The sequence below is a fragment of the Xenopus laevis genome, chromosome 5L (genome assembly GCF_017654675.1).
Source record: "Xenopus laevis strain J_2021 chromosome 5L, Xenopus_laevis_v10.1, whole genome shotgun sequence".
NCBI lineage: Eukaryota > Metazoa > Chordata > Amphibia > Anura > Pipidae > Xenopus > Xenopus laevis.
This window is the reverse complement of record NC_054379.1, coordinates 90,147,282-90,291,460: the sequence shown is the minus strand read 5'-3', so window position 1 is coordinate 90,291,460 and position 144,179 is coordinate 90,147,282. Positions and strand designations below refer to the sequence as shown.

At 39.0% G+C, this 144,179-nt stretch overlaps 4 protein-coding genes and 1 pseudogene across 6 annotated transcripts; 2 read left to right on the top strand and 3 right to left on the bottom strand.

Annotated features, from left to right (window-relative positions):
* Nucleotides 1-10,110: 10,110 nt before the first annotated feature.
* On the bottom strand, nucleotides 10,111-17,079 carry gjb7.L (gap junction protein beta 7 L homeolog). Its single transcript, XM_018263407.2, has 2 exons — nucleotides 16,985-17,079; nucleotides 10,111-11,323 (listed from the first exon to the last, which is right to left on the bottom strand). Exon 2 carries the CDS (start codon nucleotides 11,302-11,304, stop codon nucleotides 10,561-10,563), a length of 744 nt encoding a protein of 247 aa, XP_018118896.1. The 5' UTR covers nucleotides 11,305-11,323; nucleotides 16,985-17,079; the 3' UTR covers nucleotides 10,111-10,560.
* A 22,839-nt stretch (nucleotides 17,080-39,918) lies between these two features.
* On the top strand, nucleotides 39,919-55,617 carry slc35a1.L (solute carrier family 35 (CMP-sialic acid transporter), member A1 L homeolog). The gene is given in 8 exon segments (NM_001096552.1): nucleotides 39,919-40,210; nucleotides 42,980-43,157; nucleotides 46,725-46,884; nucleotides 47,005-47,157; nucleotides 50,607-50,673; nucleotides 51,761-51,937; nucleotides 53,034-53,168; nucleotides 54,861-55,617. Coding segments are annotated over 8 exon segments (1,017 nt in total). The 5' UTR covers nucleotides 39,919-40,197; the 3' UTR covers nucleotides 54,995-55,617.
* Nucleotides 55,618-61,645: 6,028 nt separating this feature from the next.
* LOC108716880 lies at nucleotides 61,646-66,227 on the bottom strand (annotated as a pseudogene).
* A 13,743-nt stretch (nucleotides 66,228-79,970) lies between these two features.
* On the top strand, nucleotides 79,971-116,811 carry LOC108716170 (origin recognition complex subunit 3-like). The gene is made up of 6 exons (XM_041563752.1): nucleotides 79,971-79,994; nucleotides 81,891-81,942; nucleotides 83,321-83,418; nucleotides 84,417-84,575; nucleotides 114,227-114,319; nucleotides 116,719-116,811. Exons 1-6 carry the CDS (start codon nucleotides 79,971-79,973, stop codon nucleotides 116,809-116,811), a joined length of 519 nt encoding a protein of 172 aa, XP_041419686.1.
* A 7,733-nt stretch (nucleotides 116,812-124,544) lies between these two features.
* On the bottom strand, nucleotides 124,545-137,404 carry LOC108716879 (akirin-2). Of its 3 annotated transcripts, none has more exons than XM_018263402.2 (6): nucleotides 136,818-137,404; nucleotides 130,722-130,823; nucleotides 128,498-128,641; nucleotides 127,624-127,767; nucleotides 126,394-126,465; nucleotides 124,545-125,168 (listed from the first exon to the last, which is right to left on the bottom strand). In XM_018263402.2, the coding sequence occupies exons 1-6, from the start codon at nucleotides 136,990-136,992 to the stop codon at nucleotides 125,158-125,160; spliced, it is 648 nt and encodes a 215-aa protein (XP_018118891.1). In that variant the 5' UTR covers nucleotides 136,993-137,404; the 3' UTR covers nucleotides 124,545-125,157. The 3 variants fall into 3 exon arrangements, with proteins under 3 accessions (XP_018118891.1, XP_018118892.1, XP_018118893.1); XM_018263403.2 differs by lacking the exon at nucleotides 136,818-137,404 and adding an exon at nucleotides 132,384-133,383; XM_018263404.2 differs by lacking the exon at nucleotides 130,722-130,823 and having other exon boundaries at nucleotides 136,818-137,393.
* Between the last annotated feature and the right edge of the window lie 6,775 nt (nucleotides 137,405-144,179).

Sequence of the window (144,179 nt, the reverse complement as noted above, 5' to 3'; positions counted from 1 at the left end):
GACATCCAGTGACTCCAGCCTTTATACATTACATTTTTGGCTAACTATTATAGAAACATTTATTTTGCACAGCCTATTTACTCAGCTTTTATTTTTACACTGAACTGTTCCTTTAATGTAAATCTAATAGAAAATTAAGTAAACATTAAATAAACCCAAAAGGCCTGTTTTGCTTCCCATAAGGATTTCGTTTATCTTAGATTGGATCCAGTACACGGTTCTGATTTATTATTACAGAGAAAAAGGAAATAATTAAAAAAAAAAATTGGATTATAATGGGAGATGGCCTTTCTGTAATTCTGAGCTTTCTGGATAACGGGTGTCCAGATAACAGATTCCATTAGATCCATATTATACCTGTTTAACTGATGGGTGCAGTAGCAAAATGGCCTGCTATTCATAATTAGTCCTTCTAGAATGTTTACCAATTTTCACCATAGACCTTCAATAATATTACTACAGAAGTGCTGATTTATGCTGTTCCAAGTCTGCTGCTGACCCCTTATATGCATTAATTGGGGTCAGGTTTAATATTAACTAAGCAAATATGCTTACATTGGTTAAAGAGTGTTTCTTATTATGTGGGAGGAGAGTCTCTACTTGATTTTGGTTGCCTTTAAAGGAGAAGGGAAAGCTACGGAGGAATTTTATTGCCAATAGATTAGCTGCAATAGTGCAAGCTAGAATGCTATATTTGTTCTGTAGAATGTTTTACCATACCTGAGTAAAAAGCTCCAGAAACTCTCTGTTTATAATAGGAGCTGCAGTATTAATGTGGTGTGGCATCACTTCCTGCCCGAGTCTCTTCCCTGCTCTGGGCTCAGATTACAGTAGAGAAGGGAGGGGGTGGGGGGAGAGGAGCAAACTGAGCATGCTCTTGCCCAGGGCAATGAGGTTTAAACTGAAGGCAGGAAGTCTGATACAGAAGCCCATGTGTACACAATAGAAGGAAAGAAATGCAGTGTTTCTTTTGACAGGGGACTCAGAGCAACATTACTTTGGGGGTTTACTGGTATATCTAGATGGACCTTTCTGATAAGGCTTACTTAGTTTTAACCTTTCCTTCTCCTTTAAGGTGTTAGACAAAACATTCTAAAGGGCATATTTATTTCTCCAAGATTCTGTAAAAATGACTTCTAAACCCTGTTGATTTTCATGGATATCGGGAATATTATGAGAATAGTGGTCAATTAAACTTTTTATGAACACTCCCCTTTTATCTCGTTTCAGATCTGTAGTAGAATTAGCTTTTTAGTGGTTACATATAAATAGAAAATATTTTTATCACTGAATTTTACCTATGTGCAGTTTTTATAGCTATATGGTTATTGAAGGAATTCATAGCAGGATGGCACAGTGGCAATTACATGTATGATACCCCCAATTAGGTTTATAATACCCCAAAATTCATAGCAGGGTGGCAGAGTGGCAATATTTGCTAATTAAAAGGTAAGGAAAGAGATAATGGTGGCACAGTGGGAGAAACTAGGAGAACCAGCTAAAACCTTCAAGAGCCTTGATATGGGAATAGTGAGGGAAGAGAACAGCATTAGGCAGAAGAAGTAATTAAGATCTGTCTGCCACATATTGTTGAAGGGGAGAGAGGGAATTTGCAGCGTAGGGAACAACATCCTGTCTCATTTGTCTGCCAACTCCAGAGCCCTCTGGTTTGAATAGAGACATAGGCACCTTTTCTCTGTGCTGCTATTGGCTGCTGGCTTCTTTGATCTTACCCAAGCTGAGCTCCACGGAAAAGCCACAAAGAGGATTGTGAAAAGTAAGTAGTTACTTGCACGATTGCACAACCACCCCCCCCCCCCCGTTCTTACTTTTAAATCAAGCAATGCCGTCCACACTCAAAAAAAAAAAAGATACTACACCATCCCCTGGACACTGCCGCCCTAGGCTCAGGACTCAAGTGCCTTGTGGTAGATACGGCCCTGGTTATCAATGCTACTAACTATATCTTTTTTGGAGTAACTTCTTAGAATTTGGGTCCAATGGCATAAATAAGGCCTTCCGCAGAACGTGCAAAGTGGGGGGTCCTTATTTATACCACTGAGAGAGGGTCAAAATATTAAGATAATAAAAAGTAACAATACATTTGTAGCCTCACAGAGCAATCTTTTTTTGGCTGCCACATTCACTGACCATCATTGTAAAGTTGGGAAGGGTCAGAATAGGCAAATAATTCAAAAACAAATAAAGACCAACTGAAATGTTGCTAAGAACTGGACATTGTATAACATACTAAAGTGATGAACTGCCACTTTTACCATCTGTCTCGGATACGGTACCTCCAGCCGCACGTGACTTTTGGTGTGGCTATCAGGGGTCACTCACTTAACTCTCACCCACCTTGCACACAGGTTAGACTATCATAACAGCACCCCAAACACCAACCAACATGGAAAAACATGGAAACCCTATACCTAGCTTCAAAGATATAGAATTCCTGGTCCTGGAGGCACGGGGAAACAAATGGGGATAACTTCTAATCGCAATTAGTCCTAAATAAATCCAATTCTAAGTCCAGAAGAGCTGACTATTTATCAGTGATTTCAGGGGCATCAGGTAACTGCACACTCCCCCCTCCCTCAGCAATGCAAGGGTGGCGTGGCCTAGCAGGACACAGATTGAGTTTTTATGATGACCTCCTGTGAGTAGGAACTGGACCAAGAATATAATGATCATAACTCCTTATAGGAACATAGGAGAGAGATGATATTATATTCATTGGTTATTAATTCTCTCATGGATTCCATAGATACTAAACATAAATACTGTGTGACCTGGCTTATCAGACCGGGCTTGGAGAAGGGCATTACATCTCTGACCCCTCTGACCATAATGAAAAGAGGCCTGTTATGTGTCTGATTTAGGTGAAGAAATGTTTGTTCATGATACATTGGCCTGTTTTATTAACTCTGTCAGACCTGTATCATGACACCATCTATCTTCTGTCTGTAGCCTTTATCAATTCCTTCACCTCTTTATTGACCCCATCCTCGTAGTAATTTCCTTCAAATACTTTTTCAGAATCTTTAAAAGAAAAAAAAAGCCAAAAAATTCACAAATCATTTTTGGCACAATATGTTTTATCCTCCTGAACTGCCTCCTTGGTTTATTATCTAACCAATGTATGATATCCATTATGTTATGTAACCATGTATAACCAATCATCTATATAGCATACCCAGAATACCAGTCCAGAATTACCATTAAGTAATGGGAATATGACTCATTGCTCCCAGTTCGTCATAGAGAAGTTTGGTCCCCATCTTCTGGAGGAATAAATTACCCTCAAACTAAAATAATTTATAAATGTGCTTAATAACCTTTTAAATGAGTTCCTTTTGTAACAGCTCCATTGAGTTATCCTGCCAATGGTACTAGTAATATCACCATTCCAAACCCTCTACTAAATAGTAGTGCTGTAGAGATGCAGAAGAAACTTTAATATATATTGAAAAGTGTCTTAGACTTACATGCAAATATCTCCCTTAAGACTAATTAAATAAAAAAACATTTTCGTAGGGGTTACTGCAGTGGAGCAGTTTACTGGCTAATGATGCATTTGCCCATGGTAATAGCTCCCTCATCTTAACTATTATCTGAACATGTCAGTTCCAGTAACAGTTTATTTAAAGGTTATTCTTTATTAAAAACACACACAAATAGTTATGGTTAGATAGCTATGTGACCTGTTAGAATTTGACCAGTGCTTTAATATACAAGGATCACTATTTCCCAGCCCTAATTATAGCTGTAATTTTCTTTTCCACTTCCATTTTAAGAAATAAATTGATTTTAAAGTTGCCTTCTCCATTTCCATATTGAGCAAAGTGTATTTTTCCTGTTGGATGCATGGTGGCAGTATTACTCTTTATGTACAGTGTTTGTTGTGTGTCTGTGTAAAATATAAAATAGTGTATTTGTACAGTGGTTACCACAGTTGTCACAATTCAGATCTTGAAAGACTCTGAACATGCTTTGCATATAGAAACAATCATCATGGTAAAGGTAGGTTGTAACATTTTTAAATAATAAATACAACAGACAAGTAATTAGGTTGGAGACAGGCCGCAGCTTTATTAAATACAATAACTGTACTTAAACTCATCAACATGTAATCATTTAATTTTTAACCCCATAGCCAGCCCCTGCTCTTTACCCAGCAGGCTTCCTATATAATTCTATAAATATCCCAGCCTTTATTCCCTAGCCACGGGTAGTGTGCCACCCAGCTGGTATTTTACCGGCCTAGCCGGTAAAACATCTGCGAAGGCCGGGGACGGTATTACAAATTTACCGGCAATGTAGCTGCCGGTAAATTTGTAATACCCTTAGAAAGACCCCTTGGCCTGCCCCCAATCCCCTGTAAAAAACTTAGCTTTTGTGACTTTTGTGGCTGTCTTGAAATGTTGGCGCCGTGCCCATGCCCCTTTTACGGCACAGCACCGCCCCTTTTGATGTCACACCCGCCCCTTTTTGTTCCCGCCCCCCCCCACCAGGCCGGTAAAACAATTCGGAAAAGGTGGCAACCCTAGCCATGTGATAACTGGTTAAATATTCTCTCCACTTTCCTCCATGCCAAGATCACCTCTTAAAGGTTGATATTGGCCACCTTCCATCTAATAATTGCTCTTTCTATTCCGTCCTGTAGCCCCATGTTAAAAATAACCAGAGCAATATCAGATAAATGAATCCGATCCTCTCTGTACAGGCCTGTCTCTTCCGATTCAAGCTCAAAATGCCTCTGAACTATAAAATTGATCACACTGGAAAACCTTGAAACCTTGTAATTAATTTTTTTCCTGCACTTTTCCAGCGCTCTCAGATTTCTATCTTGCAGCCAACATAAGTGTAGAATAATCTCTGACCAAACAAAAATTACATTTGGAAGCATGCATTTTAACTGTACAAAATCCCGCTTAGCATTATTAATGAGGTTAATGGTCCACATCTTGCCTAAATCATTTCCCCCAAAATGCATAACAACAATATCAGGATATCCTGACTCTTCAATTAATTGTAACAATAATGTACTTAAATCCCACCATCTTGCTCCTCTTAAAGCCTTCCATTCAATCTCAAAAGAATCAGGAGATAAATCTAAGTTCAGCCCATAAGGCTGTTTCTTTGCCCTCAGGTTTGCCCAGTGGACGAATACGTAAGTGTCCTGTGATTCAGAATTTCAGCTTTCGACCTGAAACATATTATAAAGAGTCAACTAAAGAAGGCCTAATGTACAACTTGTACCTATTAGAATCCAATCTACCCAAATCTTTAATGAAGTCTTCCCCAAAACCTGAAAGAGCTGCCTGTGTGTCAGCAGGACTACACGGCCGATTCCGCTGCGATCCGACTCGCTGCACAAAACTGGAGGCGTCACGTTGGATGCGACGTAAATAAAGTAAGTAATTCAATTGTCGCATGGTGTCGCTGCATTGATGCGACACGACTGTCAGATGCAGACGCTGCACGCTGCATCTGACAGTCGTGTCGCATCAACAGTGCGACACGATACGACACTGCCATTACTTACCTTGTTTCCAACGCATCCGATTTGACGCCTCCGATTTTGCGCAGCGCATCGGATCACGCCGTAATGGCCATGTAGTCCTGCCCTAAAAGAATGCAACCTGTATTGATCCCCACACACATTAGCTGCTAGCAGGCATTTCTTCAGAATTTGTGAAAATTGAAATTTTGAAACGAAACTCCCGTCTTGGTGAATAAATAAAGGCCCTGTAAGAAAATCCGAAAATGTTCAAACAGGGCGTAAATCAGCCTCATGAAAACTACCCAACCAAACTAGTTTGCCTTTCCCCTCTTGATCTGTTTTAGATTTTTTTAATAACTATCCTCACTTTTTCTCCCATTAATGAAACTGACCCAAATTCTAAACCACCTGCTTTTGTTTCAGATTATGACACAATTTCACTAGCTCTAAGAGCTGTGAAAAAAAAACAGAAAACAAAAATTACTCTGAATAAAACTGTTTCATAAACAGAAAAACAGACTGCAGGAAGATGAACAATCAATTTTTTAAGTAGCACTATTCCCTTTAATATTTAATAATCCCTTTAATATATAATAATAATGGAGCTTTTGTAACATCCTTTATCTCGAAAATTCTAAAGAAAAAAGAAATGCCTACTAACTGTTTCTTAATAACACCTATTGACAGACCTGTCTGCTTTAAATATAACACATATTGAACCATTTTGTCTCTATTTTCTATATACACTGTTTCTTTCTTTGTAGCACTAAAATGTTTCCAATTTTTTCCAGCTGTTAATGTATGAATGCCATGTCTTCTCATTCAGTGACTTTTTTAATCCCTTATAGACACTGGCCAAACTAAGTCCCACAAATGAGTTAGACACTGGGCTCCCACAGGATCTTCCGGGACATCCATTCTCTGAAATATATATCGATTTGAAACTGAGACAATGCTTCTGCAATCACATTAGTATATCCAGGAATGTGTCTCGCTCTCAACAAAATGTTATATTTTAGTGCTCTGAAAACTATTTGCCTCGCTAATCTTACTACTGAAGGTGATTTGGCTGACAAATGGTTCACTACCCAAATAACTGTGCCATTCTGCTATGAGTTCTATACGTATTTATACATGAACTTTTCACTTTGCCATCTTTATGTGAGCTCTGGGGGTATGAAATTGGCACTTTGCCATCCTTTAGATTTAATAAATAAATTGGAATGATCCATTTGCTGGTAGTGTCAGTAACAGAATGAAGATGCTATACGTATGCAATTTGTACTACTTTATATATTATATAAAAGCTTTGTGGATTCTGAGATTCTGAGCCTGGAAAAGGAGGGGGGTCAGGAGCAACCAGCATTAGTGACTTTTCAGCAGTTCCCTTGATTGAGGTCCAAATCATCTCAACATAAATAATAATGTTTAGTTTTGAGCTCATTTGAGCTAGTTAGGACTGGTACAGATGTACCCTCTGTGTCCCTCAGATGGCAGCCCTGTCAGTGCTGTTTTGGCAAAGGCCCAGTCTGGTGTCTACAAGTTGTCAAAGGAACTTTGAGATGCTTATATTCCTTGTCCTTAGACTAGGAATTGGGTGTCATACTTTTCAGCCTAGTTATGAATTCTCATTACGATGTTCCAAAGGATTGTGGGAATCAAATACAAAGTACTGACACAAATAGTCGCCAGGCGACTAAATCTCCCCGAATCGCCAGGTGTGCCCTTACCCTAAGGGTTTAAAAGCCCTGTAATTCCTTGCCACCACGTTGAACTGAAAAAATCTGCTCGGATAAGTCCGGTTGCTTTAGACTTACATCTACTAGGTACTGTATATCATGATCTGGATGAAAGAAAGCCCTTCTAGATATACACACTCTAATCTGCATTTTTATTGTGTATATATATATATATATATATATGTATATGTATATGTATATATATATATATATATATATATATATATATATATATATATATATATATATATAAAGCCTTATGCAGCAAGGCCTGTGAGTCAGTGACATGCCTGTGGCAAAGGAGTGCAATAATGACAAAGCACAGCTGAGGAGCGGCTACATTCATTTTACTTCTATAACCATGTATTATCAACATGAGAACTTGTATGTATTTTAAAGCTTATTTAGGGATGTTCTCCTTAACCAAACTGTTGTTACAATAATTTTCCCAACCTTTCCATTATCTCTGCCGTACAAGCCCTAAGACCAGCCATTTGTTTGTCTTTAATTGGAACTCAGAGAGTAGACTTTAATAATGGCATCTTGGGAAATGCAGAAATACTTTCCAGTTTTCATAAAATGAGAAAAAATGGTTAATTCCTCAACCTACTGTATGTAAGTTTTCAATGGCTTTAAAGTTAACTTTTAGTAGGTTGTAGAATGGCTAATGCTAAGCAACTTTTCAATCAGCCTTCATTTTTTTATTTCTTATAGTTTTTTAATTATTTTCCTTCTTTTTGCCACTCTTTCTAACGTTCAGATGGGGGTCACTGTCCCAATCTAAAGAAGAAATGCTCTGTAAGGCTTTGAATGTATCATTGTACCTATTTTTTATAACTCATCTTTTTAATCAGGCCTTCTCCTATTCATATTCCAGTCTCTTATTCAAATCAATGCATGGTTGCTAGGATAGTTTGTTGCATGATTCTGAGTGGAGGTGTTATAGCTGCTCCCAATTCTGCATCTTCCAAGGATCTATCCACGCAGCAAGAAGAAATAGCAGCAGGGTAATTTACTTACTCAAGTGCTAAACTGCAAAACTTTAGTTGATAAGAACAACCAATGAGCATTTAGTTTTAAACAATACATTACAAGTTAGAAAAAAAGAAGCAAAGACTAAATTGGCTGCTATTGATAATTGCACTAATTTAGCAACTATCCCCCATATGTTATAAAAGGCACAAAGTTTCCCAGGTACAGTTACCCATAGCAACCAATAAGACATTTGCTTTTAAACAGGTGACCAGTAAATGCTTCCTGCTGATTGGTTGCTATAGGTTACTGCACCAGGGCAAACTTTGTGCCTTTTATTAAATAACCCCCTGTGTGTGTAAACCAGCCTAGAAATATTTCGTCTGGACAGAACGATTATTTATTGAAAAAGGAAGAAATCAACTCTTCTCAATTAAAATAATCTCCTCAGACACGCGGCACTTTATATTCAATTCATTGAGTAGATTGATTGGGGAGGTGTAAATGAATGTCATGAAATCAATTGAAGTGAAATAGCGATTGGAGGTAAAGGGCTAGTGGGTTATTCTTATAGAAGTGATCAGTAACCAGCTATAAATCTAAAGGGTAACAAGTTGAAGTATTGGAAATTGGTAGCTTGTTTTTTTTTTTAAAAAAAAGTGGGTTCATGGAATGGAAAAAATCCAGTCCATGGAAATACAGTCACAAACAAGGTTCTTTTCTTTCTTCGATTATGATCCTATGACATTTCAGAATGGTCTGCCATGCATGCCTAGCAGTTTAGAAACAGAAAAGGCTCTTGCTGTAGCCCAGAATTGAGCAGCTATACATTTCATGCTGCAGGGCTAATAACCTTTACGTTGTGTTATGTATTGCATTATATACTGTTTTAAAGTAACCATGCATTCACATCTGAACTAAAGAATTTAGCGATAAGCATTGTGGTCCAGAGGTACGGCAGCCCTGTACAGGTATGGGACCTGTCATCTAGAATGTGGAGGACCTGGGGTTTTCCAGATAATGGATCTTTCCGTTATTTGGATCTTCATACCTTATATCTACTAGTAAATAATTTAAACACCCAATAGGCTGGTTTCATTTCCAATAAGGATTAACTATATCTTAGTTTGGATCAAGTACAAGGTAATCTTTTATTATAATAGAGACAAAAATAATTTAAAGATTTTAATTTTTGGATAAAATGGAGTCTATGGGAGATGGCCTTTCCTTAATTCGGAGCTTTCTGGATAACGGGTTTCTAGACAACGGATCCTATACCTGTAATAGTAAAGATTACTGTCTCAATAGTTGCCCCCTGAACCTCCTCTAATTTCCTCTCCTGATACCCAGCAGCAGCCTTACCCATGTGCAGTATTGCTGTTTTATGTTATTGGCATCAACACTTTGCAAACATATCTGATGATCACTGATCCTCAGCATTTTACCTTTCTTAATCTGTTAATTGACTTGGTTTTGCCTTTCATCTGTGCTTGCAGAAAGAAACATCATACAGTGCAACTTACTGCATTTCCATTCCCCAATGCTATGCCAGATGTTAGTATATATTTGCCCTTTCACTCATTCAGCCCAAAAGTTTGGCACCATAAGGTAAACAAAGGCGGGCCCTTGTTTAATATAAATACAGCATTTAATTATTCATCATTTCTCTGTATAAGAGAATGACTGCAAACACATTTTTGAGTATTCTACATACATAGTAGATATACATACAACACACACATGTATATATATATATATATATATATATATATATATATATATATATATATATATACAGTATATATCAGAATTTTATCCATTTAGCTTGAATATCACCTACTACCTATCAGTGCACTTATCAGATAGGACATACCAGATTAATTGATGCATATGTCAGTATATATATATATTTAATAAAAATACATACAGTTCAGACCTTGATCTCACTGTTGAATCGGTAAACAAATTAATGATGTAAGGAAAAATCCTTTACCAGGTGAATGGAGTGGCAGTTAGACATCAGCATTTCTATTGATTAGCACTATGTATTTTTTTAATATCTTGCATTGTCCCAGTAATGTCCTGCAGTGTCCAACTGGGCTAGTGCAGGACCCCAGGAATAAACCTGGCTTTATAGGCCCCATCGACCCAGACCCGCTTCCCATATGGACCTCTTCCCCACCCTGACCCAATAACAGGCACAAATTAAAAAGGAGGGAATTACACAGTAGCAATCAGGAGGGAGGGGCTTAGCTGTACCAGGTTGGGCACCAGGAGGACGGCCCTTGAAGTCGCAGTCCTGGTTGGGCCCGGACACCCCTGGTAATGAGTTATGTGTAGCTTTTAAATATCAAGTGCACCATTGCCTGCCTGTTCAGATATAATTGGTATTACATTATGTTGGTGGTTCTTGCAATCGCAACTTGCCTGCGCCATTCTGGTTGCCTGTTTTTTCATGTAGAATTTTGTACAATATTTGAAAATCAGGTAAAATAGCTCGCTGACATTAAGCAAAATGCAAAGTCCTGAGGTTACAACCACGAAATACAGAAAAATCTTCTTCTCTGTAGGTTTGGAGATATAGCAGTCCACAACATTGGGACAGGGTTCCATGTCACATTTCACTAGTCGTGGTACACTGAACCCACCATACAGTTTGTAGAAAAGTAAAAGAAAGCCAAATTCTAATATCGTCTTGAAGAGAAGACTTATGACATATGTGCACCATAATCCACCATCCATGTCCCCCGTGTTGGCATACAGCTTCTTGTTGTGCCTCTTCTCCCTGCTTTCCCGATAGGCAACATGAAGAACAACAAGAAGCGAGGGTGTTGACACCATAATCAGCTGTAGAGCCCAAAGCCGCACTTGGGAGATGGGAAAGAAATGATCAAAGCAGACATTTTCACACCCAGGCTGTCTGATGTTGCACTCGAATTCTTTCTGCTCATCTTTCCACACAGCTTCTGCTGCAACAACATACACCAATAGTCGGAATATGAACACTACTGAAAGCCAGATTCTTCCAATGCCCGTGGAATATTTATTTACTCCGCTCAAGATATCACGTAAAAATGACCAACTCATCTCAAGACGATGAAATTTTCTGTGTAGAAAGAAAAATATATTAGTGTCATGTATTTTTTTTATACATTATGGCAATGTTAAAGTCAACTATAAACTGTTTATACTAGTTCAAAAGAGTAAACTGGTTAACATGAGAGGATGTATTTCAGCAGGAACTCACTTTGTTTCAGTCTGGTGTGGAGGTTTTGTTCAGTATTGGAATCAAATGCATTTTTCATCCATGATCTGATATATCTCCATGAATATGCTTGTTTGTTAACTGAGGTGCTAAGTGCACATTGAAATATTTCCAGAATTCCAGTGTAATAGCAGATGCCAGTTAAGTACCACATTTACCAAGGCAGGTGCTAATTACCAACTATGTTGATAGATTACACACACTGCAACTCTGTTTTGTACTTTGTCTATGTGTGTGTGTGTGTATGGTGGAAATAGCTGGTGACCGATTACATTAGGAGGAAGTAAATTGTGTTTGTAGGGGCAATAAGCAAAGGGACTCTTAGAAGTAACAGCTACTCAAGGTAGGTATTAATTCATTCGCTCCCTTGAATCTGTACTCCCATTAGTTTCTTGCGCACACTTCACCAAGCAAGTCTCTGGACCTCACATTAGTGCACTAGATGGTGCAATGCTGCTCTCTTTAGTGTTGTTGCACTTGCATCGGGGGCATTGTATGTATGCTCAGTGCAAGCCCTTTTCATTAAACTAATGTTAAGCTATATGTGTTCTTTTCTTAGCTATGACCCAGTTGTAAACAGAGGTAACAGCGAGATAGTAGTAAATAATCTACCCAAATCTCACATGTCACTGTCAAAAGGAACAGCCACACTGTATAAGCTTACATGTTATTTAAAACTAGGCACATCTTTATTTAAAAAGGCCTGTATGACTCTGCTAATAAAGCACTGTTATACTCTATTCATCCTATTCGGCTACCCAAAACATAACACAAGTATTTCTATTATATTGTGTGCTTCAAAATATTTGTGAACAAAGGAGTGAGTGGCAGACACATTAGGGGCACATTTACTTTGCTCGAGTGAAGGAATAGAATAAAAAAATTTTTTTGGCTAATCGAACTAAAAATAGTTTGAATATTCGACCATTCGATAATCGAAGTACTGTCTCTTTAAAAAAAACTTCGACCCCCTACTTCGCCACCTAAAACCTACCGAGGTGCAATGTTAGCCTATGGGAAAGGTCCCCATAGGCTTGCTAACAATTTTTGGTCGAAGAAAAATCGTTCGATCGATGGATTAAAATCCTTCAAATAGAACGATTCGAAGGATTTAGTCGTTCGATCGAAAGATTTTTCGTTTGATTGAACTATTTGCGGTAAATCCTTCGACTTCGATATATGAAGTCGAAGGATTTACATTCGGCAGATGAATATCGAGGGTTAATTAACCCTCGATATCCGACCATATGTAAATCTGCCCCTAAGGGTATATACCAAGAGCCTGTCTTCAACAATTGCTGTGCTGCTGTACATCTGTATTTGTCTTGTGTTGTTACTAGTTCCTGAAATATCATTACACTCCAGAGGGGGTTTGCCTATACAGGGAAAAATGCAGATCTACACATCTCTACAGTATACATTTAGCTTTAGGGATGAAACAAATCCTAACCCAAATCTGAACCCTGGCTGTGTATTCAAATGAAAGGACCATCTTTTAACATAACGCTTTGAAAATATGTGGTTTCGGCCAAAATACTAAACTTCCAATACTATATGGATTTGGTTTCAGATCAGCTCCGTCCTAAGTATGCTGTAAATTCAGAAATACTAAATACTTAAAAATAACTGTTCTGTTTATATTTAACATTGTTGCATTTCATGAGCAGCTTTGGAAATTACTCTCTAAGCAATAAAGCAATGTAACACATTGTTAAAGGGGTTGTTCACCTTTGAGTTAACTTTTAGTATGATGTAGAGACTGATTTTCTTTAATAATTGGTTTTGATGTTTTATTATTTGTGGGGTTTTGACTTATTTAGCTTTTTATTCAGACTCCATTTTGCAATTTGAGCAATCTGGCTGCTAGGGTATAAATTACCCTAGCAACCATGCACTGATTAAGGCTGGAACTACAAGGTGTCTTCATCAGATCCGACGCGATGGGACGAGATGGATGTGACGAAAATAAGGTAAGAGAAATGTCGGACCTTGTCACTGCGTGCATCCGTCATGTCACGACTGTCGGATGAAGACGCAACGTGCAGCATTCGTATTCCGACAGTCTTGTCGTGTCGGATGCACGCAGTGACAAGGTCCGACATTTCTATTACTTACCTTATTTTCACCGCATCCGTCTCGTCGCATTCTCGCAGTGACCCCTATAACTGGAAAGAGGCAGGACAGTGTTGTACAGATATTGGGATCCATTATCGGGAAACCCAATATCCAGAATACTCCGAATAATGGAAAGGCCATCTCCCGTGGAGTCAATTTTAAGCTAATTTTTAAAAATGAATATATTTTTCTCTGTAACAATAAAACAGTAGAAGGGCACACTTGCCAAAACGCGAGAAACTAAAGAACGTGGGCGTCCCCGCACGGAGATTGACGGTCATCGTCCCACTAGACCACCAGGTATAGTAACAATGGGCTAACTGACAGCAGGCTTTTGGTTTCTTTTTCAGGCAGTTCCTTGAGAAAAACCAACTAAAATGTCCTAAAAACTTACTTAGTCAATAAAGTTATTATCACCTTTAGACCACTTTTGTTATGCTTCATATCAAGAAGCATAACAAGAATGTTGCCCTACCATAAAAGACTTAATAAGCATAGTTTAACATGCACAGATGACATGATATACATATTTAGTACAACTTTGGTATCTATTAACCAGAATGCCTTGGACCTAGGGATTTCCAGATAATGTTTTTACCTCTAAATTACATTACCGTTTCTTAAATCTGCTGATAAGATTTAAACATTAAATAAACCCCATTGAAGTGTTTTGCCACCAAAATGGATTCATGCAGCTTAGTTATCTCCAATCTCTATTTACGGTTTTATTATTACAGAGAAAAAGAAAAATGAAGTCTATAGGAGATGGCCTTTCTCATTCAAACCTTTTTCGCAAAAGGGATCCTATCATATAGGATAGGATTGTTCTTTATGGCGCCAGCATATTCTGCAGCATTTTACTGAAATTATACATTGGCAAAGCTCCCTGCCCAATTGAAGCACAACAGAATGAATTAACAGAATGCTTGTAGGGGAAAAATGCAACTCCTAGCAGTATTATTGGCATTATTACATGACAAGCTTTAATATGGCCTTAGGGGAAACCACATTTATTTTTGGAGTTATTGCCACATGAAACAATACAAACATCAAAAAACTTCAGTGAGTTATCTCACTACACTATATTAATTATTACATTAGCAGCAGTAAAACTGGCGACTATTTAGTGGATCTGGGCCTTTAGTTCAGCTTTGTTATGGTATAGAAAGCATTACACATACACCAGTCTATTTTTATGCATGAGCAGTTTGTTTTACAGTTGTTTTCCCTTTAAACAAATTACAGAATGTGATATTTATGGAAATGATTTGTGATTTACACATAGTTTGCATAAAGCATCTTTAACTTTCTTTCCTAAAATGTACAGAGCTCTGCTAATAACTGCCATTAGGTTATACATTTACATGGACTTTTAACCAAATTATTCAAAAGACGCCTCATTTTCATGTAGTAGCTGGTGCAGACAGCAAATTTTGGATGGAAATCACCCATAATGCAGCATTTTCTTTTCAAAATTTCAGCATAATTGGATCGAGATGTTGCAACCATCACAACTTGTGTGTTATGCACCAATAAGGAAATTAGCATTCATTTAGTAAATCTCCTCCAAGGTGTGATAAATGAAGTTTCCAAGTGATTTCGGTTAAAATAGCGTCATTGATGATGCTGCAAGTTGTTTGCAGTATGTATGAACGCAAGTACCTTTTTGAATGGCATCACTGCACTCTTAATTTTGCAACTGTAAATAAGGACATTATTCCTACAAATAACTGATTGCTCAGACAATGTGCCAAAACAATCTAGACCAAGCGATGGCTCCATGGATAATAACTTTGACCTGAGATCCTGACTGGCAGTCTCAGATTAACCAATTTTACATATTCAATTACTATTATTATACTGCTTTAATGAAGATATCTGAGTTGAAAGGAAAATGTACTCAATTTATTCTGGGCGTGGCACCATTAGAATAAAATGATTGCGTAGCTTTACTGATAAAAACTTTTGTGACAGTTCAAAGAACTACCTATTTTTTCATTTTCAGCAGAAAATGTCTTATAGGAGAAGGAAAGTCATTTTTACTTTGTGCTGCCAAAAGTTAGGCACCCTCAAGCGTTTACTTACCTGACACCCCAGGCCGGTGCTCTTATCAGGAGAAAAGGTTATTCCAGTGAGCAAATTTCTTCAAATTTCCCTGGGAAGACACATGCAGGCCCAGATTTCTGGAGAGGCCACCAAGGCCCGGGCCTAGGGCGGCAGGATTCTAGCGGGCGGCATGCTACCCAACCACAGCCACATTGGTTCAGAAACACTGGCGATGCTCTGGAGATTTGATAGTTTTTTCAATTACCCATGCGCCAATCCTCATTGCTCCAGTCCTAATGCTAACATTTGCATGAATTACGGGGAGGGGATAGGGGCAATGAATGGGCTGAGTGGGCCTAGGGGAGCCCACTATGTAAATCCGACCCTGGACAGATGCAAAGTAGAACGAAATAGCTGACTTTTTCGTTAAAGTGCGGCTTTTTGCTCTACTTTGCATGCACAAATCCAAAAATGGACCATCATATTGTTTAGGTTGGATCTACCCTGCTCTGTGTCCCACTTTATGAGCGACAAACACATATGAAACCCAACAGGGTCTGATTTACAAAACAATAAACTAGAGAATCCTAAAGCATTACTGGTAAGGGACCTGACCAGAATGCTCGGGACCTGGGGTTTTCTGGATAATTTATCTTTCTTTCATTTTGATCTTCTACCAGAACATCATTAAATAAACAATAAATAATCATAAACCCAATATGCTGGTTTTGCTTCCAATAAGGATTAATTATATCTTAGTTTAGATCAAGTTTAATTATTACAGGGAAAAAGGAAAGCTTTTTTTTAAAAAAAAATTAAAATTTGCACAATTTGGATAAAATGAAGTCTATGGGAGATGGCCATCCCATAATTCGAAGCTTTCTGGATGATGGGTTTCCAGATAACGGATCCCATACTTGTACAACCATTTTAGCACATTTATTAAAGCTATTAATATACAGACACATTTATATATGCAGATGCATATGTCAATTTAGTTAGAATAGATTCAACTGCTTTAAACAGTTAAATTACTGCTCGGAAAAAATAAAAGAGCTCTAAAAATCCATCCCTAATCACGTCGTACCTTTTGCAAAACCTGCTTCAATATACTCTGTTCCCTGATGATTAAGATAAGTCGGACACTTATTATCATTCCCATGGCACAACAAGCATTATGTGCACCAAGCTTGGAAAATAATTATAACACTAGATATCTTTCTCTTCCTACACTGGAAATCTCACTAGCAGCCTAGATATCACCGCATCACTGTTTTGTATTTTCATTTACTGTAATATTTTTTGCCCTGACAATCATAAGAAAACAAAGTGATAACTTACCAAAAGCAGCTACAGAAGACGAAAAGCCATCAGCTTCCCCGCTGCATTAAAAATTGATCTTCATTCCATGTACTCTGAAAAGCAGCCAGCGTGACAATGAAACCCTGTTACCAAGGGTAGCTAAACAGGTGTAACTTGATCATTTGTTTCCCGTATTACTCAACCTCACTGTTTACTGTAAAGCCCTAGGTAGGTTCATAAAAGAAAATGACAGACTGTGTTTGCTTTTACATTCGTTTGAAGCTCACAATGACAGGGTTTATAGGTATAGATGAGGGATTCAATAAGTGAGACCTTAAGCTTTTTAAAAAAATAGATAAAAGTAAATATAGCAGTAGTAAACAACAGGCAGTGCTGGTTTCAAGGATATATGCTTGACAAAATCAGCAGTGTTCGTATGCTGGATATCTTGCAGTTTGCTGGCTGAGAATCAGTGGTTGTGCTTAGGGATGGGCAAATTTGTTTGCCTTGTTTCGCCGAAAAAATGAAACCGGCGAATTTTTGGCGAAACGAAATGGGTCAAATTCGCCTATCCCTAGTTGTGCTGTCTACCTCTATGGCAGTACCAATTGGCTGCATCTGTTAGCAATCCGATCATTTTGGCAGGAACTAGTTTTTTACTGATAGAACTCCCTTGGTTAGACAATAGGATAGGACAATAGGATGCTTAAAACGTAAATTATGGGGCCTGAGGGACAGCTTTCTAACCATAATTAGCTCCAGACACTACTACTAAATCAGTGGCTCTTTTTGCTGTATCGTATTATTGAGAGATAACACAAACAGTATCATACATAAGCTCTATAAGGCTATGTCTCTTGCTACTCTAGTACTTAAACCCTTAGAAGGCTGGTGGCAAAGGCCTGTCCTCCTGACTTACTGAATATTCTTTTAGAGGGAGAATTGTCCTCGAGAAGAAGTAACTGTTGGCCTTGTATTCATTTGATCATATGCCCCTTTTGAAACAACTAGACATATTAATCTATAGGTTTAATTCTCATCTTTTATTTTAAAATGACAATTTAATATTGATATTGATAACCCTTCCACATGTAGAAGCACATGATATCCTCCTACCGGCAAATACATACCAAAAAATAATTGTTCCATTTTACACCACTCATATTTTACACCACTTAAGAGATATAGTATCGGCACAGCTTCTTCAGACAAATGCCTGTGGTCCTGCCCAAACATTCAACAATTCTGGTGGTAAGTCGCCAGCTACTGGACAAAATTATCACGTAAAACTCTGAATGTCACAGCATCTTGCCCGATTTTCAACAAATTCTCCTCCACTACACAAACCACATGTTCAGAAAGAGCCCTGGTTGAACGACTATCAATAGCTTTCCCACACTCCTTCACCTATTGCCCTAGTGCAGAATAAGCCCCATCATAGCTATCTCTTGGACTGGATAGAGACCATGTACAGGTCCGGACTGAGAATTAAAATAGGCCCTGGAATTTCAGGTACACAGAGGCCCAATCAGTCCACAGAGAGGCCCAAACAGCCCCCACCAGCCCACTAAATACTGACTTTCTATGGCACCTTATAGCAGCCCCTCTGGCATTTGCCAGAACCCACTGATTGCCAGTCCGGGCCTTGACCATGATGAATAAGGAACAATACATCCAAAAAGGTTTTGACTCATGGCTCACATACATATCCTCATTACCTCAACCAATCAGACATCTGACAATACATGTTTTCACATTTTACCTGGCACTTGCTTTAGTATGTGCCATTGTGCCCATTGCACCTTAGACAATGCATGCAATGCAAGGTGCAGCTCAAGAGTGCATAGAAACCCTGTACAGTACTATAGCCCTGTATTGAGTAGGAGGTACAGTCCTCCTCATTCAATCATTGCCCACAAGAGCACCTACATGTGGCACAATAAAAAATAATAAATGCATGCAAATGCCCATGTCTTTTACAGTGGTAGGTACAAAAACAAGGGAGCAATGTGCATTGTGGACAAAAAACCACCGCACTTTGCCCCTTTCATTTATATTTAATATAATATAGTAAGTATAGTAAAAAGTTAGAAATCAGATATACATTTATGATTGTGGCTAGCTTCCTATGGAACATCTTCTGTGGGTATATATATTTGAATGTGGATATTCTATTCTATTGTAGTCAGACTATTCCCTTTTTGAAAAATTAAACCAAATGTAAATCTAAGCATTTGCCATGGAATAATTCACTTCCTTTGGTATCCCACATTTTGAATTTCCCTTTGTTCAAGTGTAAAATTCCAGGCCATTCAAGTGTATATAATTATTGACTGTGTGTATATTTAGAATCTGGAAAACACCCAAAATTGCTGATATGGGTGTTGGTGCTGACCTGATATTTTTGGCAAATGCAAAACAGTTGTAAATATAATTACATATAAATGTGTGAGAAACTATACGATAGTCTTTTTTTCCTGGAACTCGACTTGTATATCTGTATCATAAAACATATTAAAAAGCCACTCCAGGTACTTATGGTATGCTTTCCCTATCTATTATTTAGTTGTTTTATTAATCTATGCCTTTCAGTGTTGCATTTCCCTTTCCACTTACCCAGGATAATATTGTGTGTGGAAATATGAAGTGTTCAGAAATACATGCAATTATATGCTTGTAAGGCAAATAATATTAAAACATGACACTAATACTGCATACATTTAAGTCTCTATGGAGAGATGTATGTAGGTTATTCTGCAGAAGGGGAGCAGATACTATGATTCAGAAGCACAGGGCCTCTTTGCAGACTGCGTCCTCTGCTGTTATCTACCTTGCATATCTGAATACAGTTCAGGCAGCTTTAAGGTTTGGTTTTGTCCTGAGGCTTATGCGTTGTTAAGTGTCACATGAAACTCCATTTATTCATGACTTATCCACCCACTGAACTATTTATAATAGCTACAACCTTGTTATGAGCTACAAAGGCCCATCTCCAAGGTGGGCTTCAATTAAAAATATCAGACACTGTTGACACAGTCAATTTATTTTCATACTGCTCAACATGTTTGCTGGTTATTTTAGACACTGAGAAAAAAAAAAGAATACATATATTGTATTACTTGATACATTATGTATAGGTCTATACCTGTTATGGGAATATTTGTTTTTATAATGGTAGGCAAGTGGGTTTCTTAAGCAATAACAAGATATAAAAATGCACACAAAAATGCAGAAGAAAATAGGACTTTGCCTTTACTTGCCAAAACTCAGGGTGCTTGTCTTCAAAAAGCACAATATATAATAGCAGTCAAAGCTGAGAACATTTTCTTTCTGCCTTCCCAAGGGCCTCTCTCCTAAACAGTCCAGGTCTACTCAAGATAAGTTTCTCACTTTAATAGTTACTCTAATAGTGATAGATAGTCAGGGCTATTTAGCCAAGCAGCACAGACTCCACTGAGGAGTTTGAGTGAAATTAGATTTCTGTGTAATCGCTCTAAAGTAGAGACTTGGGGATTATTTACTAACACTGGTGTAACTATAGAGGAAGCAGAACCCCAGGGAAAAGGGAGGCCCGGCCACAGGGTCTGTTTCCTCTATATCGTTATAATCCCCCTCCCCGACACTTTCTCTTTCATTAAATATATGTGCTAGCACCTTAGACAGGAGTCCCTATGCGCGTCGGAGTGAGTCACTATGCGTGCCAGGCCCATCTTTACTAAACTCCAAATTTCTCATTATTTAATTTAAAAAACCAAAACCAATCTCCCATTCCCAATTTGATCTTATTTGTTAATTAAAAAACTTGAATTAATTGTATCGGAAAAAAACCCTATAAAATCAAGCAAAAACCTTGACAGGTCTGAGATTGAGGTGGATTTTTAGGATTTGGGCTTTTTGCAGTATCAGGGTATAATAAATCTCAAAAAATTCTAGTTTGTTTCTACAAAAAATCAAGTTTTTGACCCAAAAAGCCCAACCAGATAAATTAAAAGTTTATTAGATAACCCCCTAGGTGTCAGTACTAGGGTTTAGATACCCTGGAAAATGCCTGAAAGCTGGGAGTACCCGTCAAGTTATTGTGCTCTCTCTCTTACCGTGAGGGGATATATACTGAATATACGTGTATTTGTGCCTTTGAGGATATGTGTATTCACGAATATTCCTTGTTCCTGCTTTATTTCTGATAAACTCCTATGTGGACTGTATTCTCAATAAATCAGTTATTTGGTTAATTTATGAGAACCACTCTCGTCCATTTATTGTGTACTGGATATAATTGTAGTTTAACAACACCCTGCCTTCACAGAAATGCAAGGGCTCACTCCTGAGTATAAAGAGTCTCATCTGCGAATAGATTGCTAAAACTTATAGGAGCATATCTATCAAAGAGTGCAGTTAAAGATCGCCACAGTCTGCTAGAGTGAAATTCCGCCACTCTCCATTCATTTCCATGGGATTTTGAAAGGCGTATTTATCAAAGGATGAACTTCCACTTTCACCCATTGATAAATACTCTTTTAAAAATCCGATAGAAATTAATGGAGAGTGGCGGAATTGCACTCTAGAGGACTGTGGCGATCTGTAACTTCACTCTTTGATTAATATACCCCATGGCTCTGGAGAAAAGGTGCAGCTCTGTTTCACTAAAGCCTTACACATATAGGAACATCTTTTATCCCGATTAGGCCTGATGTATAAACAATATTTCAATACTTTACAGTTAACACCTGGTTAAAGTTCATGGATAACTCTCTATCAGCCAGGCCACACAGCCTACTCCCAAGTCAGATTGACGTAGCACTTTCCCAGACACTGCCTTTCTTCTGGCTCAGTCACAGGCCCCCTTGGCACATGCTTTCTCTCTCACGCTCTCTATCGTTTTTTCTCAGGCTCCACGGACCCTCTCTCTCAGGCTTCCTCTCACATACTGGGAACAGCCGGAACCCTCTTGTATTGGTGCTGACTCCTTTTAGCTCTACTATCAACTGCCACCTAATTACCTGAGAGGAAATAACCCTATCTCCACTAGGCATCCTCCCTGCAGATGTTACTGGACCCCACAAAAAATAAATTTTAGGGCCCCCAACATATTCACAGAATGTCTCGTTTTACCAATATGTTAAATTGCTCTTTATTTGTGCCTGCAGCCACAGGGTCTACTTTCTCAGTAGTTATGCCCCTGCTTTGTTATCCATTTTATGGCAAACACACTGTCATACCATGTAGAAGACCACTGGTAGGGTAGAGTAGTTTTAATGATTATCTTTAAACTGGTAACCGTGACCTCCCATTTCTGTGCATTTCAAGTTGTTCTTGAATCCATATGCATTGTGCTCAGCTGTGTTTCACTTCTCTACATGTTATTGCTTGAAAAGTTTTTTTTTTTGTAATGTGTACGTTACTGTAAGTGTTTTGTAAATTCAGGAAATTTCATCTGTTTTACTTTTTTCCCAATGGGATAAAATGTCATGCTACTATAGTTGTATATTAATTGAGGGTGACACATCCACAGTCATGTTTACAACAAATGAAACCAAAGCTAATGATGCACTGACAGAGGTGTTCAGATGTCAATAGGGAAACTGTAAAAAAAAAGGATGACTTTCTTTTAAAACTCTGCTCAGTGTAAGGGAAGCAGACTCTGCAACTGCACAGGACCCAGGAGATTTAACAGGCCCAGAAGATATAGGGGACCCAATTGAACACTTAATAATAAGCAGTTTGAATATATAAATATTCATGACAAATCTTTGAGCTTGGGACAGTTGACATTACTAAATATATGTAAATAAAATATGTCCACACCCCCAAAAGTCCAATACACGAGCCCTTCATTTTCCATCTCAGCCAATAAAGTACATAATATTTATTCTGGGCCCAGAGGGGTTTATTGGGAAACCAAGAGCATTCAGTAACAGAGTTGCATTTTGCTATTATGTAAAGTACATGAATTATTTTCTCCAGCAAAACTAATTTGTTAGAACACTAAAAATAACAATTCAGATCCTTATTTGAACTAGTCTGCATATCCTGCTGGTATGCACCATAAAATTGTCAATATTAAGCCGAGGAGACAGATTCTTCTGCTAGATGTTGACATCTTCCGTTTCTGTTTTCATTTGTAATTATATAATGTGGACATTCTGTTCACCTGTCTGACAGGTTTCTGGTTCACCAACAACAAGGAAAATATTTATGGTATATCAAGATTTTCTGCTTTGTGCAATTGTGCTTGGTTTACTGAAAATTTCCCCACCCTAATGCATAACTACAATATGTATTTAAAGAAGAATAATGTATTCAATTTCCTTTTAATAGAAATATAAAGATGAATATATTATATTTCCTCACATATTCTACCTTGCACAAGACCTCTATTGTTCTCCTCCTTCTTTTTTTTCTTTATGTATTGTTAAGCATAACTATTGTAAGATAATCTTGTTTAAAAAAAAAAAGGCAGAAACAGGGGGGTTGTGGCCTGACGCTAACCTAGGGCTGTCAGGTTCTCCTTGGGGCCAGGCCCGGACTGGCCATTTGTGAATACGGGCAAATGCCCGTTGGGCCGCTGCCCATGCCGTGTAAATGGGCCGCATTGACAGTGTGCGACTGTGCGATCTCTTGTGCGCAGGGCCCTTGCGCTTGGATGAAGAGAGAAATGTCATTTTGCAGGACCCGCACTAACATTTCCTACCAGTAGAGGCGTGCGCAGCAGAAGTGAGCCGGAAACTGAAGCGTTGCACGGGGAAAACTTTGCAGTGCTTTTCAAACGCTCCAATGAAGGGATGAAGGGAAGGATGGAATTTTCTGCTGCTGTTCTGCATTTCCCCCCTTGCCCCCCCCCTCCAACTGTACAGAGAAAGGGCAGGTAAGAACAACTACTACCTGCTACTTAAAGTGATACTGACATGAATAAAAAAATAAAAAAAAAATATATATATATATATATATATATATATATATATATATATATATATATATCTATGTATAATACTGTTCATCTAAAGTTATAGGTCATGTACATTTTGAAATCTGCACTGTGTGTGAGTTAGCTGTCTATTAATCTTATAAATGTTGCCTTATATGTTAGAAAAAAGTGTTTTTAGTTTATTTTTGGGAAAGAATTCTTCATTTGCGCCTGTGTAGTAACAAATTACAAGCAGTCTCGTGTCCTACAGATATATGTGTAGCAATAGCGATATGGAGCACACAGTGGTTAGGAGGAATTAAAACATTCTTTATTAGATATCCTTTAAAATCATCAGTACATTATGTGGATATGACTTCTCCCCCACACTTGACGCGTTTCGTGGCGTTTCGCCACTTCCTCAGATGCTTAGGTCTATGCTTATGCCTGTGCTTCTGAGGAAGTGGCAAGACGCCATGAAACGCGTCAACTCTGTTATGTCATAATACTGATAATATCACTGCACAGTTTAATTATTCACAGCAGTCTTGCCCTGCTTTATGGCAGCTGAGATTCTAACTATCTATGTGCAGTTTTCTATGCAGGACATGGCAGGCTTCGGGCATCTGTTCACAGGTTTTTATCTAATATTCCCCTGTATAATTGTGTCCAAGGAATGGATTAAAAAAACTTGCTCCCAATAAAGACTAATTATATCTTAGTTTGGCTCAAACTACTGTTTTATTATTACAGAGAAAATTAAATCTTTTAAACATTTGGATTGTTTGCATATAATGGAGTCTATGGGAGACGGCCTTTCCTAATTTGGAGCTTTCTGAAAAATGGGTTTCCAGATAACCAATCCAATACCTGAAGTGGGCTGCTTTGATTTTTTTTGCCAGGGCTGCTTTTTTCTCCCAGTCCGGCCCTGCTTGGGGCTATAGTTCAGTAAAAGCAGGTAAGTTGCAGGCTGGACATTCTTACTTATAAAAGATTTTTAGATTGGCAAGGGAAGCATTTTGGCATGTGAATACAGAGAGAACAGTGAGCTGGAGAATTTTTGCAAAATTTTTCTTATTTGTGAGGCTCAACAACCCATGATCACAAAGACAATTGACAAGAATGGTAACCATGCCAAAACAACAAACCAGGGACTTGAAGTATTCTGGCGGCAGCTCCTCTGGGTTGAGCAACAGGAGGCAGCGTGGTTGTGGCCTAGTGGATAATATCAATTACTTTTCCCCTGTCCTGTCCCCTGTTTTTACTGAACTTGGACTTGTTTTGTGATTTTGGTTTTCATTACCAAACCTATTGCTTAAAGCAATTTGTATGAAGCCTAAAAACGTTTAATATGTACACAGCACATCAGTCAAGGTTAACAAGGTTGGCAGAGAAAGCATAATTATAGCTGGTGTCTGAAAGAACAGAAATAGGACCAAATGTGCTTGACAGGACCTGTGATAAAGGGGGAGTCCTAGACCAAGTAGCAACGGCACATTTGTAAGAAGTGGAGGTGCCTCAGTTGGCAAGATTATAAGATGGCTGCCAAAATGTCTACTTGTGATTATAGCAAACAACTGGGGGTGAAGGAACGAAAGGCAATGAGGGCACTAGATATGACATTACTCATGTATAAAATATGTAATATTCCTTTGAAGGATAACTGTAGCTTTAAAAAGCTCCACCTTTTATCAAGTTCCCATATGCAAATGAAAGTCTTCTAAAAGACTGGTTTGACTAGTTTTCAGGATTTCAGTTGAGCTATGATTAATATAATCATTATGACTTACAGGTGTCAGAAAAAGCAGAATATTAATGATTTTCTATTAGAAGGAAGTACATTCCAGGACAAGCAGACAGAACAAGGCAGTGATTGGCAATAGACTCATTGCAATTAGATGAAAGGAATAGCGCATAATGGTAAAGATTATGTAATTTAATAACAGGCCTTGCATCACCATCAAATATTTTAACTGTTTTACTGAAGTCCTTCTGTTTCTCTTTATACCCCATCTAAAAGAGCAAACCAAAACAAAAACAAAAAAGGAAACGGAACTTTAGCAGGTTACCTGCAAAACATTTATTCTAGGTTGTTTTTGTTTTGGTTTGCCGATTTAACATACTGTAGTTTCAGCACAGACAACTGCAAGGAAACTGGCCACAAAGTATTTTTACCTTATTGTACAAACCACCAACACTTTCTTTCTTTTTGGACTTCAACCATCTATATATTTTGATCAAGCATTTGTTTATTTCAAATCTCTATTTGAATTTGCATCCTCATTGTACTTTACCTCAGATTTTGACTGAAATCAGGTAAGTTTAATTTGGATCCGGCATGATGTTTTTAAGTTTTGATATAAATACAGCAAGTAATACAACTATTCTTATGGTTAAAAACTGATGACCTGCATAGTAATGATGTATCCATATATAAACCCTCCCAATGGTCAAACATTTGAATATCATGAAAATGCAGAAGAAAGCATTTTCACATTGTTATGCTATTTTTTTCTTTACCTTTAGAGTTTCATGCAGATCATAATGAAGAGGTATAGCTATCTATCGGGCAGGTTTGAAAATCCTGTTGTATGGAGACCACATTGGCGTGTTGATGAAGTCCTTTTCCAATGGGCCTGCATAGATGCCCATTATTATCTGATCATTGACCTGGGGGCCAAACAATTGAATAAGCCCAACTTGGCCTAGAATGTAGGTTGCCAAATAAAGCTAAGACATACTCATTTGACGGCCGTGTCTACTGAGCAGATCTTAAGGTATTTTGCCAACTTTACAATCTATAGAGGTAACAGTTGACACATAGGGGAAGTTTCAAAATCTGAGTTCGTGAAAAAAAAAGTGGACGAGGAAAAAAATGCAGACAAAACTCGTGAAATTGTATTTTTCGAATGAAAGCTTATTTAATATAAATAAATATAAGTATATTCGTACCCGTGTTTTTTCACTGCGTTTTTTTTCTCGATTCATAAAAGAAAATAAAACTAGATTTTTTTGATAAATCTGCCCCATAAAGATAATGTCACATAGGGCTGATTCTTTTAATTTAAATTGAGAGGAATTGGAGCCAGTGAGAATGTTTGGAGCCAGTTTAGAGAATGGCTGAATAGTGATAGACAGATGAGTTTAGCTGAAAGGTCCAGATTTGTGTCGAGACCACAAAGGCCTGGGCCTAGGGCAGCAAGGTATTGGGGGTAGCATGCTGCTCCCTTGGGAGTACTGGGGACGTGCAGATCCCAAGTGCTCCTTGTTCCTCTCGCGAGGGGAGGTAATGCTAGCAGCAAAGTGTTTGAGTCAGCACACACTCCTTCAGGTTTTCCAGTGCACGTTCCAATAGTGGCCACAAAAAACCCAATACAGCAAAGTTTCGATAATGGACAGCACAGTTTTTATGAATAAAAAGTCTTTATTTGTTACTTGGCTACGACCAAAAGAGAGAGTTACGTTTCAAGCCACATCCTGGCTCTTTTTCAAACTAACTGATACATTTATCCAACTTACTTTTAAGGCACTCAAAATAGCGCCCCCTAGTGTTCTTTAGGTAATATAGGTAACAGTATATTTAAAACAAATATCATACAATTTAACCAATTTTATACAGTGTAACAATTTGTGTATAGACATTGTATCTTATTGCCACTGGCACTTATCTGTTCCTGTCTTCCACACTGTTCGCATAATTGTGTATAATTTAATCTGTAAAAAATAAATATTAAAATCATGATTAAAAACAACATTTCAGAAAATTGCTTGTAGGTCGTATTCCTTATTAAGGCTATTAGGGGCTAAAGTTCTAAACGGCGGATCTGGTATGCTTCCCTTTTTAAAAGTCTTTTTACCCCCTCGTCTGGGGTGGGATATCATTTCTATCACCTGGAACGGTAGTTGTTGTACCCCGTGGCCCATCTCTACAAAATGTCCCGCCACAGTTTGCTCTATTTTTTTCGTTTTAATGGCCGATTTATGTTTTCGTATCCTTTCACACACTTGGCGGGTAGTTTGTCCTATGTAAAGGAGTCCACATGGGTATTTTATCACATAAACTGCAAATGTGGTTAAACAAGTTTGGTAACCTTTAATTTTAATTCTATGTTGTATGTAGGTACAAATCCCAGTCCTTTATTTCGTTCGGTGTTAAGGTATAAGCAGAAATGTTTATAACAATGTCATTTACCTTAGTGTTCTTTTTCTTGCTCTGGTACTTCACTTGTTGCGTTGGTGCACTTGGGCCACTCCTGATTTGATACGTGCGATTGACCTCCAGATTGGGCTCACTTTGACCGCTATTAGAGGCTCCTTGTGTTGTACTGGGGGCGGCAGAAATCCTGCTGCGGTCGCTTCCTGATGAAGTATCTCGGGTACTAGTATCTCGAGCACTAGGGTGCTCTAAAGACATGATCCCGATCCCATCTAGCGACACTGCATCTCCACAATCTCCCCCTGTAGATATAGGGTTGTTCATCCCTGTGGTGGCTCGGCAGTCCGGGCTCCCTCATTGGACTCCCTTTGCTGGAACCGCTGCCTCCTTCTGTCCTCCCGCCAGGAGTAGGTCGTCCAGGTAAAACACTACGCAACGTGTTATACATCATCAGTTGTCTATATGTTAAAATGCCCATGTGGAAAAGTTTATGTGGGACAAACAGTTTGTGCAGTCAAAGAACGCATCAAAGAACACAAGGGTGACATAATACATTTTAAGGCTACTACTTCAACCAATACACCAGTATCTCGTCACTTTAATACAAATAGACACAATGTTACCCAATTGAAATGATTAGTGTTAGAAGTAGTGGATACCCCACAGAGAGGTGGGAATGACTGACCAGTGGAGAATAGTGAGCTTTCATGTTGCTGATACCTTTTCTGTTTCCTTTCAGTGAGAAAGAATTGTTGCTGCCTGTACATGAATAGCATAGCATACCTGGTCCTCATGAACGACACATGGTTAAGACACAGGTTTTTTTAGTGGCAGCATAGTTTTCTGTTATAATATATGTATTTTATTTAATACGTGTGGATTTTGCATCATGGGCCAAACAACCCCGCTGATATTAATCGTCATGCTTTGTTCATGACTATATTGTGTATGTCCATGAACTATGGACTCTAGTAGGCATAAAGCAATACTGGGGACAAGTGTAATTGTTAAATACACTTTATGGACACAAAACTGAACTTTTGCACAACTACAAGAGGCAAGGCTGGAAAATATTCCCCACAGCAGTTGCCTCCTACTGCACTGGACTGCACCTATGCACCTATGAAGTTAAGGGGGTGGGGTTAGTACACCTTTAATAGATCTGTGTAATTGGTTTGTAAATGTAATACTTGAAAAAGAGCCCACGGCTCGAAACATGTTGTGTTGAATAAATGCTGCAGCACAGTTTCTCCATTGGAGTATCTGTTCCTATACGAAGAAGTATTATTATTATAAGGCATATAGCGGCTAGGTCTCTTCAAATTTAGTTCTTTCCCTCTGAAAGTATTTGGCATGTTTTACCGAAAATTCACAAGAGTTTGCAAAGTCCGCCAGGACGCCCAATCGTGTCCTGTATGGACTCAGTGTAAACACCCTTTTCAGTATTTGTGGACAAAATAATTAACCCTTATGTTGTACAACACCAGTCATTCATTAAAGATACAGGGGATTTTGTGTCAAAATTAAAGGAAATAGATATTTTGCCTGAGGATGCTTTGTTGATCACTGGATGTGGAGAGCCTCTACACCTCCATCCCACATGATGGGGGTGTGGAGGCTGTTCATGTAGAGTTGGAAAAAGATAATACTTTGGATGGGTCCCAAAAAGAGTTTATGATAAACTGTCTGGAATTGGTGTTGCGGAATAACTATTTCCTTTTTCAAGATAAATTTTACATACAGATCAGGGACACTGCTATGGGGTCTAACGTGACCCCCGTATATGCAAATATATATATGAATAGGTTTGAAGAAAAGTACATTTATACCAATACCGAATTGATGATGTCTTTATGGTATGGGTGGGGCCACGTTGGACCCTAGATGAATTTGTCTGACACATTAACTCAGTGTCTGTTTGTATTAAGTTCACTCTGCATATACACACATCAGAAATTTCTTATTTAGACACAAGAGTATATAAGTCTGGTGGAAGGTTACTCACAGACCTCTATACCAAACCAACAGACAGAAACACCCTATTGCACTTTGACTCGGCCCATCCGGTTCAGGTGAAAAGGGCTTTGCCAAAGTCCCAATTCACTCGCATTAAGCATATAGTCAGTGAACCGATTGTTCTGGGAGAAAGACTTAATGAAATGCAGGGTAAATTTAGGACCAGAGGATAATGAATTACTTACACAGTAACGAGTAGAGGTGGAACAGTTAGACAGGGATAAAGTCCTATTGGGTGGTCCCCCTAAACAGTTAGAATGTATTCCTTTTGTCTTTACATTTACTTCAATAAATCTACAAATTGCAAATATACTGAGAAAACATTGGAGCCTTTTAAAGGATGGGATTCCCAATGTGCAAGCCTATAAATTGCCTCCCATAATGTCCTACAGGAAGGGATGCACTATTGGCTCTATGCTAGTTAAATCTGACCTAGGAGGGGTGGATGATAGACAGACGACCCTACAACCTAGAAAAAACTGAACATTTCCATGTTTAAATTGCAACTGCTGCACAAATTGTTTAAAGGGCCCAAATGTCTATCATCCCCGCAAAGGAACACCAATTAAGATTAAAGGTTACCACACTTGTTTAACCGCAATTGCAGTTTACGTGATAAAATGCCCATGTGGATTCCTTTACATAGGACAAACTACTTGCCAAGTGCGTGAAAGGATACGGGAACATAAATTGGCCATTAAAACGAAAAAAAACAGAGCAAGCGGTAGCGGGACATTTTGTAGAGATGGGCCACAGGGTACAACAACTACGGTTCCAGGTGATAGAATTGATATCCCGCCCCAGACGAGGGGGTGACAGAGTAAAAAAGACTTTTAAAAAGGGAAGCATACTAGATCCGCCGTTTAGAAACTTTAGCCCCTAATGGCCTTAATAAGGAATACGACCTACAAGCAATTTTCTGAAATGTTGTTTTTAATCATGATTTTAATATTTATTTTTTATAGATTAAATTATACACAATTATGCGAACAGTGTGGAAGACAGGAACAGATAAGTGCCAGTGGCAATAAGATGCAATGTCTATACAGAAATTGGTACACTGTATAAAATTGGTTAAATTGTATGATATTTGTTTTAAATATACTGTGATCTATATTACCTAAAGAACACTAGAGGGCGCTTTATTGAGTGCCTTAAAAGGAAGTTGGATAAATGTATCAGTTAGTTTGATAAAGAGCCAGGATGTGGCTTGAATCGTAACTCTATCTTTTGGTCGTAGCCAAGTAACAAATAAAGGCTTTTTATTCATAAAAACGGTGCTGTCCATTATTGAAACTTTGGAGGTAATGCTAGGACCGTAGCTGGGCGCTAGGACTGCATGGCCTAGGGGCGCCCGCCCGTCGAATCTGGCCCTGTATATTGGAAGGCCTGCAAGAACTACTCAACTTTGGTGGTAGGTATTTAAATAAACTATGTGGAATTATATTAGAGTAGGGTGGCAGGAACATGGTTAAGTGCTTTGTTTCGAGGTGTAATCTAGCAGAGTTTATTTTACATTTGTTTAATTACAGCGACTCCTTGAGACGATCCCTAACTTTACTTCTCCTTTTCTTTTCCACAGCTGTTCCGCAGATCCGGCAGGTATAGGGTTGCCACCTTTTCTGGAAAAATTACTGGCCTTCCTATATATTTACCTTTTTCCCCTATTAATAACATTGGGATCAACCATCATTTTTACCGGCCAGGCCTGTAAAATACCTGCTAGATGGCAACCCTACGCAGGTATAAGCTTTGGAGACTGAAGCTTGTAATAAATATTTCACAGCAAGGGCAGTTGGTAACCGGGGGGGGGAATACTGTACACGTTATAAACACATTCACGTGCGTTGTGATGTTATAGAAAAACTCTTATATGTACAGAGAACTATGTTGGTACTCAACCAACCATCCTAATATAAAGCTATCCTTTAGGTCAGGGTTACCAGATCACTTGAACAATTATGACACATCTAGAAAATCCAGTTAGAAGGACTGAACTCTTTGCAATTTAATTGATATCAATGCAGCAGACACCCCTGCAACATGCATTTATTAGAACCCTACTGTGGGCTCCAGAACCAGGGTGCATGATCACCCACATGTTTACCCTGTTTTTTTTTTTTGCTGAGCTGCATGCACTGCACTGTCTCCTACCTCAGGCCCCCATGATCTGCCAACAAGTTTTTATATGGATACACTATGCTAGGACCAGCAAGGTCTGAGTGGGAAAAGTAATGTGAATCCCCAAATAGCTGGAAAGCCACACACTGCCACTGTGGGTATAGAAAGTTCACTCCTGCAGCTAATGAAGTTCCCAATGCTGCAATATAGCATGTTTGAATTGTATCCATCAGCCATCAGGACAGGGTTAATCTAGAAACTCTTTGACCGTTGTTTTTCCCCGAAAAAGTTATAAAGAGATTTTCTGACTTCCTGAAACTTTCTGTTTGTTGTAAATATTTCTGAAGCACACGGTGGACGTCCAAGGAATGGTACCTCAACTCCTGTTCCGTGGAAGGATTCATGCAAGGATTCGTACTTCCTGATTTATATTTATTTTGGATGCAACTTTAGGGGAAAAATCCGAAAGTGTTCTAAGGACTACTTGCAAAAGCTTGAACCTCGCTTATCCTTCTTGCAGAGGTTACAGCCGTAAGGAATGCAGCTTTAAAAGAAAGATGCTTAAGATCTATGGCTTCCAGAGGTTCGAAAGGAGGTTCACATAACTGCTCTAATACAATATTCAAGTCCCATTGGGGAACTGGATTCAAAATAGGAGGAATAATCCTCTGAGCTGCTTTAAGAAAGTCCGTAGATAATTGGGAACCCAAAAAGACGGAAATAGCCAATACTTGAAAAATTCAAGAATTTTATTAATCAATGGTTTATCAGCATTGAAATCATGTGTAAACACCATGACTGAAAAGTCCGGACAATTCTTAAGTAGGCTTTGTTAGTTGATGATTACGGTATTAACAACTGTATCAGACAGACCAGAGGAAGTTAATAGGGGCCGAGCAACCTTCAGGCCGTAAGATTTAGTCGACTCAGTTCAGGTCACTGAAACTGTCAAGGCCGCTGGGAGCGCTCAGCATTGTGTCTTCTCCCGGCGGCGCCCTGGTCACCTAGACAATGCCTAAGTATAGGACCTGTATGCTATTGTTCTTGGGTTCTTTATTATTATTTCTGGACATTAACCCCTGCCTGGACTTTTGATTCTGATTCATTCTGCCTGCCATTGAACCCCTGCCTGGACTTTGATCTTGTTATCCCTTGCCTGTACCTTGAACCTGAACTTTGACCCTGAGGGCTTCCTCCTTGGTCCTGACTCCCCCGCTGGGAGCCGATAGGCCCCCTGACAGAAACTGGTTCTGAGTAAGTAGGTCTTCCCTCCGGGAAAGAAACCAGTAGTCCCCACTGCACATGTTCATCAGATGTCAGAACCATATACTCTTTGGGCAGAATGTAGGCCAGAACAAATTCCCATTTGATTGTCATCGCATCCTGTATCCACTGATGATTCTGCTGATATAGGGAGCAGAATTTTGGAAGTTTGGCATTCTCCCTGGTTGCCATCAGGTCTGCCTCTGGAATTCCCCAACGACTAAGTTGATGAATATTTTCTGATTCAAAGACCATTCCTTGGATCTAGCATTACTCTGCTCAGATGGTCTGCTAGAAGATAATCCTTCCCCCTGTTGTAAACTGCAACAATATTCAACATGTTGTTATCTGCCTAGTCTAAAATCTTCTGGGATTCTTTCAGGAGAATCTGGGATCTGGTTCCCCCCCTGTCGGTTTAAGTAGGAGACTACTGATTGTATCGTGACTGCTTGATCTTGGATTAAATCGGAGAAAGCCATGAGGGCATTAAACACTGACCTCATATCTCTGAAATTGGAGGAAAACAACTTCTTGTTGCATCCCAGGGGCCTTGAGCAGTATACTTCCCTAGATGAGCTCCCCATCCCTTGGGGGAAGCATCCGTTGTTTCAAGATCCCCAAGGGATCCTGAATCGGCTTCCCTCTGATATATCTGGCCGTCTGAAGCCACTGGTCAGGAGCGTTTATGACTTCTTGAGAGAGTATCCAAGTGGAGTCTAGGGAATCTTCTGATCTGTCCCAGAGTGTCAGAATCTCCTTTTGGAGGGGACGCATGTGTAGCTTGGCCCAAGGGAAAGCTTCTATAGAGGCTGTAATCAACCCTAACACACTCATCATCTGTCTCAAAGAGACAGGAACTAAGTTAGGGTAACTCTAATTTCTTTCGTGTTGATACACATCCCCAGGAACTGCTTTACTTTTGAGGGAAATAGAGACGATTTCGCAATGTTGACCATCCAGCCAAGATACTGAAGGATCTTTAATGACTTCTCTAGATGTTTTAGAAGGAGGGAGGCTGACTCTGCCCTGAACAACCAATCGTCCAGATATGGTATCACATGGATACTCTCCTGATGAAGAAACAATAATAATAACAACAACAGGCTTATAGCACTTAAAGCTGCAGTGGAACCCTACTCGCATCAAGCAGACTCACACATTTGACTTGGGAATGAAATCAGTACAATCTTCCCACTGAGCCACCCCTCTATGCCTTGGTATAGCTCACATCTAGTGAATACATCCCTAAAATTATTTCCAAGGAGTAAGGAAGGTCAAAGGTATATTTGCAGTGTTACACTTCACTTCTTGTATGACATACACTACAAACGTAAAAAGACTCAATATACTGCATTCTTACTAACTATTTTCTGTTTATGTAGTGCAAATATTATGGGGTGAAAGTATAAAGATTTTTATTATGCGTTGTTTTCTTTGTGTATATGTACAGTCACAGGTAGTGATGGGTGAATTTATTCGCCAGGCGCGAATTTGAGGTGAATTTGCGCGGTTCGCTGCCAGCGAATAAATTAGAGAAAAGCCCGCGAAAATTCGCCAGAAAAAATTCGCCAAAAAAAAAAACCGGGTGCCGTTTCGTGAATTTTTCGGCGTAGCGAAACAGTGCAAATTCGCCCATCACTAGTGACAGGTGTTGCTTGATGATACATCTGTGCATAAGCCAAAACTGTATCTGTCTAGAGGTCATTTATATTATGCAGTTGCAGTAACAAATATTTATGAGCACTCACATGAAAAATGCCATTCATTAAAGGTACTTCAGGCAAAAAATTCTGGGGAAAACACTGCATTGTGCGAAAAAAAAACCTTGGCGATTGCTTTAGAAATTGCATATTGCTGGAGAATCCAGGTATAATAGCAGCAGGAAAAACATTTACATTTGATCACAGCACAGATTCTATCCTGTAATAACAACAAGACAGTCTGTTAAATTTAGGGCACAGGGCTGTTTAACAATCTGGTGCCAGAGGGATGTCTCACATATCATTGTAATCAAATCCCAACACTCTCTGCACATGTACCTTCTATGATCTGTGCCAGAAGCCAGCATAATAATTGCAGGGCTTTGCACCAGTCCTGATGTGCTTTATTGCTGAGATTCAATATAACAAAATGTTTGTCACAAATGATTTATCTCTGAAAAACTAAAGGAAACTGAAGATTAAGTGTTATGCATCTACTAAAATATGTATCTCAACATGATTTTTAATGTCAAAAACGCTAACTTTATTCAGCAAGTTATTTTAGCTTCTCAGATGTTTGGATACAGGCCCATTGGGGTGATTTATAAAGAGTCAGTACGTTTTATCGAGCCTTTCAGTTTGAATTTTTTTTTAAAATTAATTAATTTAGATTTATTTTTGATTTAACAATTTGTTCTGGAAAATATTAGAAAAATAACTGTCCAAATTCCTTCTCTCTGCAAGCAATACACATCAAGGAGAAAGGATTGGACAGCTGAATGGTATTCAACTCAAAGCAGTCGAACACATGCTGACTAACTGACACAGGTACCAGCTTTACTAAATGTGTCTTTTTTCTGGAAAGTTTTCATAAACTGGGAAAATATCAAATAGATGAGAATCCTTCAGAATGCCTCAGCTGGATACAGGACCGCCATCAGAAATCACAGGGCCCCTTAAGACAACATTTCCTGGGCCCCCTGCGCTACACTCACCGCAAGCCCCACCTACAGGTCCACCCTCCCCACCCCACAGGTCCGCCCCCCACCAAGCAGTAAAAAAAAAAAAAAAAAAAAATATTGGTGGCTAGGGTTCCCACATGTTAATAAAAAGATATTGGTGGTCAGAGCCCCCCATAAAAAAAACATTTGTGGCCAGGGCCCCCCCATTACAAAATATTGGTGGCTAGGACCCCACATGAGAAAAAAAAATTGGTGGCCAGGCCCCCCCCACATTATAAGAAAATTGGTAGCTAGGGCCCCTTAAACGTCCATGCCTTCCCGAAGTCAGCAGCTCTCAGAAAGATGGGGGGCCCGGCTAATCAAGTAAAGGTGGCCATACACGGGCCGATAAAAGCTGCAGACAGACCGTGTCGGCAGCTTATTGGCCCGTGTATGGGGGCCCCCGATGGGCTTCCCCGATCGAGATCTGGCCGAAAGTCGGCCAGATCTCGATCGGATGGGTTTAAAAATCCCGTCGGATCGCGGCCGCATCTGTTCGTTGATGCGGTCCCGCGATCCGACCGCCCGTTTGGCGAACGCTAGGATCCGATCGTTGGGCCCTAGGGCCCACGATCGGATCAGCCCGATATTGCCCACCTCAAGGTGGGCATATCGGAGGGAGATCCGCTCGTTTGGCGACATCGCCAAACGAGCGGATCTATCCGTGTATGGCCACCTTAAGTGTGGCGTGGCTGGGCCCCCTTACCCTTGGGGCCCCCTACAACTCTCCCCCCCTGATGGTTGCCCTGGCTGGATATTTGGTAAATCAGCCCCAATGTGCCTGAAAGAGTTGCTTATAAAACTGTGAATAGTAACAGTAGAGCTAGAAAAAGTGAGCTTTCGATTGGTCATTGCCATGATGTTATTTTCTTTAGTTACTACTTAAAACCACAGCGAACATACTATATGTGTCAGTTGCACAGCAAGATCTCCCCCCTACCAGTTTATCCAGCAAATCAAAGAATTTCCTTTTTTTGTCTTTATTTTTTAATTACCTTGGAAATATCAACTTGCTGGCTGCAAGATATTTATTCTATAAGGACACATGCCAGACACTGTCCTGTATGGTAGTAGACACAAGCTTATTAAATTCATGTTCTCGTTACCATCTTCATGGAATTCTGACAGCAGCCATATGCAGAATTTTAATTAATGACATTGTTAACATAATTATTATAGCTGCTGTTTACTGGTATTAGGAAATGTATTTTCTTGGCAGTTTTATCTGTGCTGCTTAAGATCAACATCACCATCTAGTGTATAGGTTAATACACTGCCACGCTGATGAAATATGTAATTTATAATTATTTGTTCCAACATCTGTCATTCTGTACACCGCCACCCAGACAATCCGCAATATGGAATTCACATCAAGTGGTCTAATAGTTTACTAAAACTGCTAATATTTACAGGTTACATTTTCCATTTCCCAATGACACATACAGAACTGTAAAATCCCATAATATCAGAGCACTGCACTGCCACCAAGTCCAGTGGCTACATAAGAGACTGCAACATGAATAGGAGAGGGAGGGCTTAAATAGATAAGCAAAAAAAGATAAGCAATAACATTTTAGCTTTAAAAGGGTTGTTCACCTTCCAACACGATTCCAGTTGGTTTCAGATAGTTCACCAGGAATAAAGACTTTTTCCAATTATATTCTATTTTCTATTTGTGACTGTTTTTCTAACATCGAAGTGTAAAGTGTAATTTTTTAACTTCTAAAGCAGCTGTGGGAAGGGGTCGCCGACCCTGTAAACTGTTGTAAATTGTTACATTTAGTTGATACATTTGTCTGTGTCCCTGCTGAGCAAAATCCCTGAGTTTCATGAAAGGCAGCGGTTACAATGTATACAATAGTTGCTAATACTCCAGAGATGCTGCTGAAAAACGTATCAACTAAATGTTGCAAATTTGTAACAGTTTAGGCTTTGGACACAGATACGTATTTACTGAGCGGTTTCGGCGCAGTCGCCGAAATCGATCAGTAAATACGCATCTGTGTCCATAGTCTGCACCTGAATTACTGAGAAGCCAGACAAACACTATGAGAAGTACATTAAGCTTTAAACTTAGATGAAGGAAAAACAGTAAAAAATAAAAGATGGAAAGCAATTGAAAAAAGCTTTTATTTCTGGCGAACAATCTGAAAACAACTGAACTGAAAAAAGTGTTTAGAAGGTGAACCAAATCCACTGTTTTAGGATTCGGGCGAATTTTTTGTGAAATATTCATCTGAATACAGAACCAAATCCGAATCCTAAGTTGCATATGTAAATTCGGCACACAAAGGAGAAAGAAACCCATGTGCTCAGTTCACAGCTAAATCAATTTTTGGCCAGGTATTTGGATTCGGCCGAATCCTGGATTTGGTGCATCCCTAAAAACTATACAAAATGAAGACCAATGAACTACTCCTTAAGGCTGGGTCTAGCTATGCGAGCCCACTGTTTGAGAAATAATATACAACATCATCTGCCAGTAGAATAAATGCAAACGTATGTAATTAAAATGGTATGCAAAAATAAAACAACATTATAAAGTTATTTAAAATCTTGGAAACATGATTCTTATACTTTCATTACCCTAGCTTGTGATACACTTGCATATTCCAGCTGATACAAATGTACAGTATACCAGTGCTGTTGATTAGGCAGCACTTATCCTTTAGTTGTTATTCATGACCATAAGTGCAAGTGAGCCTGGATGGACAAAAGGTTGTGTACAATTAGGGAGCAGGTACGATGCTGAAGAATGGTGGAATCATGGAGTAGGGTGCAGGAAGAACGCTGAAAAAAGGTGGAATCCATAAAATGCTGCGAAACGGTGGAGTCAGGGAGTAGGAAGCAGGTAGAATTCTGCGAATGGAGTAATTCGGAAACAGGTAAAATGCTGCGAAATTAAGGAATCCGGGAGTAGGAAGCAGGTAGAATACTGCGAAATGGAGTAATTCGGTAACAGGTAAAATGCTGCGAAATGATGGAATCAGGGAGTAGGAAGCAGGTAGAATGCTGTGGAAAAGAGTAATTGGGTAGTAGGTAGAATGCTGCAAAATGAAGGAATCAGGGAGTAGCAAGCAGGTAGAATGCTGTGGAGTACAGTAATTGGGTAGCAGGTAGAATGCTGTGAAATGAAGGAATTAGGGAGTAGGAAGCAGGTAGAATGCTGTGGAATAGAGGTAGAATGCTGCAAAATGAAGGAATCAGGGAGTAGCAAGCAGGTAGAATGCTGTGGAGTAGAGTAATTGGGTAGCAGGTAGAATGCTGCAAAATGAAGGAATTAGGGAGTAGGAAGCAGGTAGAATGCTGTGGAGTAGAGTAATTGGGTAGCAGGTAGAATGCTGCGAAATGAAGGAATTAGGGAGTAGGAAGCAGGTAGAATGCTGTGGAGTAGAGTAATTGGGTAGCAGGTAGAATGCTGCGAAATGAAGGAATTAGGGAGTAGGAAGCAGGTAGAATGCTGTGGAGTAGAGTAATTGGGTAGCAGGTAGAATGCTGTGAAATGAAGGAATTAGGGAGTAGGAAGCAGGTAGAATGCTGTGGAGTAGAGTAATTGGGTAGCAGGTAGAATGCTGTGAAATGAAGGAATTAGGGAGTAGGAAGCAGGTAGAATGCTGTGGAGTAGAGTAATTGGGTAGCAGGTAGAATGCTGTGAAATGAAGGAATTAGGGAGTAGGAAGCAGGTAGAATACTGTGGAATAGAGTAATTGGGTAACAGACAGAATGTTGCAGAATGGGGGAATCAGAGAGTAAGGAGCAGGTGGAAATAATGCTACAGTATGGAATAGAGGGAGTTGGGGGAGAGAGCAGAAGTACAGAATGGAATTATTCAGAGTTTAACTGGGAAAAGAGCGATAAAGAATTGTTATTGAGACGTTGATTTTCGATTGGACTCGGAGGCAGCAGGACCCACTATCATTTCAACACAAATGTCCTAAAATGGACACCGTAGTAACATCTTGAACAATGAGATCCGCCCTTCTCTTTTGGTCACTAGAGTTCAGCAAGCATGGATGCGTTTCTGGGCACGTCACTTCCGGCAGATTCTTTGCAGTAGTAGCTCCAGGAGCCGCTTTGGAGGAATTGTCAGGATGGCAGCCAAAGGTAAGTGCTGTGCGAGTGGGTAGGACCGAGAACTAGAAGCCGCGTTTACTATTGAGCTGAGGACAGACATCCTGTGGGGTTATGTTAGCTGCAATAAAACTATATTGCTAGAGGCACATTATATAGTCGCAGTACTCGGGTCCGCTAGAATATTGTTCTTACAGCTGAAAGCGGCGAGAGTCAGTGTCAGGTGGTGTGTGGCAGTATCTATCCCATGTACTGTCTCCCATGTGATGTGTACTGATCCCTCCCCCATCCCTACTGGCTAATGTGCAGTTTATTAAGTATATCAATAATATTGACTGTTGATAAACTGCAGTTTCCAGCATTCCCTAAGCTTTTATTTGCTGTCAATTAGAGGTGTGTGTAAGGCTTCAATGGAAATCGTGTGTAGCTGCTAGCAAGCTAGGATGAACCAGGCCATCTGTGTTTATTAGAAGGAATAAGGTAGTGCCATTTATATTGAGCAATAAGGCACAGTTATTTATATTGAGCAATAAGGTAGTGCCATTTATATTAAGGAATAGGGTACAGTTATTTATATTGAGCAATAAGGTACAGTTATTTATATTAAGGAATAAGGTGCAATGTGACTCCACAAGCAGAACTATAAGAGACATAATGTAACAATCAGAGCTTGTTATCTGTTATGGCATTAACAATAGTAAAGTAACTACGGTATATATATACACCTATGGCAGATTTTTGGCAGATACTTTGTTTACCATATTATATGAAGCAAATAATCTGATTTACCCAGTGCTACAACTGTATTAAGTTGAATTGATGACACCTCTGTGAAATACTTATCTATTCAAGGACAACCAGAGTGATAGCCCTGCAATCATATTATTATGGTAACTCACACGTAAACGTTTGCTGTGTATATAAATGATGTACCATGAATTCCTCATTGAGACCATGCTGGTACTAAACTTCCGCTCTCTAATGACATTTGGACCAAATGATGACAACAGGTGCTTTCACCCGAGCATTCAAACCAATCACTATGCCATCACAGCAGGGGACTAATTTCTTTAAGCAATATCATTTTCCACCATATATTTAGAACCAGTAGTGCAGAAACTGACCAATAAATGCTTCTTACAGGTGCAGTTACATTTTCAAATACCTTTAAAGCCATAAATTGTTTTAATTACCTTCTACTGGAAAGTTGCTTAGAATTACATAAGCAATGGTACTGGTTGAGCATTTAAAGCACCGAAGTGATTGCACCCTCAGGTTTGTAATCAATTGATACAACCAGGGCCGCCATCAGAAATCAAAGGGCCCCATACGAAAAAATTTACTGGGCCCCCTGGGCTGCGCCCACCACAAGCCCCACCTACAGGTCCGCCCTCCCCACCCCACAGGTCCACCCCCCACTTAAAAAAAAACATTGGTGGCTATGGTTCCCACATGTTAATAAAAAAATATTGGTGGTCAGGGCCCACCCATTGAAAAAAACATTTGTGATCAGGGACCACCATTAAAAAATATTGGTAGCTAGGACCCCACATGGGGGAAAAAATTGGTGGCCAGCCCCCCCCCACGTTAAAAGCAAATTGGTGGCCAGGGCCCCCCTTAAACGTCCATGTAAAGAAACTTTCCCCTCCCCAGAAGTTTAAAAAAAATTTGGTGCCCAGGGCCCCACCACACAACAGGGACCACAAAGGTTTACCTTTAGGGGGGCCCTGCCATGTTACACTTACTTCATTAACGTGGCCCACCTGCTGTAAGTGAGGGGAGGGAGACGGGGAGCACAGGTGGCTGCATCTTCTTCCAGTGACAGCATTTTCTTCCCTTATTGGTCACAGAATTTCAAGTCCTGGTAAAGCTGCATGGTGATTGGATGAGCTGGAGGAAAGTTCAAACCTCAGATATCCAATCCCTGAGCAGCTCAACCAGGACTTAAACTCAGTGACCAATAAGGGGAAGTAATGGACAGAAGATACCTCCCCTTGTGCTCCCGCCCTGCCTTCCCGAAGTTGGCAGCTCTCAGAAAGCAGGGGGGCCCGACTAATCAAGAAGTGCGGAGTGGCTCGTCCCCCCTTACCCTCTGGGCCCCCTACAACTCTCCCCCCTGTACCCCCCTGATGGCTGCCCTGGATACAACACATGAAAGTGAACGAACTTTGGACTGTGACCCTTATAGATATGGGGTGCAGTCCTCAGCTCTAATGCAAACCAGTTCGGGTGATAATTAATGGAACGACTGGCTAGTAAAATTTTAATCAATAGTGTTTAAAAATAATAATAATTACTTGGGCCATGCCCATACAAAACACCACACATGGCACCAGATTCACTGCATATCGTAAATCGTGCAGTGCAGGATTGTTGCCTTAAAATACATACATTTAAAAACTCCAGGTCACTAATTATTGTAAAAAAGTTACATTTGCTATAGTGTGTGCATTGTTAGCCCCCACCCTTCTCAAGTCTGATTTCCCAAAAAGCCAATTCTACCTAGCTTCGTTGGGATCAAATGGGAGCTGTCCCCCACCGTCCACCTACGCTGCCCTACGCGTTTCACCGCTCAAACGGCTTCGTCAGGGGCATAGGTAGTTCATTTTTCATGTGTTGTAGAATTACATAAAACAAAAATTTATTTTGTGGGTTATATTCTCCCACAGATATCCCTTTCTATTTTGCCACTGTCAAAACTTCGTTTTTGTGCTGTAAGGTTCATGTAAACGTTGGCTATTAAATGTTTAAATAATAATTTAAAATTCACTTGTAATTCTTTTTTTTTCTCCTTGCCCTTAGAAAGTGTCAGTCTGCTCTTCAAGCTGTATTGCTTGCTGGTAATGACCCTTATTGCTGCTGCGTATACTGTAGTTCTTCGTTACACTCGGACGGTAACAACGGAAATGTACTTTTCCACAACAGCCGTATGCGTCACAGAGGTGATTAAGTTGCTCCTGAGTGTGTGTATTCTGGCAAAGTAAGTACATATTTTGTAGAACACTAAGCTGCAACTGTTTAGTGATGATGATTGCATGTAATGCAAATAACTGAGTGGTACAAGCAGATCTTTTATAGCTTCCGACCTGTGTAATATTTATAGTTCGTGTTGAATTGCCAGTGCCATTCTCCTTATAGATTGGCCCAGTTGAGAAGAATTTCTTCCATTTGCAGCTTAGTGATACACTGTACCAGACTGTAATAATAGCAGTGATTGCTAAAATGACAAAAATCTAGCTTTGTACAGATATGGGATCTGTTATACAGAAACTTGTTATGCAGACAGCTCTGAATTACGGAAGGGCCGTCTCCCGTAGACTCCATTTTTATTCCAATAATTCAAATTTTAAAAAATGATTTCCTTTTTCTGTAATAATAAAGCAGTACCTTGTACTTGATCCAAACTAAGATATAATTAATCCTTATTGGAAGCAAAATCAGCTTACATGATTTTCTAGTAGATTTAAGGTATGACTATCCAAATTACAGAAAGATCAGTTATCCGGAAAACCCCAGGCCCCAAGCATTCTGGATAACAGGTCCCATATCTGGCAAATAAAACTAGCATTTTTTTTTGTTGTGAACGTTACTGAAATCTAAATTAATTTTTTCCCCTCTCCTTTAAAAGAGCTTCTGCTTAAAGTCACTGTAACCAAATTTTGCACATGTTCTCTATTAAGCAGGATTTCTAATGAAATTTTGCTCTTTGGGAACCTTGCATTTGCAATCTTATAAGACCGATAAGTTATCTGTTGACTATATAATGTTCAAATGATAAATGTTCGGTGTGTCTAGTCACAGTTATCTAGAGTGAGCATTGAAAATTGTACTTTGTCTAGCATTTGTTTAACATCCTGTTTTTTATTTGCATTGTATTTCATCCTGGATACATGTACACACTAAGGGGCACATTTACTATGGGTCGAATATCGAGGGTTAATTAACCCTCGATATTGGACCATCGAAGTTAAATCCTTCGACTTCAAATATCAAAGTCGAAGGATTTACCGCAATTTGTTCGATTAAATCCATCGATTTAACTAATTTGCTTTGATCAGAAATTGCTAGGAAAGCCTATGGGGACCTTCCCCATTGGTGCTCGGTAGGTTTTAGGTGGCAAAGTAGGTGGTCGAAGTTTTTTTTTTTTTAAAGAGACAGTACTTTCAACTATCGAATGGTCAAATAGTTGAACGATTTTTAGTTCAAAGTCGAAGGTCGAAGTAGCCAAAAAAAAAACCTTCGAAATTTTAAGTATTTTTCATTCTAATCCTTCACTCGAGCTTAGTAAATGTGCCCCTAAATCCTGGAACCACATGTAGAGAGGTTGCAGCTTGCTCTGTGCTTATCACCCAAACATGAGATCAGTCCAGCAGTCAGCCCATGGGACTAGTGATGTACATATTGTCAAAAAATCAGCCCTAACCCACCACCCCTAACCTGACCTGGAAGTTCACCTCTATCAATAGACCCACATCCAACCCGCCTCATCTCTTAGGTCACAAAGGGGGAGGAGTGGAGCAGGTCCGCATCTATAAATAGAGGCTGCAAGATGTAGAAGTGGAGCATTATAAGGTTGCGGACAGGGAGAACAGAAGGAGGAGCTTGGTCTGAAACCACTTGCAACCCGCAAATCTTGTTGTGTTGGGCCAAACCTGCCCAACTAGCGTTAAAACTTCCTTCTTAAGTGTTGGGCTGACCTGCACATCATATTTCCATGATGGAAAAAAACCCAATCTGTTGCCATGCAACATGTTTTCAGGAGTGCAGAGAAACAACTAGACATACATTTATTTTAATAGAAATTTTACATTTACAAAATTTTCATGCCACTGCAAAATTGTAATTCATGTACATTGGAAAATTGCTTCGATACAAAGTGGTAAAGTTTCTCATCCATGCGATCATCTGGAGCCCACTCCCCTCACTGCAGTACAACTTCTTATCTTATCTTGGAAAATAAAAGTAATGTACAAATATAGGCTTTAATAAAAATATTTGGAAAAGGCACACCCAAACATGTTGACTTTTATATCTACTTTTTATGATCTTTATAATGATGGGAGCAATGTGATAATGGTGTCTGTGCTTATTTGTTTATTTTTCATGCGTTGCTAAGCAACTCCACGTCAGGACAGCATTTTCTCCTTGTGCATAACTTTCTAAAGGTCAGAAATGGTATAAAACTGACTAGTTGTATATAATAAAATTCACATATAGTGAAGAACAAACCGCATAGAACGCACTGGAGTCAATGGGTGATTTTTGCCACATTTTTTTCATCCTCTTGCAATGGGCATGTTTTCTCACGCCAAAAAATGTATGGGAGTCAATGGGCATTTTTTTCACCATGAATGCATGTCTGGCAAAAACATCCACTCATCACTACTCACTGACACATTTTAGTGAAACAGAATAACTGTGGCAGCTTCATGAGGCTGTATATTACATATATACATATATATATATATATATATATATATATATATATATATCCTGGAAGTTATTGCCAGGCAAAATTCTATGCTCACTGGTTGGATACATATATGACCTAAAATCCAGCATGCACAATGCAGTAGTATGCATGTCGGATGACCATAGTTCACAAATTCTCACTGCTGCCTGGGATGCGCCAGCAACAGCTGCCATTAAAGGGAGGGATTTGGGGTCATTGGGTCTCCTTCCCACATAGCTATTTATCAGCTGGGTGACAAAATGCCAAATATCCCCCACACTGATTTCAGCAGATTCATCCTGTTGCCAATCAATAATGTGGCATTCTGAAATTCGGTGACAATTGCCTGACTCACAGGTGATCACAATTGAAATCTGTAGGGAGCCCGACTGCTGATCAAGTACTTGCCTAACGACAAAATCCCACATTTTCTTTTATTATTATATTTACTTTGCTGTCTTTCTGTATAATGCACCTTTATCAACTCTCTCCAAACTTCCCCTTTTGTGTTTGAAGACAAATATTTACACTTCAACATGGTTTACTTAACAGTATGTAAATACCAGTGATCCAAGATAAGCAGGGCTGCCTTGTAATCAGGGTTATTGTAATGACGTATTCTAGTTGTTCACATTTTACTAAATATAAGCTGCAGCTTTTTGCCAGGATTGTGTTTTAAATATGGCAAATGCTATACCTGTGAATCCAAAACTCACCTAGTGATAAAAAAAAATATCTGTATGAATAACTTATTGGGATATATTTTTCAAAAAGTGAAGTAAGAGGTAGCCACAGTCCTCTAGAGTGAAATCCCGCCACTCTCCATTCAAATAAATCGATGGGATTTTAAAATAGAGTATTTATCGATGGGTGAAAGTTCATCCTTTGATAAATACGCCTTTCAAAATCCCATAGAAATGAATGGAGAGTGGCGGGATTTCAGGACTGTGGCGATCTCTAACTTCACTTTTTGATAAATATACCCCATAGTCTCAAATTAAATTGATAACCCTCCATTATTGCTAAGGCATTGTTTGTTTAGTTACAGAGAGCAATGTAAAATACTCGTATGCCGTTCTTTCATTTTTCATGTAGAGAAACTGGAAGTCTTAGTCGATTGATGAGTTCTTTAAAGGAACATGTATTGGGAAGTCCAATGGAGATGCTGAAGCTGTCTGTACCATCCCTGGTTTATGCTTTGCAGAATAACATGGCATTTGTGGCACTGAGCAATCTCGATGCTGCTGTGTATCAGGTGAGTTCTAGTGTTCGATAGCTCGCAGAAGCCAGATTCCTCCCACCATGCTACTTGCTTGTACTGTCTGTAACCTGAGAAAACATATAAGCATCTGCCTTTTGCTGCTCCTTTTCATAGGTAACCTACCAGCTGAAAATCCCCTGCACTGCATTATGTACCGTGTTGATGTTGAATCGCTCACTGAGTAAGCTGCAGTGGTTTTCTGTGTTCATGTTGTGTGGAGGTGTCACCCTAGTGCAGTACAGTCCAGCAGAAGCCACTAAAGTACAGGTAAGAATTTCATATGTATATAGATTGATATATAATGTTTGTGAGAGTTCTGAGTATGACAGGAAAAGTAATTGGATAGTTGGGCATGTTGACACCTTCGTTAATATGCCCAACTTAAAGGAACAATTACATCAAAAAATGAAAGTGTTTTAAAGTAATAAAAAATATCATGCAGTGTTGCCCTGCACTGGCCACGGCAGCAAACAAACCACTTCAACACATGGCGATGGGGATTGTTGAACCGGAACAAGATCCACGGTGGAACCAAACTTCCTAAAACAAAAGTAACTTTATTAAACTATGTTAAAATGGCAAATACAAGCGGGCAGGGAAACCACGCTTGACACGTTTCGTGACTACTGTGTCACTTCATCAGAAGAATGCGAGAGAATTCTCTACCCAAAACTGACTGTAACACATATCTATATAATATCACATAAGCATAGAAAATATTAGCCATCCATGATTGGTTAAATTACATCTACATAAAGGCATGATTACCTTTTTTTTTCAAAATAAGTTTAGTTCTTATTCTAAGTAACCTTGAGCTCAGGGTTGTACCGCAAAACATTTTGTTTATAAAACCATCTTCCACCTTATCTAAAGGCTGGCTTTGAGACTCATTATGTGCCTGTGCAATCATAATAACCAGCTAGCTAGGCGTTGGCCATTAGATTCCGCTTTCATTGCACGTAGCTTGATTACTGTAAAAAAAATATGCTTTAGAAATAGAAAATGGCATGGAAATGAACCAGAGTTCAGAGGTTATATAGGCCTTAAGGTGGCCATACACATGCCGACAGACTGAGTCGGCAGCTTATTGGCCCGTGTATGGGGCCCCCCGACGGGCTTCCCCGAGCGAGATCTGGCCGACTGTTTGATGCGGCCCCCCGATCCGACCGCCCGTTCCCATTCGTTAGGATCCGATCATTGGCCCCTAGGGCCCACGATCGGATCAGCCCGATATTGCCTCAAGGTGGGCATATCGGAGAGAGATCTGCTCGTTTGGCGACATCGCCGAACAAGCGGATCTCTCCGTGTATGGCCACCTTTAGAGACCTCAGGCTGATTAGGATTCAACAATATATTGCTGCTGTGTAGCAATAGAGGCAGCCATTTGTAGGAGACAAAGCTCAGGTTACACAGCAGATAAGCTCTGTAGAACACAATGTTATCTGTTATCCACGATTTAACCTGTGCCATATAGTTTTTTTTTTTTCGATATCTGCCATTGCTACACAGTAGCTTGTTTATATGAACTATAGTAGTGTTTCTGAAGCAAACACATCAGTTTTACCAGTGCAGGGCAGCACTACATTATATTTTCATTACAAACACTTTAATTTTTTGGTGTTACTGTTCCTTTAAGCTGTATTTAATATCTAATTACTTTTCCTGTTCATCTGCTTGCAAGTGTGAGCATGTGTCTAATTCAAAAAGAATACCATCCATTTTATGTTAACTAATACTATGACACAAATCAACACTTTAGGTGATCATGGATAATATACTCCCGCTATATGAAACAGAAGTCAGCTCAGAGTTCTTTTTAAAAGTACTTGGCCTGTGGCCTATTGTTTCATTTGGTGACTTCTAATAACCTTATAAATTATGGTAGGGGGTGCATTATGCTCTAGTGTAGTTGAAGGATTAGCAGGTATGTGTACAAACAAGGAGTGGTTATATTTCTCCTGTTACATGCCAAACTCCTGACAGAAGCTGGCAATATTCATAACTCTACTTTCATTTTAATTTTCTGCAACTCCTCTCGAAATAAGAGCACTTCACGTTCCACTGCTCAGCAAATAAACCTTTCCCGTTGGAGGTAGCGTTGCTAGATGTTAAAGGGTAGTTCTGTCATGCTCTGATCCAAGAAGACACTGGCACACAAGGCAAGTAGCAGCAGGGTTATACCCTTGCGTGTTTATTAAGCAGACGTGCAACGTTTCGGGGTCAGACCCCTTTGTCAAGCATAGAAAAAATGTGCAAGTGAAAGCAATTTAACACCCCTCACATAATTTGATTGGTCAATCCCCACATTAGCATACATAGTCTACAACATCATTAACTCTTGTAGTTCCATATATAAAATCACACTTTAAAACATCACAATATAAATATTCAGCAGTGAAAAAGTAGAAAAGTACAAATCCGAAAAGGCCTTTTAGTATAAAAAGTTCCATTAAAATGTGATAAAAGTGATAAAAAACGCTGGTTTATAGGCATAAAACCAGATACCTACTCCTAGGCAAAAGTGCTTAACTCAGGACGTAAACTCCAGAAATTGACAGCAGGGGAAAAACCCTGAAAGATACATAGAGTCCATAATTGTTCGGATCCTGTTAGTCCAGAAAAAAATACAAATCACGATACACTGTAAGCAATAATGGCACAGAGTCAGAGATAACCTGCTAAGCGAAACAATGTATCAGGCCTTGTTAACAAATAGACGCCGGAAGCAACATGCAACATTATAACGAAATCTAAGTGCAAACGGGAAAGAATTAAATCTTACCCTACAGGAGAAATTAGGTTCTATCCCAGGTTTTTCCCCTGCTGTCAATTTCTGGAGTTTACGTCCTGAGTTAAGCACTTTTGCCTAGGAGTAGGTATCTGGTTTTATGCCTATAAACCAGCGTTTTTTATCACTTTTATCACTTTTCAATGGAACTTTTTATACTAAAAGGCCTTTTCGGATTTGTACTTTTCTACTTTTTCACTGCTGAATATTTATATTGTGATGTTTTAAAGTGTGATTTTATATATGGAACTACAAGAGTTAATGATGTTGTAGACTATGTATGCTAATGTGGGGATTGACCAATCAAATTATGTGAGGGGTGTTAAATTGCTTTCACTTGCACATTTTTTCTATGCTTGACAAAGGGGTCTGACCCCGAAACGTTGCACGTCTGCTTAATAAACACGCAAGGGTATAACCCTGCTGCTACTTGCCTTGTGTGCCAGTGTCTTCTTGGACCGTTTGCTGAGGGGGGTGCCGATCCCTCCGACACCGTGCACCAGGCGCTGAAATTCTGAAGGCCAGGGTTGTGCGAGCGGGCTACACCCTCTTGCTGTCATGCTCTGAGCCAGGATCCCAAGCTATGTTTTAGCACATGTACAGGAAGGGAAATGCATACCATTTTACCATAGTTATTTTTGTATGGAATTCATAGTGCACAGTTAGTGGTCTATACGTTTTCTATGCATCAAAAAATCAGCCAAATATTCCTCAATGGCCTTATTGTCTGTGAACTGGCAGGTTATATTTCTACAATACCTGCTGCATTGTGGCTATAAACTGCTATGTAGCATATATTTTTTTTCTTTAATTTTTTAAGTACCCCAAGCACCTAACTACTGCATCCCGCTGGACTCGTTGAAATGCTTCTTCTTTTAGAAATGAAAATGAAGTATTCCTGATTTCTTTTTTATTTCAATTTTTACAGATTGAACAGAATTATTTACTAGGAATAGGTGCTGTTGCCATTGCTGTGCTGTGTTCTGGATTTGCAGGTATACAGGATCTACATCACCTTATGTCTTGCCTTTTCATCAAAATGCTTTTGTTCCAGAGGGTCGCAAAGGCATTTTAAACTTGTTTACATTTGCTGCCTTCAGTATAAGAGGAGCTTTCTCATGCAACAGCAGCAGGACTACCCCAGCATTATAGGGCTGCTGTCATTCCCTTAAAATAATTCATCATGTATCACAGAAGTCATATTAAAGATGTCAGTGGTAGTGATGTGTGGGCCAGGCCGATACCTGCAGGTATTTGCTGTGCCATTTACAGGCCACAGGCGGGTTCGGATATAGCACTTCTGCCTGCTCTCCCCGCCCATGACTTTAGACTGCAAGCTTCCAACTTCCAGTTTATAGGCTTTATTTTAAACGTTTCACTGGAAGTTTATAGGCGCGAACTTGAATCGAGTTTTTATAATTCTATTTGCATTTTCGGGTCGATTCCATTCACCCGAGTTTAAAAAATGAGATTTTATTCATAAATTACTATTTTATGGGAACTTAGGGCAGTTTTTAAAAACTCACATAAATTCGACCTTTGATAAATGTGCCTCTAAAAGTAGGAGGGAAGCTGGGTTCTGGTCAACCGGGTTGAGCTTTTCTCGACCCGCATATCACTAGTCTTTGGCAAACTGTATAAACAGTCGTAAGTGGGGCACACTGACAGGAAATGTATTCCCCCCCCCCACAGCGATTCAGACTTTAAAAAGGTCAATATTTACTTAAATATATATATATATTAGCATGACAAGGTTCTTTAATATGCCACTTAATTTGATATAAACTTGAAATTGAAGAATTTGCTGACCCAAGAGCGAGACCCGGGGTTTACACACCCAGGTCACTGTGTCTATCGAGTGAGCCTTAGATTTTGCCTACTCCAGGGTTAACTGCTTGGATTTAAATTGTTTAAGTGGCAAGGCCTTATTGTAATTTAGCGTTAACTCTTGGGCGGCTGAACAGTAATTACCTTGAACTTACCAGACTGAGCATAGTTTAATTTTCCTTAAGATGAAAAGAGCCCAAATTATTTCAGCTCTTATCTGTTGTAATGACCATGATATTTCTTTTTCTATTTTAGGGGTTTATTTTGAGAAAGTTTTAAAAAGCTCGGACACTTCCCTGTGGGTGAGGAACATCCAGATGTACCTTTCTGGTATTGTGGTGACGGCATTAGGTGTATACATATCTGATGGAGCCCAGGTCATTGAAAAAGGCTTTTTCTACGGTTACGGTTTCCTCGTATGGGTTGTCATTTGTAAGTAGGCTGATGCTACTTTATATATCTGCCTTCCTTAAATATTCAACAATGGTGCATAGCTTACTGTGTTCATGAAACATTCTGGTGTAGATTTGCTAACACAAACGCTAAGTGGCACAAGTACAAGTAGTAATCGACCATAAATTAGTCTTTACAGGAAAATCTGATTAGTTGCCGTAGGTAACTGCAGGCTAGGGCCACATGCAGCTGCTCTTGGTCTGCGGAGAAATGCAGGCCAAGAATCCACTGTTGCTCTGCTGCCACCCAAATACATTGCCTCGGTCTGGGTGCTGCTAGATGTGGTGGATTTCAGTGCAAAATGTAGAATTTCACATTTTAGTGCCTAAATCCACCAAGTCAGTCTGCACCCAAGCTCAGGCAATGTATTTGGGTGAAGGCACATCGAGCAGTGGATTGTTGGCCTGCACTACTCTGGAGCTGTTACATGTGGCCCTAGTGGTGGTGTTTACGCATGATAGTAAATAAGCTCCAACTTTAGTATTATGATTGGGAGTGTTTTTCAACCTAGTAGTTAGAAATAATCTATTTTAGTCTTTTTAGAAAGGCTTGGCTGAAACAAGCAACATTGTGGCTCCAGCTCAATTATAAAAGTCTTAATCAGAAGTCTTTTACTCCTTCCAATATGTTACTTGAAACAACACGGACTTCATAGCACATTAAGTGGGTCCATTTTACTAATGAAACTCTATTAAAGAGAAAACATTCCCCCTTTCTAACATGAGCTCCTTCAGATGGGCTCATTTAAATAAAATGTACATGAACACTATCTGAAGTACTTCCACATATAAATGTCTCATTACTTTCTTCAATTTGCGTAGTATATATATATATATCTCTGTGGGGGAAAAAACATAACATTTATTTTTGAAAATCCAGGCAGTGCATATGCATTTATTTTCATAATCCCAACTAAATGAATTCATGTCATAATGGAGGTCTGTTTTTTTTCCATTAAATGAGTATTAAATCACCCGAAAGTCATGCACTTGGTTTGCTTCAAATATAACCTTTCCTTGACGTACATTTTAGGGTTATGCCCTTTCCCTAAAATATTGTATCTGCTTTGTTGCAGTGCTTGCTAGTGTTGGAGGCCTCTACACATCAGTTGTGGTTAAATACACAGATAACATCATGAAGGGATTCTCTGCAGCAGCTGCAATTGTCCTGTCCACCATCGCGTCAGTGATCCTTTTTGGCTTACAGATAAGTATGTTCCTTATTCACTTGATGGGCTTTCTTTAGACTGATATGATCGTCTGGAAGTATCATTTCATATTTTGTGTTTCTGTTTTCATGTTCTTTTTATGGAAAAATGATCAATCTCTGGAAATGAAACTTTCAATTATACAGTAAGAATGTTTGCACACGCTTTACAGGAAAATACACATTTTATGGGTAACACTCATGCACAATTGCCATATCTTGACTCAATAAGCTAAGAAAAAAAAAACAGATTCAGATAAAGAGGTGTCCGAGGTTTATTTTGCATCAAACAGCTGGTCAGGGTTCCTCAGGTTACCTCCTAATGAATGGTGGTGCTATTGCTGCTCCATAATAGGATCAGTGTCATGTGCTACACAATGAGACATTACTATTAACAACGACCCCCAATTAATTGGCTGTTATACATCATTAGAAACTTGGAGGTAATGCTGAGTATGCATCACTCATGTTTTACACACCTGGGGCATAGGCCCACTGTCTGAAAGAGATAAGAAGCCATAAATTGCTTTATGACATTTTGTTTAGTGTGCAGCGGCTGGGATTTTTGAGTAATCCGTGAATGGAAAATTAGAGTAAACTATAGCTGACATGCAGATATTATCCTTGTGTATGACAAAAGATCGTCCATGGCAGTCTACTGACCTACCACTTAACATACAGATTTAAGGGGCTGTTCACTTTTGAGTTAAAGTTTAGTATGTTTTAGAGAGGGATATTCGGAGACAATTTCCAGTTGGTCTTACTGGCTGTTTTTGAATTATTTCGCTATTTTTGTTCAGCAGATCCCCACTTTGCAGTTTCTGCAATATGGTTGCTAGGGCCCAAATTCCCCTAGCAACCATGCATTGATTTGAATAAGAGACTGGAATATGAACAGGAGAGGGACTGAATAAAAATATGAATAATAAAAAGTAGCAATAACTATATATTTGCAGCCTTACAACGTATTTGTTTTTGAAAAGCTGGAAAGAGTCAGAAGAAAAAGGCAAATAATTAAATTATTACATATGAATAATGAAACCCAACAGAAATGTTGCTCAGAATTGGCCATTCTATAACTTACTAAAAGTTAGCTTAAAGGTGAACCACCAATTTAAATAAAGCAGCCATAAATTGAAAAAAAGCAATCGTATGAAAGTTATGTCCGACAAATAGTAGAGACGGTCTCCCACTGATATCGTCGGACAATACATGCTCAGATATTATCACTAGTCGACAGAAATGATCTAACCTGTCCTAACCTGATCTACATGGTATGAAAAATGTTCGGGGGGGGGGAGAGTAAACTGCCTTCCCGCCAGCTAGAATGAAAATCCCCGGCGGGATGGCACTCGGATCGCTTCGTTTTCCAAAGTCGCCTCATGAGGAAACTTCGGGCTACTTCGGAAAATGAAGTGCTCAGAGTGCCATCCCACCGGCGATTTTCATTCTAGCCGGCGGAAAGGCAGTTTGGGGAGATTAGTCGCCCGGAAGAAGAGGAGATTTGTCGCTGGGCAACTAATCTCCCCAAATTTGAGCGTGTACCCTGACCCTTAATCATGACATAATGTAAATGACATTATTTACTATGTACACAATTTTGGAATAACCATACCTTTGTTCTATTTGCCATTTCATTGTACTTCGTGCATTTAAAATAAAATAAAATAAAAAAAATATTTCTCCCTCTCTGCAGCTTTAACATTTGCCATTGGTGCGCTATTTGTTTGTGTGTCAATATACACATATGGATTGCCAAGAAAAGATACAATGAAGATAGAAGTAAAGGAACTTAGCAACAACCTCAGCGGAAAGCTGATCAGTGTGTGACGTTTGCCAGAGCATGACCACTAAGATTGTTGCAAAGGGTCACCTGGGAAATTCAAGGACAAGTTGCATTACTCCTTCCTTGCTTCAGTCCAAGAGACGGTGAAGAAGTACGGCTTTAAAACCATGGTTACAGTTGAATGTAACACACGCAGCACTATATCGTATGGACAGTCAAATCATGTATGTTCCTAAGCAGTGGTGTATTTAATTGCTCAGTATTGCTTTCACTTAACTGAACAAGTGTTGACATCTTGTAAAAGTGACATTGGTTGAAGAGGTTTTTACAAAGAAAATCAAGGGAAACCTCAAACACTGAGGCTCATCACAGACCGAAACCAATAGCATACTGCATGCAAGTAAATGGCACCTTGCACATGTGCCAGTGGAATATGCTGCAATTGTGCCCAAATAAAGAGACTCATGGGTACACAAATGCAGACATAATTTGCCATTTTTAGAATATTCTTTTTAATTTTGTTTTCACCGCTGCAGCATTTTCAGAATTGGAAATGTGCAGTTATTTAATTTGCACTTGTAAAAATTTTTTATGGGATCGTTAGACTGGAGGCCAAGATTTTTTTTTTTTTTAAAATTATGATGGTAATAAAATTTTCGTACTAAAAGCTTGTTTGGCGTTGTTTGTGTAACGGCAAGACTACAAATAAGATATCTGCGATAAAATCGAGCTTTTATTTGAAATAAAACATTGGATAGAAATCATTTTAGTAATAATATGTTATAAAATATACAAATAAATTGTGTGTGTGTATAGATTTATTTTTAGGTTTTACTGGTGCCTTAAGGCTAGGGACAGATAATACGACTCCACTCCTCTACTGCTCAATGTGCCTGCACCCAGATACATTACCTCAGCTCAGGTGCAGGAAGACATGGCATATTTTGGTGCAAAATGCAAACTCTTGTGTTTGTTCACAAAAATCAGACGTTTGTGCCTGCACTCGAATCAACACAATAGTTCTGGGTGCAGGCAGAGGAGGAGGCTGATTGCTGCTGCTAGCTGTGCCTGACTCTGCTTGGGTGCAGACGGATGCAGCCGCGTGGGGGCTGATTTCTGGCCTGTGTATTTCAGAAGGTCAATTTCAGCCCCTGTAAAGCACTAACAGTACGGGACCAGTTTGCTGGAAGGTTTTGGCACCACCCAGTAAATTAGCCTTTCCTTGTCCTTTAATGGCATCACACTCTGCTACAACTGATATACTGAAACTTTTTTTTTTTTTTTTTTTTTGGAAGAAGTCTTTTCAAGTGAAGAGATCAGTTCCTCGTTTTTACTCTTGCCCCATTAATTGCTGCTTTTAAACGAAGTCTTTATTGTCCCTAAAAGAAGCATCTGACTGGTAGTTTTTGAATATTTTCCTCTTCATTCCTATTAACTTCCCTTAAAGGAGAACCAAACCTTTTTATTAAAATCCCCTACCCTACATAGACCCCCTCCCTTCTCCCACCCAGCCTAGGTGTTACCCTGGTTAAATGCCCCAACTCTTTACTTACCCCTCCTTGCAGATTCAGGGCATCGGAGTTCACGGCAGCCATCTCTTTCTCTACGGTAATCTTCGGGCGCTTAGGCAATTTCTGTGGCTTTCAGCGCATGTGCAGTTGTTCGGGACAAGAAGATTGCGCCAACTGCGCATGTGCTGACACGCCGCTCTCTTCCTAAAGAGAAAAAGATGTGGCCTGGGAACTTTGATGCCCTGAATCTGCAACGAGGGGTAAGTAAAGAGTTAGGGGCGTGTACTAAGGCTGTATTTGTCAGACCTCATACAAACAGTTACTGTAAATGAGTTTGTCTATTGATTACCCATAAATCCTGTTTTATTTGTTTGAATGATAGGCAGCTGGATTCCCAAGGTAAGGGCCTTCAATGGATTTCCATGGACATCTGTCAAGAACTATTCACATAATTATAAGATCACATGGTTTTCTTGATTTTTTTTTTATTTTTTTAATAAAAATATAGTCTCCTACAAATAATCTACATATTGTTAACAGGGGAAATGCCCAGAAGTTTCATCCCATTGGCCAGAACCATTTGCACATTCTTGAAAAAAAGAAGACGAGCCTGTTGGGGAAGGAAGAGTGAAAATGTAAACACTGCACTATGATTCAGGAACAAATATTGCATTCTTTTGCAGAACAATGTGTACTTCACAGAGAAACAACTCAAGCAGTTTGCTGGGTGTAATGGCACCCCCACCCCAACATCTACAATAGGTAGAGTTTATTTCCTCTATTGAAATCTGTGAAAGTCTGACTGATGTGTTTACACACTTGAATCTATAGAGGTCAGCTAGGACTATTCATTCATAACTTTGTTCTAGGTACTCCTAAAATACTCCTAAGGCTTCTCACTTCATCCTGCTGTGGGACTGAGCAAGGTAGGAATGCACCACTTACTGGTGTATTACTACTAAGGAACACCCTTCAGCTTAATTTGTATTCCTCGTTGGAAGGCAACTCGGCTTTATTTTCTTTCTAATCTGACTTATCCTTTCTAGGGAAAATATAGATGTAGGGGTTATCACGTCCTGCCTAGTGACAAAATTATATATCAGTATAATGTAGTTGTGTTAGAGCACAGAAAACAAAACCCTGAGACTTACATTAGCAGCTTCTAAAGAACTTCTCTTAACATACAGTGTTCCATGGGCCACATTTGCAAGATAGCTGCAAAGGAGAAAGCAGTTTTATGACAGTTACTATGTTATTCCAGTGATATACAGTAGCTCAGTAACCGAGATGCTGTTTGGCATCACGACATCAACAAAGGTGTCTTTTCTCAATATGCTTCTGAAGGTCCATCCGTATAATTAATGTAAGGCCAAAAGCCTCTGACACCATGAGGCTGGTTGTTTTCACCAGGAAAATGTGCTGATGTCTATATTTCCTCTCCCTTTTGTTTCCAGAGTTGCTCTTAGTTGGCTATACCATATATTGTCTGTCTCTAGTGTACAGCGCTGCACAAATGCTAGCATACTGTATCTGTATATGAAAATGCAGCAGAAGGTGTTCATTTCATCAACTGACAAACTGTATTTTATGGCCCATGGCACAAGAATTAGCATCAATAATTTATGTTCAACTCACCCATGTGCATAATATGGCCACACATGGGTCAACTGCCCAGGATACTGTTCTAACGCTGTCTTGGCTATTTACCTATTTTGTTACGTTCCAACCTGTAATTTAAATGTTTCTTAACCTGATGGATTTGCACAACATAGTCTAAGTTGGTGAAGTGAAACGAGAAAAATATATATATAAAAAAGAATTAAAAAAATAACTAAACTGAAAATTGGCATGTGCATATGTATTCGTCCCCTTTGCCTCCTGCAAAACCGGAAGTTACCTGTTGCAGCTGTACAGAGGACTTTTTTCATCCTGTCACATATTATTCGTCAGATTGATCTCAGTAAGTGCCGTGAGCAGTAAAGGCAGCACGCTGGTGAGCCATAAATTGAAGGATCACAGAAGACCCCATAGTTGGCATGCTCTTCACTGCTCACAGCTCTCACAGGAATAAATCAAAGAAGAACTAACACTTCCCACAACTTCCCCCCCCCCCCTCCTGGAACCTAAAATGAACGGAATTTAGAAAAGAGTGAGAACTACTGTATTACAAGGCAGCTAAAAATCCTCTGTACAGCGGCAACATGTGACTTTCGGTTTTGCAGTCGGGCTAGGAGGAGATGATATGGGGAGCACCGCACGTTGGATTTTGCAAAGTGAAAGTCACCTTATTGAAGAAGACCGGAAGTAGAGTTTTAGCATAGTATTTTTAATAAAGCATTAAAAATAATAAACTTTGTCCAGGATAGAACTATTATTAAATCAGGGGTAGAATGGATTTTTCATTCTTGAACCAGTACTGCAAGAAACAAGCCTCTGTCCACTCCCTATTAGGGAGGTTGTCACTAGAAGCAATGTGCAACAGGATATGAACTCTCATACACACAACCATATATTATAGAAACCAACTTATTTGGAAACAATTTCATGTAGGAGTCATGTGTTTGCTCTTTATCGTGGATGACTTATTAAGTCAATAAACACGTTAGACACAGTTCATGTCACAGGAATAGTGCTTTAACTCATTTATTTTTAAATCCTAGCTGTCAGAACCCATTCACACCACACTCTTAGGCCCTCTTGTAACACAGAGGGGCCGATTCACTAACTTCGAGTGAAGGATTCGAAGTAAAAAAACTTAGAATTTTTGTGCTCCTCGACTATCGAATTGGTGTAAATTCGCCTGAGTAGAATGATTCGAATAGATGGAGCCCAAAAACGCTGCGACTATTCGCCCATTCGATAGTCGAAGTACTGTCTCTTTTAAAAATACTTCGACTGCCTACTTCGCCACCTAAAACCTACCGAATTGCTTTAAAAGCCTATGGGAAAGTCCCATAGGCTTGTTTTCCAAGTTTTTGATCGAATAAAAAGGCATTCGATCGAATGAAAATCCTTCGAGCGAATATTCGATCGAGTGCCTATTCGCCTGGCGAATATTCGCCAATTCGACTATTCGCCAGCGCGTAAATTCGCCCGAATTGTCTATTCGATTCTATTCCCCAGTCGAATTTCGAGGGATTTAACCCCTCGAAATTCGACCCTTGATGAATTTGCCCCAGAGTGTTGGCTCCGCTGACCTCCCATTGCATTTTTTAGGCAGATGGAGAGAAGCTGATCTGCTCTCTTCCGCAGCTCCATGTAGCTACACTGGGGGCACAGCTTCCGGCTGAGTGCAGGTACAAGGAGCGGAGCAGAGACCAGCCCCATAAAACCTGCTTTCACATTTTTCCAGCGAATCTCCACCCAGTTTACCTGCACCCAGGCGGAAGCTATGACTCTCTAAGTTAGAGAATACAGTCCCAGTTTCAATAGTTATTATGTGACATTGGCACAAATCCATAAGATTTCTTTTCAAACAATGGATTATGTCAGAAAGGCTACAGAAGTGGTAAATATAATCAGATGAATACATACTTCATGTAAAAGCAACTGTTAATATCCAACTTCCTTATAAACATTTGTCACTTGTTGAAATATAAGCATCTTAAAACCATAATTGCGTAAGTCTTCTGTAAATACTTGTTTTGACTTGTTTTCAGAATTCAGTGCATTATTTCCATTATAGGGGAATTTCCAACTTCATAACGACTGTCAATCACAACTCCGCCTCAGTTGTAAAGCCAGTACAACTTGTATTGTAGAAGCAGAAATCCCAATAGTTTCTACTTTACTCCCTCTACATTCACGGCTGTTCACCTTTAAGCTAATTTTTCATATGTTACAGAATGGCCAATTCTAAGCAACTTTTCAATTGTTGTCATTATTTTTTTTTTTTTTATAGTTTTTAACTATAAAATGCCTTCTTCTTCTAACTCTCTCCAGCTTTCAAATGGAGCTCACTGACTCTATCTAAAAACAAATGCTCTGTAAAGCTACACATTTATTGTTATTGTTACTTTTTATTACCCAACTTTCTGTTCAGGCCTCTCCTATTCATATTCCAATCTCATATTCAAATCGATGCATGATTGCTAGGGTCATTTGGACCCTAGCAACCAGATGTCAAACTGCAAACTGGAAAGCTGCTGAATAAAAAGCCAAATACCTCTTAAACCACAAATATTAGAAAATGAAAACCAATTGCAAAAGTGAACAACCCCTTTAAAGTAATATGCACCCGATTCTCCAGCACTGTCAAATGCCGTCACTGACATTCTGGAAAAAAAAACGACCAACTCACTCAAGGCAATATTTTACAATAACACAGAATAATAGAAAAAGCAACTTTGGGTTTACATATTCCTCCACACCGTGATCTGTGTTGCAAGATCCTGTTAGCAAACATAATGTATTATGACAAATATGTGTACTTGTGTATATTTTAACAGTTTCAGTGTAGTGTTCCCTACAGTAAAAGCAAACTGAGAAAGTTCCATTAGAGAGAAATTGCCACTGCTTTCTACCTAAATATATCATTTCTTGTGTTTACCTGTGCAGCCGTGCATGAGTATACTGCAAAAAGACACCAGTATCCCCAGTACTCTGCAGGGCCTGATCCCTATCAAAGTGGTAATCGGATAAAAACTGCCCCTTGAAATCCTGAAACAGAATTTGAATATGCTCAAGTCAAAATTACAGATTATAAAAGGGATTCCTCCATAAGGCTTTAAATTATTATATGCAATTGCATCACAAACTTCTGTCGTGATATTTACGGAGTCGTTTTTTTTTTTCTAATTTACACTGCAAGTAATTCCCGCTACCATATAAAATTTCATTCCTGAAACAACAAGTGTATTTTTTTTTTAGTTGTAATTTTGCACTGTACTTGCATGATAACTGAACAGATGCTGTTAAAGTTGTGTATTACTTAAGTTGGTACAAGTAAAATGGAAAATTTAATAAAAACAAATAAAAACCAAAATATATATATATATATGATATATGACCTATGTGCAAGTCTTTGTTGGTAATTTAGTATTAACAGAGAAATTGTTATGTTTTGGGTAGCCGAGGATGAGGAGAGTATAACAGTGCTTTATTAGCAGGCTCTCATGCAGGCCTTACACAACAGTAACTTTCACTTTTAAGCAGTCAGGAAGTAGGTACAGTATAAGTCTGGGCACAGTGACATCTACAGGCATTTGTATAAACAGAAATGATCTTGTGAGTCTGTATTGTTCTACAGAAAATGATGTTTAGGATCATTATTATCTTCTTCTGCATAGTTTTTGGATAAATTGAATGTTTAAAAGTTCACCAATCTGCTTGATCTTTTCCAATACTCTTCAAAATTTTGAATAGCTGCTGGAAATGTTTCTTCTGACTTTTGTCTGTCTTCAAACAAAATCAATGACTGTTAAAAAGACTGACACCAGTCGACAATTAAAAAGTCTACACACCAGTAACAAGCCAGTAATCTGTAGCATCAGAACATACTGTACATACTTTTCCATTCTGATTGCATTGAAAACAGATATTCTCATTTTGCTTATAGTTCAGTGGAAGTATGGTGATGAAGTTTGAGATTAGACCTTTGTTGTTGTGAACAGGTTGATGAAATGACTATATTCCCCTTAGAAACAAAGTAAGACTAAACTAATCTAAACCTTCATGGTTTAATAGAATGGCTGCCATTGAGAATGTCATGATACCATCATGATTTTTTGGATTTTAACATATTACATTGTTTTGTGTGCATCACAAACTGGTTTTATTCTATTCTAGAATAATATTTTTGTTATGCATGATCCTATGTTGGAAGAAATGTCTAGCATTGCATCATGGAAGTCCTTTTAGAAAGTTATTGCCTCAGCTATCCAATTCGTATCCCCATTCAGGCCCGGATTTGCAGCAAGGCCGCATAGGCCCGAGCCTAGGGCGGCAAAAATATACAGTAGGGGTGGCATGCCGCCCAGCCGCATTATGGGGACGTGTGCGTCCCATTCAATTACAGCAGCTGTGCCGGCGTTTTTTCCCGGCGCGCTGGGAAGGGGAGGTGTAGGTGGGCGCTAGGACCGCGCGGCCGTCTGGTCGGACCGCGCGGCCTAGGGGCGGCCGTCAATGAAATCCGGCGCTGTCTCCAGGTGAGATTTGACACCACTTCTACTATTTCTCCTGCTATGCGGTATTCTCAAACCTACCCATCAGAAGCATTTTCAACAGTGCAGGCAATATCTGACACAATGAAAAATGCTAAATCTACTACAGCCTTCCTGGTAAGCTGAAAGATTTCTCATGGTCAACAAATGTGCTCATTTTAACAGTGAACGGGAGGTAGCATTGGCTGTTTTGGCCATTTCTCAACTAAAATATGAGGCATGGGGCTGCCATCAGAATTCACAGGGCCCCGTACGTCAACATTTTCTGGGCCCCACCACAAGCTTTACCCACACACAATGGTGGCCAGGGCCCTCCCACACATAAATTAAAAAAAAAATTGTTGACACCCCCCCATACAATAACAAGGATCACTCTTTCATTTAAGGGGTAAATAACATCAATCTTTTCCCTTATTGGTCACAGAAGTCCTGGTAAAGCCGCATGGGGATTGGATGAGCTAGAAGTTAAAACCTCAGCTATCCAATCCCTGAGCAGCTCAACCAGGGCTTCTGTGACCAATAAGGGAACTGGACATAAGATGCTCCTGCCCTCCTTTCCGAAGTCGGCAGCTCACTGACAGCAGGGGGGGGCCCTGCTAATAAAGTAAGTACAGCATGGCAGGGCCCCCCTTGATTGAAAAAAAGGCAATGAAAAATTGCCTTGAGGCAAAATAAATCAAGTCCCCCAATTTTTTAAAATTAATATTTAAATACAAAAAATAAATTATCAATATATGGGACACTTGGTTTAAGAGTAGGTTAGAATGACTGATTGAAGAGGGGGAAGACAACAAAAAGGACACTTAGGGGGTTATTTATCAAAGGTCGAAAGTTTTTTTATATCTCAAAATGCATTCACAACTTATTTAAAAAAAACTCAAATGGAAAAAAACTTGGTTCAGCAAATTCGAGTTGTGAAATCCGAAAACTTGAAGTAATCGATTTTTTGGCTAAAAAAAACTTGAATCAATAAAATTGATCAAGTTTACTGGGCAAAAAACTCATCATGAAGGCTAATAACATCTTCATATGGTTGAACGGACCTCTGCCATTGACTCCTACATGCCCTCGACAGGGTTTAGATGGTGTATTCGAATTCAAGCTATTTCCAGGGTTTGGGGTTTTTTAACCCGAAAATGTGATTTTTGACCAAAAAAAATAACCTTGAAAACTCAAATTTTTGTGGAAAACACAACTTGATCCTTAATAAATAACCCCCTTAATGAAGGCTTTCTTTTTGATACTTCAATACATTTAACACTTTAAGTGCAAGCAGAATTTCACTTTTCATTTGCATTCATTGCCAGCCATTCCTTGCCATTTTCTGCTCTCTCTCTTTTCAGGTACACTTTTTCACGCTGCCCCACACTTAGAACCCTATGCACTCCCTTCTGGAAAGGAAAGACCTCTGCTTCCTTACATGAATACAATGCTGCCTGCTTTCAGGAAAAATGATCAATTATCTTCCATATACAGGTATGGGACCTGTTATCCAGAATGCTCTGGACCTGGGGTTTTCCGTATAATGGATCTTTCCATAATTTGGCTCTTCATACCTTTAGTCTACTAAAAAATCATGTAAACCTTAAATAAACTCAATAGGCTGGTTTTGCTTCAAATAAGGATTAAATTATATCATAGTTTGGACCAAGTACAAGCTACTGTTTTATTATTACAGAGAAAATGGAAATCAGTTTTAAAAATTTTGATTATTTGGATAAAATTGAGTCTATGGGAGTCATTCTGTAATTCAGAGCTTTCTGGATAACAGGTTTCCGGATAACGGATCCCATACCTGTACTGTGTATCCTTTATCTGAAATTCCACCGTCAGCACTAACTTGATACATACTAGAATAGTTCCCAGCAATAGTTAGCAACTATGGCACCAGAACTGATGCTTACGCAAATTATGACATATACATGTTTGCACAGTTGGACTTTTTATCCAAGAACAACATCTCAAAAGTGATTTTAGCTACATACCACATAGATCATCTCGTCAAAGTTATATCTTTCCATTCGATTTAATGCAGCAGCCACGTCTCTAAAAATGAAAGAAAGGCGTTTTGAAAACAAGTTGTCCATGTGAGGTGTTCTTTTTCCTATATATAAATCTGTTTGATGCAAGATAATGCAAATAGTGCCTTTATCCTCAAGTCACACTCATAAATATGTTGACAATGTATACTCAGCAGAAATCTATAGCTAACATTCCTGATTAATGCCAATAGAGACATTTGGCAGTGTCAGCAGCCTTGTAAGTAGCCTCTAAACACACTGAGAAGGTTAAGTGATCCAAAAGTTATCTGCATTGTATGCATTATTTTTGTGCTCTACAAGGCATTTTGTTGGCTATAAAATAAGTCTTATGGTTTGTAGTCCTGAGCATTTTTGAGTCTGATGGAGCTCTAGTGTGTTTACTTTGTGTTAAGTAAATGTATTTGAGGAGAAGGTCATATATTCCTCTCCCCATACAAGTTTTACTTGCAGAACCATAATAAGTTTGCATTGCTTGCCAGATCTCTACCTTGTAATATACAGGGATGTCCCATCACAGTTGAGTAGGATGAAAGGTTTCCGTCTTCTGAAAGATACACTACTCCAGTGCCCTGACTACAAAATACAGGAGACAAGAGACTTGGCAAAACTATAGTATTGAATGAATACTTCCAATCACACATTTACACATATTTTACCCCCCTGATGTTATATATTTCTCATAAAAGATTTATAGATTTCAAAGCAGAGTGGTTTTGTGTCATCCTTTTCCAAACCTTTCTTTTCTCTCTCACACTTTTTTGAAGCTTCTCAATGGATACATAAATCACAGTTTCAAAAGAAGTCTGAGGCAAGTAATATCACTTTATATTAGGGGTAATGGCAGACAGGACACTTTGTTGCAGATGTTTTACCACCAACAATTTAGATTATTGCAAGCAGGATCTTTGGATGTTTTGTGATCCATGCTGGAATAGATTAACCTTCTACAACAAAATACCCTGTGTGCCTGGGCCCTTAAAATGGAACAGGTGCATGTAATAGGGATGCACCGAATCCACTATTTTGGATTCGGCGAACCCTGTTTGTGAAAGATTCAGCTGAATACTGAACCAAATCCGAACCCTAATTTGCATATGCAAATTAGGGGTGGGAAAGGGATTTTTTTTTTACTTCCTTGTTTTGGGACAAAAAGTCACGCGATTTCCCTCCCCACCCCTAATTTGCATATGCAAATTCGGATTCAGATCAGCCGGCCAGAAGGATTCGGATGAATCCGAATCCTGATGAAAAAGGCAGAATCCTGGCCGAATCCCGAACTGAATCCTGGATTCAGTGCATCCCTAATATGTAAGTATCGCTTTAAACAGGAATAACTACTATAAAAACATACAAGCATTAAAACCTTACTCAGTGTTCTGTAGCAAACCTTTACTTTTAAGCTGTTTCAGGACCTCCTTTGATTTCTCTTTGTAGAATGATTCACCGGAATAATCATCAAAATGTGCCCCGAGACGCTGAAAGGCAAGAAGGGGAAAAAGAATATTAAAAATAGTGGAAATTCTCATACCTTACAAGAATCTACACTAAACACACCTTACAATGCTGAACAGGTATATGGGGAAACTTGCCTTGGCTTATTGTTGGAGACACAACACACACGTGGGTAACTTTATTCATCAGATCTGGGAATAACACTACATTCAAAAATGTTGGTCTTAAATTGCCAAATTTCTGAAATTTTCAAGAATATAACCTCCTGCAGATACTGGAATCAAAATATGTCTGTTAGCCCTGGTAGATTCCTTCATACCACGGAATAGCACAGTTCGTACCATTTCTTTAGGAAGAAAACGATGCACTGGATGAACTCCTTACCTCCTTCACTGAAAAAAATTGATTAACATTCAACTGGAACTTTACAAATTGACGTAGTTTAACTAAAGGAGCCTTAACTGTTTTGCCTTAACTGCCTACAGTCAATAAAAATACAACTTTTAAAAAGCCCCACAGGGGAAACAATATGTTAGTGCTATGAACACACATACAGCAGTGCAAGGAGATGCATGGAAACCATCATTTTTATCTGCCTGCTTCCATTTCCTAAAAATGAACAAAATGCGAGGCTGTACACAACCATTATTATTATTCTTTCATTTTATAGCAACATCATATTATGCAGAGCTTTACAGAGTTTATATACATAGTTTACAATAATTTCTGTCCCAGTGGAGCTTACACTCTAAGGTCCCTATCACATTCATATAAACTATGGCCAATCTTATCAGGAGCCAGTTAACCTGACTGCATGTTTTTGTTGTGTGGGAAGAAACTAGAGTACTTAGAGGAAACCCATGCAAGCATGGGGAGAAGATGAAAAACCCTTGCAGACGGTGCCCTGGCTACAATCAAACCCAGGACCCATGTGCTACAGCAGCAGCATTGATAACCAATTCACCACCATGTTGTCCACATTCTTTCCTATTATTCCATCATTTGTCTAAACTGAAACCAGGCCCTGAATAATCCCAGAACTCCATTTATCTAGTATGCCTGTACTGAAAAGCTGTAAGTACTGAAATTATCTGTTTCGTCCAGAAAGACATACAAATTAACAGCTTTCTTTCTTTCTTTCTTTCTTTCTTTCTTTCTTTCTTTCTTTCTTTCTTTCTTTCTTTCTTTCTTTCTTTCTTTCTTTCTTCTTCTTTCTTTCCTTCTCTGTCTTAATGTCCGCAACCCTATCCCTTGATCTTTAGCTGTATCCTTTCTTTGCTTCTCTCCCCTTCTACCCAATCACCAGGGGCGTAACTATAGAGGAAGCAGATCCTGCGGTTGCAGGGGGGCCCAGGAGTGTAGGGGGCCCAGTCAGACCCTAATTAATTAGCAATTTTAATATATCTTGGTAAAATAGGCCAACTTATAAATATTTTGGGGCCCTAAATTGAATCTGCTATGGGGCCCAGTAACAACTAGTTACGCCACTGCCAATCACTATGCTACTTATCTTAACTAAGTTTTAAGTGAAGCACCAAGCATTAATCATAGATTGCTTTAGTGGAAAGGAATGGATGATTTTTACAAAACCTCATCATTTTTGTGTGATAATTGCCCCTTTGACACTGCTCTGGGGTAGCAAGCCTTTAAAAATTACTGTATGAGTCACTGATCTAACAGTACAGCCATGAAATATCATAGGAGTTAAGACACATTACAAGTATTAAAAGCCTTGGCAGTTATATCACACAAATAAATACATAGTCTGCTTTTATGTGAATTTTTAAAGCCAAATAACAAGAAGACTAAAATGTTGCACATATATATATATATATATATATATATATATATATATATATATATATATATATATATATATATATATATATATATATATATATTCCCTTTGTTAAGTTTATGGATATGTGCAAGACATTCCATTTTACTCACGGCATTAATTTGTTGTAACTTAACCCATTAATACCATCATATTTTAAAGATTATAGATATTTTTCCCATCATGATGAATTGTTAGAACTTGTTTTCCTAATTGTCATTTCCTATGCTTGTGCACAGAGCTAAAAATATACTCCGGTGCTCCATTAATAAAATGGAACATTGACATGTACCTTATACATATTCCTGAATGCTCAGGTCCCTGAAGTGCATCCATAGAGAGAGTGCATGTGGGTCTCCTGCCTCTTGCCTTCTTAAAAACTCCTGAGCCGACAACTTAATACCTTTATCTTTCTCAGCTGCTGCGTTGATTTTCACATAAACCGAAAAAAGGAGTAGTTATTGAGAGCAAACTAAAAATGCTGAAGCAAATGAAATGCAATGTTTGTAGTATGTGATTTTAAGGAAGAAGGCAGAACATTTAAGGTGCAAAGTTTACCATGGAAGTGACAGATATTTAGCTTACTTAAGAAGAAAATAATCATTGTACAAACTGGCTTGCCAAAATGTCACCTCTGACATTGTTTTTTTCTCCATCAACATCGGGCTTTTAGGCTGAGGAATGCCTACCCATACTAAGACTTCTTTTGTTATCATCAGAATAACCCTCCGAATGTTTAAATGCTTTTTTTTTTTATTCATTTTAATTATCACTGCAGTATCAAACCCTTCAATTGTAAACTCTGAATAATATATAGTATTCCACTTCACACCAGAAAATATAGTTTTTAATTTCTTTCATCTAAAAAAAAAGAAAAAGTATTTCCTTCATTTTACTGGCAGCTAGCTTGATGTTCCATTACAGGCAAACATCTAATGGTATTCAAGGTTTTACGGAGTCAATGAATTGAAATAGCTGTACTTTTTATGAATTGGTGACATAATATATACCATGTATTTAAACATAAGAGATTGTTAAATATGTTCAACTTGGAAAAATCTGTATATGCAAGGAAGCAGCAAATGAAGAAAAAGTGTGTTAAACGTCTAACCATAATTGTTACAGCTTCAAGAAATTAAAACATTAAAATTTGTATTGCTTATATTATAAAACAAGAAATTCATAAATGTCTTTCTTCCTGCAAACCACATTACTGTGCGCCTGTGTGATTTTGAAGTGATTTCAGATTAAAAAAAATGGCTCAGTGTAGAGATTTAAGGTGGCCATACATGGGCCGATAAAAGCTGCCAATGGACAGTGCCAGAATCTTAACGGGTCATGTATGGGACCTCCAACAGGCCTAGCCAACCAAAATCTGGCCGATAATTGGCCAGATGCCGAATGAGTTTGTTTGAAAATTCCATTTGAGAAAAATACCACTCACTGATGTGGTCTTCACCCTGACTGCCTATATCTACGTTTAGTGATGTGATCAATTGGTCCTGGGGTGGGCACCCTCAAGATGAATGGATCTTTTAATGTATGGCCACCTTTAGTCTAGAGGCAAACTTACTTCAAAGAAATCATGCAGTGGGTTAGCTACAAGCTTCTCTTCGCTACTAAAGCTGCTGAAACCAGCTTCCAAAAAAAAAAAAAAGAATCGTTATCAAGAAAACCCCAGGACCCAAGCATTCTGGATAACAGGTCCCACACCTGTACACACTTGCAAATTAGGTCAATTTTTATGTTTCAAAAGCAACAAGGAAAATAGAAGAGCAGATATTTTAGTCTGTACAGTACACTACAGTTTTAGATCATTCTAAATTTCAAAAATGTTGCGATATACCAACATATAAACAAATCTTTACTGTTTCTTCAGAACTATGGCTTACAGGCATTTTTGATGACATCATCTCATAAAAGAACAGCAGTGATGAAATGCCCATTCCCTACCAGCATTCCCTTCTTGTTTGATGGAAATTGTATAACTTTTATAATACAAAACAAAATGCCAATTCAATGAGAAGTCTCTGTATTCTATTGACATTCACCATTACAACTGAGGTTCAGGTTTAGAATTTTTCCCAGAGAAATGTGCCTGGCAATAAAAACAAGAACAAATACACTGAAGCCTCATTCTTTTATTTTGGTTGCCATAAACATTGACCCTGACAGCCAGCATTTCCAGTTGCAGGACGGAAAGAGTCAAAGCTTAAATGCCAACTGTTAAACCATTTTAAATAATTATAAATTAAAAAATACACAAAAAAATTTACAGTTGCTCAAAATTACAGTTATAATAATGTCAATAACATGGTAAGGTCAATTTATAGCAGGCAATTTCCTACATATAAACTCCAGAACAGTGAATGAATGCAATATGAATGATATGCAAATGAAAAATAGAATTCATGACATTTTATTGCCTCTGTACTGCCAAATTTGAGGGCATGCATAATTATGTGCAATGTACAATTCTATATTTAGATAATGAAGAAAAACTCACCAAACTGCAGACCCCAGCCACCAAGATAGTTTATTCTTATAACCTCATTTCCAACTGCTTGTTTAAGATTAGCGATGATGTTTCAGAATAAGCACTTACGTCAATTTCTGCTTTTCAAAACTGAAACACTGCCTAGGCCTTGTAAGCATGCATGATTTATATGCTAGAAAAACAGCATTATGTCAATATCCTATATCCATTTTGCATTTAACAGTTATTACAATCACAAACATAATGGCAGCACTGGATTATAGACATGCATTTTTGAATGATTTGGTTTCCCAAAAAAAGTTGTTTTTCTAGGTCTGTATTGACCTTACATTTCTGTCTGAAGTCAGTCTTCTTTATGAATTTGTATTGTTCAGAAAACCAAAAAAAAAAAAACATGCTCATGGCCCTTGTTCTCCTTGAGTCTTTCAATGTGAAGCGCAATAATACAAGGTTTGCACTGAAAATCCAAAGTATCACTCCCAGTGTTCTCTACAGAAAAAAAATGCAGAACGGGGAAAAATTAGGCAGGGTGGGGTAGAAAAATAAATATGTTCCTCCCCAATCCCTCGTGCACTAAAATAACTATTTTACAAATGCGCTTCAGCAAACACAGAGCACAGTCCTACCAGTTTCAGTATGGAGACTTTAACTCTGCGTGCAAAGTGGGGATGGAACAGGAACAAAGAGGCGCTGGGCAGCAGGAGAAATCAGCCAGGTGATGCGCCCAGTGTTCTGGGGAGAACACAGACTTCAGAAATCTGATTATCACCAGTGCAGTTCTTATTCATAAAGAGTAAAAGCAGTGAAAGCAGAGAACATCCAAGAACACATACACTGAGAATAAAACAGACTGCCTACTTGCTTTGTAATGAAAATCATATAATGATTTTTTATTTTATATTAGCAAAGCCAACTGTTAACATGTACTCACCAATGATTGTGGAGCGCAAGTGCCCAACATGGAATTTTTTGGCAATATTTGGTGAACTGAAAAAAAAAACATGAAATGCAAAATTGTGTATTTACTAACAAACAGGCAACCAGTATATTTTAATCAATAATAAACGTGCAGTTAATCACCTGATCTGATCTATTGATACATTTTGTGCACCGATACACAATTAACTATTCAAAAAGGGATCCCGTTCACAGCCTCAAAACTATAGCCCAGTTAGTGTGACGTCAGTGGTAGGAAAGCTTTTCGAAGGGTTAATAAAGGATAAGATACTGGACTTCATAGCAAATCATAATACTATGAGTTTGTGCCAGCATGGTTTTATGCGTAATAGATCTTGCCAGACTAACTTAATTTCTTTTTATGAGAAGGTAAGTAGAGACCTCGATTCTGGGATGGCAGTGGATGTGATTTACTTAGACTTTGCTAAAGCATTTGATACAGTGCCACACAAATGGTTACTGGTTAAATTAAGGAATGTTGGCCTGGAACATAATATGTGTACCTGGATAGAGAACTGGCTAAAAGATAGACTACAAAGAGTGGTGGTAAATGGAACATTTTCTAATTGGACCAGAGTTGTTAGTGGAGTACCACAGGGCTCTGTACTAGGTCCCTTGCTTTTCAACTTGTTTATTAATGACCTGGAGGTGGGCATTGAAAGTACTGTTTCTATTTTTGCAGATGATACTAAATTGTGGAGAACTATAGGTTCCATGCAGGATGCTGCCACTTTGCAGAGTGATTTGTCTAAACTGGAAAACTGGGCAGCAAACTGGAAAATGAGGTTCAATGTTGATAAATGCAAGGTTATGCACTTTGGCAAAAATAATATAAATGCAAGTTATATACTAAATGGCAGTGTGTTGGGAGTTTCCTTAAATGAGAAGGATCTAGAGGTTTTTTGTATATAACAATTGTCTAATTCTGGGCAGTGTCATTGAGTGCAGAGATGTGCAACTTAACTGGTTAGAGGTTGTACACATTGCTGACACATGACTGCACAGCTAGACACAGCTCAAACCACATCATCAAGTTCGCCGATGACACGACTGTGGTGGGGCTCATCAGCCACAACAACGAGTCGGCGTACAGAGATGAGGTTCAGCAGCTGGCGGTCTGGTGCAGTGAGAACAACCTGTCACTGAATGTGGATAAAACGAAAGAGATGATCGTCGACTTCAGGCGAACTCTTCCTGCTCACACACCGCTCAACATCAACGACTCCACAGTAGAGACAGTAAAGAACACCAAATTCCTGGGAGTCCACATCACTGATGACCTCACCTGTTCCACCAACACCGCCTCCATCACCAAAAAGTCTCAGCAGCGTCTTCACTTCCTAAGACGACTGAAATGGGCCAGCCTTCCACCTCCCACCCTCACAGTGTTCTACAGGGGCACCATAGAGAGCGTCCTGACGAGCTGCATCTCCATCTGGTACAGTAGTGCCAGCTCTGCTGACTGGAAAAGTCTACAGCGGACTGTCAGAGCAGCTGGCAACATCGTTGCAACATCATTGGAGCGACTCTTCCATCACTGCAGCACATCTTCCACAAGCGCAGTGCAAGTCAGGCCTCCTGCATTGCACTGGACTCCACACACCCCTCACACGTCCGTGTGTTCACGCTGCTCCCATCTGGCAGACGCTTTCGGAGTATTAAAGCCCGAACAACCAGGCTGTGCAAAAGCTTTTTTCCACAAGATATCAGACTCCTCAACTCACTGCCTAACCTCCCACTACATTCCAGACACACCTGAACTGTGAACTTAACTTTGTGACCTGTTAATTTATTTGCACAATTCTAAAGGTTTACACATGTATATATATTGCACATTTCATGTTTACATATTTATTGTGTATTTTTAAGTGCCTTTTTGTGATATGTACTAGCTGGAGCCACGTCGTCTCGTCTTACTGTATATTCGTATACTGCTGAGATGACAATAAAGTTTACTTTGACTTTGACTGGAAGACGTAAATTATGAGGGGAGACTGTCAAGGTTGGGATTGTTTTCTCTGGAAAAAAGGCGCTTGAGAGGGGACATGATTACACTTTACAAGTACTTTAGAGGACATTATAGAAAAGAACTTTTATTTGAAGCAACGTAGGTAGTTCTTCACAGTCAGGACAGTGAGGTTGTGGAATGCACTGCTGGGTGATGTTGTGATGGCTGTGATTCAGTTAATGCCTTTAAGAATGGCTTGGATGATTTTTTTGGACAGACATAATATCAAAGGCTATTGTGATACTAAACTCTATAGTTAGTATAGGTATGGGTATATAGAATTTAATTAAAAGTAGAGAGGGGTGTGTGTATGGATGCTGGGTTTTCATTTGGAGGGGTTGAACTTGATGCACTTTGTCTTTTTCCAACCCAATTTAACTATGTAACTAACTATGTAACTATGTAACATGGGTCCAGTATTACATTACACTGAATGGGTGGATTTTGCACCAGCCAGAAAAAAACAATGTTGTAAATTGATATATACTTTAGTATAGGACAAAAATATTTGCTTTAATGAAAAAACTAAAAAAAAACACTTGATTACTCACAAACCTCTAAGTGAGGGTTATTATAATTATTTACTGTATCATAAATCACAGGGATATCAGCTATTCAGAACAGAAATAATGGTTTATGTAGAAATTATAAGCAAATCTTTAGACTACACAAACACTGCCCTCAAGTGGCAAAATTGTTTTGAAAATAAAGGAGAGATCTGCATGAAATTCTGCTTTTTGTGCACTCAGAGTTGCCTAGCACCACTTTGCATATCTGGAAAAAAGCAGTGCAGTGCAGATTCTGCCATACCTTAATTCCCATACAATGAAAAGGTCATTTGGAGGGGGGGTTAGTTAAGATTTGCATGAACTATTGTAAAAATGTTTATTCCTCAGTATCTTTATTTTCCCACATCTAAAACCTATACCGTAATTGAAGTGTTTATAAAAGACAATGTTTTCAAAAGAAAAAAGACATGCTCAGACTACTGTTATCTCTAATTTTGTGAATTTATAGATTTTCCTCTCGCCATCTCCATGGCAATCTGCAATACATTCAGCATACTAAATCTACAAGCATAATTAGGCTGCTTAAGGGTTTTACCTTTCCTGCAAGTTGTTGGGCTTTTTCCTCGAGGTTACTGAATGTTCCATTGGGATCACCTTCTGATAGTGAAGCCATAACAAGATGGAAATCAGGGGACTCACTGAAAGTGTAGAATCAAATGAAAAGAGCAAGTTGGTCAAATCCTAATTGTCATCATAGAACACATAAAAGTGTATTTACAAATGCAACACATGGTGCAATGTGCAGTTTTTGGGCTAATTTTTTCTCAGAAATTCAGCATCTGGCACGATATGACAAAATGTTCTCTATTTACATTGCACCTCTCTGCAAATTGGGTGCAATTTAGAGGTAACATTGAGGATGATAAATAAACATAAAAGAAGGGGCGATGAGGATGATGTCAGTTCCGACAAATGAACGACATTAGTACAAGATTCCCTTGCCGCAAACCAGTAGCCCCTACTGATGTAACCCACTGGATGTGGTGAAATTTCCAGAGTACTGTTGCATTAATACATGTTACTGCCTACAGGTGCAAAAAGCATGTATGTGCTTGTGTACCTTCGATAAATTAAAGTGAGCCTACAAGCCATTGTTATTTCTTCTGAATCAATATGTTCAGTTCAGGTTTATCATTAGGGTATGAAACGACATAATGTGAATCAGCTTAACTGTTTTCTTTGGACTGCAACTCTGCTGCAACTTTCTGATTACAAAAGTCGAGCACCCTAGAGAGTGAACAAAAGATGAGGATATCTATAAACGTTAAAGAACTAAAACTGTTTAGCAAGAGCAGTTTATGGAGTATAGTAAATCACCTTTCCTTGCATTGTAAATTCAAGTTTTGATAAGGGTTCTGTTACAAAGGTGCTTTACTTTGTGCAGTCAACCCATCAAGGGGTGCTCCCTTTTTTTTAGGGGTGTCCTTTTTAAATGGTACTTGGTATGTATTAATGAGTGGGTGGCAAACAAGGTGAACTTAATGTTGTGATGTATTGGCATGTTTGTACAATGTTGAATTCCCAACAGATCAAAGCAGCCTTCTTCTCTGCTGGGCACAAAGTCTGCATTCACCTTGCACTAGTATCTTGCCTCCTGTCACATTAAGGCCATTGCCTTATTGCACTTCCCACTGTTATTCTGTATGTACATACACCAATACGGAAGATTACAGGCACAGCACTTCACTATACAGATACAGGAAGCAGCTCTTCCAAGCCTCACAGTATTACCCCATCTGTTCATATTCCCTAGCAGTGTTTCTTAAAAAACTCTTAAAGGGATTGTTCACATTTAATTTTTGGTATCCTATTCTTAGCAATTTTCCTTTATCAGCTACTTCTTTCCAGCTTTCAAGCAACTATATTTGTTTATCTGTCAATTTGGGACCTCTTAATATCTGAATATCTTTTGCTCTATATAATATCTGAATCATACTCTGAACCAGTCTTCCTTTAGTGAGGGTGCAGGGTCAAAGCATTATGTACAGTTCAAGAGGACCCGCACTCCATGGTTAGTGAACCATCAATATTTCTCAAACGTGTACATCCAACGTTTCGACCCACATTAGGGCCTTTATCAAAGACCTGGTATATAAAGACATACCTTCCAATATCCTGGAAATGGAAAAATTTGCAGCGCTATATGCGGCAACATTTTTGATCACGCCCCTTTTTGCGACCACACCTCCTAATTACCATGCCCATTTTACAAAATTTGCCAAGTTAAAGAAGTCTGAACACATTTCATGTAGTTTTTATGTTTTATTACAGTTTTACTAATGAAGGTGAATTGCCCTTTTAGCTGTGAGTCTAACTTCTCTCAAGGGACAAAACTGTTACAAATGTATCTTAAATATTTACTCTGGGCTGTCTGCCAAGAGCTAATGAAGTTAGAAACATTGTATCTTTTTTTGGCAGTTTAGTGCAGAGAAATCGGGAGTTTCCAGTACAAAAGCAGGACTGGGGGTTGAGCTGTCAAAAGCGGGACTGTCCCACTCAAAACGGGACAGTTGGGAGGTATTTATAAGAGAGCAGAGGCGCTGGCTTAAAGTAGCTATATGCAGGCAGTGTCGGACTGGGATGTCAGGGGCCCATCAGAAAACCGTAGGCTGAGGGCCCACTTTCCAAACTATTTTTTCTCTCTTCCCCCCCCCCCAGGACTTTGTTATTTATCTGTGCATACAGTGTTGGACTGGCCCACCGGGATACCATGAAAACTCCTGGTAAACACCCAACCTCTTTATTCTAGTCTCTCTCTCTACATACTATACTCTATTCTTCCATAAGCCTCTTTGTTCCCATAAAGAAATAGGGAATGACCATGAAATAGGCCAAATGGTTAGAAGCAAGAGGCCCACTGACACCTGGGCCCACCAGGAGTTTTCATGGTATCCCGGTGGGCCAGTTCAACACTGTAGGCACAGATAAATAACAAAGTCCTGGGGGGGGGACAAAAGAGAGAAAAAAAAGTCTAATACTCCAAGGGTTAAATACAGATGGTTCAATAACTCCAACAAGTGTTCCACAAGGGTTGCTTCCTCCTTATACTGCTTGTCCCGAGCGTACAAATAAACATAAAAAAAGGGGCAAACTCTCATTGTGTATAAATGTGCCCAACATGTTTTGTTGATGTCCCAACTTTTTCAAAGATAGTGGAGTGCTGTATAGAGTAGATTCTGACATCTCAAAGCCGACTCTCTAACCGACAAAACCCATTGGGGTATATTTATCAAAGAGTGCCACAGTCCTCTAAAGTAAAATTTCGCCACTCTCCATTCATTTCTATGGGATTTTTAAAAGAGACTTTACTCTTTGATAAATATACCCCATTGAACATTGAATGGGCTTTTCTGATGAGCAGTTATTCTCTGCTACATTGTAAATGCAATATTGTTTTATCCGAATAAAACGTGATATGATAGGAGCACACCCCTTCTTTTTTGTTTAGTAGTTTCTTGGCTAACTTGAAACTTTGTAGCTGAATTTTTTTAATTGGAGGGATAGCAAATTATTACAAAAAACACACACACACAAAAAATGTAGACTAATGACAAATTGTCTCAGAATATCACTGTCTACTTCATACTAAATTAATCTAAAGCTTAACTAGCCCTTTAACTTTTATTAATGGGTAAAGATAATGGAAAACGATATTTTTATTTATTTTCTTTGTTTGCACACACAATATTTTTATTTATTTTTTGTGTGCCCAGGAACTAACGATCTTACCATTGTTTCTGTCACATGCACTATAAGAGGTTCTGAGAAGATAGATTGTTTCTGATTGATATGTATAAAGCCAGTGGCCATACACAAAATGTTTGTGACTGATCAGACTGATACTGTACGGGACACGTTGGCTTTAAATGACACACTGTATTACCCACTGCGTGTATTCTGTAGAGCAGCGGTCCCCAACCCTTTTTGGACAGGGGACTTGTGCAAAAAAAAATTTTCTTTCAAGGACCGGGGGTGGGGTCTGTGGGGTCGGCAGCAGTTCGACGCGCCTCATTTTGTGGGCTCGGCGGCCCAGTGCAGGAGTGTCCGAGGCCCGCTTCTGTGCCGCGACCCCGCGGTTGGGGACCCCTGCTGTAGAGTGTTTATAGAATGCATACTGCAAGCACTTGTAGGACATATTCTGTGGGGTCTGTATGCACATTGGTACTTTATTTGTACTCATTCAATTAGTTCCATGTCAGTAGGACAGAGTTATACTGTCTAGATTTCTTGTGGGGCATGCAGTGTGTGGATATTCTATGGCTTGTCTACAAATGAGGCTCACTGATACTCAGGGGCGATCCTGGCCCCTCCGCCGCCTGAGGCAGCAACGGTTGCTGCTGCCCGCCCCCCAGAAATTTGCTCTTAAAGTACCAGGAGCAGCATTTTTGCTGCCCCTGGTACCTAGTGGGCTCAACTTCAAGCCTCAACTTGCCTCATTGGCGAAGCACCCCTGCTGTTACTGTGTATTCTGTAGAGAATGCATTGATGCACTGTGTATGTTTTGTGTGTCTGTACTGTAAGAGCCACGGTCGGCAAATACTCTGCTTGGATGTTTGAACACTGCACAGACACATCATCTGCAAATATTCTGTATACATATCCCTATGATGGGATATGAAGATCTAAATTACGGAAAGATCCATATCCGAAAAACCATAGGTACCGAGCATTCTGGATAACAGGTCCCATACTGTGTACTGGAATTGGCCTTTAAAACTATCCACCCAAAAATAATCTAATTTTAGAAAATTATTCCTCTAACCATAAACTTTGTTTAACACTTTTTTAATTTCTAAAGGGCATCTTTGTCCTGATATAGCTTTCAGTGTTTATTGTGCCTTGGGTTAGATTGCGGAAACTATAAAATATAGCATACTGAAACCGTCTCTCGCCTCTCAGTATTTACTCATGTGAGGATTTATTGAGCAAAGGTCCTTCTGTCATGCTTTTGTACAAACACCACTGTTCTCCACCGGATAGTGTGCCATTAACCTTAAACTGACCATACATAGGGAGACCTTGAGGTGGGCGATATCGGGATGATAGGACCACGATCGGATCACAAAGAGAACAATAAAGGTGGTTGGATCAAGCACAATGTCTGTACATCTAACTAGGCAAACTAACTATTGTCGACTTAGCTATTGGACACCTTAACTTAGCACTGACATGCGGATATTACCCAGAATATGCCTATTGCACCATGGGCCTTAGACTATTACTGTCTCTCCCCAGCAAGGAAGCCAGAAGCCAGTAAACAAACATTGCTCTCTGGATCCATAGTTGGTGGCATAATACCAAGTTTATAGTATGGATAACAACTTTCTATTTCTGGTATGTGGACAACCATAAAGTCGCTGATATTCCAAACTGGAGAGCTGCTCAACAAAAAAAGCTTAATTTTAAAACCACATTATTAAATAAATAAATAAGTAAATAAATAAAAGCATATAATCTCCTAAAGATTTTATCACTGTCCACTGTGAGCAACCTATTTAAGAGACAAGGTTGTCTGTTGCTGTTAAATATGTTGAGGATCAGTTAATTTACTCTGGTTACTTTGTGAGATTAAGCCTTGTGGTGTATTAACATTCTCAAGCCTTTGCAACTTTTCCGAAGGAAAGATACAGATTTTTGTTGTCTAAAAGTCAATGACAGTAAGTTAAAATGCAGTAAGTTGTCATTAGTTGTATTACATTTAGCAATGGATATATTACAATAAAGTGATAATGAAAGCAAACTTATAAGGATATATATAATTTTCTTCACCTCTCCTGGGTTCAAATACTTGAATAACATTTTTATTGCGTACAATCTCAAAAGCATTGCTAGCGATGAAAATGTGAAGTATAACTCAAGCATGATTCCCTACTAACCTTGTGTAATTAAAGTTTATTCAAAATATATATCCATTCTTTAAATTAATTGAATCATCCTGGTAACTTTTCTCAAGTGCTCCCCCTTTTTTTCTCAAGCAGTGAGGATCATGACCACATCATCTGTTTCCAAGGTAATTCCATTTCAGCAAATGCATCTCATCAACTTTCTCTTCATGTAGGATATTGCTTTGAAGTGTTAATGCAAGGACATTGCCGTGAGGAGGTGATATTAAAATCATCTCATACAGCAGATCCTGAGGTTTTTTTTAGGTATAACATTTCTCAACAGGGGGGGAACTGCAGAGGTAGGAAAGACAAGTAAACATTGCTGCAGGTAAGATATGAACGCAACAAGAAAGGAAATCATTTATTTTTCCGAATTCCGAATTTGAATCGTAACAGTGAAACTAGTTAAAATAGTATTATTCATTTGATAAATGAATAAATGAAATTTATGCTGTAACTATATCTTTACTACATCGTGCACATAGTACAGCAGGCCCGGTTTCTGATAACTTATTGTCTCTGTATGTTAGGAGAACAGGTAATAGAAAAGGTAAGTATAGGCAGATATGATACATGTTCTAGAGAAGATGACTGGATTAAAAGGAGAATTTTGAAATTTTATTAAACTACTATAAATCCTTCAAAAGTAATGAAACCTATCTAGCAGCTTACAGCTTCTAATCTTTGCCCAGTTTATCCACCCAGGTGGTACGTCAAATTGCACGGGTCCATTTCTTAGTCCCATGGCCAACTATCCGACTATGTGGTGGGGAACTGTGTAGGCTCACAGACGTTGTCATCCTTGGCCAGCAAGATTTTTCAGCCCGCCCCAGCTCTTTATAACATCTGAAGCCCCACATGATCAACTCTGTTAGATAGTAGATCCCTAAAGCTGGCCACAGACGCAAAGATCCGATCATACGAATCAACATAGGATCGGACTTCCCCATCTCCCGACCTGCCACTAACCATTCAGATCAAATAAAGTAGAAAAGAACAGATCAGCCGATGTTCTGCCCCTGACAGCAATCGTACGAAAGTTATGTCCGACCAAAGCTAGTGACAGTCTCCCACTGAAAATCGTACAATCAGCAAATACTTCCAGAGATATTATCCGCAGCCGACAGAAATCTTCGGTTTGGGATTCGGCCTTTTTCAGAAGTATTTGGATTTGGCGGAATCCTTGTGCTTGGCCCAACCGAATCCTAATTTGCATATGCAAATTGTGGGGAGGCAGGATTTCAAGTGACTTTTTGTTACAAAACAAGGAAGTAAACTAATTTCTTTCCATTTTTTCCTTTCCCGCCCCTAATTTGCATATGCAAATAAGGATTCAGTTCGGTATTCGGCCGAATCTTCCAAGATGGATTCGGGGATTCGGCCGAATCCAAAATAGTGGATTCGGTGCGTCTCTAATTACACATATGCGAGTTACCATGGTATTAAATGGGATACTAAGGGGCAGATTTATCAAAGGTCGAGTTCTGTTCTCCCAAAAAATTTGAGTTTTTCAAGGGTAGTTTTCAGTCAAAAAAGCACATTTTCGGGGGAAAAATACCCTCAAATTTTTCAGGTTTTTGTAAAAACAAAACAAAAAACCTTACATTTTTTGAGACTTATTATACCCCAAAGCTGGAAATAGCTCACATCCGAAAATACTCGAGCTAAAACCTGTTGAGGTCATGTAGAAATCAGTGGGAGATTTCCCTTGAACCATTTGAAGATGTTAATAGCCTTCATGATGTTTAGCTTTTCACTCAAAAACTCAATTAACTCGATTTAGTGGAAAATTCAGTTAATTAAAGTTTCTGGGTTTTTAACGCCGAATTCACTGATTCAAGTTTTTTTCTAAATTAGAAACCATTTCGAGTTGTGAGTTCATTCGAGGTTTAAAAAAAACTCACAAACCTCTAAAACTCAACTCAACTTTTGATAAATAACCCCCTATCATATATGTAATGGATTACTCAGAATAAAATTGCACGAAGAGTGACACTGATTTCCGTTTGCTAAAGTTGGAGCTGTTTTGTATTCTTACCAAGAAGAAAAAGACTTCTTTGACAGTAGGACTGTGTCCATACTGATTAAAGGTGACATATTATAGTGAAATGTGAATTTTGCATATTTTACTGCCCCATTCTACACAGCTTTTTCTGTAAATAACCCGTGGTAGGATATTTTTTTTCAGTATATATAAACGAAAATGTAATTTGTTCTTTAAAATTGCAATGCTGGGTATGTTCTCACTATTCTTTTTATTATTATTTTTTGTCCTGAACCTCTACTTTTAATCTTTATTGTCTGTCTTTCAAACAACAACCAGGTTGCTCTGCTCCAAGACCCTAGCAACCAGATAGTATTTAAAAACTGAGAACTACAAAAGTTGGCACAAGTGAGACCATGTTGGCATCTTACTGTGCCACCAATGGGCCCCTTCTCATAATCTGCCCAACTGATATCTGGTTAAAAAAAGGGATGCATTGAATCCACTATTTTGGACTTTGGGCAAATCCCTGAATCTTTTTTGAAAGATTCGGCCTAATACCGAATCTGAATCCTCATTTGCATATGTAAATTAGGGGCGGGAAAGGAAAAAGTGGAACTTTTTTTACTTATTTTTAACTTTTTTTGTGATGAAAAGTCACTTGATTTTCCTTTTCAACCCTAATTTGCATATGCAAATTTGGATTCTATTCGGCCAGGCACAAGAATTTGGCTGAATACGAATCCTACTGAAAAAGGCCAAATCCTGGATTGAGTGCATCACTAGTTAAAAATTAGCCAGAGTTTAGATTATAAACTGAATTTGGTTGATGGCTAACAAGAAGATTAAGGGGGAATGTACGGTGCTGGCAGAACCAGCCCTTATGTGCTGTGAGTAATGATTTCTACAAGGGAGTGCTTTGTGTTCTGCTTTTAATTTGTGTAGGAATTTCATGGGATACCTGGGGTATTTTGCATTTCTGACAAAAGCTTTTAGGCTACTGCTATATGTTTTCTCATGTGCAACAAATGTTGTAGCACTCCTGTTTCAATGCTTATCTTCCCTGACACCTGTCTTGAACCCTGTGTCATTGGGGACCGCCACCGCCAGATGTAGTCTGTACATGTGCAATGCTGCTGGCACCGGTAATATCCATAAGAATATGAATCATAAGAACGAAAATGCTTAGCTGAAATTTGGCAGTGCAAAAGTCTGCTATACACTCAAAACTGTATAGCAATCCTATGCAATCTATCAAGCAGATCTTCTCTTTCTTTAGTATTCAGTTGTCCTTTAATTGCTTAAGTGTGCTTTTCATAATCTATAGCCGACAATTGTAACATGAAAACAGAATCTGAAGTTTTGTTTGATATGGTTGGGCTTCACTTATTACAGAGACAGACCAGGCAGGGAATTTTAAAAATGTATAAACCAAGCTAATTTAAAATGATGCTCTTTATTCTTTAGCTGACTATTTTAATGAAGATCTTCGAGATTCTGAAGATGGCAAAAAGTGGTTTGAGAGCTGCCAGTTACTATGGCAACAGATGAAATCCCAGACAGAGGTCGGTATAATCCATAACAGTGTAAATGATCCTTGGTGGGCTCTTAAAAGGCTTGGCCATAATATGACTGTTTTTACCACTGAAGTGCCTGATAAGAGCTTTTGTGCATATTATTGCTGTTAGCAAGATGAAAGATAACCTTTTGCTAAAGTACAGTTAAACAGTTTTATGTAATGGGGAAATCGAAAGGGCTAATAGAACTCTGAATAAACCAACTTCTCTCTTCCCCCCATTGTGTCTGGTTTAAAGAAACACAGTAGCCCATTATGTATGGGGCTTCTGTGTGCACTTATAATCTGATTAACTACCTTCTCTCACAATTACTTGCAAGAACAACCAGGACAAAACCACTTAGTGCTTCTCTCTTTGCCCATTTAGCATATGAAATTGCAAAATAGCAAAGGTTTTTATTAATTTAAATAATATTTAAAAAGTATGCTCAACACAAGCTCTAGATATTTGAATTCATGCTGAACAAGGGATCATACAGTAACTTTAAGGACCACGGTAAGTTGCCAAAAGCTGGTCCGCTGTGGAACAATACATTGGCAATAGATATATGTGTTTCTGGCTTAAATTATTGTTATTTGGAAAAAGTAAATTTGTAGTAGGTCCGGACTGAGAATTAAAATAGGCCCTTGCATTTCAAGTACAAAGAGGCCCAATCAGCCCACATAGAGGCCCAAACAGCCCCCACCAGCCCACTAAATACTGACTTTCTATGGGACCTTATAGCAGCCCCTCTGGCATTTGCCAGAACCCACAGATTGCCAGTCCGGGCCTGTAGTCTGACTTTTCCTTTCTGGTAGCAAAAACTTTAACTGTGCATGACTTTACTTTTCATAATATATGATTACTAGTTGAATATGCCACAATTTACAGAAAGTATTTCTCTGGGCTTAAACTGAAATCACATGGTGTATTGTCATTTTTTTTTTCTCTTTCGGCTAGTGCTTTTCAGCTTTATGTCTTCAACTTGCTTGTCATCCCCCTTTTAGCAACTTCAAGAGGAACTGAACAAAAGGCTTTTTGAGAACCTGATAGGCTTTTTAAGAAAATCCCATGCTGGTTTTCATGGTAAGAAAGATTATTGGCGCTGTAGGATGAGAGCGAGTGAGATTCCAACAGCCGCACTTGTTCTTGGTATGTTTGAAAATGTAACAACTTTTGTGTCATTCAGTGTCAACATCATTATTACCTTTTTTCATTATTTCCTACTATGTGTCATGTTATTATTCTGTTTTGAATTTCTTTTCAGTTGGGAAAACTGAAAAAAATCTGTATGAATTGCTTTTTTTGCTATTGATCAGGATTACATGGGGGCAGATTTACTCGAGGGCGAAAATTCGTCAGCGACCGCTTCACACCCATCGCTACACTTCACCAGGTGAAAATTCACTTAGAAAACACTAATTTACTGGAATGCAGAGTATCGTCATGGGCGCCGAACGATGGCGATGTTTCGCTAGCATTACTTCAGCAATGCGAGCAATTGAAAGCGAAGATGTGCAGCGTTCATTTTTGCTAAAGGTCTTGCACTCAGCTTAATTAGCATACGGCGGGAAACAAAAAGTTGAATGGACGTATATGTTGCAGCAAATACATTACATTACACAAGTTCAGGGAACTTTAATAAAGAAAATAGATTTGTTATAATGCCTTACACATGAGCCCAGTGTATAGTTAATGTTCCATATGTTAGAAAATGTATGGGTGAAGCCGGTTACCCAAAAAAAATTTAAGGACTTTTGCAGGCTATCAGTCTGAAAAAAGGAAAAGACTTTAAAGCTTTTTTCACAAAAAAATACGATGGTCTGAGCTGGCGAAAGGCAGTAACATTCAGTAAAATCTGCATTTCATTGAATTTGCGGAGTAATGCCCATTCGCCAGAGTGAATTGTTGCCTGGTGATAGAGTGCAAGTGACCACTGGTGTCTATCTCTTTCGATAGCGAAGTGATGCCTGCACCCATTAGTAAATTGGCGATGTCCCTGCCTTATCAAAGGGCCACTATAATTCTGTCTTCATTTCTCTTTGTATATGTTTAATGGAAATATCAAGAAGTGAAAGTATCACTGTTTTACTGTTGCCTTAATGGTATGCTGGCTGTTGTCGCTTCCATTAATAGCTCAAAGTAAGGTAGGCTTGCTGCTGCTTTAGAACACAATTAAGTTTTCCTGCTTAGTGAGGAGCTTTATGTAGTTTGCAATATAACTTCTGTTTATGTCCTTTGGGTTAAACACCACTAGACTGCTGATATTTGAATGAGTAGTCAAGTGGCGTTTTGTAGAAGACCTTCTTCCTATACAGCCATGACTTCCCATACTATTCATATGTCTTGGTGCTGAAGTCAGTTCATATAGGGCAGATTTATTGAAGTGTGAAATTAGAACTCACCACAGTAAAATTTCAGCACTTGTTATTCTTTCATAATAACAGGCAGGATACACTAAGGAAAGCACCCAGGAACAACCAAACGAACGGGCAATGTTTTTTACTACAAAGCCCCTTTAAATACTATGAATTCCGCGCAGTTGCGCAATGACGTCATCATGCCGGTGCATAAATCCGGAAGCTGCGTGCACCATAAGGAAACCGGCGCTAGGGGAAGACGGCAGCATGCGGCGGGCGTCCCCGCCGCCCACTAGACCAGCAGGGTGAGTCCTTACAAAATGTTTCTTAATGCTCTCTGTCATTGTTAATTTCCCCTTTTCATTGTTTCTCTCTCCTCATTTCTAGGGTTTATTTTCTGTTCACCACCACCTTCACAGTTCTATATTTTAAGTTAAAAATCTTAGAAATTACTTTACATTGGCAATGATAACCACAATTTAGGGTCACGCTGAGAATAGAAAAAGATTTTTTGTTCTCTTCAACTTTGTCTGTCTTTTACAGTCATGTGCTTGGTTGGCACTGCAAAATCTCTCATAAAATGATCAATGGGAAAGCTATGAATTTATATGGGATGCATAATTAATATAGCCATCCAAAGTGATAGAGCTGCTGCATTTTATATGTGGGACAAAGCATTAGAGGAGTTTGCTTTAGTGGTATTTTGCATTGTGCTAAAATTTGTATTTGTTGTATATAACAGAAACCAACTTCCTGCTTTGCAGCTCTCTTGGTTTCCACTGATTGGTTACCAGGCAGTAACCAATCAAAAACTTGAGGTGGGACCACATGGACCATAACTGTTTGCTTTTGAATCTGAGCTGAATGCTGAGGATCAATTACAAACTCACTGAACAGTTATGTCCCATGTGGCCCCCCTTCAATTCGCTGACTAACTCAGAGTTAGAGAGCTGCAAAACAGGAAGTTGGTTTCTTTTCTGTTCTATTAGACATACACTCTTTATATATTAAATTTTTGGCTAACTAACTATATTAGAAACATTTTTTTATTTTGCACAGCCTATTTATTTACCCAGTTTTTATTTTTACACGAAACTGTTCCTTTAAGGATGTTTTCAAAATCTTTTGTTGGTATGTTATTACATAGGCAGAAGAAAGCCACTGCCGACACTCCCTCTCTAATGTTCTGCATTATTCTTGTCTTTTGTTAGTATAGTAGAGAGTATACAGTCTTGTGCATCAAGGGCAGTGTACAAAACTGACGTTATATATTCCAGACCAATCTGAAAAAGCAGTTAGGCACCATTAATGCTTGAGCATTGAGGGGCTTGAGGGCCAAAAGGATTTCCCTTTTATTGCTTTAGCATTGGTACATTGGATAAGGCATGAAGTTTCAAGCAGTCTAAAACTACTCCGACTACTAGTCTACTGTATTGGTCTACTATACCTCTGCCATTTTCCGGTTCATTCAGGGATTAAGCAACTATTGCAGAAGCTCCTAACACAGGTTATGGGAAACACTGCAGATACTGATCTTGAGGAAGAAGAAGAGCATGTGACCATATCACACAGGAAATGAGCTGCTCTTTGGCCGCTTGTCTGGCTGGTATAAAAGGGCCACTAAGGTAAATGAAGCCATAAAATACATGTCTACCCAAAATCGTTATGATCTTTTTCTGTTATTTAAATGCGGACTCAAAAAGCAAACCCGTTTAGCTTAATGGCTTACTGTTGTTATCTGTTGCCCCTTTGAGGGGCGTTATTTGTATTCTCCCTTATTATCACTATCGACATGCAATACTTGTATTGTTTTGTTCAATATATTGTGGATATCAGTATTCCTCTACTAGTAGGGTGACATCTAACAGCAATCTTGGAAAACCAGATTGCATTATAATAAGAAAGGGGAGTTTAGATGCTAATTTAGATGTAGAGTTTAAATGCCAGTTTAGATGTTTAGAGTTTAGATGCTGATTCAGGTGACAGAACTGCAAGTGCCCAACTTTTCCTTTGTGCACATTTCTTTCTTTTTTTTAAAAAAATATGAAGCACAATGATGTTCCTGATGGCAGTATAACCAAAATATGTGTACCGGTATTAATAATATGTTAACTGCTCCTTTATTTAATTCACAACCTAATAAAGAAACTTGCCTCTCCAAAGAAGAAGAGGTTATCAACGTCTAGTCACTGGGAGTACCCTCCTGTTGTTGTTATTTTCAAAGACTTGGAGAGTTTCACAGCCAGTGTCCTACAGGAATTTATTGTCATTAGTAGGAATGTTATATTTTCATGGCATTTGTATTGCTACATATAACAAGGTCACATATATACTGTATTTTCCCTTACTGACAAGACGATCATCCAAATTAACTTGTGTGTTTTTTCAGTGCAGTATTCTGTAACATTCTTAATGAAAGAGGCTATAGAATCAACAAATGAATTGAAAATGTCATACCTGCCATTTAAATTCGAGTTTAAGGAGGCACCACTTTATTTGATTTTGTTTGTTTTTGACTTTAGTTTTGGAATGCAAAGATCTATTACTGGAAGAATACTGTAAAATCGCTAGGTTATAGGGACTATTATAATACAATATGAAGTTGGAGGCCTGTAAAGCACTGCCCTCGACTTACCAACCCTTCCCCTCCCTTTCCTTCTCTAACCTTCCTCCCCTATCCCCTTCTTTCTACCATTTCTTCTCCCCCCCTCCAAATAACAAAACAGAAAAAGTCAATTTGGAAAGTATCTTTATTGATGTTACATAGGTGTTTAATTGTGATATGAGTATCAACACAGAGCATTTTATGTAGTTGTAACAAATCTCACATTCAAATTTACATTCGAATAGGGGGATTCAAATTCAAATGTGGGAATTTTGATACTCTGGGGCAGATTTACTAAGGGTTGAAGTGAATTCGAGGGAATTTTCGAAGTTAAAAAATTTCTAATACGACTACAAATTTACTTCGACTTAGATTCGAAGTAAAATTTTTTGAATTTTCGACCATTCGATAATCTAAGTACTGTCTCTTTAAAAGAACTTTGACTTCAATACTTCGCCAAATTAAACCCGCCAAAGTGCTATGTTTACACATCGAATAAAAATCCTTCAATCGATCGCTGAAATCCTTAGAATCATCCGATTCAAAGGATTTAATTGTTCTTTATTTTTATTTGATTGTAGGATTGCCAAATTTGCTGAAAAAACTTCAAATTCGATATTCGAATTCGAAGTTTTTTAATTCAATGGTCGAATTTCGAAGTTTTTTGTACTTCGAAATTCGACCCTTGATAAATCTGCCCCTCTGTATTTCAAATTCAAATTTACTATTTGACCCTTGATAAATCTGCCCCTTTCTGTTTCTTTCCCCACTTCCCCTTCAAACTGGCAGAACACTGCAAGGACTATAGATAAAAACATAACCATAGCAATGTTATATTTGCCTTCTCAAAGCTGGCATCTGACAATAATGCACTAACTTTGGGTCTTTAAAGCATTACTGGTGTTTGTCTAAAAATATACGAAAAGACCTATAGGATGAGTTTAGATCTGATATAAAGGAACAGACAATTGTAAAAATTAAGATAATTAAGCTTAGATTATGCTTCCCGTATACTATTTAGTCAGCAATTGAGTTTTACTTGTTCTGTGCAGTAAATATGATGAAAACAAAGAGCTGATTGGTTGCTGTTGGTTACTGGAAACCATTCATGTTACAACTAACACCCATTTCTAAGTGGCACAGAATTATCAGTACTGCTTTTGTTTATGTAAAAAGTCACAGAAGAAAAAAAAACACAATATTTTCCATTTTTACATTGAATATGGCGGGGCAAATTGGCAGTAAAGCACAAAATCCATGGAGCCTGTAGCTGCTCTTTCAGCTTTTCAATAAAAACGTGTGTGGTCAATGGTCAAACTTATTTTAAAGGGATACTGTCATGGGAAAAATGAATCAGTTAATAGTGCTACTCCAGCAGAATTCTGCACTGAAATCCATTTCTCAAAAGAGCAAACAGATTTTTTTATATTCAATTTTGAAATCTGACATGGGGCTAGACATTTTGTCAATTCGAAAGTCGGCCAGATCTGGATCGGATGGGACTAAAAATCCTGCGGCCGCATCTGTTCGTTGATGCGGTCCAGCGATCCGACCGCCCGTAAAGCCACCGTTACGATCCGATCGTTGGGCCCTAGGGCCCACGTTCGGATCAGCCCGATATTGTCCACTTCAAGGTGGGCATATCGGGGGAGAGATACGCTCGTTTGGCGACATCGCCAAACGAGCGGATCTCTCCGTGTATGGCCACCTTAAGTACAGCAGTAAAGAGTGATTGAAGTTTATTAGAGCACAAGTCACATGACTTGAGGCAGCTGACAAAATGTCTAGCCCCATGTCAGATTTCAAAATTGAATATAAAAAAATCTGTTTGCTCTTTTGAGAAATGGATTTCAGCGCAGAATTCTGCTGGAGCAGCTCTATTAACTGATTCATTTTGAAAAAAAATTTTTTTTCCCATGACAGTATCCCTTTAAGGAGTATATGGGGGTGAAAGAGAGTTCAACCTTTAATAAATATGACCCTTAATCCTACACTTTTGAACAGAGAGCTGTGAAATTTCTCTCCGGTGAACTGTGGCAAGCTCTATTTTCTCCCTTTGATAAATATCTCTGAGTCTGCTCTTCCCCGGTTTATAACTGGCTATACCAGAAGTTGTTTTGTCCCTATGGGCGCTTTTGATCATTTCTGTTTTCAATTACTCATATCTAATGCTATGCTTCATATAGCTGCCCTGTTCTAATCTAATCCTAAATCATTTTTGAGTACACCATTTATTCGCAGTTTCTCACTGTAAAATCCTATTACTTTTAAGCCTCATGTATTATATAAACATAGATAGCAATGCTGAAATACTCATTGCTTTTTCTGTTTTTTTTTCTTTTACAAAAAAATAACAGTTTTTTATATTTTGCCTGTGATCTGTGCCAATGGGTAGACTAGAGCCCACTCACTGCAGCATAACTTTTATTTATCATGAAAAATGATATCTGCAGATTTACAGAAACGTAAAAGAACACATGCAGAGGTATGATTTATAGAAAAGAGTTCATGTGAGATTAGAATTCACATACTCTTCCTAATAACTGAAATTCATTTGTGTTGGGTTTGATTTGAAACAGTTTTCCATCTGTTCCTACAGCTGTCAGAGGTGGAACATTTTTACACTCAACCCCTCAGTGTTCTGTACTGCAGCCTTCCAGAATCCAGGAAGAGAATAAAGAGCTTATCACATGCACAGTATCAAACATTCAACATTTAGGGGCATATTTATCAAGGGTCGAATTTCGAATTGAAAAAAACGTTGAAATTCGAATTCAACCGAAATAAAGTCAGTTTTTTTAATCGAATAGGTTAGTTTTAGATTGAATAGGTCCGTATTAAAATCGTACGAAGGAATAGCGCATTCGATTGAATTTGATTCAGAGTTCCCCCCCCCCAAAAACTTTGAATTTCAAAGTCCACCAATTGACTCCAAATAGGTTCTAGGAGGTCCCCCATAGGCTAAAACAGCAATTCAGCAGGTTTTAGATGGCGAATAGTCAAAGTCGAATTTTTAAAGAGACAGTACATGATAAATTTCGATATTCAAATTTCCATTTTTTTTCAAATTCGATTCGAATTTGGACTATTCCCTAGTCGAAGTACACAAAAAATAGCTCGGAATTCTAATTTTTTTCATTCAAAAATCACCTTTGATAAATCTGCCCCTTATCCTCCTTTATAAGGTATGTGATTTTTGGAAAGCATTGAATTTGTATTTGGAAAGTTTTGTCAATCTGTTTTTTTTTTTTGTGCAACTGATTGATTTGTGAAGTGTTTTTGTCACTGCCCAAAATACAAATAACTCATGTCTTAAATTGACAAAAATAAGCAGCTGTTTCTTTTTATTGAACTCCTATAAAATAATGTAAAGGGGATTGAGAATAAACTTCAATTGATTGGACACCAAAAGAGATTATCTTGGGTTTAGTTGGTATGTTAACATGACGGAATGAATGAAAAGGAGTTAGAAAGGTAGTGTGTCGTGAAAACATTTAATGCCCTTTGTTGCCCTTTGTTACGATCATTAGAAAGGACCAGTAACACCAAAAAGTAAAAATATTTTTTTTACATTTAGGGGCCAATTTATATACCTGTCAGCTTGAGTCATCATTAAGGAAACCCTATGCGAGTTGATATAAAAAATGGGGCCTAAAAGTTTGTTGAACCAGAGCCTACAAACAGGGCCGTCATCAGAAAATACGGGGCCCAGTACAGTGACGTTTTCTGGGCCCCCTGGTCCCCACCCATCCCAGATCTCGCCCTAAGCCCCACCCCAGTTCCCGTCCAACCCACAACACAGTAAAAAGTCCACACAGACACCAGCTCTAATATCAGTAAACCCCCTCACTCACAAGTTATAAAAAGCCATTTGTGGTCAGGCCCCCCATAAATTAAAAAAAACAGTGGCACTAGGGCCCCCCATAAAAGTTTTTACAAAAACATTGGTAGTCAGGAACCCCATAGAATATTCTAAAAAATCATTGGTGGCCAGGGATTCAATAAAGTAAAATAAAAAGACATTGGTGTTCAGTGGAACTTACCTTAGGTTCTTCTTCAACTTCTTCGGTTACTTTTGGCTCCTTTTGTAGCTTTGGGTCTTTTCAGGCTTCAGGGCTTCAACTTTGGGTCTTTTCGTGGCTTCAAGTCGTTTCGTAGATTTGGGTCTTTTCGGCGCGGCTTCAGTTCTTTAGCGGCGCAAGAACTTTACAGCACAGCTGCTCCCCTTTAGGCCCAGGCCTGGTACAGCTGTACCCGCTGTGCCCCTCTGATGGTGGCCCTGCCTACAAATAAACCATTTCTTGGCAATACATTTATCTATATGAGAGGTTTTCAGTCTGCAGTAGGCCATTGTAGGCTACAGATCTTATCCAACATCTTACAGCTTACAAGTTCTCATAGGATTGCTTTTACTTGGACTACTTTTGCTCATGATGATAGCTTAGTAGCAATATTCTGGATCTACAACAGCCATATGGAGATAGCGTTATGTTCCCCCAAAACAGAAGGCGCAGGGCTTAGTTCTATTACAATTTGTTGGACCTTGTCAGTGTCCTCCCTCATGGAAAACTGCTGCAGGGGTCACAAAGTACTGAAACAGGTTCATTACAGTAAGGAGCATCAAGTGTTTAGTGCTTGTAATGGACCCCAAAAGGATCTTAGTATCAGAATCATTATTACTGAGTCCAGCAACTTATTTAAAGTTTGGGTGTCAAATGTAAAACAAATGTTAAAGTACCAATTGAACACATTTCTTCCAGTTTTACTTATGTTGCAACGGTTGAACTTTTCGGGTGATGGAAAATAATTTTTTAAACCTTACATTGGCAATAAGTGAGCTCACCTCTGGATCGCAGATAGTTAATGCAGTCCTTTTTTTTTTTTGCACTATTGAAAGTTCAGATGCACTGAGAGCAGAGAATACAGCTGATGAAAAGACAAATTGCTGCTTATTAATAGATAGTTTATTTCTGAAAAGCTTCACAGCCTTTGGCTCTACTCACAAAAGAGAACATGACTAATTGCACGTTTCAGGCTTTCAGCGCATATCAGAAAGTATGGATTTTTTTCCCCATGGTTTTCAATTGGAACAGCTTTCTCTGCTTTGTAGCAGACGGCTGGCTTTCTAATCTCGCAATTGCTTTTCTAGGCTTCCAAGGGGCTATTCCTCACCCTGCCTGTCCTTTTCTTTTAGAGTAATTGGCAGCCTATTGATTTTCCCAATTATTGCTCTTTCACTGGTTCATCACTAAGGGGGTACAGCAAGTTGCCATCTGACATATTTCAGGCATCTTTAGTTATAGGGATACATTACACAGATGTCCCCTTGTTTTTTGGATCACTGCTCTTTTTGTGTTATCTCAGATGAAGACTTATACAGGCTTTATACTGTTTGTATTGCTTTACCTGTAGACGTTTTGAATCCCCAAATGCATAAGAAGTTATGTGGTTCAAGGCAGAGCCTCTTTTGAAACCCGTTTTAGGTCTACCCACACCACCAAAAATTTGGTCTAGGCAAACAATATGGTAGCTCTCTATCACTATCCTCCATAGGAATGTTCAACAAAATAATGCCTTACCATGAAAGTCATGATTGCCTAGGAAAAAGCATTAAGTGGCATTTCTGATTATCTTTCACAAGGAGAATGTTCTTGGAGATTAATTTATGTTACTTAGTGGGCTCCAAGGCTCACATAGAGAAAGGTAGGGTGGGATTTATAACTAAGCCATAGTATACACTTCTAATGGGTTATTTATTAAAGTCCACTTTTATCTCAACACTTTCTGCTGCAAACTCCGATCAAATCCGCTCGGGCTAATTTATTATTAAATTAAATGGGGAAAAATCCAATTTTCATGAGTTTTTTGTATTTTTCACCTGAAAACTCTGATTTCTTATGCTTTTTGCGCGAAAACTCTGAAGACTTCGGGGTATTGGGCAAAACCCAGCAAACATCAAAAAATTATTGTTACTTCTCCCATTGACTTTTCTGCAACCTCGTCAGGTCTGAGATGCCGGATTTTCTGATTCGGACTTCCATCCTCAGGGTTTGATAAATTCCTAAAAATTAGTGATTTTTTAAAAAAAAAAATCACAAATTTTTCTGGATTTTTGCATCTCGAGTTTAGTTAATAACTCAGCAAGTCTTTGAAATCAGAGCAGAAGCACATACAGTATTTAGGAAAACAAAAATGTGTACATAATTACATCACTTTTATTGAAATGTCAGTGGATAATAAATACATTGAAAGAGTACACTATACTCTTCATAAATATGAAGCACAAACATTGCACTTAGGTTGTACATGGGATATTTAATAGCAGTAGTCACAATGCCCCCCAAAAAACATGTACTTATCAGAGAAGCTAGCAATGCCTACCACTGACTGCAAGGGGTAGGTAGCTGGCATATTAATCACTGTTTGTTGTTGCTAAATTGTCTTCTTCCCAAATGTTGCCCTCTAGTATTTACAACCGTAGGGTTCATTTATGTCTCATAACACAGTTGTGGTCGCAACATGAACTTTGCAGTAGGGAAAAAGAATTAGGACCCTGCTCAGACACATTGTGATGAATCAAGACAGGTATCTATTTTAGTTTAGGGGAACTATTGTGAAAAATAAAATTTAATATAAGCTTCATCATACTGAAATAAGAAACTTTCTATATACAATCAATTAAATATTCTGTAGTGTTTCTGAAATAATCCAGTTCATCTTCACTATTCCTCTCTCAGCATCTGTTTCTCTTCATTTTGTCTTCATGCAGCAGTTTGGTGTCAGATATTCATTGACCATGAGATCCAATATATCTTATAGGGAGAGGCTTCCTTTTACCTAGAAGATGTATTCGAGCTCACTCTATTAAAATCACCAGACATCATGTCTCTCTACATGCAGGATTCGTGCAAAAGTCAGTTAGTTTGTTAGATGTTGTTTGTACTGGAATTGGTTATATGAGTGAGCTCTAATACATCTGCTAGGATAGGAAGCCCCCTATAAGATATATTGGATCTAACTGTCAATGAATATCTGACACCCAACTGCTGCAAGAAGAGAGAATGAAGGAAGAGAAACAGATGCCGAGAGAGGAATAGTGAAGATAAATGTGATTATTTCAAACATATAGAATATTTAATTGATTGTATTTAGAAAGTTTCTTATTTCAGTATGATGAAGCTTATAGTATAACTTATATTTGATAACTATTAAAAGTTTCCTGACTCTCAAGAAATGTTCCTGAATGTCAGGAAAGTTTTGGTAGAATACTGAACTACTGAGAATCCTTTAAGGTTCTCTATTTCTATATTGAAAATAGTCTTTAAATTAAAAACATATACAGAGGATGTATCCCTTTATCTTACATTACCATATTTCCAAATGAAAAGTTGAGATATTTTAGGCCATTCAACTGATCTGCCCCATTCACACCTAGATCCTTCCAAGTTTTAGGTAGATACACCCATTGGGGACTATCCTGGCAATTTTGGGACAGTTGGCTGGTATGTCTTATTTTGAGGCATTTTAGGGAAATGCTTCATTTAGGGGCAGATTTATCAAAGGTCGAGTTGAATTTTCGAAAAAAAAATCGAATTTCGAACTATTTTTTGAGTTTTTTGACTAGGGAATAGTCTTTAAAAATTCGACTTCGACCATTCGCCATCTAAAACCTGCAGAATTGCTGTTTTAGCCTATGGGGGACCTCCTAGAACCTATTTGGAGTCAGTTGGTGGACTTTGAAGAATCAAATCGAATTCCATCGAATTCGATATTCCTTTGATTATGGACCTATTCAATCGAAAACAGACCTATTCGACCAAAAAAAACTTCAACTTAATTTCAGTTGGTCTTTTTGAATTCGAATTTTCAACGTTTTTTCAATTCGAAATTCGACCCTTGATAAATATGCCCCTTAAAGTTACAATTCAAATGTACATGGCAAATCTCATAACTGTAAAAGGAGACATGTAGAAGTGATGTGATATTTCAGTTGCTATAACATTTGAACTATGCCAAACAAAGAAATGCCAAACCCTGCCAGTGGATGAGTTCAGTGACGCCTATCCACTAATGTTTTCTACAGTCTAGAAAGCTTTATAACATTTGCCTTTGATGGAAAGCCTTAGACATTACAACGCTCTATATTCAAAAACAATCTTACTGAATAAAATAAATTAAAAAAAGAAAAAAACGAAAAAAAAAGTTTTGTGAATGTGAACTGCCTCATTAAAGAGACCAAATAATCTTAATCATCTCTGGTAGAATTATTAAGAACTCTGGTATTATACATATATATATAGGGTCAGATTTACAGGGACAGTTATTTTAATTACAAAGAAGCGATCGGTGTTATTATTTCTTGAGTTACACTTGGTCAACAGGGAAAATAAATCTACTCCATGTTTTGGTTAGATAACTGGATTACTATACAAATGATGGACCTACAAGACAGACTTTAGCTTATCTGTGAGAAAAAGCAGTAAGGGGGTAAAGGGAGGAGACTGTTAATACAGAGCTCAGTATCTATAACTATAGTTAAACTAACATAATAAAAATAACCAATAATGTTTTTATTTAAATGGGCAGAATTTATTTTCACTACATTATTTATGATGTACACAGCCCCTTTAACTGCATCTTGTTTTATTAAACTCTGTCTTTTGAGTTGAGTTGATTGCTCCTATAATAACCCTGGAAGTCCGTCTGTTTATATAATTAGATAAGATATTATGAAGAGTTTAAGATACGCACATAATGAGCTTTTTGTAAGCTTTTTTATGTTCGGGATTTGATCATTAGGGTGAAAGCAGCGCTGGATCGTAGTCTGGATAACCACCCATATAATAAGCAAGCCAGGTTTATAAAACGACATGTTTGTATTATAACTCAAATCTGCACTTAACATGATCCAAACAAACATCCAGGGGCGTAGCTACCAATGGACAATGTTTGGGTGCCTTTAAAGGCACCCGATCAAAATTTTCCATTCAGCCTGATCGAAGAGCCAACCGATATCCAAGTCTTCTGCCGATATCCAGGGGTGCTTCACCAATGAGGCGACTTGAGACTGTCATCTCAGGCGGCAGCGTCCCACTAGGTACCAGGGGTGGCAAAAATGCCGCTCCTGGTACTTTAAGAGACAAATTTCTGGTTTCAAACCAGAAATTCGGCTCTTCTAGCGCAGAGAGCGCAGTTAGGCTCTCTGCGCTAGTGCACTGGCCCTCTCTGCAGCCCTGGTGGACCCCCCCCGGCGAAAAAAAAAAAAAGGTAAGCGCACGGGGGAGGGGGGCGGCAGCAACTGCTGCTGCCTCGGGCGGCGGAGGGGCCAGGATCACCCCCGGCTGATATCAGACGGCTCTTTTCACACCATATACGCACCGAATATAATGTGCATCTATGGCCACCTTTACATGTGTGCTCAGACCTAAACTCTCTTGATACCTGTCCTGTTTGTGTCTAGCGATTTTTCACACTAAGGGCTTAACACACTGATTGGATTTATTAGCAAACTGATTGAATTTGGCCCTTCATAGATTTAAATGTAATTGTTCTAACCCTACAGTGCACTTGCGGCTCAGGATATTATCTCTCGGAAATTCATTAGTGAGCACTTGCAAGCAGTAATGGCCTGACCCACCAGAACACAGTCAGGGTTAGAACAATTACCATTGCCACATTATTCTTTTAAAGGAGTTGTCCACCTTCTAACACTTTCAGATCAGCTTGTTTCAGATTGTTCACCAGAAATAAAGACTTTTCCCAAATACTTTCTGTGTGTGACCATTTTTCTAATATTGAAGTATAAAGTTTAATTTTTCCTCTTCTAAAGCAGCTCCTGGAGGGGGAGGTCTTCGACCCTGTAAACTGCTCTAAATTGACACATTTAGTTGATACATTTCTTATTAAAGGCAGCTGTAAGAATTGATACAATAGTTGCTAATACTCCAGAGATGTTGCTGATAAATGTGTCATTTAAGTGTTGCAAAATTGTAACATTTAGAGTCCACACTAGGGATGAGCGAATTTTTTTGCAGAGTTTTGCTGCAGAAATAACACCAATAGACTCCAACGGGAGAAAAAAAATGTTGTGCGTCAAAAAAAAAAAAAAAGATGTGTGTCAAAAAACTTGGTCACCCATAGACTAATGCATTTCAGAGAATTTTCAGCGAAGCAAAACGGGTCAAATTTGCCCATCCCTGGTTAGCACCTGAATTACTGAGCTGCCAGACTCATCAGAGACAGGGACATTAATAAACTTAGATTTTGGAAAAACAAAGTTCTGCAGAATTGGAGAGAGTTTGTATTAAACAATACAAAAACGAAATGATCAACATTAGATTACATGACAACCCAGGCCCCGATGCAAACTGCATATTCTGATTATTAATTTGTCTTGCTGTATCAGCTTCTATGGCAGATATTATTTGACTTGTGCTGTTTTGATAATTTATGACGATCCCTAAGCAGCAGCCCAGACCACACTGAGCATCTGTGTAGTCTTGGACTTCCAAAGATGTTTAACACAGTTACAAGATGGTGATTCCCTGCAGCCAACTTTGAAAGTGTAAATCATTAGTTGTATTAGGCTTCTGGTGCAGTAATTATATTTAGTACACAAAATACAGCATTTCTAGCATTATTCTATTTTAGACTTTAGTTCCCCTTTAAGAAGCCAACTCAAGCCACTTTGTGCCATATTTGTAATGAACTTTCTATAAGACCATCTCTATATGAAATCAGAAGAAATGATTAACTTTAGTGAGTAGGGCTGATCATACTGTGACAGTGGATACTTTTCTTGTAAAACAAGTCCTTGTGCAACAACTTTCAATTCCAATTTTGATTTAACTGCAAGTCTGGCATAACTGATTGAACAAAATACACCAATTTCTGCTGAAATGATCTATTCTCTCTGATTCTCAGGAAATGATACAAAAATTCCTTGAAAGATTGAATTCCTATCATGAGACTTTTACACCAATTCTGAGGTGCCTCCACCATTTTACATGTGTTCTTCCAAAATATCCACTGGGAAAGCAGGAGAGCAAAGGTTTAATATAAAATGTGTCATGCATTTGTAACACATATGTTAAAATCAAGATCCCTAAAGATGCAGCACTATAGCTTTTTCGATTGATACAATATGCAGCAGCTGCAGTGACAAGATCATAGCCACCAGAGAGTGCTAGTATTAAAAGAAAAATCTCAGTACATAATATTTTGCAGAATCCCCAGACAATCTGAAATCTCAGCAACATGTTATCTGTATTACTTTATTTGCTAACAAAGTTTTAAATTTCAATTATACTGATATTATCCTTGAGGACAACCCCACTCTATTTTATAGTTAAAATTGCAGCAGATGTCCTCCTGACTATTTAAAGTCCTTTCACCTTTGGCTGTGCCTTTTTATTGTGTCCCACTTACGCTTGTTCTACGAGCTCTCCCAGAACTCAAATGATAGAAGAATTAGTCACTGGTTTGAGCACACTTCATTTTTTTTCCAGGTCAGAGAACTTTACTGTTCTTGTCTAGAAAAGAAAGTCTAGGAAATGAAAGACTACAACTCTGCACTTCTGCTTCGGTAAAATAATGGTCATGTATTAGAACACTTCCTATAAATGCTTAACACTGCATGTGTTTGCAGGGGTGTAAATACAGAGGAAGCAGACCCTGTAGTTGCAGGAAGGGCCATTAGTGTAGGGGACCAGTAAGGTCCTTATTAATGGGCAATTTCAATATATCTGGGTATAAGTGGTCAACTTAGCAAAGTTTTGAGGCCCAAACTTGAATTTCCTGTGGGGCCCAGTGACATCTATTTATGCCACTGTGTGGGTAGAACTCCATAGGCGATATTGGCATGATCCAACGTGTCGCATCGTTCGTCCACCGTGACACGATATCCGACAGTCGTGTCGTGTCGGATGAACGCTGCGACTTCATCCAACATTTCCATCTCTTACCTTATTTCCGTCGCATCTGACGCTTGCGTTTTTGCGCAGCGCGCCGGATCGTGCCGAAATCACCCGTGGAGTTCTACCCTGTGTCTGCATGAGTGGGGTGTTCAGCTGCTAGGAATCAGGTATGTCTATGTAAAAAAAAAAAACAATATATTTTCAATAGGATCCCGTATTTACTGTTTCCAGCGGACTGCTTCAAAATTACATTCATTCCAGGAAAACTCTGGGAAAGGAAAAACATAGCTTGCCTTTGTGGGAAAAAAATAACATAAATACTAGGGAAACATACAAATTGAGGTTCTACTGTATATTTTTGAAAGTTCAGACACTGTTTTTGCACCTTTTCTCCATAACCTCAACTGTCTGAGAGTGGCATATTTGTGCTTTAAGTTGAGACATGCAGAAGATTTAGTTGATTTTTCTTTATGTACCTCTTTGATTCTATATTTAATTTGCCTCTTTTTTATCCCTTCCAAGCCATTTTATGCTGAAGGGACCTGCAAAGATAAATGAGTGGATGCTTTGTGTGGTTTGTGTTTTTAAGTGGTTCATGTTTCTGAGCTTGACATACGTTGGTTACATTTGTAGAATTGCTGTGCTTTTTAATATTCTATATGTGGCATCACACTATTTCTATCTCTACATTTCTATTTCAACACACCATTTTCCTCTGATGATTTATTTGGAAAAAATAAAGATATGCAGTAAGAAGGGTTATCATCTACGAAAATCTGCAGATCAAGGGTTTTTATCATGAAAGAAGAGGTCAGCCAAACAGATAACTGCAATGTAGGAACAAGAAAATAGATTGCAACTCCAAGTAGGAAAGAATCAGGTAAGCAATGAAATGAAATGGGCCAGAAAGTAACAGTATAGTAAGCTTAACTGGTTGCATTAAAGAACAGACAGGGATTTTGTAGTTAATACATAAAACAGCTATGTGAGATTATTTTCTGCACACACAGCTACAGTGGATATCTGGTACAAACATGCAACAAATGCATAGTTATTTCTAAGACCAGTGGCTTAACTAAATATTACTGGGCCCCACAGCAAATTATTTTTCAGGCCTCCAAAATGTCTAGAGGATGACCTGTATTGACCAATATGTATTGAAATTGTTTATGAATTAGGGCCTCATGGGGCCCCTATACTTACTGGGCCCCCATGCAGCCGCAGGGTCTGCTTCCTTTGTAGTTTCGCCCCTGTCTAAGACACAAATTACTCACGTTCAGGTGCTGTTTTTCTACTTTTATATTTGACCTTACTTCTAGGATGTTGGATAAAGATGAGATTGTGGCTACACTTCAGAAATGTGTGGCTGTTTTGAAACCATATTCTGAAAAGGAGCTTGGCAGTGCTTTAGAAAAGCTAGAATAATTCCTGGTCAGTTTTCAGAATCTTGAAGGTGCATTTTTAGTACACAATCCACTATTCTTACAAAAAAGGAGGAACAGCACATATGAGCTGGTTTATTAGCAGTTCGGGGATTTGTATTTCATGCCACTAATCAAGTGATCCCATGACATATAAAGCAGGAGGTCGACCTGTGGCATGCAATATGTTTGAGTTTCCTCAAATATTAATAGATTGCATTTGTCATCTCCTTAACTCAGATCTAATTAATTATGATTCTCATTTAATTTCTTCAATAGACAGGCATTAACCTATATGAGTGAATGATGTAAAATTTGAGTAAAATAGAAATTCGTATATCAGTAAACATTCGCAAGAATATCCAACAATATACGATAAACATCCTGAGCAACGCGATTTTAAACAGATGTGACCCATATGGTTATAACCTCTGTCCCACCGACCCCCTGGGAAACCTGCAATATTACAGTACATAAAGCTTTTTTCTCTTGCTTCAAACATGCTGTCTGTATATGGCAACAACTGAGGGGAAAGGGGACAATATGTTTATCAAAGCTACAGTAAATTGTGCACTTTATAGTAAGAAGTGTTTTAAAGGGGCTTTTATATATTTGAAATAGTCAAGGGGTAGTGATTGCTGCTGAGATACCTTTCCCAAATAGCCCTTAATCAGAGCTCAGACCATGACAAAAGTTAAAAGTAAATCTAATTGATTGGGCATGTGACCTAAGAAATCAGGGTCTTTCAGTGCAGTAAAGTGAGTAGTCTCTAAATATCTGGGAAAAAACTGTTGTTTGGCATCTGATTGACATAGGGATCATGGTGTTAATAAAATTTAAAAGCATTTAAGGTCCACACGTTCAGGCTCAAATTATTTGTGTGTTTCTTAAGCACCACTGTTCCGATTCTCTGTAAGCATGCATAAACATCTCCGATACAGTGAAAAAATGTGCATATACATTTGACAAAAGCAGGTGTGCTAGAATATGGGTGTGGTTTTCACTTGCCTGCTGTTGTCTGGGCCCTTCTTCTTGTTACCTATGGGCAGGGAAATGAAAATTAGCTTTCAAATCTGCTTCTGAGTGGTAGAGTCTACAGTCAATGGTGTGCTGGTGCCTTGTCCACAGATCATAGATTGTACAATCTGTGGCACTTAAAGGAAAACTATACCCCCCAAACAATGTAGGTCTCTATAAAAAGATATTGCATAAAACAGCTCATATGTAAAATTCTGCTTCATGTAAATAAACCATTTTCATAATAATGTACTTTTCAAGTAGTATGTGCCATTGGGTAATCATAAATAGAAAATTTCCATTTTAAAAAATAAGGGCTGCCCCCTGGGATCGTATGATTCACTGTACTCACAAATATACCAACAAACCATACTTGTTAGGTCACATGAGCCAATTAACAGACAGAGTTCTTCCACACTTCTTCCTGTTACAGTTAGAGTTGTAGTATTTCTGGTCAAGTGATCTCTGAGACAGCACACAGACCATCATGAAATGGTGGCTAAAGGCAAGAGACGTAAAAGGGCAAGATTTACTTAAATATATATTCCAGTTTTGTAAGATTAATATGCCACTTAATATGATATGAACTATCTGTTGCTTATGTGTTCATTTTGGGTATAGTTTTCCTTTAATGGGTAAACCACAATGGTCTGAATGATGTTCAGGTCCATGCATAAGGCTACTGCCAGACAAGGTTGATTCCTTATAAACACTGGCCAAGAATGAGCCAAACTGCTGGTCTCTGCTCCCTCCTGTGTTTGCACACAATTGGCCTGGGTGCAGACACACAGAGCAAATTTCTTCATGGTGCAGATGCCAGCAGATTGGCTCACACAGGCAGAGAATAAGCCCCATCTGGTAGCTGTAGCCAGCTGCAAAGTTTGCTTGTTTCGGGAAACAAAAAAACTTGCCAGTCACACTAGTTGGCTTGCTCAAAGACATTAAGGGGCAAATTCACTATGTGCCGAAAATACGCTAGCGACATCTTTGCCACAGTTCGCCAGGGCTGCGCAAATTCACGAAGATCCGAAGTTGCGCACAGGTTACCCAATGGTTGCGAAGTTGCACTAGCGATAATACGATAAGCAGTCCGAAGTTACGCTAGCGATGCCTAATTACCATACGGCGTGCAGTTAAAGTACAATGGACGTGTATGCTGTAGCAACTACATTACACTACACAAGGCCAGGGAAACTAAATAAAATTATATAGAGGTTTGCCCTACACATGTGCCCACTGTATGGTTTAGGTGCCAAATGTAAGGGGGAAGGAGGGTACCCCAAAAAAAATGTACAATATTTTTCAGCCTATCACCCAGTAAAAAGTAAAAAACGCCACAGTTTTTTGGGAAAAATGTTCAACTTTTTTTTGACAAACTCCTATCTACTATTGGTCTGAGCTGGCGAAGTAAAGTCTGGCGTAAGAGGTAACGTTCAGTAAAATCCGCAAGTTAGTGAATTAGCGTAGTTACGTCCCTTCGCCAGAGCGAAACTTTGCCTGGCGAAAGGGTGCGAAGTAGCGCTAGAGTAGGTCTACTTCGCTAGTGAATTCACGCCAGCACCCAGTAGTAAATCGGCGAAGTGGCAAAACTTTGCCCTTTATTAAATTTGCCCCTAAACCTCAGTTTGCTTGCAGAATGTGAGTTGCCAAGGTGCTGCTTGCATAAGATTATTCTGTAGACTGTTAACAAGCAAAGTAGAAATGCAAACAGAAAATTAGATTTCAGTTAAAAGAAAATAACATGGCACCGCAGGATTATGACATATTACAAGTTTTGACATCTAATAACGTTAACAGAAATGAGATTGTAATGCAGGTCACATCAAGCAGATTGCTCTCCCCAGCTCACTTCTATGGAAGAAATTAAACTAGGCATTAAATATTTACACACCGTGAGCCCTGAGCACCAGCGGTTTAATAAACACTTGTTAAAATGTATTGCCTCTGGGTTCATACCTTACCTTGAAAGATTAATTAACAATATCTTGCTTTCTGCCTGCCTACTTCTAATACTCTCTGCTTATATCATTTTAATTTAAAAAAAAAAAAATCTAAGAAATTAACTTTTATTTTAACGGTAATTCCTTTTTCTAAGGTCACAATAAACATTAGCACCATAATGAAAAATGAAAACTCACCTGTAGAATAAACACCTTGCTAGCAAATTATTAAACCAAAGCTTTGAATTGGGTTTGCAAGTATTCAATTCCTTAATTCAAGAATTTTTATTATAAAATATCATATAACCCTCAGAATGTATGCCAGTGGAGTAACTAGAGTGCGTTGGACCCCCCTGCAAAAAAATCTTAAAAGGGGCCTGGCGCACTCTGAACCCCATCCTCCTGCCCACTTCCTGTCCCACCCTCCTGCCCACCCCCTTCCTCACCACAGGTAAGAGAGCAGCTGGGGAGGAGGGTTTTTTTATTAGCTATAGAGGAAGCAGACCCCATATTCCGGGGCCCCCTGCGACTGTGGGGTCTGCTTCCTCTATAGTTATTCCACTGAAGTATACACATTTATTTGCTTATAAATCCACCCCAGCAAGTGATTTAATTTTAGTCATTGAATGATTTGGGGTTTTTTTTGGCTGAATCATGATCATTTCATATGCTGGATTGTATTGTAAATTTGTTCTGCTATATTATGCTATTATAGGCCAGTGTGTTTTTGTGAACAATCAGCAATGACAAACAGGCAGATTTTTAGCTACACACCATCCCCATACCAAGTGCTTTTCCTTGTCCTGTCTAGTGAAAGTCACATCTTAAAAATGGCAGCAGGTTTTTAAAGCTGTAGCTAATGTGATTGTGGCCATATAAGTACCAAGAAGTACATTTAAAAAAACACATTTGAAATCCCTATCACTTAGAATGGCGGGCAGGGGAGATTTGTAGCTTTTTGCAACCACCCGTAGTCTGATAAATTGCTAGGGGAAAAAACATTTTAAATAAACCCATGTGTCATTACCATTACCAGGCAAACAGCAAATACTCACACAAACCAAACAACAAAGTCCTTTACACTGACTTTACAAACCACAAGTCATCTACCGTAACACTCACCATACAACCGGTACTCTGTGGTTAGTCTTATCAAGTCAACAACTTGTGCTCTCACTTAAGCTGTCTATACACCCAGATGTGCTTGTATGCAACAAAGTTTTGTACGATTATTTGTGCATTTTGAGTCCTTGTGATACCGACTGATACCCATGAAGAGGTACAAAATCATGTAAACATTAAATAAACCCATTAGACAAGATTTTGCTTCCAGTAAGGATTTATTATATGTTATTTTGGCTCAGGTACAAGGTACTGTTTTATTATTACAGAAAAAAAGGAAATCATTTTTAAAAATGTGGATTATTTTTAGGGATGCACCGAATCCAGGATTCGGCCTTTTTCAGCAGGATTTGGATTCGGCCGAATCCTTCTGCCCGGCCGAACCGAATCCTAATTTGCATATTCAAATTAGGGGAAGGAATTCTCGTGACTTTTTGTCATAAAACAAGGAAGTAAAAATTGATTTCCCCTTCCCACCCCTAATTTGCATATGCAAATTAGGATTTGGTTCGGTATTCGGCCAAATCTTTCGAGAAGGATTCGGGGGTTCAGCCGAATCCAAAATAGTGGATTCGGTGCATCCCTAATTATTTTCATAAAATAGAGTTTATGGGAGACGGTCTTTCCATAATTTGGAGTTTTCTGGATAACTTGTTTCCGGATAACAGATCCCATACCTGTACAAGTAATGTATCAGTGTTTGCAGATGACACAAAACTATCCAGCCCAATAAATAAATGTGTCATCCTTGCAACACGATCTTGACAAACTGGCAATCTGGGCAGCTAAGTGGCAAATGAGATTCAATGTTGATAAATGTAAAGTCATGCATCTGGGATGTAAGAATATCCAAGCCACTTATACCCTTAATGGGACTGCACTAGGCAAATCCATTATGGAAAAGGACCTTGGAGTCCTTGTAGATGATAAACTTGGCTGTAGCAAGCAATGCCAGTCAGCAGCGTCAAGGGCAAATAAGATCTTGAGTTGTATTAAAAGGGGCATAGAGTCACGGGAGGAGGGGGTCATTCTTCCACTGTATATAGCACTGGTAAGGCCCCATCTAGAATATGCCGTACAGTTTTGGTCTCCATCACTCAAACAGGACATTATTGTATTAGAGAGGGTACAGAGAAGGGCAAACCAAGCTGGTGAAAGGTATTGAAAATCTTAGCTATGAGGAAAGACTGGCCAAATTGGGGATGTTCACGCTGGAGAAGAGGCGTTTAAGGGGTGATATGATAAATATGTATAAATATATAAGGGGATCATATAATAATCTCTCTAATGCTTTATTTACCAGTAGGTCTTTCCAGCTGACACAAGGTCACCCATTCCGATTAGAAGAAAAGAGGTTCCACCTAAATATTCAGAAGGGTTTTTTTTACAGTGAGAGCTGTGAAGATGTGGAATTCTCTCCCTGAATCAGTTGTACAGGCTGATACATTAGATAGCTTTAAGAAGGGGTTTGATAGCTTTTTAGCAAGTGAGGGAATACAGGGTTATGGGAGATAGCTCATAGTACAAGTTAATCCAGGGACTAGTCCGATTGCCATTTTGGAGTCAGGAAGGAATTTTTTCCCCCTCTGAGGCAAATTGGTGAGGCTTCAGATGTTTTTTTTTTGCCTTCCTCTGGATCAACTGGCAGTTAGGCAGAAATAATAATAATAATAAAAAAACCGAGGTTGAACTTGATGGACGTGTGTCTTTTTCCAACCTTACTTACTATGTTACTATGGATAACTATTCAGGCAGTGTTCTGTTCTGGCAGTGGCATAACAAGAGCAGAAGCAGACCCTGCAGTTGCAGGGGGGCTCGGACCATGGGAGTCTGCTTCCTGTATTGTAATAGAAATCCCTGCTCTACACTGTCTCTCTGGTAGGAGAGCAGGTGGTGATTTATATATAAGCGGGTGTGAGGTGTGCAGGCGGGGGAAAGGGGGCTTGTGGGGTTTGTTACTCTGCGCTGAGCTCCCATGAAAAATGATTGGGAAGGGCCGGGTGCCGAGTAGCAAATTTACCAAGGCCCCCTTACCCCGCCTTTCCTTTCAATTAAAGCTGATGGCACACGGGGCTCAATCTCGCTCGGCCTGCTGAAAAATGTAGTCCAAGAATCAGCTCCTATATTTGCAGCAGCCTTCCTCCTTGTCTTCACCTGGAAACATTGCATTGGGCTTGGTGTGAGCACACACAACGGAATTCAGCAGTGAAATGCCAGCGTTTCAGGTGCCAAAATCCACCACCTGTGTCTGGGCCAACACAATGGTTCTGGGAGCAGGCAAGGAGAAGGTGGCTGCTGCTACTATAGGGGCTGATTCTTGGACTGCGCTTTTCAGGAGGCAGCGACTCAGCCCCACCTGGCATCAGGGGTTGTTCATCTGTAAGTTAACTTTTAGTACGATGTAGAGAGTTACAGTATATTCTGAGACAATTTAGATTTTTATTCAGCAGCTCTATCGTTTACAATTTCAGCAATGTGGTTGCTAGGTCCCAAATTACCCTAGCAACCATGCGTTGATTTAAGAGACTTGATTATAAATAGGAGAGGGCTTGAATAGAAAGATGAGTAATAAAAAGTAGCAATTACAATAAATGTGTAGCCTCACAGAGCATCTGTGTTTAGATGGGGTCAGTGACCCCCATTTGAAAGCCGGAAAGAGTCAGATAATTAAAAAATCAATAAAAAATAAATAAATAATTAAAACCAATTGAAAAATTGCTTAGAACTGGCTATTCTATTACATATTAAAAGTTCACTTGAAGGTGAACACCACTTTAATGCATCTGTCAATTTTTTTTTAAAAGATTACTGTGGTCGCAAAAATATAATTTTCACTGTGCACAATTGACAGATTGGTTTTATATATTACCAAAATATATGGCAGTAACTGAAGATGCCAGCAGCAGTTTGCTCAAAGATTTAAAACAAATGGAATTACCGACTTACTATATAAGCTTCTTGACAGTGAAATATGTTCAGTCTGATTCCAGAATATATTCATTTATTCCTTTGTGTTCCTCTGTATATAGACATTCTTATATCCATTTTTGGCAGCAAATGTTAATGTACTTCCTGGCTTTGTGTAAAGAAGCGCAGCAGGAGCTGAGCCGAGTTTAGGGGTGAGGAGGGGCAGCTGTTGTCGGCATGGCTTCAAATGCTCACGTTTAGTTCTCATCCATAGAAAGTGCTGTAGTGCCTTTCAAGTTTTAAAGATTGTGCCAAGAATTAAAGCAGATGCCTAAGTTGGTTTAGCTCTGACTCTGTATTATCTATGTTGACACAGCTGCAAGTGCAGTATTGATGGAGTCTCTAAACTTCCTAACCCTTCATTAGTAGCGAGGCCCACAGCGCTATTTAGCAGAGCCACTATGCAGCAGCGGGGTGCTAATAACAAGTACAAAGGAGCATATCTTTGCAAAGTATAAAGAATATCACAAAGCTTTGTATCTGTCCCAGCTCTGGTGCTGCTAATGGGTTTTTCTTTCAAATGTTATTACAGTTTGTTGATTGCTAGTGCCTGGAAATGCATCATGTTCAGGCTTCCAGTTTCCTGTCTCTGAGCAAACGTGGATTCTGTAGGCATTAGGACTGGTAAACTGTTGGTAATTATATCGGGAATAGTACAATGCCAACTGAAAGCCAACATAATTACGTTTGTCTGTGCAGGAGCTGGCCATGGTGCAATAGGCTTTTAATCATTATTTATACAATTTTCACAAATGATGAAAGCCATATTGTGAGTTTCTAAAGGAAAATATATCTACTGTGAATTTTTTTTCAAATTGATCTCTGCTAACTGAGCTAATATGTGCCATACCTAGGTGGAAGCCTTGCATCCTGGGAAAGTAGAAGCCTTTCCGAAAACAATTTTTCGACACTGCGTATCTTGACAGCGCTATATAAATAAATGATGATGACACATTGTCAAGTCAATCAAAGCACAGCTTTTATCCAGGGTACAGCACTGTAAAAAGCAGCATTGTACAATACATAGTATTTCTGTGCTGAATTGTACACTGGCTTTATAAATATGCTCCAAGTATGTATATCACAGCAAATAATTGATTGCAAAACATGGAAATGCTAAAACCCATACTTTAAAGGCACTAAGTATTGTGTCTGTGTTGTCTAATGATACAGAATGGATCAATTTGATGTTCATTTTTTAAATAGAAATTAAATAGAAATATGCATGTTAATTTTACAGTATCTACATGGGACTTTATTCAAGAATTCTGCAGTGAAAGGTTTGTGGTCATTTGCAAAATCGTTTCTCAAATCCACACTTTGAATAAGCAGAGCAATGTTGGGTGCCAGGTAAGTAGAAGTATAGTTACTAGGCTACTAAGTGAAGAACAATGGTTTTGGGGCAAAGTAATTCTGCAAATAGTTATAGTGATGTTGTACTTGCGCAGACAGAGAGAACATGACTGTATAAACATTCTTCAAACCATTTCATTCAAAGCCTCTGGATAGCCTTCTACTAAAGCCTCCCCAAACAGAATATATACCCTCCTCCCCGATCTAAAAGACACCATTGCCATTCTTCTATAATCATTAGCTGTTTGGCAGTATACCTTTAGGGCGAGGGCACACTGAGTGGATCATCCAATTTAATTCTGCATTTTTTACGCAGGCTGAGAAAAGGAGATCACCTGTCATCTGCTCCTTGGTGTAGCACCAGTGACAGGCCCAGCGTTGGCCTGCGTCACTCAGCTTACACTAAGGGGCACATTTACTAAGGGTCGAAGTGAATTCGAAGTGAATATTCGAATTGAAAAACTTCGAATCTCGAAGTAATTTCTGGGTACTTCGACCATCGAATAGGCCAAATTCGATTTGATTCGAAGTGAAAATGCTTTGACTATTCGATAATCAAAGTACTGTCTCTTTAAAAAACTTTGACTTCGACACTTCACCACCTTAAACCTGACGAATTGCTATGTTAGCCTATGGGGACCTCCTAAAACATATAGCTAACATTTGGCTACGTTTTTAGAAGTTTAAATCGTATGAATCGTTAGTTTCGAAGTACGATCGTAGTACAATTGTAGTTTGATCATACTATCTTAAAAATCCTACGAATTCAACTTCGAATGTCGAACTAGCCTATTCGATAGTCGAATTTTGAAGTTTTTTGCACTTCGAAATTCGACCCATGATAAATGTGCCCGTTAGTGAATTTTAGCATGAAAATTCAAACTTTCACATTTCCATGCCAAAATCATCTCTGTGTAGCTCCACAAAAGCCGGCACCGGGCTTGTCAACGGGGCTGCACCAAAAGCAGATGACAGCAGATCCAGTTCCCCCCACTTCCGTATGGACAGCCATGCAACATATATGTGGATTAACTACATTTACTCTACAGGCTATGATTTAGTATGCTGAGTTTTAAACGGTCAAAGTGAGATCACTAACTGCATTGCAAGCCATTTGGGCATATTTGCCTATGTAGTTTGCAACTTTCATGTAACCTTTTATGCTGTTTTTCTACTGCTGCAAATTCATTTGTGCTCATACTGCTCTTTGAATCCTGCTGGACACAGCAAATGATTCCATTCCCCCGAGCTGATGTCCAGTAAGCTATAACTGTGCTTATGACTTCTTGCAATGAACTAAACACTTGAATGCTTTTCAATAGCAACCACACAAAATGGGGGGAATGAGACATTTCCCCACAGAAAGTCATCCAAAAGAAGACAGACCTGTATCCGCTTCAGAAGGTTAGTATATATTGTTTTATAAATAATTTTAGCTTTTGCTGATATTTATGTGCTTTTTGGTTTCCTGTTCTATTTTACAAGATTGATGTGTGATTAAGGACGATACATATATATATATATATATATATATATATATATATATATATATATATATAGTCAAATACAAGAGTCCTCTGCACTCAACCCATTATCAATATATTTAAGACAGCGACATTTTGTGCATACTGCTACTAAAAAATGCCTTACCCTTTAAACAAAACAGGGATTGTTTGTCCATATATTGCAATATATTTAAGCTGGCCAACTACATCAAAGTCATCCCATATATATATATATATATATATAACCTCCACTGAAGAAGCCGCACTCACAGGACTTATCTCAAAAATATATAAATGCTTTATTCAAAAACTAACGTTTCGGCTGCAACCCAGCCTTTATCAAAGTTACATGTTATCAAACAATCCACCCCTAAATACCCAGTCAAATATACAGCTGTGCTGTGAATACAATGATGCTGTAATGGGCTAAAGTATTTTTGTTTTTTAACTATCCCTGTATTCTTGGAAAGGACCACATTAGTGATGTGCGGGCCGGCCCGATACCCACGGGACCTGCGGGTTTACCCATGGGTCGGTCGGTTTTGGGCCGACCTTGCACCCCCATTTGCGGGTTGCAGGTCAGGAAAAACCCGACCCGCACATTACTAGACCACATTACACTTTCAACATTAGATTTTAAAATTCATCAAAATGGTCACTGAAGAATAAGGGTTGCTTTTGTAGCAATCAAATCATATATTACAGTCTGCAAAAATGTAACAGACACATGTACCAGACACACAACAGTCTGAGCCATCAGGGCAGAAACAGAAAGAGACAAACACACATTTCAATAGCATTAAATATACAAATAACTTAAAAACCATACAAAAAGTGAAATGAATGTATATTGTAAAGTTGCTTAGAATTATGTTTTCCTTTATCACTCAGGCAAATTTTTAGTTTGTGCTTGAATTGCCCTTTAATACCAATATATGAAACATTAAAGGAATAGTTCAGTGTGAATATAAAAACTGGGTAAATAGATAGGCTGTGCAAAATAAAAAATGTTTCTAATATAGTTAGTTATGTATATGTATAAAGGCTGGAATGAACAGATGTCTAATAAAACGGCCAGAATCCAACTTCCTGCTTTTCAGCTCTATAACTCTGAGTTAGTCAGCGACTTGAAGGGGGGCCACATGGTACATTTCTGTTCAGTGAGTTTGCAATTGATCCTCAGCATTCAGCTCAGATTCAAAAGCAACAGATATGACCCATGTGGCCCCTCCTCACGTATCTGATTGGGTACTGCCTGGTAGCCAGGGTAACCAGTCAGTGTAAACCAAGAGAGCTGAAAAGCAGGAAGTAGAGTTCTGACTGACATGTTATACGTCAAATCACTCCAGCCTTTCTACATTACATGTTTGACTAACTAACTATATTAGAAACATTTTTTATTTTGCACAGCCTATCTATTTACCCAGTTTTTATTTTTACACTGAACAATTCCTTTAAGGGCCTTATTTATCAAAGTATTTTAATAAAAAAAGTCAGACCAAACTTCCAAATAGGAAAGGGACCTCTCCCATTAACTTATATACAACCTTGGCAGGTCTGAGATGGAGTATTTTCGGATTCAGACTTTTTCCATCCTCGGGGTATAATAAATCTCGAAAACTTTCGAGAATTATATTTGTTCCACTAAAAATTCGGATTATATAGTTTAAAAAAAATCGAATTTTTCTAGTTTTTTGGATTCGGACTTTAATAACTAACACTCTAAGGGGCAGATTTATCAAGGGTCGAATTTAGAAGTAGAAAAAACTTCGAAAGTCGACCATCGAATAGAATCCTCCGACATTCGAATTCGAAGGATTTTATACATCGTACGATCGTATTCCGATCGTAGTATGATCGTACTTCGAATCGACCGATTTTATCGTACAATCGTACAATTTTCCCAAAAAATCCTTTTACTTAAAAAAACTTAGCAAAACACACAGGAGGTCCCCCGTAGGCTAAACAGCAATTCGGCAGTTTAAGTTGGCGAAGTATTGAAGTCGAAGTTTTTTTAAAGAGACAGTACTTCGATTATCGAATGGTCGAATAGTCGAACGATTTTTACTTCGAATCAAAGTCGAAGTAAATTCAAAGTTGTAGTATCCTTTTCGATGGTCGAAGTATCCAAAAAATTACTTTGAATTTTGATTTTTTTTTTACTTCGAAAATTCCCTTGAATTCACTTCGACCCTTGATAAATCTGCCGCTAAATGTTGGGATTTGCAGAGAGGCTGAAAGAGGTTAAAAGTGATAAAGATAAGTTAACTGTGTTGCCTCGTCCTTTAAATAATCAACAAGGAAATCATTTCTCCTCCTGCTGCTTTATTTTGACTCAAAAATGTTACTTAAAAATGAAGCAGAGTATAGGAAATTGAATTGCTGAAAACCATATAAGGTTCCTCAATATGACAGATGTATGTTTTCACTGGGCAGGCAAGGAAGTTTATCTTATACTCCACAATATGGGGGGAAGCAGATTTAGATCTTTAATATGTAAAAAAAAGTTCATTACACGGTTAGCAGGAGAACTTTTATGAGAACCTGATGTTGGACTGTAAGAAGTACACTGACTTACTCTCAAGTTTCTAAACCGCATCCCTGTTTTTCAGAAACTGTTAGAAATGAAAGAAAAAAGAAGAGCTAAGAAACCCACAAAGTTTGAGTTGCTCCGACAAGACGTGGTTGACTTTATAGACGAACTAGTGAGGTTGGTATCATTGTAGCCGGATGCCTGTGCTTACTTAAGGGTTACCAACAACTATGTCCCCAAGCAAATCAAGCCAGTGCTTGATAAGGCATAACTCATACAATAGGTGTCCCTTATTAATGGTGGTTACTGCAACTCTAGCTTTCATATAGTGAAAATGGTCACACTTATCATACTTGTCATACTAGAATATTTCGTTTCTCGGCAAGCTGGAGTCAGGAATCTTGTTTGGTTAGGATGTTGTTTTTGAAGAGGAAATAGCAAGAAAAAAAATCTCCCTTCGTTAACACGTCATACTCTCTCTCACATATGCACTGAGATCAAATTTAGCATTTGCTGATTGTCACTAAAGGCTCTATAAATATGCTGCATTGTATGGATATGTATCTGGATATATTTCATTTATTAATGAATGAAAGTAATGAGTAATAATAAATAAAGTCTATTTCCATGAGCTGTCATGAATGTGGCCATTAACAAGCAATATGTATTTCCAAGGCTATTTTTAGTGTATTTCCATAAACTGAGGACCCATTCGCTCAAGAAATCATATCTTTCCTATTTCAGGGAATATCTTGTGCCCCCAGAAGTGCTGCCAACACCCTCTGCAGATATCTTAACGCTGCTCTGAACAACCCAGCCTCTTACCTAAAGGTGTGTTAAGTGTATCTGTAATCTCTATGTCCTGTTTACCTGTACTTCTGCAGTACTATGAATAGCAATCTCACTCGGGTCTATAGTATTAAAGTTAAACTATACCCCAAACAGTGTAAGTCTGTGCAATAACATGTTGCATGAAACAGCTCATATGTAAATCCCTGTTTCATGTAAATTAGTGATCCCAAACCAGTGGCTCCCCTTGGATGTTTTTCCCAGTGGCCTCAAAGTAGGTGCTTATTTTTGAATTCCTGGCACGTTAAACACCAGATTTACTGCCAAAGAGAGCCTCCTGTAGGCAGGCCCGGATTTGCGGCAAGGCCGCATAGGCCCGGGCCTAGGGCAGCAAAAAAATAGGGGCGGCATGCCGCCCAGCCGCATTATGGGGACGTGTGCGTCCCCATTCAATTACAGCAGCTGCGCCGGCATTTTTTCGCCGGCGCGCTGTGAAGGGGAGGTGTGGTGGGCGCTAGGACCGCGCGGCCGCCTGGTCGGACCGCGCGGCCTAGGGGCGCCCGTCATCGAAATCCGGCGCTGCCTGTAGGCTGCCAGTTCTTATGTACAGTATATGTACAGCTGCTATTAATGTGATATAAAAACTTCAGAAATGCTATGGCAACTGACTCATAACTGTTCCTAGACATGCTGCTTGCTGTATCAGTTTGCTTACTAAGGCCTTAGTTAGATATTTGCAGCTTACATTGAAAGACTATATATATTACTGGTATGGGACCTGTTATCCAGAATTCTTGGGACCTGGGGTTTTCCGGATAATGGATTTGTCCATGATTTGAATCTTCCTACCTTAAAGGGGTGGTTCACTTTTAAATTAACTTTCAGTATGCTACAGAATGGCTAATTCTAAGAAACTTTTTAATTGGTCTTCATTATTTATTTTTTATAGTTTTTGAATTATTTGTCATCTTCTTCTGACTCTTTCTTACTTTCAAATGGGGGTCACTGACCCATCTAAAAAAACAAATCGTCTGTAAAGCTACAAATGTACTGTTATTGCTACTTTTTATTACTCGTCTTTCTATTCAGGCCTCTCCTATTCATATTCCAGTCTAATTCAAATCAGGACATGGTTGCTAGGGTAATTTGAACCCTAGCAATCAGATTGCTGAAACTGAAAACTGGAGAGCTGCTGAATTAAAAGATAAATAACTCAAAAAAACACAAATAATAATAAAAAATGAAAACCAATTGCAAAATGTCTCTCTACGTCAAACTAACAGTTAATTTAAACGTGAATGACCACTTTAGGTCTCCCATTAAATAAACCCAATAGGCTGGTTTTGCTTCCAATAAGGATTAATTATATCTTAGTTTGGATCAAGTACAAGGTATTGATTTATTATTACAGAGAAAAAGGAAATCATTTATAAAATTTGGATTATTTCGATAAAATGGAGTCTATGGGAGACAGACTTTTCGTAATTCAGAGCTTTCTAGATAACGGGTTTCCGGATAATGGATCCCATACCTGTATTAACCAGGACATAGTTAAGTAGGTAATGCTGGCAATTGGAATCAGATTTTAAAAAAACTGCCAGCGAGGGGAAATAGCCACTTGATTCTACCCAAAAAACCTGCCTGGACTATTTATTATATGCTCTGTATCAGCAATAATAACAGTAGTTACACGCTCCCTAAAATCACAGAGCATTATTTTTTGGTAAATGCCGGTATGTGCCTAATATTTCCTGCCAAAATACATTTTCTGTTTTTCTACAGGCTTTTGCAGCTGTGGTCCATGCTGCTGAGGGAAGCAACTCAGATTTAATTCAACAGGTTGATGAAGTCACCCAGTATCCTTTAGGTGTTTAGTAGGTTTTTAACTGCCACGAGCAAATGACTAGTAAGTCCCAGCATTGACCCAGCTCAGCATAGCAAGGTTTGTATCTTATCACAGGCTGAAGAGAGAGAGAGAGATGAAGAGAGGCATGTGTGTCTGTGTAAGCCTGACTCCAAACACCTTATGCAGGCAGAGTAAAGCTCTGATATAGAAGGAAGTCCATTATTCTTCATAGTTCCACAAGATAGTGAAGTTCTCGACTTCTGCCTATTATGCTTTGGGATCAGGTTCTAAGCAGTATGTTACCCAACCTGCCGCGGGTCAGGAAAATCGTATACAAAGTCCAGCCTCAAGCTTGATAAAGGGCCCTGCGGGGCCCGAAACGTTGCCTTTCTTTGTCTACTTGGTTTTGAGCCAATAAAAATCACAGCAAAAAAGTTGATTACATTTTGTCTGTGTACTGCAGTTATCCGGTTTTCATTATTCTTCATAGAACATTTAGTAGCTGCAAGTTTACAGCTGGTACTGTAGCTTTTACTTACTGAAGTCACATTGTTTCAATATAAAAATCATAACTGTGGTCTATAAAAATAAAATGGGTTAATTCCCATTAATGCCGGTTTCTCAGTGCTCGCTTCATTCGTTTTCTCAGAACTGGAACTCCTAGGCTTTGTTAAACCGAACAGAAAACTGATCATGTGGCCCGAATGAAATGGGGTGGATGCCAAAGAAGACAACACACAAATGACTTTCTGCCACTTTTGTACTTTTATATTATATATAGTACAATATTCCTCATCAGGTTTTGTTACAAAAAAAAAATAAACATTTGTTTGATAAAATAGCGATTTCTTCTGTTTTTTAGATGCGTGTTTATCATTTTTGTATTAAACTGAACTACATAATAAATGTAGAAATAATCTTCACTGTTTCGTTACAGCAAATAAAGTGTTGCTTCAGAGCTACTGTGCGGCAACACATGGGGATAGGTGCTACTGTTGTGCATTGCTCACTGTGCCACGCTTTACAGATGTCCAGGGCCTAAAATTGGCGTCACTCAGGCCGATCGTATGAATCATCTCCCGACCTGCCACTAACCATTCCGATCAAATAAAGTAGAAAAGAACAGATCAGCCGATGTTCTGCCCCTGACAGCAATCGTACAAACGTTATGTCCGACCAAAGCCAGTGACAGTCTCCCACTGAAAATCGTACGATCGGCAATACACGCAGAGATATTATCGGCAGCCGACAGAAATCTTTTAACCTGTCCGATCGACCAAACGACCGATCTCCGCTGGACGAAAAATGACGGGACTCTCCACACACGGTCCGAAAATCGTACGGATCCTCGATTCTTACGATCAGATCTTTGCATCTAGGGCCAGTTTAGCAGTAAAGAGTGACTGTGTATAACAGCATTTAGACCAATGATTTTAATTATGTGGCTATATAAATGTTATTCGGCGGAGGGCGCTCAGGCTTCTGAGGAAGTGACTAGCATAGTCATGAAACGCGCCAAGCTGTGCGCTCCTCTGCCTGCTTAAACAAATAGATATTCGTGTAAAGATTTTAGTGAATTACCTAAATAAATTTGGATTTTAATTTACAATCTCGTCTTGTGAATCCTGCTGCATGGTGGGCTGCAAGTGTGCTTTGAGGATTTTTCGTGTTACACCACATGACCAGCGTGGAATAGCCATCACCAATAGCAGTTGATCCCTCACCATTTTGTCTCTGGGTTATGGACTCCCATGCAGCATGTTCCCTTTAGCAGTAAAGAGTGACTGAAGTTTATCAGAGCACAAGTCACATGACTGGGGCAGCTGGGAAACTGACAATATGTCTAGCCCCATGTCAGATTTCAAAATTGAATATAACAAAATCTGTTTGCTGGTTGGAGAAATAGATTTCAGTGCACAATTCTGCTGGAGCATTAATTTATGAGTTTTTTAAAAAAAAAATTAAAAATTCCCCGACAGTATCCCTTTTAAGATTTACCCAGGAAAATTATATATAGTTTTTTTTCAGGACAACCTAAGCTTTCAAAATATGCCTGAATTTTGTTGTAATCCCATATCTGTAAGAAGTTATAGGCTTCTAAATGTCAATTTTTTTAAAAAAAAATCATATTTTTCACAGATATAGTAGAAACATAATATATTTTATGCATGAAATTACAGATGATTTGGAAAGACCCATGTCTCCAGAACACGCCAATACCAAATATGTATGGTTTTATGGAGGTCAAAAACTCCCAGCAGTACACTACTGCTGCTCCGGAAACCTGCATACTTCTGATTTCAAGGCCAAACACTCCACTAACAGTTGAATCCAAAATAAGAAATATATGTCTTTCTATTCCAAACTACGCAGCCACAATGCTTTTCAAGTTAAATCACCCTATATATGAAGGCCAGGGGTCCACTGAACAGTTTGAAGCCCAATGTGCATAGGTTTACCTAAATATGTGACCTCAAGGGGCCCCAAAAAGAAGACGCCCCATATGACCTATCATCCTCTGACATTCCACCTACTGCAAAAGCAACACATTTACTGCATTTTCTAAAAAAAGTGTGATAACCAGAGAAAGTCATATACTTTTAGAAAGTGCACATTCCCCCAAATCCAAAATGGGTAAATAGGTCTTTCTTCTCCAAAGTACCAAACACCAAAGCTTTGCTAAAGGTGGTTATTTTGATGAAATTTCTGAAAATCACCTCAAAGCTTCCACTTTGCAGCATCCTATCTCCCACATATTAGGTACCAAGATAAATCACCAGGAGTTCACTGAACAGGTTTACTCAAGTATGTGGCATTTACGGTCCCCAAAATGTAACTTGTGCATACTAATTTCACGCTTTCGTTTACAATAGTACATAAACACATGCCCGGTTTTATGTGTGGTAAAATCTGCAAAAAAGTACAGTGACCCCTGAAAACCATATATCTTTGGAAAGGACACATTCTTACATGCTCAAAATTAAAAACATGCACAATAACTCACTTCAAACATTTATTTGTGCAAATTCACCAAAGACAATTAGATCAGCATAATACAATTTACGCAATCCATACAAAAGTGTTCATGCTTATCAAACCACAATGCAGTGTCTGCATACCTCATGTCAGCTACTCCCTCCTGACGCGTTTCACGCTATTAGGCACATCATCAGAGGAGGCGTGGCTGTTGCAAGACACATCCCTTACAAATCTGCAAAATTACTTTATACACTTTACAGGGTTTATTATAAAACAGGATTGTTTTATACATATTGCAGGGTTTATTATTTTACTATTTATATTATATCCATACTACATGGCCTTTTTTAAACTTCCAGCCCTTCCTTCTGGATCCTGAATAAATTGATTATTTAGCTACTTCTTACCTACTCAATCACTAGAACACAGTGTGTGTGTATATATGTGAAGAAGTGTGCAAAAGGGAGCAAAAGAGTAAAAAATAAAAAAGAGCAATCTTCAATAAAATGTGTAAAGGACACTCACTGTTTTTGGAGCAGGAGAGACGCTGTCACCACTGGAGAGGCCCTGGAGGGTTATTGGTGCAGAATGTTGCGTGACAGGAAGTGTGTGGGTGGCTCTGAAGACATAAGGAAGACTGGAGAGCAACAGAAGCGAGGTCCAATCGCGTCTTGGAAGTCGGCCCTGCGACAATTGCGTTGCAGCCCCCCAGCCTTGTTGAAAAGTGGCTTCGAATTAGCCATTCTATAAAATACTAAAAGTTAACCTAAAGGCGAACCACCCCTTTAATGAATAATTTACTTTTTAATAGGACAATTTCCCAGACATGGGAGGGGGTTTCGATTGAAAAGCTATATAAAAATATAATTTTAAATGATGTGCATGGTCCTGACTAATCACAATGTTGTATACAACTGTGTGCTGCAGAATACTCTCAATGCACATATTGGCCTACAAATGTATAGTTAGTATGCTGAATGTGTATGTACAGACTGAACTTTCTCATATCAACACTGCTGTCAACATCGCACAGAGTAAACACTGAAAGGCAAACAGCGCAGCTCCCCCACCTGCAGCTTCACTACAGTTTTATGGTAATTGTACCAACCACTAGAGCTTTGCTTGCAGCGAACATGAATTTGATTTTCTTTGTGCCATTCATGGTACTAAATTTCATATGCAGTATTGACATGTAGAGGTTATGGTGCCACTGGGATTCAGAATGGGACTGTTTCATTTTTTTTTAGGACTGTGCCAAATCCACTGGTTCTAAACAAATTTGTATATTAACATTTGAGCAAACTTCCACAGATATTAATATTCTGGAAAGCAATAGTTTGAATCTGTCTGAATCGTTTGCATAATTCCACCCCTGTAGAAAGTAATAGCAATGAATGACAAATTCCATATTTTTCATAACATGAGTAGGTATATCTTAAAATATATATATTTTTTTTATATGCACAAAAACCCTTATCGTCCAAGTGCACTACTACCAAATATGGAGAAAAGGTCAGACAGACAGTACAACACTGAATAGTCACAGCACTGCTCCAGGAATAATGCCGAGCCATATATTTCTAGAAATTACATTTTGTTAAAGGACATGTAAACAGGGCAGGATTTATATAGTGGGCACCCCTAGGCCAGCTTTTGTTCGTCACCCCTGTCCCCTCCCCTTCATTTGTGCACATGCACAACTTTTCATCAGGTCTGGAGCACTAGGACTCCTCCCCGGCATCTTAAGGCCCTCGAGCAGTGCGTTTCCCTAGCTGAGCCTCTCATACTTTGATGGAGGCTTCCATTGTTATTAATATCCCCCAGGGATCCTGAATCGGTCTTCCTTTGATAAATTTGGCTGTGTCACCTGACCCAAGAGAGGGTCTCTATGGAAGCTGTAACCAGCTCTAACACCATCATCATCTGTCTCAAGAGACCGTTAAATGGAATCTTGAGATGACTGACAGAGTTTAACCTGTTTCCAATTCTCTGAGGAGTTAGGTGGAGCTTCTGTATTGATACACATCCCCAGAAACTGCTTTACCCTTGAGGGGAGCCGAGACTGACAATTCACCCAATTCATCCTGAAGGATCTTCACTGACCTCTCTAGATGTCTCAGAAAAGGGAGGCTGACACTACCCAGAATGACTAATCATCTAGATATGGTATCAGCCTGATACCTTCCTGATACCACCTTTGTGAACACACTTGGAGCAGAGGTAATGCCAAGAGCAGGACAATAACTGTAAATGAAGAAGCTGCTCTCTAAAAGAATACCGCAATTAGGATTTTCCCAGAAAAGAACACTTTCCAAAACCCTCTTTGTGTAAAATGTGTAGATAGACTTTTCCAAAGCAAAAAAATTTGATTCAGCTGATGAACCCACTGGTTTAAGATAGGTTCTACCCAGTGGTCTAGCTCTAGAACAAAAAAAGTCTTCCGCCCACAGGAAGACTGCTGGCATCAGGATCCCACTTTCGGGCTGACGGCAGAGACTTACCCCTGCCCCTTTGAGCCCTAGATAGTCCACTCTGGGATCATGAAGAGCAGGGTGTATCTTTCTTTTTTCAGCATCCCTTGGTAAACTGAAAGTCACTGGGGACTTCTCCATTTCAGACTCTCTCTGTCTTTGAGGCAGGGTTTTGCCCTTCTTATTAGATATCTTATTTGTAAGAATTTCCAACTTGGAGCTAAAAAAGTTGATCTGGTTCTAAAGGCATGTTACACAGATTAGTTCTAGATGTGGTATCAGCAGACTACAGTTTAAGTCAGATTGCCCTGGTTGGCTTCCCGAGACTAGACAAAATCGGTGGTGGTGTGGCCGTAGGCCCGATGCCAGCTTTCAAAGAGCTAGGCTCTAGGGATTTCTGCCTCAGATCCTCCTCCAGCTGCATGAGCCATTTCCTTAGGGCTATAGACAATGCAGAAGTTGGATGAGGCACAGATATAAATGTGTCTCAAGAACTCTGCTCTGTGGTCTATTGGGTCTTTGAGGTCTGACCCATCCTCCACCGGATTGGTGGAGCGTTTAAAAAAGCCAAGCTGCGTCTACTAATGGAGGGGATTCCCAACTTTAGCTTCCTCGTTAATCAGAAATAGTGAACTCATCACCTTCCTCCACAAAGGAGTGCTCCCTCACGGGTTTAGGGACTTAAGTCTATGACACTAGGTATCACAGGAGAACTCCCATCGAGGAACTACCCAAACCCGGCGCTGGATGGCTTCCGTGATCAGACGCTTTTAGGGTGGTGCACCGTAAGCGCTTAAAGCCTTTTTTCTTTGTGAATGCAGCGATGCCTTTAGGTAAGTTGCAAGGGCCTTCTAGGCAGCCATGCAAGTCATGTGTTATCATGCAAAAATACTCTGCTGCATTTTCACATGATGCTGCTAAGGTATTTTTGGCCATTTTGTCACTTGCACATAGCTTGTGTGCCATTAGCATTAGACTAAGGTACAGTAACCCTTAAATTGTACAACAGTTTAAAGAAATTACTGACTGATTATTCAAACTTGCCACATTTCCTGTACAAAACAAGTCAATCTAGAGATTTCTTCTTCGTTCAGACTCTCAGTACAGGCCTGAAACCCTTTATTGAGACCCTAGTGTGATCTGCTTAAAATGAAAGATAACACTTAATTTACCACTGACCACATTACCGGTATAAAAAGGTTAATTTATTATAAACAGCTAAAAATGGAAAAGTAAATGGCAAAAAGGGCTCCAGATCAAGCAACACAAAGGTGATCCAAAAAAATAAATAAATTCATAACTAAGAATATTAAAGGGAGGCCTAGGCACTACTACTGTTTGTTGGAAGGTAAGGTCACACGCGGATGCGATCACTTTAAAGTCTGACATTCAATGAAAGATGCAGCCATTTTGTGAGGTGGACAAATTAAAAGATCTTTTCCTGATTTGACAACCCACTGCAAAATACTCAACACTCATACCAGTTAGTCTAAGTCAGTGATCTCCAACCAGAGGCTCACGAGCAGCATGTTGCTCCCCAACCCCTTTGGTTTTGCTCAGTGGCCTCAAAGCAGGTGCTTATTTTTGAATTCCTGGTTTAGAGGCAAGTTTTATTTGCATAAACACCATATGTACTGCCAAACACAGCCTCCCATATGCTGCCAGTCTACATAGGGGCTACCAAATAGCCAATCACAGCCCTTATGTGGCATCCTCTGGAACTTTTTTCATGCTTGTGTTGTGATCCAACTCTTTTTTTTTACATTTGAATGTGGTTCGCAGGTTAAAAACCACTGTTCTAAGGTTTACACTATTTGTAGCTGCTCCTGAATGCACCAGATCCATAATTTTTTGGTTTAGCCTAAAATCAAGTCACACAGTGCTCTAAAGTCACAGGACTATGTTTTAGCCCCAATCTGCAGTAAAGAGAAGGTTGAGACCTGCAAAAAGTGCTGCGACAGTCTATTCTTACATCCATACTTGTATGCCTGTTACAGGGACATTGTATTTCCACTCACCGGCAATGAAATACAGAAGATAATGGGGCTTTTATGAATTCAGTTCAGATGCTAGAATCACTATAACATTCTTTTGCTCTAATGGCAAAATAAAGAGGGAGGGGCAAAAAAGCCAAACTTGAGTAGCCTGCTGTATTTCAGTAGTCAGAAGCAAGAACGCTCCTTACATAAGTCTATAAAGAGTGGATTTACCACCGTCACAAAACATTAACCATGCACCCACTGTACTGTATATACAATCACAAACAATTTACAATTTTTTAATTAAAAAAAAAAACAAAAAAAAAAAACAAGTTTGTGTTTTTTTATTTTATTCCAACTAAATTCCAGTACTACAAGGCAGTTAAACAATGATAGACGGAAAAAATTGCATTAAACACTTGTTAAAGACTGATAGAATAAATAAACTACAAAATAAGAAATCCAATCCTTTCTTACCTTCGCCCCACCCCCATAGTCCTTTAATACAAGCATGCCCTTGTTTTGCTCCCCACAAACTGCTGGATGTCACTTTAGAATAGTCCCAGGAATTATTCCATCTGTGCGAGTGGATACTGCTTGTGTTTGTTGTGCAGTCATTAAAACCTGTCAAAACTATTTACACATCTAGCAAAGGGCATGAACTCTTTAACACCAGCTTTAATGCTTTCCATTTTAAAACATTAACAAAAGAAGCCAAATTTTAAATGATACAGCAAAGGAGGCCATTGGTATATTTAATACAGGTAGCATAGATCCACATCCAGGTGGCACGGACATCAGGGAGCACTCCAAAACCAGTTGCTGCGTAAGAGTGGTTGCCACTGACAAAAGCTTGAAATAACCTGTGTTCAAAGGGAAAGGGGAATATGGCATTGCTGCAGTTCTTTACTAGGACATCTTGCAGCCCAGAAAGGCAAGGAGCAATTCATGAAACGTCTGCAGAGGAGACAGAAAACAAAGAACAGTTATTAGTAGAATTGCATGAAAACCTAAACTACAGGTTCCTACAAACAAAGGTTACTGATGAAAAAGTAGCCAGGTTACCTAGGCTAATAGAGAACACACTCAAGTTGGGAGGAAACACTTTTGGCAGAAAATGTCCCTAGACAGTGCTATGCCATCCATAATGGGAAAATGCTCCCAGTGGGGTCAGCCATGTTGGGTCATACACAAGATTAACTACATGTGCTCAATAACTGCATGATGTATAGTTGGGGAAATAGTTGACCGATCCTATATCACACCCATGTCATGGCAAAAATCACATTGGTTCACCCATTACCCCTCCCTCCCCTTTATTGGGGGAAACCATATTGCAGTGATAGGTGTCCTTTATAGGAAAACTATACCCCCAAAATTAATACTTAAGCAACATATAGTTTATATCAAATTAAGTGGCATATTAAAGACTTCTAAAACAGGAATATAGATTCCAATTTTCATTCTAACAAAAAAACTGGACAAATAGAGACTGTATGGGCTTGGTTACCCTCAGATTGAATTTGTTTATTGAACTTTATATAAAGCCTTTTAAAAATAAACTGTTACATTCTAAAGCTGGCCATAGATGGAGATTTTTAAAAAGATCCGATCCTCATCGTGAGACCACGATTTTCTCGGAACGATCGTACGAATTGACCATCAACTAAAAAGACCAATTTGCCAGGAAAACAAAGGGGAGCTGCCTGCTTGGCCCTGCAAACATAGATAGATTGCACTGGGACAGAAAGATTTTTTGACCTGGCCGATCAATTTCCTGACAGATGTCGGCCGAAAAATCGTAAGATGTACGATCGTTCGAATCCCACTAACCACACGATAATTTCGAAGGATTGGTCTGACTTCCCTAAAATCGGTCGCTCGGCAAGAAGAATCGTCGCGACTATGGGGAGCTTAAAAGGCAAAACTGTTCAATAAAACTTTCCAGCCATTCTAGGTCTGCCAGCCAAGAGGTCAGGAGACCAAGCTTCAGGGAAAAACATCAAGAGCACTTCCCAGACATAAGAGAAATGCTGTACATCTAAGTTGGCACGGCAGCCCATAAACATTGATTTACGTTAATGAGTGTTGTGGCACTTTAATTGCGTCTTCAAACAGCAAAAGAAACGTCACAACAAAAAGCAAGTTGTTTTGAACTCATTTAATATGTCGGTTAACTTACAGCTAGCTGGCTGTTCTCCAAATCGTCGCATTATCTGATCATGTGTGAATTTCACAAAAGCATCATATTGTTCTAGCAGAGGAAAATAAAAAAAGTAAACCAGTTAAAATATGGGGGACACAATCTGCACCAACATACAAAGTCTCTTCCTACAAGGAAGGGCTCAAGCTACTAGTACACTGCCCATAGTTTTATTTTCTTAAAGGAGAGCAACAGTACATGGTATTTTGATTACTTTAAAACACTTTCATTTTTTGATGTTACTGTTGCTTTAAATTAGTACTCCCAGACTGTTTTACCAATAGGTAACCTAGATGTTTGTTGACACTGTGGCTGACAGCTCAGTAAATAGGGCTGCTATATTTAGCAACAGTAAAACCACCTTCGCATTAATGCAACACAAGTTGATCATCAGTTTACATGTAAATATTTGCTGTATACCAAATACCAATCATATTATATGGTAATGTTATTCTGCACAGGCAGCCTAAGTTATTTGCATAATCCTAGTAAAGTAAATTAACAGCCGCATTGGTTGCCTTGGAAGCAGCAATTCAAAATCTCATCCATACAACAAAATAAAACAACAAAAAATAAATAAAAAAAAAAAAAAAAAGGGAGAATTGACCGAATGAAATAAGCAAAAAGGAAGCATCACTGCAACAGGAAAAGAGGCAAAAGGTTAAAGTCAGCAAAGGAGAACCAAAAATTTGAGCTAGATATGGGTGGGAAGGGAAAAATAAAATTATACTACACTAATGAGAGCATGATGGGAAAAAAAAATAAAAATAAAAAAAGAGGCACAGCAAAGAAAGGGAAGATAAAAATGCAAGCAGAAGTAGGTCACACTCCAAAACTGGTTGCCACAACAGGGTATATTTACAAACAAATACAATAAATTGCACAAGTACAATTACCAATAACAAATTAGCAGTATTAAACATGTTACTACTACAATGAAAGCAAATGTATTGTTGCTATGGGTAACTACACTGCTTACCACCTATGTTCATAAATCAGCCCAAATGTGTTTAAAATTATAACTCAGAACGGACATTTTAAGTAGCCCCAAACCATAGCATACAAAGAACTGGCACAGGTACTTCCAGGTGGATTCAATGCAGGACTACGAGAGGCAGTTTCAGGTTGTTTGGCTCAATGTTTTGGGGCTGCTTAAAAAAAGGCAGTGCTCAAACCAAAGAAAACCCATAACAGGATTTAAATCAATACCTGCAAGTTTTGTGGTCAATATTTCTTCATATTCTTCACGAATTTTATCCTCGCGTTCTTTAAGAAGTCGCTCACATATCATTCCTACTTGCCTTAATGAAAACAACGGCTGCTCCTTTCTTAATGGAGATGTGGCTGATGTGCCTTCAGAGAAAGCAAATGAGAGTTTGTTTAGTAATGAAAGCGGATACAGGTATGGGACCCGTTATACAGAATGCTTGGGAGCTGGGGGTTTGCAGATAATGGATATTTCTCTAATATGGATATTCAGCGCTGCGCAATATGTCGGCGCTCTAAAAATACATGCTAATCTTCATACCATAAGCTAAATATTACATAAACCCAATAGGCTGGTTTTGCTTCCAATAAGGATTAATACTTAGTTTGGATCAAGCACAAGGTATTGTTTTATTAAACATTTTAAAAAATTTGGATTATTTGATTATAATGGAGTCTATGGGAGACAGCCTTTCTGTAATTCTGGATAACAGGTTTCCGGATAACTGATACCTGTACAAATATATGTTCAATCCAGGCACTTTCTTCAAACACAGTGAAGGGAGAGCCACAATTTGACAACTGGCCATAAAGAATAAAAAAGTATTAAGTATAAGCACATTGCAATTTCAAACTTTTTCAATCAACTGATATTTAATCTTCATTTTTAAAAATACGGATAGATAATGGCAAAATAAATAAATTCACACATCATATACACATTACAGCCACAGCTGTACATTCTTCACAGAAGGAACTGGCGTTTTGTTCAATCATCTTAATTTACTTATAATATGGATATGTCTACATGAAGTTTACTTACTTTTTCACAACGGACACACACACCCCTTATTGTAAAAGACAAATTGCTACTGACCTGGTAAAGTTGGCCCAGATGGGATGAAAGTCTGTGGATGCCCCTCACTGGAGCAGCAGGGATCTGTTGGTTGGAAGCTGGTTTCTAAATGTCTTCGCTTTTGCATTCTTTTATACTCTTGTTTAATGTTATAAAGGATTTGCTCTGAAACAGAGAAAGGATACAAGGCTTAACCAATAAATAACACCTGTAATCACTGGCACGTGGTATAGGTTATACCACTTTTATATTCATAGTACGGAAGCTATAAAGCCAATACAGAAGATGGCCTGCACTCAAATAAGACTGATCATTCATAAGAGTTATGGAAGCCCCCTTATAACCCATGTATCTTTTACTACAAATGGAGCTGGGTGCCTGATGTATATGCCAGTCAGTGCCTTGAGCTATTTAGCTTAAAGGGCCTAAAATTAACTTTTAATGACGTAGAGCTTGATATTTTGAGACTATGTAACTAGTCTTCACTTTTTATTTTCTGTGGTTTTTGAATTATTTAGCTTTTGGTTCAGCAGCTGTCCAGTTTGGAATTTCAGCTGATATCGGTTGCCAGGGTCCAAAATAACCTAGCGATCAGAGACTGGAAAATGAATAGGAGCTTAAAAGAAACATAAGTAATAGAAAGTAGCAAAACAAAATGGTGGCCTTATAGAGCAATAGTTTTTGGCTGCTGGGGTAAGAGACCCCTTTTGAAAGCTGGAAAGAGTTAGAAGAAAATGACAAATCCAAAAACTAGAAGAAATAAAAAATGAAGACCAAATGAAAAGCTGTTAAGAATGAGCAATTTTATAACATATGGAACCACCCATTTAAATATCATTAAAATGGGATTCCGAAAACTATAAAACCAATATCGACCAATATGTTCTGTCCTCCAAATGAAGACTTTCTAGAGCTTGATGCACACTAGTAGCAATCATAGAAGTTTCTTATATTATAAAGTTACAAACAGCAGCCAAAAAAAAAATACACAAAACAAAACACTTCCTTTTATCTAAAGGACAAATTCACATTTTAACATCAATATTTTTTGTAAGGTGAAAAAAAACAAAACAAAAAAACTCCTCAATCATGCAAATGTGAGCAATATTCTGGGAAACCAAAGGAATTTGGAAAGGAGAGGTGCTCTTCTAAACAGAAATGCAGCCAACGATTTTATCATAGTGTAGGCGTATGACTAGCTCACTTCAAAGGGGAAACAAGCTGTAAAAATGAAGACAGAATTCTTTCAGCCACAGGAACCTAGAAGCAGGCATACGCAGCAAATACAGATGGATGCAACTCTGGGAGTACCCTGGAGTACTGTAATGCTACCCAATGCTGATCATACTCGACTTTCAGAGAAGCCAAATTATAATTTATAAGTAAAGGAAAAAAAATCAGCTAAATAAATGAATACCTAGTTTTTGTTTTAGCACTTGTGACCACCTTTAAACTGCCAACAGGTCATTCAGTTTTCTCTGAATGTCATCAAGTTTGGAAGAAATGGACCAAACTGTGCAGCTGTAGAAATATTTCTTTAACTGTGGTTTTTTTCATAAATAAGCTGCTAAACGGAGACTCCACTTTGGTGTAAATTCATTTTTCAAGTGTTTTCAATATAAAAAAGGTGTATGTACAGAATTAATGTTAAATCGTACACTTAAAAAGAATTGGTCTGAAACCCAAAACCGTAACAAATATGCCTTGACAACAAATGAATGTGCTTGTGTGGCAAACTTGCACAACTTTAACCTGCCCGTATGAAAAGTGTCCCACGCATGAGCAGCTTCACAGAAACACTCAGACTATTATTACTGGGTTAGCAAAAAAATTTGAAGGTGACTGCTGCTAGTTTACACAGGGACAAGTAGTCTGTATTAAATATATAGTTCCAAACCAGTTTTTTTTTTTAAAAAGTCCTGTTAGAAAAAAAAAACAAAAAACCCACAACAGGAAGTCTAATGACAACATCGTACTAGCAAGCTATGTTTTACAGATGTGTAAATAACCACAGAAGTAAGAACGAAGAAAAGTAGTTACATTTCACAGGACTGGCACGCTTATATAAATAGATAGATGATACTAAGTACTGTGTACAGAATAACCTATGTATTAATTTAATACACAAACAAGTACTATATCGAACTTGTTAACGTTGTACTAGATCTGAATGGCAGCAGCAAAAACATAGCTCTCTCAGTTACAACAAATTAAGTCTACTGAGAAGTATTCTTTAAAAACAAACCTCTCCCTTCCACCAGCTGCAGCCTGTTGGGCTGTGAGATAAGGAGTACTTGCTCCTGACAAAGAGGGGTCTCAATGGACTGATGAATTTTGATTTTGCCACCTGGCAAAAAATAAAAAAAGCAGGACAAATATACAAACCATCAGATTTTTTGAACGGATGATCACCAACTTGGAGAAGATTTGCAGCCTTATAAATTGGGCTGTTGGCTTGAGGAAAGACTGGCTTCCACTATAGCGAAACGTATTTGAGGTGCTGTACCGTCAATCAGATCTGACTGATTGAATTACAAATACTGTAATAATGTAGTTACATTACAAACTGTACACCATGACCTCTTGAAACTGAATGCAGGCTTGAAAAATGTCATGCACATAGAAATATGATGAACTATGATCCAAAGATCCGGGTTGTGACTGCAATGAGCAAATCATTTCCAACTTTATAACCCCTAAACCACTCTAAAAAGCTTTACAAAATGACATACCTCACTCACTTATATAGTGTGGAGCTCCTACCCCTTCTCATTTGAATAGGAAGTTGGACAAAGAGCTGTCAATCGCGCATGCCAGTTCATAGGCATTGGAGCAGGTGGCATCAAGCATGTGCAGTGGACAGTTCTTTATCTGGCTTCCTATTCAAAGTAGAAGGAAGACTCCTTATACTAAAGGGGAGGAGTTTCATGCCAGATAAGGAATTGACTAGTTTCAGCAGCTATCTTAGAAAGGACATCACTCAATGTAGGGAGAGGCATGCCATCTCTCGCTGTTTAGAGTTGTTTTAGGGATTTTAAAATAAAAGATTTAGTTATTCAAGTTCTAAATGCAAAATAATCACTATAAACAGGTATGGGATCTATTATCTTAAATCCTTAGAAACCAAGTTGTCCATTGGAGCACAATTCCTTATACTAGGGCATGCAAAGTAGAAACTCAGCTGAAGAAAATAAGTATTTGGCAATGAACATGAAATTGATACTGGTATAGTTATTAGGAACTGCCTTACAGTGGACATGGTAAAATCAGCGAGTGCTTTAACAAAGACTAGTTTCTGAATAACAGGTGCCATACTATAAGCAACCAAATCCCCTCATTTCTTAAGGCCATATCATAATTTCTTTTTTTTTTAGTTATTCTGTACTTGTAAATATGAACACTTTACAAGAAAAAACCCTATGTGCAAGCAATTTTGCTTTTTGTTTATAACTAATAGCAAATGAGACTTTTTCTTAAGAGCTTATGTTAGCCTATTTAAATTTAAAAAAAATCCATTCCCCTCCCCCCCAGTCATTTATTTAAAAAGCAATAATGAGCTCTGCATAAACCCCTTCCCTAAGGTGCCTTGCAGTGCTGAGGGCTTAGGTTAGATTGCACCCAGAGCATTATCTGCAAGGAGTGTGCATGGCTTTCCCACAGGTATGCCAATTTCCTCCTAGACATACATGCAGCTTTATTGGCTTCTGTTAAAAATGCCCTTAGTTTTTGTAATAGAATATGGACATTAGATGGGGGGGGCAGGCACTGGTTTGAATGATGTATAATCTCTGAAAAGGGCTACAATGTACACTGGCACCTTTAAAGGGGACATATACCATACTTTTGTACTTTAGCGTAATCAATTCTTTTTTCAATAAAATTGAATAAAATGTTTAGTTTCATATACCTTTTGGGTCCACTTTCTCTGTTATCCTTGCATTTCTTATCTGGCTCCTCCCTTTCTCTTCATTTCCTGTGCTGGTATCTGTACAGCCGGCTAGGGCGGCCGTCTCTTTTTCACTATGTTTTGTTCTGCTAGCAGCAGCCACTGAGAAAGACTGGGTGTGCATAGGGGGAGGTGCTGGTTACAGATGTCACTCACACCTGGGTCCTGCTCAGGGCTGCTTAAGCTCGTCCCCGCCCAGCTTGCCTGTGCACGAGCAGACAGACACTGTACACCTGCAGACATAGCGATCCTGAAGGTCTGCTGCATTCCTCTTTCAACAAGCGATTTGAGCCTCAGCCTGCTAGAAGTGAGTCCAGGGGAATGAAGCTACTGACAAGGGCTTTGGTGACAGTAGCACAGCTGCGGAATACTTTAGATAGAGTGGGAAGAGATGATTGGCGGCTGGCACTTTAGGCATTGGCAGAACTACCAGATGGGGACCGCAACCTAGCAATGGTGTCAGGAGTGAGGAGCAAGTTAAAGGGGACCGGTTTTTCCGCGGCAAGCTTTGTGTTGTGTGCTACATGAGTCCTGAAGGGCCCCGGGGCCAAATGCGCTGCCAGACTCCTATTTGGCTTAGCTGGGAGAGGCGGATCTAACAGCACGGGACACACTGTGGTCACTGGAACATTGTCACAACACAGCGCTGTGAATAGCTCATGTTCGGGGGTTTTGATCCAGATTAGTGGCATCTTGCAGCACACGGGTTCTCCTGCAATGTACTGCCCATCCACTGACCCCCCAACCTGATCTGGATCCACGGTGACCCCAGGGTTGGGAAAGTTACAGGCTGAAACACTGCATGCACAATGAACTCACATTAAGCTAATAATTGGTGTAGCCCCCCATGGGTTTTTGCACATCCACAGAAGTACTTAAGCCAGAATGACAACTGCAAGTAGGAAGCAGAAGCACTTAGTGTGCATGTGTGTATGTTTGTGAATGTGCAGGTGTGTGTGTGCTTGCGCGCATGTTTGTGTGAATATGTGTGTGTGTGTGTGTGTGTGTGTGTGTGTGTCAGTGTGTGCGTGTCAGTGTGCATGGGTGCGCTCATGTGCGTTAAGTGTGCATATATAATAGTACATATGAATTCTCATGTATGACACTCTGGCTACTACAATATAAACACCCCCGGTATGTGTATTATGTGCCATAAGACCCCCTAACAGTATGGAGACCCCTGAAAACCTTATATTTTCCAAAAGTACACATTCTGACGAATCTAAAATGGATAAATGACTTTCTACTGCAAAGCTATGCTAAACATAATGCTTTTTATGAAATTTCTGAAAAAAAATCAGGCAGCAGCATAGGACAGTTATGTACAGATTGGGAAAAGACACATGGGAGTTCAGCCTGTCAGTCAGTGATGTGACCATTTCCTGTGAGAATGAACAGACACTCCCACTCTTCATTTCAGCCAAGTTTCTGACCTGAGAGGTTCTCATTGCAGCTCTGATGTAATAACACTTTTAGCAGGTAAAATTCATACAAAAGGTTTTTTTTCTGCATCATTACATGGTTTGAGGAAAGATTAATCATATACCGGAATATGAAGGTTATGCAAAATGTCCCCTTTAAAAGAATAATGATCAAGGTGCAGCTCATCATACAAAGGGCATTTGTGTGGACTGGTAATTTAACCATCTGTTCCTCCTCAATGACCGACCAGAACTAGGAAGCTGAAAAGGGATTTCAGTTTTCATTTGCCCTATTCAGAGCAAAAAAATAAAAAAAAAAAAGTCTACATTAAAACAATGCAAAAAGTATCTTCAACGCACACCCTACTGATTTAGCTTGTCTTGAAAGAAGAGGGTACCCAGACCCTTTAACTATAGATTTGTGTTAAAAAAAAAAAAAAAAAAAAAGACATGATCAGCAGTCATGGTTGCTTTGACAAAGACGCCTCATTCAATGTATTCTAATGCTCCAGTAAACAAATTATCATTAACACTGCTAGAATACATGTCTAGCTTTCCCTAGAAACACTGCCTTGGACACTGGGGAGACAAAATACATGGGGGATGTACAATTTTGAAGAAATAACAGCATGAACACAGCTGCACAGATCTGTAGGCCTAAGCAGCTCCAGAGCTGCACTGAGGCTGAGCACCTTCATAAAGGCATACAATACTTGATGGCAATGCAATTTCTAAACCCAATATAATATGCCTTGGATGCAAAACAATAACAGCATTTAGAGGAGCTTTGACCCGTCATCTTCTGGATGTCAACAATTCCCAACATCTAGAAAAGGACAGCTGGGAATTTGAATTCAACAGCAGCTGCAGCGCCTCAAATTCGACTTCCCTGATTTGGGTAACTGAAACCAAGTGACTATTCAAAGGACAACAAAACCATAGAATTACCTGTCCCACGACATGAAGTCACAATGCTGCCAGAATAACACATCCTAACAACAAAGCTAGCCAAGGCAAGCAGCCAAAGACAATTAAACCTGCACAAAACACAGGTAGGGGAGGGGACTGGTTATCCAGAATACTTGGGACCTGGAGTTTTCCGTAATTTGGACTTCATACCTTAAAAGGAGACATAGTATAAATGAAGCACAGTAGGGGAAAGCCAATCAAAGCCCTGCAGTCACACAAGCACAGACATGCTTCAGTTCCCCATCAGGTCCTGCTAGCTGCTGATTGGTTCCTGTCCTACAGTGCAGTGAGCCGAGTGCCGTCAGCTCCCCAGCACAGCCTGGAAATTCAGGGAGCAGGAAGTTAAAGAGAAGGGAGGGACTAGTAGAGTTTTTGCAGAAATATTCAATAAATCAGCCTGAAACTTTTTTAACCACAATTCTTCCATATAAAAGGATTATATCTTAGTTTGGATCAAGTACAAGGTACTGTTTTGTTACTACAGAGGAAAAAGGGAATCATTTTTAAAATTTTAATTATTTGGGTAAAACAGAGTCTATGTGAGATAGCCTTTTCATACTTCTGAACTTTCTGGATAATGGATCCCATACTTTGAACCAAGCGGCTTGTGTATCTAGTTAGCTCCAATGTCCCAGAAATATTTGCCAGTAATTTCCAGTATACTCCTGCATGGTCCACTACTTAATCATCAAAGCAATTACCCAGAAACATCCAAGAACATGAAAAAAAAAACAAAATAAAATGTTTGCTCAAATCTATGTTCCCCTGTAACAAGCCAAAGCATGGACATTGATAACTAATCCAGCATCATTTTAAAGTTGACTATTTCAGATATTTGGGCTCCCACTTACATGAAGGTCCTTATTTGGAAAATCCGTGAGTCTAAAGCAGGGATCCCCAACCTTTAGAACCCGTGAGCAACATTCAGGAGTAAAAGGAGTTGGGGAGCAACACTAGCATGAAAAATGTTCCTGGATGCTAAATAAGGGCTGTGATTGGCCATTTGGTAGCCCCTATGTGGAATATCAACCTACATTGAGACTCGGTTTGGCAGTACACCTGGTTTTTATGCAACTAAAACTTGCCTCCAAGTCTGGAATTCAAAAATAAGCACCTGCTTTGAGGCCACTGGGAGCAACATCCAAGGGGTTGGAGAGCAACATGTTGCTCATGAGCTACTGGTTGGGGATCACTGGTCTAAAGCATTCTAGGTTTTCATTTAAGTACACATGATTTAAAACGCTTCCTTAGGTGAAATGCTGTAATTAAATTGTAATGAGGACAATGTTTATCTTGGGATCTTTAACTTCATAGGCAAGGTTTACAAAGGAATTTGCACAACACAGATGTTGTCTATGCTCACACTTGACTGGCCCATCACTTGGGAGGCAGAGTATTCACTGCCCAACTGCATTAAAGGTTGTTGTTCAAACAACTAGTTGTTTTAGTTCACTAGAAGTAAAGACGTTTGCCAATGACTTTCTGTGTGTGACCGGTTTTCTAATATTGAAGTGTAAAGCCTAATTTTTCACCTTCTAAAGCAGCTCTGGGGGGGGGGGGGTCGCCAACCCTGTAAACATATCTAAATTGATACATTTAGGGTTAGTTCACACGAGGAGATTTGGGGAATCGCCTCGTCTTCTGGGCAACAATCTCCCCGAACTGCCTCTTTGTGTCTTACCATCCGCTATAGTGACAAGTCGCCTGCGCTAAAGCATCTAGTACAATGATCAGAGAGAAATCAGATACTTTTCTATTATTCACTCAGCTTTTCTGATTTATTGAAGCTGGAATCAAAGGTCATCAGATTCACCAGTACCCAAACTTACAACAACCCCACTACCTGACTCACCTATAACCAAACTTACTAGAAGCCCACTACCTGATTTATGGCCGCCGGCCCTTGCTCCCCTAGAGGTTCTACAGGCACTTACTATTCCCATTCCTCACCCCACGCCCTTCCTCCCAGTCTAGACATCCCCACAGCCCCGGATAAGTTCCTCACCTGCGGTAAGACGAGGGGACACCTCCCCGAAGGGTGAAGGTTCCATGCGGAGATATTTCGATGGGGAGGGCCCCGGGGGAGAGAGGGGGGCGCATCTTCTTCTCTTGGGGGACGCTGCTGGGCTCAACAGAGGATCGAATTCGATAGTCCTTTTAAGTGTGGCTCCACACGCCATGGCAGGGGGTACCTAGCGAAACAATGGCCACAACGGGTACAAACCCTAATCTAGCAGAGAAGAATCCCAGGGGCCTCTCCTAGGGAACTCTTTACAGCACAGCCCGTCGCCTTCACACCCGAAAACTAGACAGTGCTATTCCCTGGCGATTCCGGATCAGTTATCAGCAGAGATGAGGCACTCGGAAGCGAGCACGGTGTAGGATGGAAAGAGATCCTGTCGCCGTATCTGCCCCTACAACAGCTTTCCAGAAGCTCCGTCTCAGACTCTGCTTTCAATATGGCGTTAATAACAACGCCACTGATTCATTCGCCCCACCAACAGGCGCTGGGAGGGCGTTGCAATCGTTGATGGGAGATGTAGTCTTTACTAAAGCCTGCCTTTTGCCTTATACTTCACCGGCGTACTACATGACCCGGCATGCACCGCTTGAGATTAGGCACTTCCGGAATCGAATTTAAATCCCTCTAGTGAGAGCAAAGCGGAAGTAGGAGAGTAGTTGGGCTGTGTTTAGCTTCAGACGAGAAGCGACTGATTCCTATTGTTATTTGGGCACGTCCATCGGGGGAAACTTAATATTTAGGGGGAAAAAAAATTATATAGTGAATAAAGTACCCCCTCTTATAAATTATAAGGATATCATAAGTTACAGAGGAGTTTCATGACCAAATAAAAACACGATGCCGAAAGTCGAGTGTTTTTATACAGTTCATGGAACTCCGAGGTAAATTCTAATATCCTCATATTTTGCAACTGGGGGTACTTTATTTATTATAATACACAAATTTCAGTCAGTCAAGTGACAGAAATGACATCATTACTCACTGTTTATAACTGATGACATTAGAACTCACCGTTTATAAGGATATCATTTACAAGATATTCATGGCTTTTGTGTATTTTATATATATATATATATATATATATATATATACATATATATATATTTCGAAATACTGCTTTTTAGTTGTAGGGTTTAAAAGAGAAGGTGGGGTTTCCCAATTATCTATTCATCTTTTGTAAGAAAAAGAAAAATGTCTACTGGGAAATAGGAAAAATAAAATATTGCCTGATGAACAAAAATTCTAAATTACTACTGCATTATACAGTCATTTAAACTGTTCATTGTTTTTACAGTTATTTGTAACCCTGTTTGTCCTTTTCTGCACCACTGCTTCAGACTCCTAAACTCAGTGTAAAGCAGAAGTCAGTTCTCTCAGCCAAAATTCCATGCCCCACCATTCCTTGCATGTTTTTCACAGTGTAATTCATTTGCTGGCTTCTGCTAAATTGTGCTTTGCTTACATAGTCAAAAGCAGCAGTTCAAGGGGCAGGCAGGTACTGCTTTCAATAAAATTGGAAGATCTTGTAATATAAGGTGACTTATAGGAACATAAATGTATATTAATTTAGGAATTTGTAACTAGTATATGGAGAACATACTACAATATAATATGTGACTTTATTTGAAATGCTCACTAGCAACTCAGCTAATTCATTAAAAAGCAACATTTGAGCCCCATTAATTGTTACTTTTCTGATCAAAGATCCAAATGCAACTCTATTGTGGCTTACTTCCCATTGAAAGGACCCAAACAGAATAAACAATTCTGGAAAACTATAACTGTTTTAGGTGATCTGTTGCAGCACCCATTTTGTAGAATTCTTTGCATGCTCAGTGAGATGTGTTTGCACATATGAATCTCGATTGTGCAGGATGAGAATAGAGCTTAAATCCACCACTTCCAGCAACAAATCCCAACAGAACTTTTACTGACTCAGGAACTAAAATGCTTTTACTGCATCTCTTGGAAGTCATGTGGGGCAATGGCCTTTGTTCTGACTTTCCAGTACAGATTACTTTGTTGAAAGCCTGAGTTTGTGCTTTCTAGTCCCAAAGTAAAAAATGTGAAAAAAAATAACATGCACAAATAGTGCCGAAAAGAACCCACCCTTTTCAGCATAATTGTGGGTATGAAGTGTCCACTGCAGCTTGTGTTCAGCACACCAATATAGCTGCAAATCAACATCAGGGTTTAGTAAGTTGCATGCATATTGCACTGCATGCTTTCCAGATTTTATGTTGATTAGAATTGCTTACTTGATACCCTGTTCTCTTGTTCCCTTAAACTTCAAACTTCGTCTACTTCTTTTTTTCTATGGGCCCTGGCAGGCACATGCACATAAGAATTAAAAAAATGCTTTTTGAGTCTAAGTTCTGCTTTTCAAAAGCAATTAGCTTCCTGAGAAATTCCCTGAGCCAGTGCAATTTTTACCTAAGAGGAGCCTGGGGTATCAGGTGATTGATTATAATCATGGGGGGATGACTAACATTTTGGCACCCAACAGTGATGCATGTAGTTCTCCTTAAAATAGAGAAATAGTCTTGACACAAATGAATATCATACAGAATTAATCAACCTAGGTCATTTTTGTCTCTCTTTACATGTAACTAAGGGACACATTTACTAAGCTCGAGTGAAGGATTCGAAGTAAATATACTTAGAATTTCGAAGTTTTTTTTGGGCACTTTGACCATCGAATAGGCTACTTCGACCTTCGACTACGACTTCGATTCGAACTAAAAATCGTTCGACTATTTGACCATTCGATAGTCGAAGTACTGTCTCTTTAAAAAAAACTTTGACTACCTACTTCTCCACTTTAAACCTACCGAGCTACAATGTTAGCCCATGGGGACCTTCCCCATAAGTTTTCTAAGCTTTTCCTGATCGAAGGAAAATCCTTTGATCGATGGATTAAAATCCTTCGAATCAAAGGATTTCATCGTTCGATCGAGCGATTTTTCCTTTGATCGATCGATCAAAGTATTTGCGGTAAATCCTTAGATTTCGATATTCGAAGTCGAAGGATTTTACTCCGAGGGTCGAATATCGAGGGTAAATTAACCCTCGACATTCGACCCTTAGTAAATGTGCCCCTATGTGTTGTGTACAATCCACTTTACAATACCTGTGCTTGCTTACTTTACAAAAAGCCCAGAGGAATCACTGTTTTGGAAACATAACAAGAAATTTGACAACACAACCTCCTGACACATCGCAACAATGCCCTTGCCTGTTTGTACACATTCCATTGCCTTTGTGCTAACTTCAGTATATTGGGGTTAAAGTGTCAATACTCATCCCAGATCTTTGCTCATTAAAAGGATACTGTCATGGGAAAACATGTTTTTTGTTTTTTTTTCAAAATGCATCAGTGTTGCTCCAGCAGAATTCTGCATTTGACTCCATTTCTCAAAAAAGCAAACAGATTTTTTTATATTTAATTTTGAAATCTGACATGGGGCTAGACATATTGTTAGTTTCCCAGCTGCCCCAGTCACATGACTTGTGCTCTGATAAACTTCAATCACTCTTTACTGCTGCACTGCAAATTGGAGTGATATCACCCCTCCCTTCCCCCCTCAGCAGCCTAGCAAAAGAACAATGGGAAGGTAACAGATAACAGCTCCCTGAAACAAGATAACAGCCTTCTGGTAGATCTAAGAACAGCACTCAATAGTAAAATCCAGGTCCCACTAAGACGCATTTATTTACATTGAGTAGGAGAAACAACAACCGGCCAGAAAGTAGTTCCATCCTGCTGACTCTTTCTGAAAGCACATGACCAGGCAAAATGATCTGAGATGGCTGGCTGCACACCAATATAATAAATTAAAAAAAATACACTTGCAGGTTTTGGAATGAAATTTTTCATGGTAGAGTGAATTATTTGCAGTGTAAACAGTGTAATTTAGAAATAAAAACTACACCATAAAAATCAAGATGATAATCTATTGACCTACTTGGGTCAGAACATTTACAGTTATCACCAATGGAAGGATATTATCCAGAATTAGGCAGGCTATTCACATTTTTGCAATTGCGTGGATGGCAAGATGGTCAGTGTGACTAACCTAAATTACTGAATTAAAAACTATTTTTATATAAAGTGTATATGCTGTGTTTGTTTCATTGAGTATACATTTGGTGTGCACATTTGTATCAGCTGCATTGGTTTTCCTAAGTGCATATTTTGAAAGAAACTATGATGAAAATATAAAAAAACTGAGTAAATATGTGAAGCTGGGTAAATAACCATGTAAGAAGATATCAAATCTAATCGATTTCCTGCTCAGTCGATAACTTTGAGAACTAAAATGAATGGAAAAGTAATAGTGTGCTATTCATCCAGTAAAAAGCAACTAAATGTGAAATAACAACAGAAAGTTTAAAAAGTATAAAAAAAACAAGTTCAAGCTAATATTTCAATGCAGTTTATACATCTTCAGTTCTAAGAAACCAGGAAAACATTGGAGAACAATGAATTTGATGGCATTTTTAGTAGCTTTATGAGCAAACGTTCTTAATGGGTGAGTGCAGAGGATCTCTTGTCTTTGTGTGAATTTTGTGGCCACACCCTAATGGTTTAAAAATGTGCTCACAGGATAATAGAAAATGGAGAACATTGTACAAGTAAACTTTAACTAATACTTAACCTTAACCTGTTTCAAGTGGACTGCCACGTGTAGATTGCACATTGTTCTTCATTTTCTGTTACCCAATCGTGGGAACACATGGTTGTTAAATAAATAAAGATGCACCATTTTATGATTTATATAGTATAAAAACATAAAGACATTGTGGACTCAGCATAAACTTGGTTATAGTGTTTTTCATTTTACAGTTTGGTGAATAGGCAATCGTTCCATTGGGTGGTTCCATTGGCAGGGCGGGTCGGCGTGGGTATATAAAAGGAACCAGGAAGTCGAACTTGGGCGGCGCAGGTGGAGGGAGGGCGGGTTCGGTCAGGTTTTACTGGCTAACACAGTACAACAACTTTACCTGTAATGATTGAGTGTATAGAAAGACAGTTGGCAGAATTTTCTGAAAATGACCAATTCATCCAAATGCATGACTGAAATTGACCACATAGCTAAGGAGACCATGGAATGTAAGAGACGTAAAAATGTGCGAGATACTAGTGACTATGAGTCGGGTACTGTTTTCAAGTAGGGCAAGAAGAACCAATCAGCCGCTAACCTTATAAAGTGATCGTTCAGGCTCTGAGAAATCTGGAGATGGTAATAGCAGGGCTTCCAATTCCTCTAGCAGTAGTACAACTTTTTTTTTTAGAATCAGACGACAAAATAGAATCAGAAGGCAGGGGGCAAGAGTATAGCAAAATTGAGACGGATAGGCATATCCAAGGCAGAATCTATGGGAGAGGGGACGTACAAAACAGAAGGAGGAAGGGACAAGGACACTAAATAAATGGACAGTCAGGAAATGAAAGCTCCAAATGCCTCCAGTGGCTCAGCAGGAAAGTACACACGTTAACTACAATGCGGGCCAGGATTCAAATTTCCTGACATGGAGACAGCAACCTTTCAAGCTGATTTTTATCACGTCATTAATAAATTTAATGAACAAACGTAATCATCATCCACAAAAAAAACATGAATCATTTCGGGACACTGAAAAATACTAGCTCTGCAGTGATAATTGTCAGGGAACTGTTTACAAGGGAGTTCATGGATTTACCTCATTCATGTCCCAGTAATCTAACTAGGGGGGGACATCAGACTATCAAGGAAATCACTAAATGGCATGATGTGGTGGTCAAACCATATGATAAGGGTGGTAATTGTAATTGTTGTTGGTGGTAATTGTTACTTGGGCTCAGACTGATGTACCTAACAAAGGCATTGAAACAATTAGATAACCAACATTTTTATAAAAGGTTACATACTGACTCAACCACTAGATTTAGAAACAAGTAAAACAGTGCTGTCCAATTTATATGGTACAGAGGGCCAGAATTTTTCTAATCTAGATGGTGAAAGGGTCGATAATGGAAGCCAGTGTTAGCCACTCCCTATTTTTAAACCACACCCACTTTAAACCACACCCATGTTACCGCAAGACCATGTCCACATTAATAGCACACCAAAAAAACAGATGGTTGGTGCTCACTGCAGGGATCAGGGCCAGAACTAGGGGTAGGCAGAGTAGGCGGCTGTCTAGGACACCATCATTGAGGGGCGCACTTTTAATGGGGTTTTTTTTCTTTTTTTTTAAAGTGTTTATTTAATAATTTGTTTCAGTAATCAGGGTCACTCAGTCGAGTGGAATCCCCCACCTTCTCCCTCTTGCCAGCAAGTAATAGCTCCTTCTGTGCGGTGCAGCACGACGTGCGTATACACGTCAATGACGTCACTGATGTGGTTGGGTGGCAGAGAGAGAGGCAGAGAGCTGGCGGCCTGCTTGGTGCATCTCACACTTGCTGCTCTCAGCCTTGCACAGTTGCACTGAACTGAAGACATTCTTTCTATTAGCGTGAAGCTTCCTGCTGGCACAGCCAGGTACAGATTTGGGGGCCATATGTTTGCTGGGCTGGGCGCTGGCACAGGTACATAAATACTTGTGGCACTGGCAATATGATGTGATCAGATTTATTTTTGGCTGCTGCTGGCACAGGTAAAGATTGGGTATAATGGATGGCTGCTGGGCTTGCTGGTACAGGGGCAGTAATATAAATGAAAAAGTGTTGTGTATTTTCTTGCTTCCTTTATTTAAAAACCATCATGCTAAGGAGGTAAATGGTAATGCAGGATAGTGGGGTGCTGATTGAAGCTCTTGCCTAGGGTGCCAAACTACCTTGGCCCAGCACCGGCAGGGATGTCACTCATATGTAAAAAAAAGTCATATTTAGACATACCCTCAAATCAACATGTCTCCTCCTCCCCTGTGGATAATACAGTACCCCAGCATATGATTAAACACCTTAGGGGCCCCTAACAATAATTCTCAAATGCTAACAAACCCCCAGAACAAATACCAGGCTTATGTTCCATAGGGATCATATGTCAGGCAGAGTATGGCAAACACAGGGTGCAAAGAGCAGGCAAAGTATGACACACACAGGGAGCATATGGAAGGCAGAACAGAGCAGGAGACAGGAAAATCAGGACCACTCTAATATGCACTACATACAGTGACACAGTGCTGGTGCTCAATTAGCATTTTGTATAATGTGTGAACAGGTGAACAATGTGGACAGTTCCAGTCTGGTTCTGAGTTGTGAACAGTACAGGCCTTTAGGATGTGAACAATAGAGGTGTCACAAGTGTGAACAATGCAGGGGGGTTACATGTTTGAACAATGCAGGGGATTAGTCTGAAT

Excerpts from the sequence above, each read along its gene's own strand:
- gjb7.L (XM_018263407.2), bottom strand. The coding sequence starts at position 11,304 with ATGAGTTGGTCATTTTTACGTGATATCTTGAGCGGAGTAAATAAATAT.
- LOC108716170 (XM_041563752.1), top strand. The coding sequence starts at position 79,971 with ATGACCACATCATCTGTTTCCAAG. Across the intron at positions 84,576-114,226 it reads TTCTTGGTATGTTTGAAAAT|AAACTGTTAGAAATGAAAGA; the intron begins GTAACAACTTTT and ends CCTGTTTTTCAG. Across the intron at positions 114,320-116,718 it reads TTGACTTTATAGACGAACTA|GCTTTTGCAGCTGTGGTCCA; the intron begins GTGAGGTTGGTA and ends GTTTTTCTACAG.
- LOC108716879 (XM_018263402.2), bottom strand. The coding sequence starts at position 136,992 with ATGGCGTGTGGAGCCACACTTAAAAGGACTATCGAATTCGATCCTCTG. Across the intron at positions 130,824-136,817 it reads GTCCCCTCGTCTTACCGCAG|GTGGCAAAATCAAAATTCAT; the intron begins GTGAGGAACTTA and ends ATTTTTTGCCAG. Across the intron at positions 126,466-127,623 it reads ATTGACCACAAAACTTGCAG|AACAATATGATGCTTTTGTG; the intron begins GTATTGATTTAA and ends TTCCTCTGCTAG.